At 43.3% G+C, this 119,621-nt stretch overlaps 4 protein-coding genes across 7 annotated transcripts; 1 reads left to right on the top strand and 3 right to left on the bottom strand.

Annotated features, from left to right (window-relative positions):
* Positions 1-58,582: 58,582 nt before the first annotated feature.
* On the bottom strand, positions 58,583-61,347 carry LOC118216106 (ADP-ribosylation factor-like protein 4D). 2 transcript variants are annotated; one of them, XM_035397127.1, is made up of 3 exons: positions 61,176-61,347; positions 59,909-59,927; positions 58,583-59,858 (listed from the first exon to the last, which is right to left on the bottom strand). In XM_035397127.1, the coding sequence occupies exon 3, from the start codon at positions 59,809-59,811 to the stop codon at positions 59,209-59,211; it is 603 nt and encodes a 200-aa protein (XP_035253018.1). In that variant the 5' UTR covers positions 59,812-59,858; positions 59,909-59,927; positions 61,176-61,347; the 3' UTR covers positions 58,583-59,208. The 2 variants fall into 2 exon arrangements, with proteins under 2 accessions (XP_035253018.1, XP_035253017.1); XM_035397126.1 differs by having other exon boundaries at positions 58,583-59,927; positions 61,176-61,345.
* Positions 61,348-66,742: 5,395 nt separating this feature from the next.
* On the bottom strand, positions 66,743-75,659 carry LOC118217346 (transmembrane protein 106B-like). Of its 2 annotated transcripts, none has more exons than XM_035399264.1 (8): positions 75,460-75,659; positions 73,569-73,716; positions 73,230-73,293; positions 72,647-72,800; positions 71,999-72,139; positions 71,037-71,080; positions 68,834-68,887; positions 66,743-68,317 (listed from the first exon to the last, which is right to left on the bottom strand). In XM_035399264.1, the coding sequence occupies exons 2-8, from the start codon at positions 73,702-73,704 to the stop codon at positions 68,212-68,214; spliced, it is 699 nt and encodes a 232-aa protein (XP_035255155.1). In that variant the 5' UTR covers positions 73,705-73,716; positions 75,460-75,659; the 3' UTR covers positions 66,743-68,211. The 2 variants fall into 2 exon arrangements, with proteins under 2 accessions (XP_035255155.1, XP_035255154.1); XM_035399263.1 differs by having other exon boundaries at positions 73,569-73,719; positions 75,460-75,657.
* An 804-nt stretch (positions 75,660-76,463) lies between these two features.
* Positions 76,464-95,436, bottom strand: nbr1b (NBR1 autophagy cargo receptor b). 2 transcript variants are annotated; one of them, XM_035398240.1, is made up of 21 exons: positions 95,183-95,436; positions 91,756-91,818; positions 91,324-91,342; positions 91,177-91,199; positions 90,473-90,658; positions 89,655-89,732; positions 89,065-89,297; positions 88,711-88,836; positions 87,370-87,573; positions 86,848-87,007; positions 86,018-86,284; positions 85,321-85,464; positions 84,797-84,872; positions 84,480-84,590; positions 83,942-84,115; positions 83,423-83,584; positions 82,714-83,077; positions 82,313-82,395; positions 81,239-81,311; positions 79,911-80,010; positions 76,464-79,465 (listed from the first exon to the last, which is right to left on the bottom strand). In XM_035398240.1, exons 1-21 carry the CDS (start codon positions 95,279-95,281, stop codon positions 79,292-79,294), a joined length of 2,919 nt encoding a protein of 972 aa, XP_035254131.1. In that variant the 5' UTR covers positions 95,282-95,436; the 3' UTR covers positions 76,464-79,291. The 2 variants fall into 2 exon arrangements, with proteins under 2 accessions (XP_035254131.1, XP_035254132.1); XM_035398241.1 differs by having other exon boundaries at positions 89,065-89,267.
* A 5,506-nt stretch (positions 95,437-100,942) lies between these two features.
* On the top strand, positions 100,943-106,138 carry aoc2 (amine oxidase copper containing 2). The gene is made up of 4 exons (XM_035398533.1): positions 100,943-103,227; positions 103,706-103,991; positions 104,370-104,502; positions 105,245-106,138. The coding sequence occupies exons 1-4, from the start codon at positions 101,670-101,672 to the stop codon at positions 105,524-105,526; spliced, it is 2,259 nt and encodes a 752-aa protein (XP_035254424.1). The 5' UTR covers positions 100,943-101,669; the 3' UTR covers positions 105,527-106,138.
* Positions 106,139-119,621: the final 13,483 nt, after the last annotated feature.

Below are 119,621 nucleotides of genomic sequence, written 5' to 3'. Positions count from 1 at the left end.
ACAACCAATGTTTGAGCGATAGGACTTGTGCTGATGTGGCTTGAAATCTATTTATATTGTTTTCAGTTCACAGTGGAATAACATACACTATGCCTGCCTGCTAGTCGGACATGTGGAGTTTTACTGTTTTGTATGCGATCTATAGTTGATGTTACACTTATTTGATACAGAAGAGCACAGTTATTCTATGAGTATATGACCAATTTTCAAACAGCTACATCTCTCTCAAACTTCAAGCACAAGCTAAGGTCCACCCTTATACATTAGTTTCTCTGAACATGTCACGTGTTCTCTTTCTCTCTCTCTCTTCCTCTCTCTTTCTCTGTCTCACCGTCTCTCTCACCTGCTGTCCTTCCTGTTTTAACCTTCCCACCCATGACCACACTCTCACATTCTCACTCAAGCACATGCACATGTTCGCACATACACACGCACACACTCACATTATAGGCTACTTTTGAAATGACTACTTGTCCATTCTTTACTGTATCTGTGATTTTCCTCATTATGTATCAAGTTCAATCTGTCACAGATTTTTATGTTTCGTTTTGTTTTTCTTTGTTGTTTTGTGGTTTTACTTACTTCTCCTGCAATGTGCCTGTATTATAGTTTAGGGCAGGACTTTTAAAAGCCCCCTAGGGCTTCTCTCCTCTCCTACACAATTGTGTTGTATTTTATGTATGATGTTAGTGTCCTTTTATGTCTTTTATTGTGATTGTCTGCAAATAAATCAAATCAAATGTTATTGTAGTATTGTATTGGAGTTTTGTGGAACCATACAGTACTCGAGGGAAAGAATTTACACATACACTAAATGCACTGTTCCATTTGCACAGGATACCTTATACAATGGTCAGAGAGTGTTGACAAAAAACAGAGAGAGATAAGGAGATAGTGAAAAGACTAAATAATGTTTGTGACTAGTGAGTGGCACAGATTGCAACTCAGAGATGAGATTACACATTTGTTTTATTTTCAGTAAATGAGTCAAATGCAGACTGCAGTTAATACAACTCTCCATGTCAAATGGTTCTTCGATGCTACTTTATTACATTGTACCAAATTAGCTGTAAAAAGCCCTATCTATAATGTCACTATAAACATGAAATGCACTATAGTGGCCAGCATTGGCATTGAAAATAATATATATATATACAGTACTTTTCCAGAAGTATATGGACACCTGAACATCACACCCATATGCACTTGTTGAACATCTCATTCCAAAACCATTGGCATTAATATGAAGTTTATTCCTTATACCTTACAGGTGCAGTCACACAAAATAGCAGGGGCAAACTGAACAGAAAATAAAGCAAAAAAAAGTTTATGAATGCCAACAGCCATGAAAATGACAGATTATGGATATAACTAACCTCTCTATGGAAGGTGTACACATTTCTTCCTGAATTTAAGTGCAATGTAAGGAATTTAAATGTTGTGTTCAGTAACAGAAATAAAAAACTAACACAAGTACTCACCATTACAATGATGTAAACGAGTGTTTGCCAAAAAATTATCAATATTTTGAACTTTAAAACTGTTAAAAATTTTATTTTGTCTATTGTAAGTACACTTTACAGTTTGGTTTAACAGTGAGGTCAATTTTTTAACTTGTCAATTACTATAATTCAGATACTTTATTTGTAGAAATTTATGATAATTTTAATTTACAAAATACTTATTATGTGTTTCTATGCCAGCAGAGTATTTTTGGCAGAATGATTGACAGGTGAATCAATGCTACGCGAGGCCCTGGTGGTTTGTTGATACCATTAACACTGTCACAGAGCTCTTTTTTGTATTCATGTGCTAACTGTGCTGTTTTTCAACAGTGTTGGATATCTGCAAAGTACATCGCCCAGGGTGAGAGCAAATGTGATGGTAATTTTATTACACTGCACTTCTTTTTTCCAAAATGCCACCACCAGTGGATGATTTTTGCTAAATTAATAAATAAATCGATAAAAATCTGTTCAGTGTGAGTCTGAAAAAACAATCAACCTTGTAATGTAAAAAAAACCCTGTAATGTAAGACAAAAGGTGAATTGTTCTTTGCTGATCCGTGCGCAGGTGTGTAATTACATTCTCTGGATGTTTAGAGAACACAGCTGAAAGGAGGCTTTTCTTTTTATACAAGACTCATTTAAATGTATCTTCTGAGACTTTCCCACTCCTCAAGATAAAACGGGCTGATCTGTTTCAGGCCGTAAGATTGTATCAAGATCTTTTCAGCTGAAGGGTTCTCACCTATGAAATGCTGCATGTCTGTGTGTGTGTGTGTGTGTGTGTCCCTCTGTGTGTGTGTGTGCATGTGACTAAATAATACTGTAGAAAATTTACTTTTTATGAACTTAACATTTATGACAATCTATTAAGACTAGAAACCCTACCACTATATATTCCAGTCTCTCCCTTTACTGATTTCAGATTATGGACCTGCAACAGCCAACAGCAGAAGATTTCAGGTCAACAATTTTTCTGTGTTACCAGAAGACGCGTCTTTTCGTTGAGCGCTGTCAGGTGATATTCATGTTCCCGTCAGCAGATGGCACTAACGGCCCATTTCATAGGATTGCTCACCCTACTGACTGTACAACTCATTCCCATTCTGAGGACAAAATCCTTGACTGTACTACTGAGTGGCAGTGGGAACCAATGCTAGCAGCTGGCTATCCAAAACAGAGCAGTGCATGCTTCCTTCACAGCTCTCCTTTTATTCTTTCCTTGGGTCATGCTGTGGTCAGTGTCTACATGGCCATTGATCACGTCATTTGCAACTGAAGGGTTTCCATTTTTATAACATGGCCAGGGGGGTATAGTGAACAGGGAAGTCCTTAGAGCATTAGCCGCCAGTGAGAGAGCCTGAGATTATTAGTCATTAAAAATTCATGATTTGATACTTTAACCCGCAGGCCAAATCACTGTGAATTCTATGCCCATATTTATATTTCAGCTCTTTTTTATTGGTTCAATAGACGCGCGCACACACGCGCACACACGTGCAGCAATGTTTGTCCCTAATGGAGCAGAGGGCCCACAGGTCCATTACATAAGTGGATTAGGAGGACACTGAATCCGATAAGGTCACACTGTCCACAGAACCAATTTATTAGCAATATGGAAAAGAAAGCGTGAGGGATTAGGGGCACAGATGGTTAGCTCATGCTAAAAGGGCGTGTAGTGGAGCAGAGCATTCTGGGAAGCCGGCAACACAGCCATCGCACAGCTGACCGGCTCTCGCACCACAGGCCCTGCTGGCCCTGTGCTCTTCCTTGCCTGTGCTAGCGTACCGACTCGTCCACTCCATTCATGGGAGTGGTCGCTCCTGTTAGCTCGCTGGCCCTATGACATACCCATCTGTCTGCCCATCTCACTGCATGTCCGCTGCCTTTGCCCTGACTGTGACATGCTTGTGCTTGCTCAGAGTAAGTACTACAACTTGGGTCCATCCTATGAAGAGACTGACAGGATTGTCTTTCCTTATTATAATGGTGACCTCAAAAAGCCCTGAAATGGGAGGACTATGCATAAAAAGTGCTGGACTTTCTACATGGAAAAACCAAAGTGTATGAAAATTCCCTTAAATAAAGGAGAATCTGCATTTTAAACACATGTTTGTTTGATTACAAATACAACATTTTGGAGAGCATTGTCCCAAATATTATGAAGCTCACTATATGCTATGTGAAGCATGACACAATAATTTCCCATTATATTTCAGAATTTAGCAGACACTCTTATCCAGAGTGACTTACACAGATCATGTTTTACATACATTGCATTTATACAGCTGGATATTTTTACTGAAACAATTCACATTATGTAACTTCTTCATTCATATGATGACAGATCCCCAGCTAGGAATTACATGCACAATCTATGTCACATGGCCTCTTTGTTTTTTATTTCAGGATTGCTTTTTCTTTCAAAATTGTACATTCCTAAACACAAAAAAATGCTAGTTTTATGGTAGCTTTGAAGCTACATGCACCGTTATGAATAAGTGATGGAACTACATTAGTGTCCTAATTAGGGTAGGTTTGTCATTGGAATATGGATAGCTAATCAGCTACTAAATTATTCAGATTGTAGCTATGTACTCTACATAAAAATCTAGTAATTTAGCCATCTAAAACATAGGCTACTGATGAAATATTATTGAAAGGAATAGTTAATTTTCTGGATGTTTTTATATTTTAGCTCTTTTGTACAGTATGTCTTGCCCAGACAGTTTGTTTGTGCAGTGATATTTTAGATACTTACAGTTTCTGACAACCAGCTGACTTTACAATAGCAGTTATAGGGACTTCAGGTTTTTTTTTTTTTTTTTGGTCAACAGCAGGAAAATACATTTCAAGTAGCTTGTGCAATGACATCTTGTCTCTCCAGAAGCTGTACATATGAACAAAATGTCATAGTGCTTCTTCATAATCGTAAATGTAAACATCAGTTTTTATATTGTGCCGGTACTACTTTTGTTGAGCACAGTAGTCTCAGGTTGCATGCTAGCAGCTTCTGAAGATAGCATCCCAAGCTGCTTTAAAGTAAAATTAAGTGTAATTCTTTAAACTCCAAACCCAAAAATGCCCAATACCTGCTATTCACAGGTTTGTTCATGCTGGAACAAAGTCAGCTGCACGTCCGCGTGAGTGGGGTCGAAAGTCTGGGGCAGGGCTCTGTACAGCCACAGCTTACTTACCGTGATGGGCGTAGACTTCGTACAATACAGCTTCTTTTATTTTTGTTGCTATTTCATTTTATTGAACCTTTATTTAATCAGGTATTCCTGCTGAAAATTCATTTATATTTTTCCACTGATGACCTGGAGAAGGGAGAATCAATTCTGGCTTCTCTTGCATAGAGGGTTGGTTTTGAGTCAATTTCCATGCAAGAGAACGCAGATGTGATTTTGAAGCCAGTATTGTTCAGGTGTGGAGTACATTAACATGCCCTATAGACTCTGTGCTAATATGCTACATGAAATGCTCTCACACACAGTCTAAAATTGGGCTAATTTTGCTCCATTAAATGCAATTATTGGCCAGTTTCAGGAGGTGAAGCAGCATTGAGAGTTTACACTGGAGTTAATGGATGGCTGTAACTAAATGACATTTTGTGCTGTAATCACACTGCAGATATTTTCGGACCTGGGCTATTTGTGCGAATCTGTGTAGCGTGTAAATCAACACACCTGACACACAAAGACGGCACTCAGTTCCAGCGTGCTGTTTGTCTGTTTCCATGGCGATAGCAAGGAGATGCCGAGAGATGCCATGGTAACCATCCTCATCATGGAGAAACCAGCCATGCTCCATCGTCATTCTGGATCATGGTCGGTTATTTTCTGGCTTATTATTTTTGTGCATAATAAGTAGGTATGAAATCCTGCAGACCCTTCAATCCTCTTCATATCGTCTCTTTTTATTATTTTTTCGCATTTTTTAACATTACACTTGAAGGCTACCTCATCCCATAGTTCTTTAAACACACTGTTGAAACAATGTGATCACACACACAATGATTGTATTATGTACTGTAAGGTATGTTGCTGTTCAACATCTTGCGGATTGTGTTTGTGCATGCATGTAGGAAATGGTCTCTCCCAAGCTGAAATACACTTCATCGACACCATTGTATGTGATGATTACCCACGGTTAGATAAAGAATTGAATGGATTTGTAAGCCTCTTTATATGCTGGGGACCACAGGAGCAGCTGTCTCAAATGCCTACCAGCAACATGGTCCACATTTACACTATACACAGTCATATACATTCAGCAACACATACAGTGTATGCTTTTATTGAATATTTGAATATTTCTTGATATGCTGCTCATTACGCGAATGCATATTAGACAGCTGTAGGCCTGTCAATGTACAGGTGTGTCGGAGCATGTCAGTGTGTGTGTGTGTGTGTGTGCATGCGTGCGTGCGTGTGTGTGTGTGTGTGTGTGTGTCATGTGTGATTGATTGATCGATTAATGGCACTGATTGGCCAGGGATTTAACTCATCCGGTGTCCCAGGTTTAAATCAGACTCTGATTAGAAGGGGGAAATGAAACCCAGCAGTACTGCTGGCCTCGAGGGCCAGATTTGAGTATCCCTGTATCAGACAAGGCCAATCTTTAAGTCAGGGGTCTGCAGGACTGCAGTTTCTGCTGGTTTTTGTAATTTCTTTTCAATCAGCAGACAGTATAGACCTCAGAAACAAGGTGTGCAAACAACTTTCACCAATAAATGACTTAAGCACTTAAGTGCAGGAACACATCAAAAAGCATCAGACACAGTAGCCCTCCTGGATTTGAGGTTGCAACCCCTGCTCTAAGCAATCTTGTGAGCGTTCAGAAATTCCTCACTGTTAGAGTTGGTGCTGCTGTTCATTGTATACATGTAATACAGCGCCACTGCATGCAGGTCTGGATTCGATCGACATTTGCCCTTAACTTTCAAATGTATGAAAGTGTTCATTTTTCACAAACACCAGGTTTGCAATTTAATTTTAGTGATCACAAAGCCACAGTCTTATTCATCCTGTGTTATTTCTTTCACAGCAGACGTCTACCTCCTAACCAGGCTGATACTTTGCATCACATTGACCTACATAAGACATAAGAGCGCATTGTAATGCATTGGAAATGTAGCCTCCTTTATTTAGCGCTCATGGCTGTCCTTGATTGTACATGGATAGCCGATGATAACCAGCCTAAAGCAGAATAGCGACAAAATGAGAAGCCGTAATGGGAGGCAAACTGCGAGCAGGGTAATTTCCCCTTGAGGATCTGATTAAACTCGGTTAACAATGCGCCTCCTCAGGCTGAGCTGAGAAAGAAGCGCATCGAAAACCCCATGATCCTTCTGAGCCAGCCATTAGACCACAATCTGCCACCAGGACCAGAGTCTCAAGTGTGATTTATAAGACAAGGTGACATAACCTGGACTAATGTGGCCTCCTGCCCCTCTGACCAGATGCACAGCTATGCAGGAAGCTAAAGCAACGCCCGGTCACTTCTGAAAGTGCGCCTCCTGCTGGCTCAACTTCAAGTTCCCGATAGTGAGCAAGCATGTACTTACAGTAACCTAATAATTAATCCAATCAAGTAAAGGTTGCTTTTGGAAGCCCTCTTATTCTGTATTAGTCAGAAAAAAAGAATAGAAAACACTGATCACCTGCAGAGAGTGACCATGAAAATGATATTTGTCACATTTTCCATAAATTGTCTCTTGGACTCTTGACGACACCTCAAGGTCAAAAGCTATTCGGCAGGAAAAGCTGTGTGGCAGCCTGAAGCATCTGGTTTCTCACCAGTTTTCAGTCATGAAAAACATATTCATGCATTCAGTGGATCTCTAAACGGAAGTGTTGCCTTACAACTGGCTCATTTGTGAGAGTCCATAATGTATTTATACATTAAATTCATTATCTGTGCTGGGGAGGTCACGTCTCTCGAGTAGAGGGTCGGGGGGGTTAGAGTTCTCTCGCTATTCCACCTGTGAAATGGAAATGGTGTGAGTTAGACTCTGTGGGGCACAGGAGAGACCCCCCCCCCCCCAAAGACTCTATCCCTAAAAGGCTGGGGGTCACCGTGTCCTCCAGAATGAACCCTTGAGGGATCATTCAGTGGGACGTGAGAGTTTGGACTGGGAGAGGCAGTGTTCCCATGGGCGTCCTCTGTACACTAATTGGAAGTATTGGCTGAGTCAAGCAGGCGGGGCTGAAATTCGGAATGCTGAGTTTTGTGTGAGGTGCAGATGCTTTTGTGGTTCCCCTGAGGGGCATATCAGATATAATTCCCTGGATTCAACCTTGCATTAACTCTGACTCACAATTAAATGCAATTGTTCATTTTTTCTCTCCTCCACAAATAGCAGAGAGAATCAATTGTAGCAATTCCTGAACCTGTTAAACTGTTTTTATAGTAAGCCAAAAACTAGCGCTTGTGCATGTCAGTCAGAACAACTCACATATTTAGATTTAATACTTTAATGAATATTCAGGTGCATTTTTTGGCTCTGCACTGAATGGATCTGCTTCAGGTACTGCAGTGCATGCACTACCCTATCTAACAGGGAGCACAATACATAGCCCCTACTAAACAGGAGGAATACTAGAACCCCCCCACCCCAGTACCTTGGAGCAGATCCAAACAACAGGTGGTGCTGGGGTGGTGGAGGGTGAGCGCAATTCTGTGCAGTAGCAAGCAAAGCAGTGCAGGCAATAAGCAGCACTGTAGGGACCTGACTGTTGGTTTAAAAAGTGCTCCATTGGCTATGTGTGCATGTGATTGGATGAGCATGAGAAAATGTGTTGTGTGTATGTGATTGGTTGACTATGGAAACGCGTGACATTGTGACGGCTGAGCATTGGTCGGTGCAGCAAGAGTTCCATGAGCGAACTTACTCTTCACACTTCATGCGCAGTGCTCATTTCCTTCTAAGTCAAAGTTTACAATAAATGTCTATGGATCCAGGTCACCTGAGGAAGCTTGGGTATAATTTATGTACATTTCCTGCATAGACTGGACTGCACACGTTGCTTAAGCAAAAAAAAAAGATCTGCAATCGAAGAAGGACGTTTGAAGGCCATGGTATTTTATGGCAGATTCATATAATTCTTCATGCGCTTCACTCCTACGTACACGTAGATACAGATATTTTTCATAGAAATGATGTCATATTTATGCATATTTATTGAACTGCAAATGTAAAACAGCTCTGGCCAGGATTCAGGGATGTAGACAGTGTAGTACAGCAACACACATTTTATTTTAAAAAGTATTACTTTTTTATTACCTGTGTGCTACCGCAGCATTTCTTTGCACTGAAATGTTTATGCATGAATTTTTTTGCACACAAGGATAATGCTTTCCAAGCGCCTGCCAAAGACCTCTGCAGAACTCCCCTGAGTAAACAGGGCCTTCATCTCGGTGTCATTGTGTCTCGCTACAGAAACTGGCCTTCTTCAGACAAACAATATTTTGTGTGCACGGCCAAATTTAAATAAATCAGCACCCCGTTTTCAAAAAAAATCTCATATAGAAAACCCTCCTATCTACAGTCGTGACACGCCTGCTTTGTCAGCAGAAGTATTCCCCAGTGACTACCCACACAGAGCGAAGGGGTTTGCCTCACAGATAGCAACGGCTGTTCAGCACAGCATATGATTAGTGAGAGTGGAAAAAAGTGAAGGAACTTTACCACGCTTTAAAAAGGTTCACAACTGGCTGTGGAAGACCATGGCCAGGATTTAAATGTGTCCTCACATGTCACGAAAAATAAAGACAAGACTTTTGTGAAAAACATTTTTTCTGCACATACACAGTTTGCTAATACAGCCATCACAACTGTGTTTGTCAAGAGAAAGAAAAGCAACTGCATTTATTTATAATTCATATTAAAGTCAAATGTTGAATGAATCCTGTCCTATGTTTCTCTTGCCCCATATTTGAACCCTTCATTCTGAGAGTTTAGTGTCACATCCCATCCAGCGTCTTCCAGCTAGGCAGCAGACACCCTATTGCGGCCAGCCTCTCACCTTACTTGCAATGTGTAATTATGGCTGTTATGTGAGCATCAGCACTGTTAGCAATTGCCCGCAAGCAGTGTGCAGCCCGCATAGGAGACAGGTAGCGACACCTGTAAGATCAGAGAGGCGCGAGTGAATTAATTGGGGCCTTATTGAGCTCTTACGCCGGGAACGAGGGGTTTGACCTGGATTTCTGCTGCGATTGCAGGGAGCCGTGGGATGACCTGAGGGGAGAGTGGATCTTCCACAGGGGGCTGACGTTCGTATCTCCGTCCTTACTGCTAATTACTGCCGACCGTCCAGCGCTGATATCCACCAATCCAGTCTGGAGGGAGCCTCCTGCATAAAACAGCTGGTATTGATCTTTGACAGCTGTGCGCTAACACTGACCGAATGCGAGGATGACACGCCCTTAAATAATCCCGCCAGCGGCCATTGCGTAAATTATGCATGTGACCGAGCGAGCTGGGTGCTTCTGCTATTGACAGATCCCCCCATCAGCATAGGGTTGGTCGAGAGATAAACAGTGTTTGCCTGCTAGCTGAACCGAGGCCCAGCAATGCACAGTAAAATATTAGCTGCAAATACAAACATACTGAAAAATGTACACTTATACAGAATAGAAGTGTAGTTTGAGAGATATTGATTCAGTATTTTATGCTTGCAGGATAAAGCTCATTTTTAATAACTATTTAATACCATTTAACACATCTTCCCAAAGGCCATGCATTTTACATGAATTTATAGAAAGTCTATATCCTCAAATGACAGCTCCTATTTCAAATGCTAGTGTGGTCTTCCAGCTCTATAATTTTCACTATATGATATTGCTTCCTGTGTAAGCCAAATTAATGTAGCCGTATTGTACAATCAACTGCAGCCATTTCTGACAGTCTAAAAGCCATGTTATGTTTGCTGCTGTTTTTGTTGGAATGTGTATTGTGTTTGCCACTGAAATGCCGTGTGTGTGTGCACATTCAGGTGTGTCACCGTATGCACGTGTGCATGTTTGCGAGTGCGTGCGCGTGTATGTCTGTGTGTGTGTGAGTGTATGCATGTGTGGAATTGCTCAGGTACAAATATGAAATCAGCCTTGTCTTCATTTATATCATTGCTCCAGGCTCCACTCAAGAGTAATGGAATTACAAAGCAGTTAAGTAAGTCATTGAGTTTCAAACAAGTAAAGAGGCTATCGAATTTAATACCCTTGAAGCTCTGTGTGCATGCTGAGTGTCTGAGTGTATTTGTGGGTCCAGCCATGATTTGCTGTAAGGGTCTGTACAACCATGTGTGTCTGTGCATGCACATGCATGTGGTATGTGTGTGTGTGTGTGTGTGTGTGTGTAGCTGACAGTAAAACGCCCTGCAGAATGGGTCCTCCTCACCAGGTAGAAATGACCGGTATGTGTGTGTGTCCAGTCCTGTCATAATACTGTGTTACTTTCAGGGGCAGTCCCCTAGAAGCTTCATGACGCTTCTACAACCAGGAAGTAGAATGAGGGTGGACAGAAAACTGGCATGCATTCTTCTGTTTCTACCCATTTGTGAGGGCCATAATATTAAGCACATTGCTGGTTACGATACCATACAGGTTATGAATTAAATTCTGAAAAAATTCATAAAAGTCACTAAAGACATGGAGGGGTCATTAAATGGGGATATAATTAGAACATTATAATGACCTGAACGAGCTATGCTGTATTAAATAGGTTGCAGTCATTTTTTATCATTTAAAACTTTCTCTGACTGAATGAAATATCTTTTAAAGGTAATAGAAATGGATGGTGCTTTGACCTCCCCTGTACTAAAAGCTTGTTTTATTGCTGCTAGCAAATGCACTAATGACAGCTATTATTGCTTTTGTAAGGCCATTATTTTGCTTTATGCGATGAGAAACCCCACAGACTGGCAGTTCAAAATGCAGCTATTTAAAAGCTTTACTGTACTGAAAGTACACTAGATTCTTATTTAAAATGGGGGTAGTTCTATGTGATTTTAGCTCATTATAAAAAGAATTCTCTGACTTAGAGTTATTTTGAGCTGCAAAAAGAATGAAGAATAAAAAAGCATATGAGAAAGAAGATGGAAAAAAGACAGAAAGAGAGAAAATAAAATAATGAATGAAAGAATTATATGACTGGTGGGGGGCATGGGGAAAAAAATAACAAAGAAAAGATGAACAGAACAGATGGAAGAAACTAAGAAACTTATGAAAGTAAACCTTGGACTTGGCTCAGGATTCAATGTTGCGTCTAGACTCAGGAGTCAGAATCGTGTTTAGACTCAGGAGTCAGAATCATGTTTAGACTTAGGAGTCAATGTTGCGTTTAGACTCAGGAGTCATGATTTCTGAATAGGCAGTCATTACAGCTCAGCAAAATGGAAGGCGTGAGAGCCAGATGCTCCACACTGTCAAAAAAGCCAAGCAGCTTACGTATGTTGCAAACATCAGGTGGGACAGCTACAGAAAAGAGAGACATGCACAAACCTACCACAGGTTGAATCACGTTGAGCCATATTACTCATTACTAGCAGGATTATCCTTTCATTGGAAGCTTTAGTGTTCCCACATGCATTGCATTTATACAACTTCACTTTTCTAGAACAGGATGTGGTGTGGGTGTTGACCGAAAGACGGGGATGAAATAGGCAGTGTTAAAAAACTCTGCAGTGGCTGCCTCTTGCAGCAGGAGAGTTTTGGGTGCGGGGCTGAGGTGAGAGCTAATAATGCTCAAATACCAACTGTGGTGACATGGATGAGGCCCAATTGTGATATACAGTACATGCTAAGGATGTTTTTGAATTTCAGTGAATGAGATAAAGGACTGCACTACCATTAAAAAAATAATTTAAATATTAATTTTATTTTCGCAAGATGCCCTCCTTCAGCGTGCCTATGTTTTAGAAGTAATTAAAAGCACTTGCCCGCCTACGGCTTGGAATTTGATTTAATCTCTTCACAACACTGAGTTACTGTTAAATCTGTTAGGTGAAGTGGATATGAATGGCTTTTGATTTCCATATTTAATATTGAATGTTCTGTTTGATCTCTATATCAGAATTGATGACGTTGCGATTTGTAGGAAGTGTAGAGCGAAATGAGTTTGAGGTTTTCCAAGAATAAATCCTTTTTTCCCCACTTCGACCAAGGATAGATAACACTGGTCCTGAAGACCAGCAAATCTGCTGGTTTGCAGCTCTTTAAAAATCAAGTTAGACCTAATAACCAAGGTGAGGGGAATTAACTGCTATTAGCTGCTTTAATTGACAAATCATGTGCTAAGTATTGACAAAAACCAGTTGACCCTTTTGCCTTTTGGGATCAGGGTTGGCTCATTTTGATCCAGGCCAGGTGTGTTCAATCTTATCTGAAATGGGTGTAGGACTGTCCCCACCAAGGCACCTGAATGTACTCATCTAGGAGGAAGGATCCGTGCAGTGAAGAGGCCCCGGGCGGTGGAGCGGTGTCACCGTTTGAATTCCTGATGAGGACACTGTGCCAGATCAAAGTGTGCTAAAGTAGACTGAATCACGTACGTCAGTCACGCACAGGGATTCCTTACGGAGTGACTCACGTTTTCATCATGGCAGGAATTGAACGTTCAGTTCTCTAGAGAGCAGGGGTGGGCAGTTCCGGTCCTAGAGGGTTGGTGTGTACGCAGGTTTTTGTCTCCACTAATTGCCCCGGCTAAATGAGCTAATTGCACAGTATACCGCAACACTGATTAATTCATAGATTATATCACAGTAAAAAGTTTCATATAGAGGCACAAGAACAGTCTTCAGCTGTCATTCGTGCGCTTATCAAGAAATGTAGCCAAAACGTGAGATGGTGTAAATGTTAGGGCTAGTTAAGTAATTAAGGCCGGAGGTTGGCAGGCAAACCAGCAATGGATATGGCCCTCATTGTCCACCTCTGCTTTAGAGTTAACCCTAACCTCCCTGCCCACTCACTAAGGCCATGTCCGAATCAGCGCACTTGTATACAACTTGTATACTCAACAGTAGGCAAACGTGCCAATTCAAACACAATTTGAAACCCAGAGTGGTAAATCAGTGATTGACAGCTCTTTGTAGCACTACCCGCAATGAGGTTCATGAATTCTCTCTCCCATCATAAGACAAGGACCATGTTTAAATCAGTGCACCTCCCTACTATTGAGTATGCAATCATATACAAGTTCTATGCAGCTTGTATACCCAATAATAGGCAAATGTGCTGATTCAGACACAGTGTTATATTATTCAGGCTGCCTTATTGGTGGATTTAGTCTCGCTCATTCACCCTGGAGTCAGCCTCAATTGAACACACCTGGAGTGAATGCATATGAACTAATTACACCTGTGACACAGTCTTTATTAGGGCTTCCCTCGACCATGTTCAGGTTTCTGTCTCTTACTCTTCTGAGCTGTTGTCAGTGCCAATGTCACTTGCGGCAGTTAAATTTTAGGCTGGTTAGCCGGTTGTCTTCATCATATACGTATATGAGTATTGTGAGCATTGTGCTTTAGCTGTGTCTGCAGGTGATACTCGCGTACTTGTCGTGGTGAGGGGTATGGGAGCTGAACACGCAGCAACCCCGAGCCATGGTAAGGAAGTGAGATCACTGCCAATTTTTTTTTTTTTTTATTGCAAAAAAGAGCCCTTCACTTGCTTTGGTGTCTGTGCTTTTGCAGATCCATGAACTAATAAGCTGGAACAAGGGCTCTATCTCAAAAGGTAGAAACAGATCATGCATGTCGAGATTTTGGCAAGATGTTGTGACAACCCCCTTCCCCCAAATCTCTGCAACATGGGCTGATTCCATGGAAAAGGCATTCCTCAGATATGGGTCCTTTAAATGTGGTTTCCTGCTGTGTACAAGTGTACCTGAATCTTTTCCATCATCCTACTAAATGTGCTTATCAAGATTAAACGCCACTCCAGATATAGGGATAATGTGTTCGGTCAAAACTCCAGGAATGAATTCCCAGAATGGTGTGCTTCATGTGGCAGCTTTCATAAGGGCTACTGGGTACAGGCAGACACCTGATGCTGCGTGTCCCTCATCCCTGCCTTATCTGCAGAATCCCCCCCCTCCCTGTCCTGGTCTTCTGAGGGCAGCTTTCTACCAGCCACCCCCCACCCCCCCCCCCTTTTTAAATTCAGTTTGGGTCTAAGTTTCTGATGGTGCTTCAGAAACAAATCCTTTCTTGTTAAATCTTGAGTCTCTTGTTCACTTTACACTTCTCCAGGCTGCTCACACTAGCAGTGTGTACATTTTTATTTTGAATTTCAGCAGTTTCCAGGCCTCATGCAGCCATTACAGAGCCAATGTCTGATTAATTTCTTTGGAGCCACAGAAAGTTCCAGAACAAGCCAGGCAACAAACTTCACGTCCCTGAATTATCTGACAAGTCGGGCCAATGTTTACTTTAATACGTTCATTTGCGTAACTGGTCAGACCAGAACTGTCTCAGGATTTTCTAATGGTTTACGCAATCACACATGCTTGCACTGGGCTGGGCCCTAGTGATTCTACCCAAACATGTGGGACAGGTCTAATGCTGTCATGTCAGTGGGACACGGTACAGACTGACAATTTGCTTGTGTTGGCAACAGAGAAACTGGACATGCTCCTATGAAGGTTATAGGCTAGGCACTGGAAAAACAAACTGCGGTGCAATATTAAGATTATAACTTAAAGCTTGAGTTTTCCTACACCTTGTGCCTTACACCATAAACAATTCATGGTTGCATAATCCTGAGCCCTGAAGGTGTGAACCAAAAAAAGGTTGTAGCTCCAAAGATAAACCTAAGACAAATTGACGTAAAATGAGTCAAGTGCAAGATTCCTGATTGAAAGATTCATATTTATAGCACAGGAAATGGAACGTACCCTCGGGTGGGTGAAGTGGATAACAAAGACCACAAAATAGCTCTAAGGTGAAGATGCCATTCATATTTTTAGGCTAAATTTGAATAATCTTTGGTTTTGTTTAATGACTGTGACATGGCTGGTAACACCAGCGTGGGCTTGGCTACCAAAACTAGGTCAGGTTTACTGTGACGTCCTTATGTTCCCATACTTTGATGTTCTGACAGTGGATCTTCTGTGACTCTTAGCTAAGCTATTTCATAAAGAATTTTGACCCTGTGGCACATTCAGTGCATTCTAGTTAGACTCACTGACAGACCTAGTGTTCAATCAACATTAGTCTAACTTGGACTTTATGATCACTGTTTAGCAAACTAATTTTTGAATTTTCTAGTCTGCTTCAGATGTATTAACTGTTACCCAAGGTTGAGCAAGCATGGATTCAATCCGTACATAGAATTAACTGCTTGGTTGAACAAAGATTTGCAGCCGCAGGCATTGTAATTATGACATCTTCTGTTTTCAAGCATTTGAATCTTAATTAAAATTACAATTCAGTCCTTACCAACATAGCCACACACTGCTTTTGCATCCCTTAGTCAATGTGAGTTTAGTTTTCAATAAAACAATATAAATGTGCATGTGAATCCTCCATTCATATTTAGTAAACCAATTGATAGAAAGGGCACAAGGTTGCAAATAATTATAGCATACACATTCACACACAACCTAAGAATCCGAGTGAACACGACAACAGGAGCTGGCAAATACATGGTTTGTAATGTCCACAATTATTTAGGTCTGAGGAGTGCAGGCCAGCTAAACTGTTTGAAACAATGGAAGCATCCGTTCGCGTGATGCTGTGCCTGTGCTCACGGCCTCCTGGCATTCCACAACCCAGCTTTGCTCTGTACCGATCCAATGAGTCAACTCCGTAAATATTCCTCCCTCCCTCAGAGTGACACACGGGCCCCTCCGCCTGCATCCCCCCCCCCCCCCCCCCCTCGGTTACACGCTGCACCCCAGCTGTGCGTGCGGTCTCTGCTGATGTGAGCTGATTTTCAGGGGCCTGCTGTTTAATCAAACGCAGCAGACAGGGCCTGTAATAGGAAGGGATGTCACATGACCCCATTAACGGAAGGGTCCGCTGCATCTCCCGGGCAACGGCGGAGCATCCCCAGCGTTCTAGGGTCCTCCTGTGGAGATGTTATGATTTTCATTAAGCACTTCAATGAGTGGCAAGTGTTCCAAAGAGGGTTACCCTCCCCCATGACTGGAATCTGCAAGACAAATACAGGTCAACGTGACAGTCAGTCAGCTGTCCTCATTTCTGATCTAACCAAATAAAACACGGAGAGAAAGGGGAGCTAACACCGTCACACCCTGCGCAAATCCCGCTGCCTCTGTACACAGTGCTACGCATAAACAATGTAGCCTTCGTCATCAGACGCGAGAACCGCATCCTGATTCTGGAAAAGAGTTCCTGTGTTGATGGCTGGTTTTTTCCCACAGTGCGATCACTAACGTTACAGGGCACTGTGTCAGCAGAATTGACAGCGGTCAGTCTACGGCCAGGCTGTGATTGGACAGAAAGTACCCCCTCCCCTCCTCCCCTCCTCGCACATTCCAATTCCCAGTGCTCCTGTTTTTATAGCTTCATCAGACGGAGCCAAGCAGGGGGAAAGAACTGGGGTAAATTAAGGTTGGAAGGGAAGGTTTGCAGATGGTAATAAACTACTGCCTGAGCAGCACGCTGTCCCCAAAATAACTTTCCAGAATTGTGGGGGAGATTTCCATTCATTTTATAGGTGCAGCTTGCATGTCATTTCAGCAAGCGCTGCAGAAAGATCGAGACCAAGCAAAGGATCTTACAATTGCCAAATGTACCACACGTTTTTACAATCGAGATGCGTAAATCAAATCTTTGCATATTTTCCTCTCGCTTTCCATTTAATTCAAATGGAAATGATTTCTTAATGCCAACGTTTTTTGAAACGCATCTCGTCTTTGCTCAGTCTTACTACTGAAAGCTCCTTTTGGTCAAAACTAATGGCTTCCCTTCCAGTTTAGAGATGTCACTGAGTGAGTGAATTGGATGCAGGAGTAGATGATCCTGTGAGATCACCACCACTACAAATTCTCACCCATAAGGAAAACAAAGCTTGGATGACGGCATGCTTGGATGGGTTTGTGAAGAACAAAGGTTTTTTTTTTTTTTTTCCCCTCTCCCTGCAAATCCTGGCAGCGTTCACTATGCAAACCAAAGCTAAATATAACTGCTGTTATTGGCAATGCACTCTTGCTGGGGTTGACCGTATGAGCACATCAATCAAACCGTGCAGTTGACGCAAGTCAGGATGTTGGGGAAACATCACTGGAGGCCCAGATTAGGAAGAGCCAGCATGGAGTTATTGGCTCCTTAATTGGTATGGGACTCGATTAAGTACTAATGATTTCCTCTAGGTTCTTGATTCAAACCAACGACCTCAACCAGGGACATAAATATGGGGGTTGTCAATTTTAGTCGGCAACATCCTGCCACCCGCAGTATGCTTGTGATCAGTCTGTAACAATGGCGGTGTAGCGTAATTGTTGGGGAAACAGACCTGTAAATTAAAGGTTGTGTGTTTGACTCCCTGCTTGGCTGCCGCAGTTGTTCCCTTATACAAAATACTTAACTTTGAATAGCGTCAGTAAATCCCAAGTGGGGAAAATAGCATTCTGAAGTTTACTTGATCATATTTGTATAACTAAAGTTTATACAATTATACTGCAAGTATATGGAAGTGTATGCTTCACATGGGGTGTCTACCTGCTTGACTGGAAATGTTTAGTAAACAATGCTGTGTACAAGGTACTCCCATTTTCTCCATTATTGAAGTGAGGTGGAGGAAACTACGACTACCCACAATCCCAGGTTATCTCTCTGGTACTTTACCATGGAGAGTCAAGACTGCAGTGCACAGGATTAGATTTGGCCAGGTGTGTCAGCCCACCCACCCTGGCCAGTAAAGTATTTCTGGCACGTGGGCAGTGGTTGCCTCACTCAAACGCCTTCCAGATGCTTTGTGAGAAACCACTGTTACTAATGAAAGCTAAAGCAAGTGCCCCCCCCCCCAACCACACAAAGCCACTGACCTGAAAACGGAAAGCTTTATAAAGAATAAAATACATTTCAAAAAGCTGAAGCTATTTCTGGGCAATCTCGTTCATGCATCTGTCCCCAACCTTGCTTTTGTAAGCACCTTTCATCTTGTCACCTCTAGGTGGCAGTATGTAGAAACAGGGAGAGGATCGTTCTCTCACTGGTGTGCTGGGACTCCTAGGGCTGTCATTACGTAACCGATAAATGACATCAGTCAGTCGCTGGGGTTACAGAGCAATTTACCAAGTGAAGTGCAGTCGAATGCATGTCCAACATGGCCCCCTCGTTCTAATTCCAACTCCAATCATGTTTTAAAAGTGGTTTCTAAAGGGCTGAGAGATCACTGCAGTCTGTAAAGGAGGGAAAGGTTGTCAGCATTTCACCGTGAGCTGTCATGTTAGTCACCCGCAAGCGCGGTTGCTTCAGCGAACGCAGATGTTGCAGGTTTAGCAAAATCCACAAGAGTAAATGTCAAAGCATGACCTTCTGCAGGAATACCATCCAAAACACATGCAAAATCCGGACTAGCCAGCTTATTAGCGCACCGAAACCTTCAAAAAGGCGGTTTGCCATGCAGCCTTATGCAGAGTTACTCGAGGGAAACTGAAACACCCCAACACCTTCATGTTTTACCCAGGAAATAACATAACTGATGAATGAAGCTTCCCTCTGGAACACAAATGCTAAGACTATTGCGAGTGATACTCTCTGCTCCCCCACATCTTCACAGACAGGGAAAGCCCATGAACTCTCTAGGGAGCAATGGGGAAAAACTAATTCTGTTATACTGATTGTCACTAGTGTATTGTCTTTTTTTATAGTTTTGATGCCGTTATCAGTTAAAACCCAAGTCAGCATTTCATTCGCTGCCATTCACCGCAACAGCCGTTGTAATTTTATCAGAGCCCCCCCCCCCCCCGGGCCCTGTGTTAGTGCTCTTCATTCATATCCTGCTAGGGAGTGTTTGGACAAGGGCAGGAGAAGCCGTCCAAGACAATGGTGTGCTTTCCTATCACTGGCGTTAAACAAAGGTGACCCTGTGCGGAGTTTAACCATGCACTTAAATGGTTAGTGCTGAGGAGGGTTAGCGCCTCATCTTTCTCCCCCCCATCCCCTCCCCAACACTGAGGATAGAGGGGGGGTGGAAGCGTGTCCTGAATGATCGGAGGAAACTGCAGGTGTGGCATTTGTGTGGCCAGGCATGGTGATCAGTGCCCTCTGGGCTTCCCTGCAGATTGTTAAATTTGCTTCTGCGAAGCCACAAGGAGCTCTGGCTGAAGGGTATGATTTCCCCCCCCCCCCCCCCCCCCCCTTACAGACACTACAGATCCCACAGTACTATAGGACTGGTACCATCAACAGGATGAGCTATGTATTGAAACTCCCTTTATTTTTTGTTTTTTTAATGAACAAAAGCCTAATGTGATTCCACAGTAATATGCTTTAAGAGCAAATATTGTTGCCGTAAAGGTTTTTATCATAAGCGCATATACTATGTAAATATTAAATACTGGAATGAAACTTTATAGAATAGTATTTAAGGTCAGTGAGGGTATTTGGTTCTGTTATGCATTCCATTGCACACATCTAAAGTCTTGTGCAATTAAAAATATAAATTAATTCTATGCGTGCCAATCGTGCAGATTGGTACACACACCCCCGGGCAGTTTCCAGCGAGTCTACTTTTTGATCATATCTAGCGTGACACTGATCACCATAACCTTGCGTATTAAACAATCACTTAATTATGCCATGGAATTAGTTTAATAAAATAGATTACTGCGTTTGTGACTGTCAGTCTAAACGCTGGCAGTGCACTCAAATTGCCAGTGGGCATCGGGCATGGGGATTTGAGCCAAAGCTGCGATGGAGCAGGTGGAGTTTACAGCGCTCTGTCCCAACAGGGGGGCACGCCAACAGTCTTGGCATCCGCAAGGTTATCTGTGATGAGGCGTTTAGCCTGCTAGCCCTGGGCTATATGCTTACAGAAAAGGGGGAAGGGGGGGGCGGGGGCGTAGTCCTAGGCAAGCCCCTTTCCTAAATGCAAGCTATTGGCCGCAACATGTATTATAGGGAATATAGCTTCCTTTCAGTGACCATTTACCTGGCCTTCCTCGTCCAACCAGCCTAAGCTTTAGCCTCACGCTGTCTGAACATCAGAGTGGCAGATGCAGCATGCAGTAAGAGTGATGTTATATGGAGATGCACCATGTGCTTTCCACTTATCTCTTCTGTAAGGAGTCATTGTGATTGGCTGGCCTTTGTGCAGAGCTACACTACTTATGGCACTGTCAATAGACAAGTCTGGCCTGATGATGTATTCAGATGCATTACATAACACAGCAGCACAGGACAGGTACTATAAGTGAAGAAAGCGGTCATGTTTGTGCGTGTGTGTGCTTGTATAGTTTCATGTGTGGGGGTGTGTTGGAAGTATCTGGGGGGGGAATCATAGCAGTCAAATGGTGTCCAGCCCCAAAAACCGGGCAGAACTGCCAATCACTGTCTGGTCTAGAACTGAATCTGGCAGATTGGGACATACAGTAACTGGCACAACGCAGGGGATCATTAAGGATAAATCAAGTCAAGTTTCTGGAAATGTTCTGAATGTCAATGGACATCATGAACAACGCGCATTTCAACAAAACTTATTGCACTCCATTAGACACTAGCATCCACACCACATTGATGGTATATAACACTCCAAACCCTGGCATCCACACATCACTGATGGTATGGACTCTATTCCTGGCATCCACACAGCACTGATGAAATGGACTCAATCCCTGGCATCCACACAGCACTGATGGCATATTACACTCCAAACCCTGGCAACCGCACCACACTGATGGTATGGACTCAAACACTGCATGGACTTTGAAATCTGTGCAATCTGAACTACAGGCCGTGTCAGCAGTTTACTGTTCCCATTTTAGCTAATAAAACTGCACTACTGTCAGTCTGAGGCATCTGCTAGTATCAGAGTCAGCTGTCAGCGGTTCACCCCACAGGCCGGTGCTGGAGGGGGATGTGGTGTTGGAGGTGGTTTAGTTGAAATTTGGCAGAAATGTCCGCGTGGTTTGTGATGTGGTCTTTGGGTTTGATATGGTTTCAGCATCAAGTACACCTACCGCCAAACATTCCTTTGTGCTCTAATCTCAACCCTAACTGCTCCAGACAGATACATCACTAGTGTGGGTATGTGACCCCTCCGGCAGTGACACTGGAGAAAACATTGTGGAGATTAACCCTGAATACCTGTTTAACTTCAGGCCTTTATCTTCCCACCACTGCTCCTAGAGCCAGCCCTCCTGCAGACAGATGCATTCTGGGATTATTTCCTTATTTGGGAGAATCCATCTTCAGCTGTCTGTTCAGACCTGGGGGTAGGTGGTGATGGGCAGGACAATCATTGGCCCACTCAAGAGCAATGATGGTGAATCTCAGCCTTGGAGTACTCCCTGCAGTCTTCGCCAATCTCCAGAGGACAAGCAGGCCCAGCCATCACAAGATCAGTGTTTGCTGATGCCAAGTAATGTTATCACAACGTCACAGCCACATCATCTGTATCTGCCATTGGGGTGTGCTTCTGCCCATGTGATGTCATATCGGTGAACAGGGTGTGCCCATGTGTCAGTTTTATTTTCCCGAATGAATATGCAAAAAGTAACAAAGGTCACACAGGCAATGAAAGCTATTGGTTAATACAGAAGCAGTCACAAAATGGCCACTTCTGGCATAGGAGGAAAATGGACTAACCATTAAATTGACCGTGTGGATGTAACTGGAGTGCCCGGCTCCTGACAGTAAGAGGGAGGCATTGGCTGATCTTCTGTTAGCCGACTCACACCCAGCTGATAAAGCACTGTCACTCTTTAAAACTCCTGCAACATTTTTAAGGTTTCCTTGATAGCTCTGAATAAAGTCAGATTTTCAAACGTGTAAATGAACAGACAAGAGGCCACAAGTACTGATTAATCGGAGCTAGTCGTGACTCAGGACTTTAACCACTGAGGATTTAAATGACATTTAAACAGAAAATAAGACAGATGGCGGCATTTGGAGTGTTACCGATCCTATTTTCTGATGTAAATCTGATGGGCCGCTGCTGTGTAAATTTATTTTCCATCTCGCACTACCAGCTCTGCTGTGGAAAATTAATTCTGTGCAATTTGTATTCAGAGCTGCAGTTGATAGATTTTCTGCACTGAGTGGAATAGATGGCATTATTCACATTTGGAACAAATGTGCTAGAAAGGGGGTGGGGCTGCATTTTCACATCAATGTTTTTCTCCAGCTGTCTTCCAATACAAAAAGGTGCATGAGACCACCCACCATTCATTTAGGCCTATCTTATCTGAAACAGGCCGATGTGGGTGTAGGCTGTTTTAGTCCAGCAGAACGACAACCGATTCTACTTGTCAAGGTCTCAACTCAAGACCATTAGTTAATTGAACCAGGTGTCTTAGTGCTGGGCTAAAACAACCTCCCCCCACACCAGCCCTTTTTGGATTGGACACCCCTGGTCTAGGAGGAATTTTGAAGTCACAAGTTTTCTTCCCAATATTTTAAAACTACAATTTCATTCAGTCTCGTGACTTGAAAGCGGTTTGTGAATGAGCTGTGCTAGGTGTGTCTTGGGGTAGAATAAAAATGAACCGAATAAGAACAAAATGCTACTTCTAACATTGCATTCCCAGGAAGGACAATGTGCAGATTATGAGCATGGATAATGAGCGTGAGTTCTTCACCCGATTGGTTCCTTTCAAGTCGGGTGATAGCTGTCATCAGGCATACGTGCAGTTTTACAACAAAGACAAACAAACCGAATGAGAACGAGCACATGACAAGACTGGCAAACAAGACTGTGTTTTCAGTGTTGGCTGAGCACTGGTCTTACGACTTAGCAACTCCTTACAGACCACAACCCCCTGGGCGTCAAAAATCTGACCTCCATCACCCCTCGGCCTATGCCCCCCTTGAAGGGTGCTGCACCCCTCCTCCCCCCCGATGGCGAGTGCCAGTCAAATTGCCACCAGGGCTGGGGTACGGGACCCCAAGCACAAGCCAGCCTATGGCAGGCCTTAACGAGCAGCACAGGAGGCAGACGTGTTCAGGTCAGTCGCACGGAGGTCTCCCCTGGCCCCGTTCAGAGCTCCAGTGGCGTGTGTGCTCCACAGTGGTCAGTCAACCACAACAGTCACGCTAGTCAACCACTCCTACATTGGCCCAGAAATCCACAGCGGAAGCAGCCCATTGTTCTTGTACCTCTCCACAGAGCGTGGCGTGCCGGCAACAGAAGCGGTCGGCGCGACCGCAGGAGGATCGGAGTGACATTCACGGCTCGGTCCCTCCGTCGCCCTCGGCTAAATCATTAACACCCGAACTCCACACAGGACCCATTAACTGCTCGATTTAAGGGAGGCAGTGCGATACGTGGGACGTCTCCCATATTCCGGCACTGAAGCTAACGCAGCAGAGCACTGAGGGACAACAGCGGATTTCATTGAAGTAACTACATTTCAGTTATTTCAAAGGATAGTGTGAGTGCTAATGAGCTGTGGGATTCACTGCAGCGCTGTTTGCGAAGGGCCTTCTCCACTGTGGCGTGTTCCTGGTGTTAAGTCAAACGTGTTCTGCTCTGTTTGCCAGAAGCACTTCCCCATGGTTATCTCATGGGGCAGAACAGCCACTCGGTCAACAGCAACAGACAATGGCGTTTCGATTTATATCCTGTCTGCACAGCAGGAGGACCACAAATAAGTGACCAAAGAGCGTCTGAGGCAGGATAAAGCTACCCCTGATTACTGGTGCAGGATCTTTTTTTTCAGATGACCCAGAATCTGACTCCACCCCAAACTTTTACCAACGAAGGGGGAAGTATCTTGAGGGTTTTCACAAAGTGAACTTCATTGGCCAGCGAATTAACCTCAGGAAGAAGTGGCATACCATTATCATTGAAAGTTGAGGATATATTTATTTTGAGGATGACCTTGTGCTTATGAGAATCGCTGAACTATAAGACTGTTAAAGACAATGTCTGAAGGTGGGTGAAAGCAGCTGCCAAAGCTTTAAGAAACAAAGCAGATTTTATCAAACTCAAATCTACAACCAAATGGACAGGTACAGGCAGGTTGTACAAGGCCAACATGGAATATTTCATTTAACTTGGTGCAAAAATGTAATCAATAGAAGCAGCCGGGTGAATGCTGGATGTTTGGGAGGATGGTTCATACATTCATATGCCACTAGGGGTCTTGTTAGGGTCGTCACTCCTCCACAGCTTTCTGGCAGAGGAGGCTGAAAATGAAGGGAGAAGTAGGAGGAGGGGTACAGAAATTGCAACAAGGAGGAGAGGTCAAAGGTCCCATTATACTCTTTAATTGGAGGAACTGAGGTACAGATCTATAAACATTATATGGTCACATTACAACATGTGCTGAGGTGGATCAGGGGCAGATGGAAGGTTGGTAGAGCCTATCCAAGAAAATAATGTTTCCATTTAGATTTCTGGGGAATTGTTTGTGTGAGGGCTACTTGGATGAAAGCATTGAAGCCTGAAATATGCTCTGTACAGTGAGTGAGTAAGCCTTGATGAGCCCCATTGGCCTCTGCTTTGATGGTTTGATACTCATGGGTTGAGGGTCATGCAGTGGTTGGTCTGGCAGGTACAGGCATGCAGAAAATTAAACTGGGTTTGATGTTGGTTATCTACTTTGCTGGCCCTGCATGTGTTTCTGAGAATGGGGAGTGGAGGGGGAGGGGCCACTGGAATAAGGTGGAATGAGTGCTTCAGTTCTAAAACAGCATTTTTCCCCATTCATTTTGGTTATTTTTTGCCTGTTATAAACTTCAAAAAAGCATCCCATCTCTAGCCCCTTTTACAGTCTAACTCTTTCAAGGTTTATACAAGTTAATAATAACTGTCGGCTGAAATTGGGAGAACCAAGACTAAGACAATTCCACCATCCACAAACGTGCAAGTTAATACACAAGCAAAATATATTAGTTATCTAATTGATCAGTCAGCTGCCAGAGAGCTATTGATGGAAAAAGTGTACTTTTTTCCTCTTTAACCTAATGGAAATCTTTGGCTGACATAAGGGCCAGCTGGTGTTATTGATTGAAAGAGAGGGTTGGTTTCCAGGCTTTCAGGAGGTTCAGATCGCATGTATCCAATACATGTCACAATCATAAGTGATCACACATTGAGCTTTATTATAATTAAGAGCACAATTACAGCTCTTTGACCCACTTGACATGCTGCTATATCCATTGCTAATCTGCCCCACAAATATCAACCTGAGGGTGACCAAGATTGATTAACAAAAGCTGGTCTCGTTTTCTGGACCTCTGGCTCATCTAGTAGAATTAATGTTAAATGTGAATTTTGAGGGGGAGAGAAGGTTTCCTTTATATGAACTGCACCAGGGAGGGAGTTTACCCATGGTTGCCATACCTCCATGAGAAGAATGTAGACTGCTGAAGGACTTTTTTTTAAAAGTTGGATCTATGAGCTGTGAGCAGGTTGGTCTGGCTGTGAAGAACACAGATCTTCCCCAAACTCTAGTTTTCCTCTGCAGTTTGTCCTTTCAGAAGAGATTTCCTTTGTTGTACATTAACCAAGGAGCAAAAAACAACACATTTAAGTGCAGGGTGAGGTGGGAGGTGTCCAAACAGATTGTGCCAACCTAGTCATTTTGTTGTGGCAGTGCAGTGTAAACAAATGCATGACTAGACGTGCGGGCGTGCACACACACGCTGCGTGTATACACACGCAGACCGGCGGCTCCATTTCACCAGGAGCCGTCTCACCGTCTTGTTCAGAGCGGCTGACCTTTAATGGCAGGGGCTCCACAGGGGGTGGTGGGGGTTATGTCCAGTGGGGATGGGGGATGGTGATTTGGAGGGGGGGTTCAGCAGGCAGGGTGTGCTTCGTTTCACTGTTGAGCCAACAAACAGGTGTTGCTTAGCCCCGGGTCAGTATTTGAAGATGACCAGGTGGTCTCACTCGGCACACGCATGCAGCCAGGAACGTTTTTTTGAACCTCGTTCTGAAATTAATTTATGCACTATATTTGAAGCCATTACATTTACATAATTATGTATTGAATCAATTAATCCATTATTAATTCAATTAAAAACAGCCCAGCATTCTAATCAATTAACAAGTGTCTTGTATAAATCGTCATTCAGGTATTTACTGAAGTGGAAAGTAATTTAAGTGGTAAAATTAACAAAGCCAGACAATGCACTGGAATCTATAAACCTTTGCCCTTAGGTTCAGTTTTCAGTTACCAGCAAAGTTTGCTTTGTCTTCACAAACAAACTTTGGTGAATTTTTTTTAATTCTTTGCTGTTTCTGAGTGGGAGAAAGCAGGAAACTGCAAAGTGAAGGAAATAATGTTGATTGAATCCAGGCCAAACATGGGCAGATGGGAGAAGAATAAAGAATCAAAATGGAGTAATAGACAAAAATTAACATGTTAAAATATATTCAGTGTAAAGGCTTTCTGTCTCAGGCTGGCTACACATCAAATCCAACTGACTGGCCGTTTTCCAGGATAACTGGCTAAGAAATTCCTGTGAATATTCAGGATTCTACATATATAGTCTTTGCAGATGGGTCACAAATGTCTTTCAATTTTTGTTTTATATATATATATATTTATATATAATTTATTTGTTTTGCATTTACTGGTCAGGTCCCTGAGAACAGCCCCAGCTTAGTCATGCTTGAACCACAGGTATCTCTGATCAGTGTGCACATGCTCAATGCTGCCGCATCAATCACAAATGGAAGTACCTATGCCCCCCACCCCGCCCCAAGAACACAACCCCCCACTCTGCACTCTCAACAGGAGAGAGCAGGGGGAGGGGGAGATCTGATTTGCGCCAGACTCATCCCGTTAGTGTTTTGAAGAAGCATTAGCCCCTCCGTGACCTGCACGGTTCTCAGAATTCCAGGTTTCACGGCGATTACGACGGGTTTTAAATCTGGTCACAAGACCGGAATTACCCTTCTTCCTCAAGGGAGAGTCCACTATTTTGAGAATAAGGAGCCAGGTGACACGGTTGTGCCTTTTGCTTTTTCTATGAAACATAAGCCCCAGGAACGTGCATTCATAGAATATACTGGCACACATCAATATTTACCTCAAGCTTCAAATAACTGTTCACACCACCAGCAATTGCTTTGTGTCAGTTATGTGCACATGAGATCTGAGAGAGGAGACTGGGGCTGACCACAGGGTAATTTATTGCAAGTAGAGGAAGCGTTCAGATTCTATACTGGGTAAGAAATAAGATGCAACACACTTCCTGTGCCTCCTATCTGCAGAAGCCTTATTCACTATGATTGCCATGTTAAATGTTTCCAGTTGACTAGCTTTGACTGGCGAAATGTAGAGTCCCAATTAAATTGCAGGGATGAGCTCATGCTCAATCTGGATGTATTGTGAACTGCACTCTGACTCACTGTCCCTGGGGATGGTCACCTGGTATATCAATGCCACTTCGTTTTCTCCGATCCGATCCTGAAAGGTTTTTCCCCCAGAGGACCCGAGTCGCTGGGTAGGTCCCCACGCATGCTGGAGTGCTTGTTTTCCAGTAAACAACACTTCTAAGGGTTACGGGGGACTGTGAACTGGTTGTGGTATTTAGGCGTTATCCCAGTGGCTGGTTTTCTTGCAGGGACCAGCATGCATTTCAGTTCTCTGGGAGCTGTCCGGTTCCACAGACACAGGAGCCTATGCCAATCAGTCTGACCTGACTGTTCCACCTTGGAGGGCCAACTGATGACCTCCTGGGGCTTACTTCAGCATTGCAACAGTCTTCCATTCACAAAAGCTTTGGAAATTAGAAATGAATGCCTGTAAGTGGTATGATGTATTTAAAATCCACTCCCGTATCAGTCTGAAGGTCCTAGGGACTTTTTCTTTAATCTCAAAGGCATTTATGCAAAGAGGACACAAGAATTACAAGACTGGATCTGAAACTGAATGACACATTAATACATTAGCATAATGTAGAATGCACCAGCTGGCCGCTGCGCCAAATTAGCATTTTAAATTGAAGTGGCACGTTCCTGATTGGCTTGCCTTCGCCCGTATCGCTGACAAACTGCAGGACGTATGATAATCAGCAAAGCACTCTTGTGGCTGTGCTCCTTGCTGTTCTGTTGGCGCGGAATCCATTATTCATGTGCAATCCAGCGCCTTTTCACCTTTCGCTAAAGCAGCCAGATCTGCATTAAATTTGACAAGGACTGATCCCGTTTTCATAGCTGAGGGACTATGCGTAGCTTCCGTTTAGTGGCGGTGGTGTGGCCTGTGATCAGGAGGAGAGGAGACGCTGGTTGGAGTTTAAGAATCTATAGTCTCATCTCAGAGGAGCGCTGTGCTGTTCTCAAGCTCTTCCCCATTGCCTAAAATAACTGGGGGACACTTAATTGTCCATAAACTCCATCTGCAATGGCAATCCCCATGAAACAAAACTCGCTGTCTGCTAAAGTCTCTCCTTATCGATGCACCTATATCGATCGCTGCCACTCTCAGAAGTCACAGCCATGGTTTGAAGGATAGGATAGGCTTAAATAGCCAGGATCATTATCCAGCTAACGCGGAATAAGCCTAGGAATTAGCAAGGTTAAGAATTGTCACCTGAACAGCTCCTTAAAGCAAAATTTCAAGCTTGCTTTGAGGAACCAATCTTATTCATCTAACTGAGTTAATCACGTATGAGGAGCAGGACCCTGGTGGCAGTCCAATGTGGGTGCTGAGTGAGGATATGGTGGCAATTGGAGCCAGCTGTAATTGTGGCAACATGGTCGATGGGGCAATCGCTCATTAATTATGCAAAAAACTATCGCTTTCGCGCTATAATGGACCAATGCGTCTTGTCGTACAGCCCTAATTACAGTTTGCTTACATTGTACTTTAAAGAAGAAATTGGTAGATGGGATTTTTTAAATTACCAACAGGGAGCTAATTATTGCCTACAGCCTCAGCAATGTCGTCAGTATGGGCTTTAATTACAAGAACACGGGTATTGATTCACACTGCAGACCTCGTTGCCCACGACGGCACGTGTTTGGATGCATCAGCGAAGAGCTCGGAGCTGCATGTTTCATAGCATGGAAGCATCATGAACGCTGCGCCCCCGCAACTCCGCCCTCTGGAACAGGGCTGAAGTACAGCTAGCGTGGGCTGAGTTACAGCACTTCTATCTGGAGGGCTGAACCCTCACAGGCTGTCTGTGTCCCACGGTCTAATTAGCGACAAGCTAATCCATCCACGTGTGTTCAGACCTGGCATTCTGAGTCATTCCCCTTTCCTCTGTTCTCATGCAGCATTAACACGTGGATTACTGATTTTATTTTATTTTTCCCCCATTTTCACTTTCTCCCCTGATCAATATGAAAATTTACAAGTCAGTGTAATTTGTTGCACTGGTGCAATATATGACTGTGCCAAGGCAGGAGAATGAGGTTTTATAAGCTTCATAATGGACAGAGAAATGGGTTATGAATTATTGACTTGTTTGTACCAGGAAAAAAGTTTTTGCTCTTCACAGTAAACCACAATGATTGGTTCAAATCAAGCTCTGATTGTCATAAAGCTTTTCTCCCATTGCTACCTTCAAAGTGTTCAAATGTAGAGAAATAATTTATTTTACCATTCTGGAAACTTGGAAGCTGGTCTTTCTGTACAATATATTCAGTGGATCCTCCCAATTGTGCTTGTTTCAATAAACATTTCTATTTTGTAATGCTATGGCAACACAATGTCAAGGCTACAGCATGCATTGGGCTGTTTTGTGGTAATCTGGGCTGGATAATTTGTAGGATGTGTGGCTTATTTGCACAATTTAATGATTGGGCAACGTATCGATCAAATGTGGTTTTGTGATATTAGTTCCTTTTCCTAAACCACATGACTAGCTGCTGTACGTGAATCCCAGCAACTTTGAGCAAACTGAGGAAAATTACTGAACTCTTGCCTGCCCTCAGCTGTAGCAGTCACTGTCGCTCAGGGTAACAAACCAGGCCAAGGCTCTACCATATCCTCTTTGCAATCTAAGAAGGATATATTTAAAAAAAAAAAAAAAAACTTTCAGTCACAGGCAAGCAAAGCTTATTTTCCTTCCCTCTCCCTTATGATCTTGTATGAGCAAATAGAGGGAGTCTTAAGCAAAATATTGTTTTTTAAAGTCTATTTACTGCATGCAGCAGCTGCAAGATTAACAAACCCGTTCAGACATGTACGTACATTTAGTCTGTGTTCGTTCATAGCTGGGACTAAGGTCTATTTATATTCCCTGGAATGATTCCTGTAATTATTAGCCTTCCTTCACAGCATGGATCATTTGCTTTGTGTCTGTACAGGAGATGAATCTTTTCAGCAGAAGCATATCTCCAATATCATTGTGGGGGAAATGTAGAACAGATATCTTTCAGCTGTACAAACACAAAAGTAAGGCAAACTTTCTGAAAGTGCGTGCGTCTCTCTCTCTCTCTCCTACCTGAAGAATGACATTGTGTTTGTGGCTTTTCTTTTATGAGCATGAATAGATGTAAAATAAATGAGTTTTCTTAAAAAAAAAAAAACACTGCCATCAGCCTGTGCTAGTCAGTGGAAAGGACTGTATCAAATGTAGATTTGCAGTTTCATAGCATTTTCTGGGCAGACTTATCTGCTGCAGCTCATGCTTCCTGAAGCAGTTCAGGCAATCTAGCCCGATCAAAGTTCTGCAGCCCCACCTCTGATACCACAACACTTTCCCTGACCTTGCCTCATGTTTGTATTCCTGCCAGCTCTTTGCAGTTGCCTGCTTTATCATGGTTTATTCAGTTTTTAAGCTCACTTGCTGGGTCTCTCCCCCCACTCTCAGGGGCTCAAACCTGCTTTTTTTCCCCCAGGCTGCACTAGTGTGAAGTGCAAAGCAGTGGAGCTCAAAACTGACGGGATGCACATGGTGGCGAGAGCTGCCCCTTTTCTCCCCTCTCGCAGGGAAACTTGTCTTTTGACAAGTCCCCCATTTTCCATTCTATCTGTTCTGGAAATATGCTTTCCCCGCCCCCTCCCCCTGGACGTGTCCTAACCTTGATGGGAGCTGGGCGTGGTCCTGCCTGAAAGCAGGGCGCTATGTTTAGCTCGGACCGGGAGAAGGGGCAGCGCCAGGCTCTCCCGCCCCCCACCCCCCCGCCACGTGGCCCGCGGCGGTTACCGGGCAGATCCGCCAGACCGGCACGTGGCACTCCGCACACCGCAGCCACAGAGCGCAGCCACTCCACTGCAGACGGGCTGGGTTTACACTTGGAAGCGTTTAGAGCAGATGATGGCTTCCAGGCGCACAGCACTTGAAGTGGAATGGGACCGGCTGCACCTCTGGCCCCCGCACGTGCCTCTGCGATGAGAGAACCAGACGGCGCACGGGATCGTGGGGTCTGCTTTCGCTATCCCACCGGCTGAAGGAGGAGGCTGAGGCGAAGCACTGCAGTCCTGCAAAGCACGTGCAGTTTGTTCCTGGATTTGGGAAGATGGGGGGGTGATTTTTACTTTCATGCGTGCATTGAATAACGAACTTTCCACAGTGCGGTCTAATGCACTTAAGTCTGAATGAAAGACTCTTGACTTAATCTGCTGATGCTGAGCATGTGGTAAACTTGCCTGTTCAGCTCAACCTGTTCTAAAGGACACCCAAATGACCCTTAAAGATGTCTGAAGGAGGAAACTTGGCAACCATACAAGGCAGACCGTACAAATTTTGCACAAAAAAATATACTTTAAAACCTCAGTCTGGAAATAGGGGACCTAACTCCTCTTTACCCCTTTCTCTCTTCCTTTGTTCTCCTTCCCTCCCTTTCTGGGGGATTGCAGTTTGCTCTAAACCAAATCCAGTCATTATGTTAGTCAACTGTTTTCCCTCATACTTTTTTCCACGACTTTTTCCTCCAAACTGTAAGAAGCACATGAACCAGATATAGAATTTCACATGTAATCACATAGGGCTGGGGGTGTTTATGAAAGGAGATTACAGAAGCTAGGTGGCACAGCACTAGTAATTCTGGAGAGGGAAAAACCACAGATGGCATTTCCTGCAAGCTGCTATTTCATGGCTGGTGGAGAGATCTTCCTGCTAGGGGGGTTTACTGCATCTAGAAACAGTCAACAGATCAACAATAACACCAGTCTCATCAATAGTTAATGGTGCCTGACGAATAACTATGGGAGTGTTACAGTAAATTCTGCCTCTGCCACTGATGGAGTAAGAACTGCAATAAAAAAATAACGATTCCACCATGGCCTCCGGTCTGTGCCCGCAGAATGGATGACACTGTCTGGACTGTCCTAATGGACGATTCTGTCAGTGCTGCTGTTAATGGAACAAAGAGTCTGTTGTAGGTGTAAACCAGCCCCTTGGCTGGTGTTTTCATACCTAATCCCCCCTCCCCAGGGAAGGCTGCGATGTAGTGATGAGTGTAGACACAGAATGACAAAGACATGATAATTTCCCTCGGCACCTTCCTGTTAAAGTGAGCCAGGGTGAGATGGGGCTGAGTGTTGGGCTTTATGAGCAGTCTTACTACTTTTATCCTTTCTGGTGTGAAAGAAATGTGGCAGTGTCACCTATGAGAGATGCACACGCACTCTCGCGCGCATGCACACACATTTGCGGCAATGCTATTCCTCAGTAAGCAGCTCTACTTGGAGATTGTCTGTGTAATTCAGAGCCAAACCAGCCCTAACCCCAGTGAATACAAGACTGCCTAGAGTGAAAGAATCTGCCCAACATCCTTAAGAGATTTAACAGTCATTGGGTCTATGATGCTAAGGTCCAACAGGGTTACAGTAACTAAATGGGCTTTAATTACCTTTTTTACTGTAACAAAGTTCTTTAGTTCTACACCAGCCCTGGGGGAAGGGTATGGAGAATATGGACATTTATCTTTTAAGCGCATGTATCCATGAACAGGTTGGCAGGGGTAAGTTTCCAGTGTGAGAGGCTGGCTACACAAATGGATGTTCCAACTCTGATTAAAAAGTTTGTGGGTTAGTGTATAGTCTTTATCTCCGTCTAGGAACAATGCTGAAAGACGGAGAGAGGTTGCTATTTCTGTCACGGATGACGTGATGGGTCATGTTCCAGTGGGTCTCTGCAACAGTGGCCCCAGGATATGCGATTAGAACACACGCTCAGACCGCCGATGGATCCTGAGTAGCCATTTTTTAAAAGGGGTCACCTTGTGATTAGGTTAGAAAACCAAAGGCAGGTCCAGCCTTGGGCCCTTGAGATGGTGTTTTCTCCACTGAGAGGCTGATGTCAGGGCTGATGTCATTACTCACCAATGAGAGATCCCACAGGGCTGGTATGATTGATCGCATCCTCAAGAGGATCCTTTCACCATGGCAACCATGGGCACTGCATCACTGTTTTGGGGGAAATTTGAAAGGTCTGAGGTATTTGCACAAAGTGGTCAGCTGGGTCACCAATGGCTTTTCCTTGACTGTCTATTCCCCTTCATCCACTGGGTCTTTTGGAGACTGCAGGGAAAAGGTCTTATTTTTAAACACAAAACAGCATAAATGTGCTCATGAGCTTGACCGTTTCAATAATTCAAGCAGGGAGCTGTCTATGCAAATGGTTTAGTGCACTTGGGTGAGGTGGGGTGGCAGAGCGGGGGGGCATGATTTAGAGGAAGAATATATTTGCAAGCATGATTTTGCGCCTCTCCTCTGCAATGCAGTAAACTCTTCGCTTGCTGCCGTGGCTATCCAGCGGCAAGCTGTTCTGCCGGCTCTTCACCTCCACTATCTCTCTCAACAGAGACCCAGGAATAGGTAAGAGGCTCCTGTTCAATTTGTTTGCGCTCACTTTAGTGGTGATGTATTCTCATCTGTAATTTGGACTCGAGGCAGGGAGCAGGGTCTGGGGCAAACAATAAGCCCACAATGCACCTGTGCAGGTGCCGCAGAAATTAATAGAATGGTAAATTACATGCGGCACACTGGTGAATTCAATATCTTTTTTTTTTTTTTTTCTTTTTGTGTTAAACATTTTTATTCCCTGTGTGACGGTCTAGCTGTTATATAGGCCAGCTATGACCGACATATTTATCAGCTGCTGGTGCAGAAGCCATTTCTCACAGCAGCCAGAAGTGGTACAGCTACAGCGGATATGCCACACAGCCTGCTGCAAATACCAAGCCTGTTATCTACACATTCGCACTCCCACAATGCAACGCATGGGTAACTCCCTTATCACTCAAAGGCATCGCTAATGCATACCGATAAAAATGGTGATTATAAGCTATTTGTAAATTCTATACATCGTTTGCTTTGCTCCTCCGTGCCATGAACGTGTTGACAGCGGGCGTCAAAAAATTCTGGTGTGTTTTTGTCCTGGGATGCTAAGAATTGCAGAGACGGTAATGGGGCGCAAGGACAGGCTTCTTTACACGCCTCTCCGCTAATGAGCGGCACGGAATCGGTGCGCTGGCCAGCTCCGGCTCCGGCTCCCGCCCCGGTCCGCCCTTAACCAGTTTCCAGGTGACCTTCCCCTCATTTGTCGCCGTGAGAATAGTCGTGTTGCTTCTTTCCAGCTTTCCTCCACGGCTAAACGAGGGACTAATGAGGAAGAGCGAGTGGTCTCGTTAGGCAGGCGCAGACTCCAAAGGCAGAGCCCGCAAAGCTCGTTAGGGCCGTCGGTGAGGTCAATGAGCTGCGCTCTGGATGAGCACAAACTGCAACAAGGAATGCTGGCCTTGATTCAAACCATAATTATCTTCATTAAAATGATTAACTTTATGAAGCCTTGCTTTTATTTGTAAGTCACTGTTATGAATGTAGACAGCCTTGGCCATTATCAAAATAATTGCTTATCCAGGGCAGTCATATAAATGCATATACATTTTTCTGATGCATAGAAGTGACTCAATGGAAGCGCATACCCATAAATCATTGCATGCATCCTAACATTTAATATATAGTAGACTCGTAGAGTTTGCAGCATGTACATGAAATGGTCTGATTCAAAATACAAAAATTTCCAAAAATGTGTGGCTGATCTATAAAAGCAATGTGTCAATTGTGTGAATGGATTGCAGGAGTTTATAGAAAATTTATCAGACTCTCTCAGTTGCTCCTGTAAAGGGCAAATAGTGATTTTTGAGTTGCAGAGTACATACAGTATTCGCAGGGCAGGTGAGGACATTTGCTTAGCAACTGGAGAATGATGGTTGTATAACACCGTCCAATGATATGGAAATGAAGCAATGACTAACAATTATGCAACCCAATTTGTATGCTGTTCAGGGGACTACAATATTCCTCCATTACATATGCTAACAGATGTTATGTCAGGAAGTTAATCTAGTGATTATGAGTGAGAATTGTGCTAGAAGGACATCAAAAACCCATAAAACTAAAGAGAAAAGCAGAAATTCAAGGCTGAGCAAGTATGTTTTTTTTTTTTAAAGGTTTATTACTCTGTATACTGCCGTTCCTTCAAAGATGGATCAGTGACCTGAAATTACAAATGACATCCTGACTCTGAATTAGGCTGTGTGAAGCCTGAGATCCCTCCCACCTCCAAGAAAAAGCACTGTCACCATTTGTTACATGGCATTGGGGATCACCCACCACACAGGTAGGAAGGAGACCTTGGCAGTAGTCTGTCCAACTGACAAATATACTGTATATCCCTTAAATGTTCATAAGCTTACAGTGATCAAACGAAATGCTGTACATTACGGCAATGCAATGAGAATTCCTCTAACCAGAACAGCTGCAAGAGATGCCGCAGTGACGGCTCTTTTTGAAACTGGTGTGCAGTGGGGACACAGTAAGGTCTTTTTGAAATGAGCAGTCAGGCCCCTTGCAATGGCGATGGCTTCCTGACGCTCTGGTGAGTGGGTTAAAGTGGCTCTGGGCCCCAGGTTGTGCCGCGCACCTCGCCTTGCTGTCGCCCCACCATTTGTCTTCCCAGCATGACCCAGGCTCACACTCGTGCTGACTCATTGCCTGGGCCGCGAGGCGCTGTAGTCTCTCGGACAGTCCTGGGCTCTGCCATGGAGCCAATAAGCCTTGAGAATGGAGAGAATGGAGAATGCATGTACGAGGTCCGATGTGGCTCGTGGGCATGCTGAGGGAACCAACACTGAGATCCGCGATCACGTGACAGCACCATCTGCGGCTCCGCTTTTAAACGCGCTGCTGCTTCAGCCGCTTCTGTGGATGGATTACCAGCCCGACTCTGACTTATCCCGCTGCTGACACCGTGTAGCGTCTTCTGTGCCAAGCTTTCCCGAGAATTCCCAGAGGGCCAAAGTTCACTGCCACTGCTCACGTCCCACGCTGTTGACCCAAGGTCAGTTGGCCAAGATGACGTCTACATCTCTGGATGGCTGGATGGGACCACTCGACATGTGGCCCAAGACTTCACAGCATGAGCAGGTCCCAGGACCCAAAGGTCAGATTGCCCCCTCACCGACCTTCTGTCATTTAACGGGCACTGGGGTCAAATACCCATCATTCTCAGAATGCCTCATCAGTTACTGGTTTAAACTAGATCAGCAAGGTGGTATGGTTCTGCTGTGAAGAATGTGGCTGCTTTGTTAACAAGGAAACTTGACTCATCTGGTCTGCTCCACCCACATGCATACATGGGTCTCCACCACTGATTCACAGATGGAGGAATCCCAGCTATTGGATGGTACCGTTTAGCAGTCCTTTTTTTCTTCAGGAAACTCCTGTCCATGATTCATTCAGCTTGTTTCTTTTTTGAGTAATATGAAACGTACCCAAAAAAAGACCAGTAAAAGAACACAACTAATGGTTGTCTGCAATTTATCAGAGAACAAATTATCTATGATGCAGTTGATTACTGGCAGTCCTGGTTAACAAACAGTCTTATTGTTTAACTAGTCAGTAAGTATTTGCACTGATATGATTCAGATTTTTCTCATTGAGAGGAGTGTGTGAAATCGGCTGGAGCTCAGCTGGCATTGGTATTCCTCAGAGACCCCTGGAGGGCCCCTGTGGGAGCTGGCCTGAGCAGCTCTGATCCTGCTGGTGGTCCCGTGCCACGGCCCCTGTCCTTCTGACGCAGGCTGTGTCCCCCCCCCCCCCCCCCCGGGAGGCTTTGGCTTCCTTTGCTAAACCATAGCTCACCTGAATTCCAGTGTACAGCACTGCTCTTTACGTGTGGGTGGGGAGAGTTGAGCGTGGCATAGGGCTGAATCACTTTTGCCACACGGCAAGGGAATCAGGTCATAGGTGGGTAAAGACAGACAGACAGATTTTTTTTTGTTGTGCTTTGGCAATATATACATCATGCCAATAATGATCATGCTCATTTGAATTTGAATTTGAGAGACAGAGACGGGTACAGACAGACAGCCAGACAGACATACAGGCACAGAGGCATAGACAGACTGGTACATACAGACCGATGGGCAAGTGCGTACAGGCGGAGGCACGGACAGTCAGTAGCACAGGCAGACAGAGAATCCTGGCACTGAGCAGATTGTGGTGTGCGGACATAAACGGCAGTCTCCTGCAGGATGAACACTACCCAGAATGAACTCAGTAGGGGGGGGGGCAGGGAAAGACTGAGAGATCATTAAAACACAATGGACTCCATGATGCCTCCCAACTCCTATATGGTTTCTTTGATTACGCCTCATTGAAAAGATTAGACTAACCTTGTGCGTGTGATATTCCTTTCTGTGAGAAATGTTTTGGCGGGGCATGCTTACCTCACCCTTATCTATGAACAGATAAGAACTGTACGCTCTTGCAAGCGTGTACACAGACACACACCGCAGTACTTAACCTTTGACTCGGATTAGTCATAGTCCTCTCCCTGATATAGAATGTCCTGGCGCACAGAAACGTCCACATTCCAGTCTAATGTTTTAATGCTGTTCTACATTCCAGTCCCTCTACAAGCTATCCTTTCCTTCAAACAGGTTCCACATTCTGTTCATTCCTGTCCTTTAGCCAGTCCTCACCCCGACTGGCCAGTCTGGTTCAGGCTGGTCACACTGAAGCTTCGGCTCCGCCTCGTTTAATCTCGCTCACATCCTGTCCCCAAACCGAACGAACAACAGCTCTCCAAGGCCAGAGCGTCTTTCCTGACGTTCCTGCAACCTTGTCTCAATAAGATTGCTTCTACTGTTTTCCTAAACATACCCGACCAGTACCGGATGGTTTTGTCTGATTTTTCATGCTACTTGTTGTTGCTGGCGGCAGGATATGGTACACTGTAATCACTTTGCCGACAGATTAATCTGCTGATGTGTTGATGGACTGTAGTAACAACAGCTTGAGGTTAACCCTTTAGCACTATATGAATGGGCTTTACCACAGTATGAACCCAAGTTTGAGATGTTATGAGGTATAGGTCCCCCAGTTCCTCCTTTTTTAGTAACCTGAATATATACCCTATTAAACTTTTTTATTGTACAAGAAAACTTTTATGGACATGTTATGAATTTTAAAATCCAGCATCTTGAAAGTGATTGTTACAGCAGGTTAGTGGGAATAACATGTTCTGTACCTGCATGGTGCACCCAATCAGTATTCTAGACACGCTGGGGCTGTAGCTCCAGAGCTAAGCGCTCTAATAGAGGATGAGCAGAGCGGCAGTGGGGGGTTAGCGTAGCAATGAACCAGAGTTACATTCATTCCACAGCCTCAGACTGCAGGCCTGTTTCTCACAACAGTTTCACAGCCCCCCCAGGCCCTGACTGCTGCCCCTTCCCCCCTCCCCCAAGTGCTAACTAACTGCTGTCACACCCTCAACACCACCCAACCCCCCCCCAAGCCCCACCAGGAAGAATACAACACAACAGCAGAGACGATAGGAAAACTATGCTGACTCGATGCAGACTTGCATCAACATTGTTGTTTGTGTGAGGGGCTATTTTTTATTTCATGAACATTTCAAATCTTTTGGTATAATTCCCAAGCGACAACAAGAGGGTGGTACAATTTGCCAGAACTGCAATAAAAAGGCTAACGTGCCAGAAAAACAAGACCTGAAAAATAACATTAATACAGACACCTCCCCCTCAGAAGCTTTGGGTTTTCTGTCCAGGTGACAGTAAAACCGCAGTGCTGGAGCGAGCAGGCAGCTTCATTTTTATCACAGAGGCCAGACTGTTGATGGGGAAGACATTTGTACACAATGCACAAGCCTGGTGTCCCAGAGTGGCCTGGGGTTCCAAGTTTCCAATTTGCTTCCATGGCAATGAACGTGTTCTTGCCGCAAAGACATTAAGCAATATTTTGTTTTGTAATAATGACAGTATGGTAATGGCTGTTTGCTAGTTTCATATTTACAACATTGAAAACATCCGGGGGGATAGAGGCAATCAGAGATGTGAAATTACTGATATTGTAGACATATGGGGAAGGATTTCCCAGGAGGGCCACAGGAGAGGGTGGTTAAGAGGGCAGAAGGCCCAGCCATTTGGGGGGGTGGGGTTAAAGGGCCAAGGAAGGGGGGGAGTGGCAACAGACTGGAGAAGGGTGCGGGTGCACCAAAATGAACACACAAAAGGCACCAGTGGAAAGACGTTGACCTTGAGCTTGCAACGGACACTCGCGATCGCAGGACGACAATGGACATCAAACACAAAGTGGCGAAGGGTCTATTCAACCTCCGCCATTCGGGAGAGCTCATAATCTACTGCTGGAGGTGCTATGGACTGTGGCTGGGAGAGGCCGTCTTTGTAATGTTCTCTCTCACGGAAATGATTTGTAATGGTTAAAAAAAGACAGCGTGATGTACTGTTTAGTCTGTGATCCTCAACCCCCCCCCCCCCCCCCCCCCCCCCCCCCCCCCCCCCCCCCGCTAAAGACTGTTTCCTTAGGACCGTGTGCGAGAGGCCAGGGTTGATGGAACAAAGGAACGCGTTCACGACAAATCAAAAAAAGACTTCAAACACAAACAGGCAAAATTTCCTTTGAGGAAAAAACAATGCATCTTAGGTACATAACACAACGGACATGCAACTGTGCAGCTGGGTCGAGTTTTGCTTCTTGTGCTTTATTCTTTATGAAATATATTTCTGCAGCGCCTGCAGGCACTTAAACTTTAAGATACTCATACCGGGGAAATGAATTTCCCGTTATGAGGAAAAAGAAAGCATAGTAAAACAGCACAGTTAAAAACGAAACAAAAAGACAAAAAAAACAATGAGGTTGTACCGCATGAGCGCATACGGGAAGCAAATCAATACAAACAAATACCTGAAAAGAAATGCATATAAAATACAGCTGGAAAGATAACGGCACAGACCGAATGTCCAGATTGAATGCAGAGATTGACTTGTCCGTGTTTTTCCAGCGATATCTTTTCAAGCGCCAGTGAGACCTGGCGTTGAAGGAGGCCTGCCACAGAAATACTTTCGCTTCCCTAAAATATCCCCCGCATGCTTTGCGCTTCCTGGCAGGCGCTGCCTCATTGGTAATAGGGGCTATTTTGGGATCATCCCTCTGCTTTGAAAAGGTCAGCCTTGCTTCACCGATGCGTCTGCTTTTAGTTTCGTCTGAAGCTAATTTAAAAAATAAAATATAACAACAGATCTGTGGGTAATGAGGTGCCACGGTGTCGCACGGCCCTTCTGCAGCTCTTCCAGCCCGTTTCACTCGTAAGCCAACCGGCATTACGCCAGAAAACCGGCCAGTCGCCGCGCCCTGCGTCTGTGCGACCCCCCCGCCCTGCGTCTGTGCGACCCCGTCCCTCGGCCGCGTCTGGCCTAGCGCTGCGGGTCAACTCCATTAATAAATAAAGAGTTGGCACGCCAGCATCATGACTGCCTGTTAGACAGCACGCCATGTGTTTGTTCAGTGCTGCCAGGCAACAAACCTGTGCTGAGGAGGGCGGCGGCCCCCTGATGTCACGTGTCAGTCATGGGTCAGTCAAGAGGATTGGGGATTAGCAACAAGAGGTGCTCTAAAATCACACAGGTTAACTAGAAGCTTAAGTTAGGATTTAAATTTGGGAAAAATGTCATGTTTTAATTGAGGCAGGGCAGTAAAACATTGTGATAATGCCATATAAACACCCAATAGATAGGAGTTAGGGTTTTTTCTTTTGCTTTTCTTCCTCCCTGGAGCAACTGCTGTGGTCTCCTACATTGAGTTGAGCAATGGCTTTGGGTATTGTTAAAGAAAAAGGACAAAAAGAAAGTGGATGCATCACACAACAAAGACTCATTGTGCTCAAAAAAAATGTTAGATGATTGTTATACCAGCTAATAGTAATTATCACCCAGCCCTAATTTTAACATAACAGAATTATGGAAAACAGCATCCATTGTAGGTTCACGGTTTCTCCCCCGATTTGTCTCCCTTGGGTGAGCCCTCAGTCCCTGTGTTGGAAGGAGGGGTCAAATAAGAAGAACCCATATGGATTGCAGATGGGCAGGAATAATGTGTCTGTTCAGTCGGGATTAGAACAGTACTAGGATTGTGTGAGGAGAACTGAAACTGCACTATAAAGTACCAACTTGCAAACAGACCAGCAATTCCATTCAGTGTGAACAGGGCAAACCAGGTGTACCAAGGCTGCTCTCCCTGGGGACTTTCTGAACCTGTTTAAGGCCGATCTCTGCATCGACCTATTCCTATCCTGTGAACATGTGCTTGTGGGTTTGGTTTACCCCAGCTGAGGGGGGGAGGGGGGTGTTTAGGGTGTGGTTCACTGATTCCCACAAACTCTAGCCACGTGTCTACCACAGCACTGTCCCAGCTCCAGCTCAGAGAGTGATTATTATGACACCTGAGAGCTGCTGAGGCTGGGCCTTGAGCTAATGATAACCACGTTTGTTTTGTTCAGCAGACAAAGAAATTCAGCATAAAGGAAGTACAGGGCGACATTTCAGCCATTAAAATTAAGAGTGTGCAAAATTGGGGACCGAAACAAATCTGGGTGCCATCCATTATGGGCAACAGTGGAGGACAAAGCTGGCATTGTTGAGGACTCTTTGTAAAGAAAGGGAAGCAAATGCCAGGTCCCTTTTCCCCCATATTCCCTTGTGAGGGATTCTATCCCTCAGTAGCAGGCACCGCCCTAGCCCACACAAAGGACACAGAGCTACCTGGAGAGGTTTATGGGTTTAGTGGTCAAAAGTTTATGATAAAGAAACCCTGAGAGAGAGAGAGAGAGGTGGGTGAGTCGGGATTTTGTGTTTATCACCGAAAGGAGAGCTTGTCTGCACAGGTCTGTTCTTTTGGGCACTTTGAAGGGAAGGATTATACACGCGGCAACAATGACTGGCTGTGGCGCTAGTGCTACTCTTTAATTATTCGCGCTGGAAGACGACGACTGCACCTTTAATGACCGCTCCAGCCTGAAAGATAAAACTCGCAGTCTTGTTATTGCGGTCACGCTGGCGTCGTCTATTTTTGAAGGGGCGGGGGGGGAGGGGGCACAACGAGACCGGGTTCACGTCCGCATCTGATACAGTGCGCTCGTCCTTGGAAGGAATCTTTGCCCACGGTTTATAAAAGGAAGGCATTTGAGACGGAGTGCAGTAAGTGGACATATTGCGTTTCTGTTCGTGCTCTTCGGTTGGCCTCTAGCAGTGGAGCCGTACCCCAGCAGAATCAACAAATCCATTGAGTCTGTAGGATCAGGCCTTCATCACATGTCCTTGTGGACAGCACTGTGTGTCCTGTGGGGTCCTCACTCACACCCTCACAGACTCAGCATTACAGAGACTGGAAACAGCAGCAGACTGTCAGTGTCCTTTCATTAAAACCTACTTTTTAAACAAGGATTGACAGATACGCATGTCAAGTTGCTTCAACCTTCAGATGGCTTTTGAAAATCCAAATGTCTTTATTGTTACTTTACAGTTTGAGTTGGAAAACAGTTGATGTCTCTAAGTTGGCCATTAATTGGCAAAAACAGAAATGATTATTATACATTTATTTGTGCCTATATTATGTACTTGTCCTACAGTGTAAGCGCAAAGGCAGAAGTGATCAATGAAATATAATGATTTACTGCAGTATTGCATAATTATAATTATGAACATAGATTAGAATGGATTGATACAGCACAAAAAAGACAGCCTTGTAACCAATCCCAGCATGCCATGGCCTCATCCCAAATGTGTCAGTCTTTGAAAAGCCTGAGGTCTTCATGTGGCTCACGCCCATATCAAGCGCCCGGTCTGAATTTAGGCAGGATGCAGCGGCGTGCTTTACGTGATGAGAGACTAGGCCCCGTCTGTTCCTGGGATGGTGATGGGTGCTGTACTTGGACCCCCTCGTCCCTCGCTGTGGCCCGGGGTGGGGGGTGTTTGTGACCAGTAGCATCAAGGGTACATTTACAGATGTGTAAAAATGCTCCTCTCCATACTGGATCTAAGGGAGAGAGCAGACAGACTCTCACACACATGCGCACACACACACTTCCTCTTTCTTGCGCACGCACACACACACACACACTTTTCCTCTCTCACATGCACGCACACAAGTGCATACACACTCTCTCACACACACACACACACACACACTCTCGCACTTGTGCGAACACACACGTGTAAAGGAGAAAATGCGGTGATTTCTCCTTGTTTTCTGGGCTAAAAAACTGAGAAAATATGGCTGTCCTGTTCAACACTATTTCCTCCAAAGGCCACGTCAGGATAAATATTGATTAATACTGAGGTAAAGGAGCACAGCAGAACTAATGTATTAAAGATCTGGTCTCCTACACGCCCCAGTTGTGTGCACAGTCTAAATGGCACACCTACTAAATTACTTTCCCTCTATTGTGTAACCATACACTTGTGTTGAAATCATTCACTTTTGCTGTTTCTTAGCCAAGACTGAATGATGTCTTTTTGACAGTCAGTCTCGTTTTAAATGCACTGCAGTCTTTGCAAACCTGCAGAATATGAGTTTGCAATGTTGAGGAATCCATGAATGACAGCCATCAGAGAGGATTACATGGTTCAGTTGCACATAGCAGCCATTTTGCAATAAATTCATCCTTCATCTGAGGCATTATTTTCCTGATAAAAGAAGGGATTTTTTTCCTCATTTTTATTTTAGCTATGACAGGCATTGTCACTGAACTCCTAATTGGTATTCCTGGCCGATATCGCCAAGTTTTGCTTCAGCGCTTTCTTTACAGGGCATACCTACCAGATGCTCAATAGTTTTACTGTGGAAAAACAAGCCGAATTCAGTTTCCCAGCCCTCCTCTAAATAGCCGCAAATCTCATTTATTTAGGGGACTTTTTTGAGCTGCCCCCGCCCCCCCCCCACTTGCTTCGTTTCAAATTTTGGCTTGTTAAAAACCTACAAAATTCAGGAATAATTACTAGTAATTGTTAGCATTGCTGCATTATTAGCACTATTGAACTGACTGCTACAATGTAATTACACTTTGTATCAAAGCCAGTGGTAATGGCTGGCTGTTATGTTCATGGCCAACAGGCTTGGTGACAATATTTCATTATTTTATCCATTTTATTTTATATTCTAGGCATTTAATGCAGCCTGTGCGCCTGATTCATCTCTTGAAGCGGTGGCTCTGACCGGTCCAGATGGAATCCAGGGTCACCCAGGTCTTGGATAACCGACTTTAAGGAAGGAGACTAATTAAATTGATTTAACATAATCATAAAAACCTACACCCCAAAACAAAATGACAACCCAAAAACAACAGCTGGCATTGCAAGTGCCAGAGTTTCTCTCGTTCCAATTTTTTTTTTTTTTTTTTTTGGGTGCGCCTGGGTACAGGATAATTAATTACAGTGGATTCCTTGAAGCAGGCTACTTGGTATCCAGCCTACGGGTATCGCACTTGAACCTTTGTCTTTAACCATTTTTCAAACTGGAAGGATGGACTTCTTCCAGCCTCTAGATTTAAGAAAAAGGGGGTAACACTTGCCTTTAATTGTGTCAATTAGAACATTTAATTAGGGCAAATGTTGGTTGAATTCATGTCATTATTGTCTGTCATATCAAATGATCTCATATGAAAATGGTTGTAAATGAAAATCATGTCTTCTCCCCCTCCCCACGAGAAGAGATTCCATCAATTTTACTGGACAACTATAACAGTCACATACAAGGGTTGTTTCAGAACCAAAACTCATTTTGACACACGGTGATATTATTGTAAGAAGCCTCAAATAAATATTAAACTGTGTTTTTATATTTTAAATCTCACTATTTTCACATAAAGGTGTTCGCCAGCATGGTATGTTTTTGTATCTGCATATCTTTTTTTTATTTCCATTCAAAACCAAGAGGGTAAAAACTTCATGGCAATCAAAGTAATTCCAAATCCTACCCCATGCAGAGTCCACGGCGTGAAGGCATTCCTCTCTGCCGTGAGAATGCGCCAGCAATTAAACATGTTAAGGCGGTAATCAACGCGCCTATTATCTCAGCACATTATGGGACTTATGAATCAATCTGAATGCGGAAGAGGGGGTTGATTTTTCTCATTTCGGAACACCCTCACGGTTGTCAAATTAAACCTCTCAGCAATAAGGTGCCTTGATTGGGATTCCTCCGTAAAGTAAGTGATGCCTTAGAAAATAATAAACTGCCTTCGGCAAGGCCCTCAGAATCACTCCGGGGCACGCAGCATGCGCTATACATGCCCTCTGTGCATGTCGTGAGTTTGCTTGAACGTTCCATGCTGGTGCTCCCTATTGATCCTCACGAATCTCTTGTGTTACTGGATGTTTATTTCATAACCTGAATCTGTATTCACCAATCCACAAAAAAGACTTTGATGCAGCCCCAAATGGCCCTGGTGTGATCAGAGATTTTAAAAGGGTTGATTGACTGATGATGACCTGACTGGGTTAAAGACAGCATGGGTGAATATGCATGAATGCATTTCTGATGTGACAGGAATGCATTGTTGTTGATGTTGGTGGGAAACCGTGAATGGCCTGAGGATCCACTGTCTCATTTTGGGGTGTTTATATCCGATACGCACCGCTGCAGAGTTACTGGTCAGTGCTGACCATGTCAAGAGTCGACAGCAACAGAGCTCAATGCACAGTAAAGTCTCAGGGACAGGGGTCTGTGGCCACTGCTCTCCCACTCCTTACCTGTCACCACATAACCCCCCATGAAATATGCACCCAGACACAAAGCCAGTCCATTTATTTAATTTATTATCACGGTTTCCAGAGGTCACCCTTGGCAACTGGCCACAGTGGTTGTCATAGTGATGTAACATGCCTATTTCCTGCCATTCACTGAGGGTCTGCCTTGCACCTTGATTGTATTTGCGAATACTCAAATGCTGCGAGAATAAAGAGACCGATGCATTCCACAGGAGCAGTCACCCCTAACTGCCCCGGTCTTTCACCCCTAACTGCCCCGGTCTTTCAGTGGACGTCCACAGACCAGCCCTTGAGCTCCCACAGCCATGCCAGGGATGATCTCTCTCTCTGGTGAGAATCGATGGGCTGTATATAGCTGAGTTTATACAATCTTAAGCCGCACGGATAAATGTGTATACCGACACGCGCTGAATGCAAGAATATTTGTTTTCATGACCATGAAGACCAGAGATGTAGTCCGCTGGGGTCTGAACTAAGCAGTAAAATATGCAGAAGTAGATTTTTCAAAAACTTTATTTTCCTTCTTCCTCTCCCCACACCCAAAAATAAAAACACTGGTGATGACTACTGAAATTGAAGTCATCATTCCCCCCCACTCTGTCGAGAGGATGTGTTGAGAGGAAACGGGAGCTGGGACGTTGTGGGCCTGTTGAGGGAACCCCACCAGGGGGGCCCGGAAAAAGCTGCCGGCTCCTGGTGCGTGTGACGTGATTTCAGACATGCACCTGTCAGCCCACCCCTCCCATGGCTAATCCCCCCCTCCCCCCCGTAATCCCAGGCTGTCCTCTCCCTCTCGCTGAGCATGACTGTCGCCTCCCGTCCCGCTCCATCCCGCTGCAGAGGAGCGTCGCTGGGGAGCGTCAGGCTGTCTGTTTGCTCCGTCTCGTACCCCGCGGTTCAGGAATCCAAAATAATAAATAAAAATCAATCACGTCCTCCATCAATCAGTCACCTTCTACCTCCAGGTCAATTACAATCAAAAAATAAAACACAGCTTTGATTTACTGCTTGGATGTTCCAGATGCTCTACATGCTGCATATGCAGCATACCACTGTGCCACCGAGAAGCCTTCCACATAACTAAGGAATGCTGACCTTCAGAATCTTACACATTTGCATCTGAAAGGCTTGAATAGCACTTTGCGTCAAAAGGACTCAATGAATGGTAATGCATTTGACTATTTTCATGAATAGCAAAAAAGTAAACTAAAAGTAGTACTATTCAAATGTATTGTGACTCACAAGATTTTTCTGACTGTATAATAAAAACAATTTGCCATTGTACTGGCAAGCCTAGATTGGTTGAAAGGCCTTTCCTTACCATTTGTTTACTTATGTTCTTATTTTTAATATTTTGTTTCTTCATGGCAAAATGAAAAATAAAATGAAACTAGTGTTATTTGATCCTGATTGCAATTTCCAATGTGGGATGCGATCAGTGCTTCATTTTGTTTAACAGGATTTCTCCATGCAATGTCCTTATGGTCTGAGAAGTCCACAGAAATGAAGTTGGAAAACAAATACCAACGAACCCCACATTTAGCAGGTGTTCATAAAGAATATGTTCATGATTTGAGCCTTCTTTGGCCCAATGTCTGTGGATGAATAAGTAGCCAGCTGATGCAGGTTTGGACCACCATTGACTGAATCAACCAAAGTCAAATGGCATTGATTCAGGCTCAGAATATCCAGACTCATGACACACACAATAATCCATTAGACTCTTGCAATCAATCTCCGATGGAACCAGAAACATCACTGGTGCTCCAGGACCAGGGTTAGCTACCGCTCTCCTGCAGTAATTTGCATGCACTGTCTAGGATACAGTCTGTGGGCAGAGCCCTGTCCCAAAACCATGGGATTAGAGGTCAATGCACACTGACCTGCAGGTGAGATTAGATTTTCCTTTTTAGAAATTGCTGTTCCTGTTCACGCACACCTTGAGATGTCGACAGCCCTGCAGAACTGAAATAAATGTAAAGTTCAGTAATTATGTGTAATTTCAATACCTGCCGTTGGCATACTATAAATGCCATCTGTTTATGATGACCATAAAGAAGCCAGAGTAAAAGCAATGGGTCTCGGCACAGGGCAGGGATAACCAGGGGCAGCACTAACACACCAGCTCCTTAAACCCTGAAGCGCCATGGGGCTGGATTGTCCACTGAATTATCAGCTGTCAAACAATTTATTGGTTCCTCCTGCTCTCTTTTAAAGCCCCACCCCATAAGACCCCTGCTGACTCAATTGAAGTATTTTCTGGTCCCGTTTGATTTATAGGCCATGCAATAGAGTCTTAGAGAGAGGTAAGCCCAGGTGACCCGTTAAATTGCCTGGACTTGGGTCAGAAGCGAAGGCCAGGGCTTTTACGTGACCAATCAGATCACTGCTTTCTATGAAAGCAGGGACTAAAGTCTTACGAGCAGTGGAGGAGGTGAAGCTGGAATACCTTCTCTCAATCTCAACCAGGGCTCTGTCTTGTGAACGTATCCCAGCATACCTGCCTGTCTGTCTCCCACTGCCTGTCATTAAGAGCAGACGGCCAACTCGGGACAATAATATTTATGACCGCAGTAATGCTTTACAGCCATTTCCTGCATTACTGTGGATCCAAGCCCACATATAAGCTGCGACACAGAAACGCAATTATTCGTGTAAAGTTAAAGCAATGTGGTTTTTTTCTTTTCATGTTTATCATCGGAAGTACTAGACCTGGAAATGACTTTGCTGCTTGGTTACCCAGCTGTCTGATAATGGCAAAAGTTACAATGTGGGTGAGCCTGTGTTTCAGCCACAACAGAACAGCTTGTCCGAAGATCAAGACAAAACATCCAGACAGCTTTCCTGTCACTGGGGAAAACTAATTATTTTAAGGTTGTGAAGGACAGTGCTAGGAACAGGCAGGTGGAAATCCTTGATACGCCAGCAAAGAGGGATACTAAATCTTACCATTCTCAAACCCTTACACAAATATGAATGTGTGGACTTTTTTGGAAAATATAAGGATAAATGTATTTCACAGCAATGCATTAAAATAAAAGAATATTCTAATCTGAAAGCAACAGTGATTTGGTGTACTTACCCTGAAGACTGTGAAATCTTGCAATATGTTTTCTGATAACACAGTAAAATGAATTATCAATACACTCCTGTATATTTGTAAGAGGAGTATTGCCAATGCTGAGTGTGGAAATGAAATATGCTGCCAGTTATTCTAACAGTCTGCATTGTCAGAGCTCTGAACCAGATCCTCCAATGTCTCTAAACTACGTGTTCATGCATGTAATTGCAATAATGCATGCAATAATTAATTTACTTGTAATAAATACTATTTCTAATCTCCCTTATATTGTTTAATATTGTAAAGTAATAATTGTTTTCCACTTTTTCCATACAGTTTGACCCCAAATGTCTAGAAAGGAACTAAAAGGAATATAAATCATGCTCAAAAATAGATAATACGTTGTTGAACGTATTACCCATAATCCCTGAGTTTGAAGAATAGCTCCATGCTGGTCTGTTCTCAGCAGTAATGGAACATGCAGGCAGGGGACTGTCTGAATGAGACATCTACTGATATCGGCATCCTGTGGTGCAAACTAGGGCACTGGAGCAGAATTTAATGAGTAATAGGTAATGTCAGTAGCAGCTGTAATGCATGGCAGAAATTCACAGGAAAGAGTCCATGGCGGCATCCGTAACGTCGTGGAAAATAAAGATGGCCTTGAAAAGAAGAGAGGGGGGAAAAAGATGATTGAGAAAGTAAAATGAAATTTAAGAGGAACCCAGTGATCATGCCGCAGAGCTTCTTTTCTTTAGTTTTTACTGAACTGTTTATGGAAGCTCCACTTAATGGCATTTTTATCAAAGTCCTACAGCTGGCAAAACTAGCCATGTTGATTACTATGACAGTTAGTCAGTGAGTAATGTGGCATGAGTAAACATGGCCTTTGCCTAAACTTGTATGCATTCATTTTGTGAACTACCTGGATAAGAACATCTGCTAAAAGCTTAAATGTAATTGTGAAATGTCAATGAACAGACTTATTCAATTAGGGTTAGTTGAATACAATGGCAAAAGCAAACATTGCAGCTTTATTACCATGATCAAGTTTTACCAGAGAAACCAGTCTAATTTGGTTTGTTGTGGTACTGAGGGCCTCTATCAAAGGTTTGATTTCATGGTGGAGGTTTCATCCAAGTGAAAGACTTAAGGTAAGTCTTAGTTGGAATTCAAAATATTCATGCTTTTGTCACTGTCATGAGTTGTGAATAATTTGCTGCACCACTTCTTCTTGAGTTTTGTCAGGTAACATTCTCTGGGAGATGTGACAGCCTGCTGAGAGCATACTTTAAGTAAATTTTTTGACAGTTTTTGGGAAGCCTTTATGTAACACAGTGAAGAGTGTGGACTGCAGCATTTTCTGCTCAGAATGTGTTTGGTACAGAGCGTATTTTCCAGTCCACCTCTCAGAAAGAGGGCTAGAATTTGAATGCCATCGATGGCCTGCGCTCGCGTGCTAGCCCCAGTCTGTAGGGTGGAAACGGAGGGGACTGTTAATGCTGGTGGTGTGTGTGAAAGCCCTGTGAACCAGGCTGTGTCTGTTCCACAGAGAGAGTGACCCAGCATGACACGTGCTCAGCCTCGTGTGCGATAATAGCACACTACAATAATTTTATTTAATGAGTCCCACTTGCAAAAAAAGAAAAAAAGTACGGTCTTCTGATTTGCTTGAAGCCAAGGAAAAAGGAGTTAGTGGGGGTGTCGCTTTCTGTGAGCTTCAATAAACTGTTAAAAGCAGGAAAGAGCTGATGGGCTCTTTTATACACGGAGCTTTATGTGGCACCTCAGACTCCATCCCAAACTGCTTTCTGTGCTTCAGGGTAAGCAAGAACCCAGCTTGGATTAAACTAATCGCCCACGACTGACTTAAATTAAAACAGTGTTCCTTTTTTCCACCCCACACAATCAGGTGAGTTCATTTTGGTGATCATTTAACTCCGCAAACTGTGTTGCTGCAGATAAAAGACCAAAAGCATTGTATTCAAGAGCTGAGGACAAATGATGACTGAATCCAGGCGCCAGCCAATGAACCCCTTAGCCGAAGATGGTAAACCATATTCCGCAACGGGCAGACATCAGACATAATATTGTTTGTTGTACTTAACGAGCAGCTTCACTTTCAAGTTTAATTATTTTCTAAAATAATAAGGTCTTTATTTTGTCCAGTGCCACAGCATTGAGAATTGGCCTACAGAATGCATTCAGATTTCCAAACAAGGAGCGCGAGCTTTTCAAAGCATCTTTGTGCTTGTCCTACCAGACCCTGAACGATGGCAATTAAAACAATTATCAACCGCTGAGCCAGAATTTTACATTGGAATGAGCTGGAAAGTATACAACCCCTCAGATTTTAATGACCACATTCCTGGTGATAATGGTTTATGGAAAGGCCTGGGAAGGCACAGCTTGCGTTGTGTCAGCCGAGTAAGATTACTCCAAGGACATTTCATGTGCAAAGACGGAACTAAGCATACTGTTACAATACCAGAGCCAGTAGGGTACTGCACAAGCTTTATCACTTATCAAGCTACAAATGACCAGTCACATTTTTCTACATTTTACTTGCTTGCCCCCTCACTAGTAAAAGTCCATTAGACATAGAAAACATGCTGTTCTACATACTCAGGTTTTACATACTCAGACAGAAAGAACCTTGGTGTTGCAGTGAAACTGACATGAAACTCATTGTAGCACGTGTGTGCACACCACCACTCTCAAGATACTGACAGATCATGTCTTTCCAAGGCCTGACTTTCCATCAGTTTGCATCTTTAATTTTGCTACATTCCCAGGTAATTGCTATTTTTTTATTTTCACAAACAGAACTCAGGAACTGTTTGTATGTCTAGGTTACAGACACCATCTTGATAAAATCATTCCTATCATACAAAGTTGTGTTTTTGAACAAAACTGAACAGAACAAGAGAAGGGGGTGGGGAGAAAGAATGGGGTTGGATGATGATGATGTACTTGTCCTCCATTCTACAGTACATCTGTCTACTGCCATTTTCCTTGTAAGGGCTTCATGACTACACCAGGGAGTCATGTGATGACTCTCAGCCAATCTAGTTAATTTCATGTGCATCACAACCTTACTATGTCATGCCATAGGAACAAAAGCCTGAACTTCAGAGGAAAGGTGGCTGTGTGCCTGTTCCAGGCCTAGCAAGTTATGTAAAATGCTAGGACTCCTTACATAACAAGCGACCATTGTTTTCTTTTAATTAAATTGTGTTTATTTATTTATTTGTTTTGGGGGGGGGGGGGTGTAATTATCGATAAGCCTTTCATAATTTCCTTTTAGTTTACTGTAATTTGTTTATGTTCATCATTTTAATTGGGCACAAACAACCAACAATTTCAAAATTTTCACTAGCTTTCAGAAATGGAGCATTCACTGTGAAATTAGCCCCCTTATTGCAGAAAATGTAATTACTTGCCAAGAATATCACAAGCTTGTTGCACTAACTGTGGTTAAACATTGCATGAAAAGCAGTCAAATAAGAATGCACCACAAAAAATGTCTGAAGACATTTTTACAGCCTGTCCTGATATCGTACAGCAGAATGTAACCCTAGAGGGATCCCTGTACCTTTGAGATCAGTGTTGGGTAACATAGTCTATTTTAAATTTCCAGAGAGACTGTTCCCGTAAATTTGCACTCCTGTTTTCTGTTTTGAATTGGGATAAACAAATTCAAATTTAAAGAATTTCAAATTCAGCTCTGACTAGCATCTGAAGTCTGCCTGAAGCAACCGTGACTATAGGACCTTTCATTTGATCGCAAGCATCCCATATCCCATAACAACTAACTCGACCTGGAGGCACCTAAAGCTGTATTACATTAGAATCCATGGGCTTAGCTGTTAGGCTCTTTCAGGAAAACCACTGAGCACAAACATTCAGACTTCTCCACTCACTGTACACCGTAATTTACTTCACTGGCTGTATCACAGGAATGGACTTCACAAAATATCATTTCCGTTGCCTCACAAAGTCACTTAATCCAGTTGCTGCTCATCTGAAGTTCAGTTGACTGCAAATTTAATCCGTGCCCTGCCCGATTCCCCAGCTGATAGTGAATCGGGCCTAGGCAGCTCAGCTCAAGTCAACTATGGTAACAGAACCTTATTTCCCTCTTGGCCATCTCAGCCATCCAACTCTGTTTCAGGCCCAATACAGGTCTCTGTATCCGTTCATCTTGCCAGCATTCAAGGCTCTACTGCAACGCCTCAGTTAAGAATAGAGTTACTTGGCCATTGGCACAGATTGTTGTAAGGGACTCAAGGAAATGCCTCTCTGCCTCTCAAACCTACACTCCAGCTTCCACCGATGGGTGTAAATGGCATATCGGCACACCTCACATGACACATAATAGTTTTAACTCTTCTAAAGAAACATTCCTTTACATGTTCACGTTGCTGTGTTTAATTATTTAGTGTCTTATGTCTGAAGTCCAATGCAGAGACCTGGAAATGACTATTCTAACCTGTTCTAACTAGACTCTGTATAGACCCTTACAATGCATGCATTACAAATGAATCTCGTTTCATGCAGATTTGTTTTGCTTATGTTTGCTTATTCATGGCTATTTACTAATTTTTGTGCTGTACAGAGCTTTGAGCATTGGAAAGTGCTCCAGAAATATTGCATTTTATTATTTTTTATGCTGACTTGATTCATTGCCTGTCAACATGGATATATAAGAAACAGGGATAATTTGATGTAATTATAGCTGGTCATTTCCTGTGAACCTGTCAAAAATATCAGTGCAGTAACTATACTTTCATAAAGCTTCAACTAATCGCTGTCATGCATCCCAACCTGAGTAATACAATTACAGATAATGGCTACCTCGTTGTAGCCATTATCTGTAATTGTGGTAATCCAAAATGCTGGTTATCATATTATCTAGCTGGTTGACTACTCCATACAGCTTAAATGGTAGTTATTATATTTATTATAACACGCAAACAGCCCCTGGCAAACACGTGTCCCTAATTGTGGTTCCACACAACTAGCCATAACAGGGAGGCTGTGATTCTTTATGTATTTAATTGTCTAACACTAAGAAGGTAGGTTTGCTGAAGCAATTAATTTAGGTACCAAGTTAAATTTGAAGAACACTATTCATTATGACACCAGTACCTTGAAGATACAGATCTCATTTTCATATTAATAAATTCAGGTTATTTCAGTGATTTAAAAACACTGAACATGGCTGAGCTACAAGTGGCTACATTGAGCTACGCTGTTATCTGTCAGGCGAATCTCATTTCAGCTGTTTTCACACAAACAACATGGACTGCACTCCACCATTGTTGGAGAGGGCATGCCCACATCATTGCGTGCATGGCTTTGTTTGTTCAGTGCCGCTATTGCATCAGAAGTGCAACACTTAAGTTTGGTGCCAAAAAAGGCAGGCATGAACCATGCACACGGAATGCTTTGTCAGTCTGTGACACAAAGGTCTCTTGACACAAATTTTTCATTTAAAAAATCAGCTTTTATGAACCAAACTTAATTGCTGTTTTCAAAGTAAATGCATCTACAAGTGAAACAGCATTGGTAAATGGTAGTGCTCCAAGTAAATAAGCTGCAACTTTCCAATGACAATTAGCTGCTGTTGATTGGACAGAGGCTCTCGCTGCAAAGCCAAAGCCGGGAGAGTAACAAAGCACAGCATTGTGCCATGTTGCGTTATCTTGCATCGCTGAAAGGAATCTACAAGGTGCTTGTTTGTAGCTGATAACCTTTGTACTTAAGGTCTGCACAACCACTGTTGTGTCTGAGAAAAAGCCCTTAACAGAGAAAGTCTTTTTCTACCCCAGAGTGTCACTCCCGGCTCTTCACGCGTCCCAGTCCTGTTCTCGCGTCTCACGCCCGTAAGCCGAGATCTGCCGTTGCCAGCGAACTGCTCCTTGAAGGCTGGGCGTGGGTCCTAACGGCTGAAGTGAAGCATTAGCGCTTTACGCAGGCAGTCTCTCTGCGTATTTTCTTTAACTGCCTGTGCAGATCTTGGCAGCGATTTACTGGGAGTGACGGAGCATTACAAAAATCAGCCGAATCCAGTTTCACCTTGTGTTTACATTTGTCACACGCATGTATAGTTTTGCAAGCAAACCCATTTAATCTCAGCGGAGACTTGCAAGGAGAGTCAACCAGGCCACTGGTAGGCTTTAGCCTTTCTTGGTGTTAACTCGCATCCTGGGGAAACTCCTGGAAGGCAAATTATACAAATTATAACCAAGATGACATGCAGTCGGAAATCATAACATGACAACTGATATAGGAGCTCAGTTCATTGCACCTGAAGATGTATGTGTAATAGAATCTCATAGTGGCCCTGGTTTGTATGATGCTTTTGAACATTCAGCATCATGCTCTGAAGGTCAAACAAAATATCTTCTAATGAATAAAATAAAATCAGAAATATTTCACATGAATAAAGGAGTTGCCTGAGTCTGAAATTTTCCTTTAATGCCATTAAAATATAGTGAAATACAGTAGTAGTGTGATCAGGGCTGCTGGGTGAAATTATTGGGCCTGAGGAAAAAATTATACTATCACACTATTCCTGGGGCCAGGACAGTATTTATCACCAGTTCACAGACCATTGGGTCCCCCTTCTGCAGGGCCCAGGACACTGTACCCAGAGGGTCCTCTACCCCCCCACCCCGACTGCAGACCTGAGTGTGAATAGCCCCATGTACAGTATATTTGTCTGCCTGCCAGCAACATATAGTAAAATACAGATGGACTTGGAAAAAATGACTTAAGCTATTTGACATTCAGGCAAATGCAAACCATGTTTTTAAAAGGAGGTTTTCCCCAATTAATTCCTAGTGCCAGTCCGGTTCACTCCTGTTCCTGAAACTAAGGTGTGCCCAGCAATATTATTGCATGTTCCCTATGTCGAGCGCAAATAAACTCCGCTCCTTCCCCGCTTCGTTTCCTCAAGAAACGTATTTGGGCCGAAGACCACGCCACTAATAAGTCCTAATTATAGCGCAGGCAACTGGGGCGGTGGGAGGCTGTAATCACGGCAATTGGATTTAGTGTCAGGAGAGGTGGGGAGAGGCTGGAATTCCTCAGTATGCCGCTGAGCCAGCAATTTAATAGTGTCAGAGAGAGGAGAATAGCTCTAAAGAGCCTTGGATGAGTTTGTGTTCTCATTGCCATGTAACAGGACGAATGAACGACAAACAACCAATAAAAAAGACTAACCCACGCACCGCACAAACTCTACTGATGCCAACACAGATGGCAGTGATTTTTATTTTTTTTTGTTCAAGGACATATTTGGCTCCTTGCTACTATATTAGATGTTTAGAGGCACTACACCTTTTCCCTGATATGCAAAATGTTCTGAAAAGCAAGTTTCCACATTCTTAATGATGCTCTCCTGTAACTGCAAAGAAAACTGAAGCAAAAAGACAGACCTTCTGCATTTGTGACCATTTCAAATAAGCAGAGGTAAAAGAAAATTACAGATAAAATGACATTCAAAAACATCATCGCCTTTTTTAACTACATCTGTGATACAGTATTTTAAAATATAATTATATACTATAGATATTATAAACTCTGTCTTGATCTTTTATTTTGAGATTATTCTTATTTGAAATTAATCCAGGCTAAAGTGAATGAAGTGAATCCCAACTGTGTATCTATTAGCAAAGCAAAGACTTTTTACAATATCCAGAAAGGGCAATTTGTGAAAGTTCACTGTGAATGGGCAGTCGGTGCATCAAACTCTTCATCCAAATTTAAAAAGTAAGACGTTGACGTGTACAGCTGCATTCACTCAACCACAGTGACGGCATTAGAGAGCAGCCGCGGTTTTGGACTCCTCACGTCTGCTTTGAACTGAATGATTAAGACCTTCAGGAAAAACCACCTCATGAACTTGCCAACCCTCAGACTCAGAATTATGATGTTGCCGGCCAGGGGTGTGCTCAGGCCACATCGGCAATAGGCGGCTATCCATGGAAACCGTGCATCCGAGCCTCATGGTGCCCCATTTTGAGGAAAGCGGATGCGATCCCCAGCCTGGATGCGATGCAGTAAAATATACAGCTCTCCTGCGCTGATGCCCTCAGAAATATAATGTAGGAAAGCAACACTTTTGCTGTTACAATGGCCATTTCAAGAGCAGTCAGAGAAGGTGAATGTGCACTATTCATTCGCTCTACATATTTTTGGTAAATTTAGAAAATTTTGTACTTGTGTACTTAACTTTTTACCAGTGTCTTGTGTAAAAAGCATGTAAACACCTTGCTTGCTCCACTGAGACTTCTGTTGACTCGAAACTATTTGCCTTCAGGCAATATTTGGAAGAACCTGTTCCAGATGTATAAACCTGTTCAAATGGCCTTGGAATTCCACATTTTAATGGCATATCTAGTCAAATTTTGTTCAGAGGGCAAGTTATACAGTTACATTCTCCTTTTCCATTGCTCTATTTTAAGTCACAATTGAAACTGGACACATTATCTAAAACGGGGAGAGTGAAATCTATATGCAGTGAATTCCAAAGATAGCATGCAGGGCACAGTGTCCATTCTTTTCTATGATATTAATTTCTCAGTGCCACGGAATGGTTGTAAACCTTTGGCATTCTTTCAGGTATTCACACTTTGTTCTTAGACTATTGTGATGCAAACACATAAGCCCCACCCCCTCTGACTCATGGCATAGCTATGGTCCTTCCCAGGCATTTCATCTTCCTGTATGATGAATGTAATTTCAACTTTGTTCAACCACATTTTCATCATCCTTGTATTGCATAGAACATAGATTTCCTTTTTACAAGGACATAACTTGCCTTAGGGGTGACAGGTTAAAAAAAAAAGGGCCTTCCAGACAATACTCGTATCAGTCTTCAATAATTTATTAACTTTTAAGCATTACAAAAAAGAATATGTACAGTCTGTAAAAACACTTCCATTATTATGGCTACAACTTGAATTCTGCGGTGTGACAAGTTTTCACCACAGAAATTAGGCAAAAGACTAAATAACTATGGTGGTTCACATAGCCATGTGGCCTCTCTCTCTTCTGTGAGTAGAACCAGAATTCAGTCTCATGCTGGTGCCATCTCAGCACAGCACCACAGCAAACCTGGATAGGTTTTCTTGTAATTCAGCAAAAATCACTGACTTTGCCAAATTACGAACTTCAACTCGGCTGTTCAGGGGGGGAATATGAAACAAAGGGAGGAATCCTTCAGACTTCCTGGGCAAAACTGGGCTGATGCCACAGCTTGCTTCAGCAATCACACGGTCCTTGGATAACAAGGGACTGTTGCATGGCAACTACTTCCCTAGGGATATCAGTTCAGTGCTGTGTGCTCCAAAAGACACATCTACCAGTCCTGCCCCAGTGACCATCAGAAAGCGTTCTTTTGGGGACTCCTTCCTTTCAAAAGAACCTTCAGCCACAGCGAACGGAGTCAATTTTTTCGGCAACCCTTCCTGGTTGGGAGCAGTGCGACGCTCATCTCTTCTTTTTGCTGTGCCTGAGCATCTTTTTCCTCTTGAGGATCATTTCGTACAGTTTCTCCAGAGCGGGCTGAAGTCCCTGGCCATCGACGGCGCTGCAGCCCTGGGCGTGGTGCAGCGTGGACGGGCTCAGTTCGTGTAGCGCCAGGGCCTTCTCCACCTCGGGCACCGACAGCGCGGAGGGCAGGTCCTGCTTGTTGGCCAGCAACAGCACGGGCACGCCCTGGTTCTCCGAGGTGCGCGTGATCTTGTGGAGCTCCACCTTGGCCTCCTCCATGCGCTCGGCCTCGGCCGAGTCCACCACGAAGACCATCCCGTCCGTCCGCCGCGTGTACGACTTCCACAGTGGGCGGAGCTTCTCCTGCCCGCCCACGTCCCACACCTGGAAGGTGGTGGCCCGCGAGTTGCCCACCACAACCTTGATCTTCTCCATGTTGAAGCCCTTGGTGGGGATGGTGTTGACGAACTCGCGCAGCTGCAACCGGTAGAGCAGTGAGGTCTTGCCCGCAGAGTCCAGGCCGATGATTACCACGTGCAAGGACTGGAAATTTGGTAAAAAGGGAGTGTTGGGAGCAATCTCGGTAAACTGGTTCCCCATGGCTGCAGGATTCTCTGGACAGTTATTACGAGGCAGATTCCGTGAAGGTTGGCCCTCTTTATATGCGTATGTCACTTGCAACTGATTTAAAAGGGAGTTGTGGAGTCACTGTGCACCTAAACAAAAACGCAAAAACAAATGGTCACAATCTATCAAAGGCACCCAACACATGAGACAGACTGTCACTAACTTGGGTGTTAACCATAAATAATGACTTTGCAGGAACAATGGGTTGTACAGCACATAATACAATTAAGAGGCAAAAGAACAGAGCAAACGTAATTAAGTCTCAGTGGCTGTAGGCAGGGGGCAATTCACTTTGGCAGTTATCTATGCATTACAAACAAAATGTGATTGCTGTTCATTGTGTCTTTGTTTAAGTCACGTTCTTTCTACAATCCCATTGTTTTAGTTAAAACCGCTCTCAAGACTGTTTATGCTTCTGCATCGTCTTTACTAGAATACTACCAGCCGTTTTAGGCGAATATTTACGTAGCGCACCTAATCAGAAAGCCCGCAGCAACCCCTGACAGACTGCGTTGAAACAACAATAGCCTGGGTTAGAAATCAGAGCTAATTAGACTTTCAACCTCCACCCGCCCCCAATAAAAACTTCACATGGATTTATGTTTCACGACTAACCCTATAGGCTACTCCTCGGGAATAACTTTTTTTTAAAAGCCAATTCACTGCAGCATTCTATAGTCGCATTTGAAGCGTCTAAAAGAAAAATCTGAGTTAAAGGGGGATTCTTACACCCGGACTCGGACTACAGCCACAATCTTACAAATCGGAATTACTAATTTGGTACATTTTATGGATTGTCGAATGCAGCAATCCTAAACGCAATCACACCCGAACTGGACACACTTCACTGCAAATCAGGATAATTCTGGAAGTGTAGGCTACAGCCATTCTGTAAGATCTTGCGCACAACCTTCAGCCCCGTCCCTGCATCATACGATAAAAACACGCCACGCTGTAAAACGTGAAGTGAAACGGTGAATTGAACATTATTTATGTGCATTAATTACTGTGCATATAATTTTACTCTTTAGCGATCGGCCGCTCTTTCGAGAGGCATTACCTCCTTGTTCAGTATCTAGGAGACGTAAACAAAATACTTTCCTCAAGACGACACACACTGCAAAGCATAAATCTGTCTGAAGCACCACAATCACAACTGCGAGATTATTTTAACCATTACATAAAACGAATTGCCCTTCAAAAAATACTTTCCTAGTTTCAAAACACTGTCCTTCAGTCATATTTTTGTGCCCTGAGTTTAGTGGTCACTGAGCAAATGTAAGACAAATTTAAGGTGCAAGAAAAATGTTTTATTATACCATATAAATTAAATGTACCTTTTATTCCTGTGCCTCCTTTGACGAATGCTGTCGTTTCTTAGCAGCAAGGATACAATTCCACAAATGTATGGTTGAAACCGGTAATCCAGAAATCAGAAAGGGCAACGCACGTCTTTTCGGCCCTCCGCCTAGCAACTCCCAACGAAGACTGAACCGAGTGCGGTGAGCACAAGCGTTAGAAAGCAAACCCTTATGACGTACAAAAACTAGGCACCTCTGCTCTCTAGTTCCCCCTGGCTGAATGTCTGTGGTAATTACGTACAAGTGATTCAACCAAGCCGCCGGCAAAACCGGTTTCTAAACTACGTAAAATTACTGCCATATCTTCATGAACACGGGTGTTGTCGTGTTCATAATTAGGTTTAATTTCACCTGCTAATTCTAATCAAATAACCTTAAATATGATTGTTCAGACTTAGGTTCGGCATTTTCTGAAGCAAAATAATGTAAGCCTAGATCTCAAAATGAAGTTTTTAAATAGCCTACATTTCATCAGCTTAAACGACTAATAATTTTGCAGCTCTTAGTTCAGTGTGTACCATTTACAGGTTACAACTTTAAATATTACAACGAGCTAATGTAATGATAGAAACGCATACAAACAAAACCGGATTGAGCCCAGGTAGAGCACATTGCAACACAGGCCATGTTTTCATGCAACACTGATCATATCACTAGAAATCCCACAGGTTATTCTTAGCCACAACAGTAGGCTATCTGATTATAACAGGCCTCTACTCGAAGCGCAGTAGTCCACTGAACATTTTTTGCGATGTAAAAATAATTCCGAAATCACATGAATCTTAAAAACACAATCCAATGCAAACAACCTCTACCCCATAGAGAAAAAATAGCGAATAAAATAATTTGTATATGGCAAGGATTTTTTTCAGTTTAAGAGAGCTCCGAGATAACACATTTAATAAACTCTACACTAAGCAATAAAATACGAAATCGCAGCACACGACCAGAGTCGTGCAGAATTCAAAGGGATGCCTGCGCCCCCATGCGTTTTTCCTGTACCGATGCAACTACTAACTTTCACAGCGTTACCATATTGGTGATTTCTGACCAAATTATGGTCATGTTAAAAATGTTATGCAGTTCAACATACCGTTGAGCAAGTTTGGATTTTTTTGGTTGGGTATACTTGAACTATTACGTAAGCGAAGAGACAATGATACTGAATGGGGCTCCAGCGCTCTGCAATACAATTCGTCCAGGTCATTGCAAGCTAACGTATTCAAAATTCGGAACTGCCAGTTCCATTACATTACATTACATTCCAATTATTCCTGATAAAAAATATATAATTGACGATAAGCCTTTGTACAGCCTAAATGAGAACAGGTGGACATGCGTAAATGCAATTTTTTTTCCACAAGTATAACAATAGCAATTGTTTTTCCCGTCGTAAATGTAGGCTGAGGTACAGCGAGTAGTTTATTTTGTGCATACTGAATAGCCTAATTCCTTCTCTTCTATCGTCGTAAACCGACTCCTGAGTATGTGATGTATCGGGCTGGGCGACTTTCACACGCTTAAACATGACTTCAGTGACCCCAGTGGTCCAGTTTCACATGGAGTTGCTTGGTAACCTTCAGCCGGGTACTTGTTGGAAATGAATGGGTCCCTTGTACCGCGGGGCTTGAGTTTAACATTTGGCCCGGGTGAAGTTCAGCCATCAACCGTCCAATTTTTTGTCACCGCGAATCATCGGATCGGTTCAACATCAGGATTTGTAGTGAGTAACTATCAATTAGTTTTATTTTTATGTTTTATTTTATTAATTTTTTTTACATTAAAAAACAAGTATCTATTTACCGTGCGTTCTTAGTAGCCTAAATCAGGATATATTTTAACAAAATTAAATACAAAACGCATGTTATAGCGACATATTGGATATGAGATTTTAATTCTCTTTTCGTAATGTAGGAAACCATTTGAAAACCATAAACTTGCAAACGTAGAAGTTCTGCTAAATATAGCTATATAGTGCTCCAAATAATATAGATCCCAGGGGAAGAAATGTCAGAGGGGGTAATTAATTGAAATTTAATGTAAAATAGGTTACAAATTCAGATGTTAGCCTACTATTAAATCGACTGGAGCCTCCAAATTGTGTTTATGAGCGATTATAGGCTATTTAAGTTAGATTATGCGTGGTTTAAAATTATATAAACAATTTTATAATGGCCAACACCAACAGCCTTGTTTTAGAAGAGAATATATAACGCCAAAGGACTTTGAAACGTAGCCCGTTTGTACTCTAACCTTGAATCGTTTATGCATTACAGTTAAGTACCTCATAGATTATCATGAACGATTCTGTAACGAATTATGATTTCTGGTGGATATTAGATTAAACCAGGTTATCGAGAAGAGATTGGATCATGTAGCCTAGTTTTCAGAAACATAGCCTAATGTATATCAAAATAAAATGTTGCATTGATCTGTCAGTGCAACATAGTCATTGCAAACAGAAAAATCACTGCTTTAATAAATACTCTTTATTCATCTACTATAACAAAGAGGATGTCATTAATCTGATAGTGGATACAGTGAGGGCTGTAGACTCTCGGGTTACTTTGGAATCTGGCGTGATGGTTTAATGACGAATGCAACTCTGTCGAACAGACGGTGGTGTAGGATGTCGGCCATGCATTGGGAAGCGCGCCGCCGCCAGGCCGTGTTGGACCGCAGATCCAGGTCAAAACAGGTACGGGCCTTCTGCATTATTTATCATCATCCGGTGGATATCTGAGCGGGACACGCGACACCCTCACGTGATCGCAGCCCTTATTGCTTAATTCATTGAATGAGTGGGGATTCCTTTCTCACACCTGACGTCTTCCATAGTTTGTTTCATGCACTTTTCCATCGTATAAAAACTGCCGGTCAAAAATAAGCCTAAGAGTTCTACAGAATATATATAGCCACAATGTGCGCAAACATGACGAGGCTGGCATGAATGCCCTGTTATTCAGCTAACAACGCCATTGAGGCCTAAGATGGGCACCTCAAATCTGCAAAGCCAATTTCGTATTTACCATGTTAGCTCCATTCTCAATTCCAATACGTATGTATGAGGTGCTTAGTGAATGCTCGCTTTCATAGACTGGGCATTTTAAAATGCTAATGCATCCAATGCTAAGCTCAATGTCAAGCATTTGCATGGGAAAAGAAGCCAATATTTGGTCCCTGTCGTCAGTCTGAAAAAGGGGACTTTGCCATTAATTGGTCTGGAGCCCCCTCCACATCCCTCCCTCCATTGCCACGCTGAAGAATTTCACACCGAAGGCAGGAATGCGGAGACTGCCGAAGCGAGAACGCCCTGACGCACACAAACAAACAACATGGCGGTAATGCGGCCTTCAATAGGGATGACTTCTCACCTCCGAGGTGTCAACTGGGCTGTTCACAAGTGTTCGAGGGGCTGTGCCCAGCAGATCTTCAGCAAGATGAAAACAATCCCTTCCTCCTGACTGCTGACGTCTGGCCTGAGCATGTCGTCAGCGTAGAAGCTATCACAACATAGTTTGTTATGCAGCCGGTGGCATGCTCGAATTTCAAAATGTGCTCACTTTACTAGGAACTGTACTCACCAGTGAAATGGAAGCTTGTGTAAAATATTCTGCTTCAGGTTGGATAGAAATAACTTGTGCATCTGAACAAAGGACACATCTCAAAATGGACCACCCCAACACTGCAATTGCACGAGCCTAGTTTTGTGTTTGCCTGCATCGTGTACGCACTAATTAAAAGTAATCATACCATGCTATGTTCCCTTTTGAGTCTAATTCAATATTTCATGTTACATTACATTACATTACAGGCATTTGGCAGACGCTCTTATCCAGAGCGACGTACAACAAAATGTATAACCATAACCAGGAACAAGTATGACGAAAACCCTAGAGAGAAGTACCGGTCCAAGTGCAGGGAACAACCGCATAGTTCAACTTGGACCCTGAAGGTTAAACTGATTAACACTAACACAATGAGAACAGCAACAACATAGTCTATGGAAAAATACAAGCAGTAGTTAAGACGGGTGCATTGACTAAGTCACCTACGAAACAGCTACCTAGTTACGTGTTTAATGAAGACACCAGCATAGTCATACGTGCCACCGGTATGCTGCATTCACCTAAACAGCAGAAGGAATGGATCACTGCACCCTTAAACCGTCCTGTCCATTATAATCTGTCCCATTTTCGGGCTCTTTGCCCTGTAGGTCAAGGAGGACCCTCCACAACCGATCCCAAAAGAACAGAGTGGGCCTGAAAAGCCCACCCAGCCAGGAGGTGGGTATAATACTAAATGACCAACAGGTGTCAGCACAATGCACTCATCCATGGCTAAGCCTTACTGCTCCGAAGGTATCTGTTCAGAGGAGAGGTGTGCAGAGGTCACATCTGGGGTGGAAGAAATAAAACCCAGTAGAGGCCCCTACTGAAGTACATAGAATAATAAAATATGTTACATATAGTACTGAATCAGCACAGTAGCATAGCACAGTGGTTAGTGGACTAGCTTTATAGCTCATGCACCAGATAATTTATTCCCAGGTTAAACAAGGTGCTGTAAGTCATTCTGGATAAGAGCATCTCCTAACTGCCTATGAAACTAATAAAAATGTATCTCAAGACAGGAGAGGAAGGGATAAAAGCCCAGAGTTTAAAAAAAAAAAAAAAAAAAAAAAAAAAAAAAAGACTATAGGCCATGGTACTATAATTTGTCACAGTCATGCCAAATTAGGCTTATTTAGGTTTATACAGACACAAAGGTCATATCCAACTGTTTAAATGACTTCAGTTTATTTTCCACTCATCTCATAAACCACAGTTCCCTCCCAGTAGCAAACCGATATTGCTTCCAAATTTGTTTAAACCTGAAGTACGCTGCATTTGTTCTTTAAAAAAGAACATCAAACACGTAGGCCCTTAACAGCTATACTGCACTGCCACCTGCCTGAACTCCACTCTTTCTTTCTTTTTTCTACCAGAGGAGAGAGGCTGTGTCCACTGCAATGGCAAGCCCAGTGGCAGTGTCAACTACGCTGGCACCAGGATGGGCAGCAGATACAATGTGAGTGTGGGCCACTGGCTGCCATTAAGGGGCCCCGGACCCCCCTCTGTCCTGTAGTAGGATGATCCATGGAGTGCTTACCTCACTGCCGAGATCTGGATCTGCCAATCAATGCAGCTAACCAGTGAAACGCTGCCCTGTCTGTCTTTCAGTCCATACAGTACGTCCAGCAGTGGTGAAGGTCCATGGCCATAGACTGAACACTGGCACCAAGATATCAAGATACCTGGCCTGTTAAGCGACTCCTGCCACTCTCTCATCATGCACCAGTACAGTGACATCACAGTCATGCTCCTGCCGTCTCTGTGTCTGCACTGATGCAATCACGAGGGCAGAAATGAGAAATCCTGTGGATCCAACCACATTCATTGAATCAGTTGAAGTTTCAGATAAAGTGTTCCTCTTTCCAGCCACGTGTGTTCAAAAATAAGCTCACTATTTTAAACAGGGGAAACTTTAAAAATTGAAGGGGGGAACATCTGTGAAAGGATTTATTTTACCCAAGAAATTGAACACACAAACTGAACACACAATACACAGAAATTACAATGTATTCATTTTTAAAAAGTCACTTAGTACCATTTATGATGTGCTTCACATTCACTACTGAAAACATGAAACTGTTCCTCCTCTTGAAATAAAAGCCTAAAATGCATCCGCTTAACAAGTATGCATCCATTTATCGGACACCACAAATAAAGACATTCTTGAGGAATCTGGCAACACATTGGGCTTTTAAACTCACAGTACAGCATATGATTACAGCGATTTGAAAATAGTTTGATTTGACCATTAGAAAAGAATGCCATACAACACAAATGAAGGATTACATAATTGTACTGTACTTGATCACGGTGTTCAGATTTGCTAACGAAAGGTTTATAATTGTAAAAATAAAATGAAATTTTAAAAAAATTCCCCACTGTATGATTTGTGGAAAAACAACACTGCTACAGATTGAAAACAACCCTTCACAATTACCCAGTTACAAATGTTCTCTCCAAACTTCAGAAACGGGGAATAGAGCTCTGTCGCCACCTAGTGGCCTCATCTCAGCACTGAAAAGGCCCTTCAGCAAACCGTCAACAGGAAGCGGAGAACCATCAGTGTGAAACGGGAAGAACTGGTATTTTTTAGCCACGGCTATTTTCTCTGCCAAAAACACCTGTGCCAAAAAAATTTTATTGCTGGTAAATGCTAAAGTTGAAAACAGAGCAATGTAATACATCCTCATACCAAAAATAGCTAATTATCTGGACTTCACAAACAAGAAAATCAACCTGCAATTTGTTTCCATGGATCCATGGTAGAATGTTACATGGGCAGGGCACTTAAAATGCACAGTGGTTCAATATAAAGGTGCTTCAATGCAACACACAAGTCAGAAACATCCTAAATACTTGTATTTGTGCTCTGAACTGAGTTGTGTTCGTGGATTATGATGAAATAAATTCAAACTGTTACTGGAATAAGGTTTAGGGTATTGAATGTCCCAAAAACATGGTTAAATGAATGAAAAATGTTATTTGGCAGCAAAAATAAACACAGCTAGCAGACACTTTTCATGCTGGAGTTCTTTCCCACCACCAGGGAAGTTCCACAGTGATTAAAAACTGACACAAATGAATGTAGTTTCAATCAAATCTCTGCAACCTTGGACTGTGCTCCGGCTTAGAACCGCTGGACCATTTGTAAAACTCCCACCCAGCCCCAGCAGCTGGTTCTACCAGTGTGGGAAGCAGTGCCGCTCCCTGGCCAGTAGTAGTACGGGGCCAGGGGAGGGTGCTCTCTTGCAGGGGGGTCTACATTGTGTTCACTGTGTTCAGTGGCCGTCGTTACGGTCCATATTCCAGGGTTTGCGTCCTTGAGTCACACTTAGACCTGGAAAACGGCAGAAGCCTTGGCTTGTCCAGTGGCCTCCCGAGTGTTTCAGGAGGAGGGGTCAAAAGAAGTGGGGGACAGTGGTGTTGGTGCCACAGTCGATGTACTCAAACGTGTCCAGAGACAGCTGCTCAGAGTGGGATAGATAGAACACCTTCATTGTCATCCTGTGGAAGACAGGCACACAGAAACGGCATTAAAACCTTCAAACAAAATGCTTCTGCAAGTGTTTCTTCTGTACCAAAATATGAGTTCTGTGTTTCTACTGATAACACTTCAGACACATATCATAAAGTTTTTAAAATCCAATAGCAATACCAATAAGAAAATTCAGACTTTGAACTGGGATGAGGTGGCCCTGCAGAGAAGCAGGAGAGACATAAAACGGTTACAGGTTGTCTAGGCAAGTCTAGCTCATCTGGGGAAGCCAGACATGTGACAGTGCCCCCAAGAGATAGAGGGAAGATAACAAACACATAACACTTAAAGGAGAAATGCACTGCAACTGCGCTTCTCAGTCCACAGTTATAATACGGCCTCTGTTACTACAAGGCCACAGAAATGCCTCATGAGGGAGCCACATATCATCTACAGCACGGGTGTCCAATCGTATCCAAAAAGGGCAGGTGTGGGTACAGGAGGGAAAACTGGAGAAAACGGTGACGTCGACGGACGAAACTCACTGTAGATGCAGGAATAAGGTGTGAATCCGTATGGCGACTGACTTGCAGTAAGAGCTGAAAGACAGACAGACACTCTTAAAGCAGCAAAACCTAAGAATAGCTCAGAAATTCCAAAAGTATGAAGAACAAAACATTCCTACGGTCACCAGAGGTGGAAAGTCCCGCCATTTGTTTCTTCCCACCATGAACTCAGCCAGCTGACTGCACTAATTAGTTTTACCGCCGGGCTGAAAAATTGTGCTAATTAGCAAAACCAGGGGATTGGAACAAAATACTGAGGAGGACTTTTATTCTCTGAACATGGATTTTCCACCTCCGCTGGTCACATGCATAGGGGCAGTGAACTTTGACCTCTCTCATATTTTCCGTCCCTCCCTGGCACAGACTGCTAGACCCTGTGTGTCACCGTGCCCCCCATCCCACGGGTGCAGAAATAGAGCCAAGTTCAGCCAATTTACTAAACAGCGTCACCAAAATGTGGGAGGAGCTTTCCTACGCACTCTCTTTGGGAATTTTCAAGGAGGGAAAATGTGAGGGGAAATTGTTGGACTGCAGACACGGCATCCTAAATCTTCTGATGGCATTATGCAGACAGAAACCTGTGCCTGTACTTAGGACAACATGGACACAATCCTCATTGCATTGAGTCATTCACTAATACCGAGAAATGAATTCTTTTAAAAATCATCTGGATGTTATCAAATGACCATTTATTATCATACACTGGCTATACAATCACGGTGGGCGCACAGGTTCGAACAACCCAAATCTATGAGAATATTTTTGATATCGGACCAATAAACCGGATGGAAGGAGACCCCCTAATTCTGCCTGGTGACAGACATTTGGAGGCATCAGTCAGGTTCCTAACAGTACAAACCAGAGGAGGCTTCACAACATATTTCATAATGCAAAAAAGTTAAACTAACTAAAGTTACACACCTACACTGCATAGTGAGGATTACCTAAGATATTACAGGGATGGGGTGATATCTTAAAATTAATTTAAAAATACGTCAGCAAAAATATACCATGAGTTGGGGGAGAACCAGACATGAACTATTTTTTTCAAAACAGACAGGCGAAAAAGCATCCAAAACATAAATATTTTAAATAAAACCATTTATAGTATAAAAAGCACATCATTACCCACAGCTCACTGATCACAGCCAGAGAACGATTTGTGAAAAGGATTTGTTCCTTGGTTTTTGGCTCTAGATATCACATGATCGCACTCATGCAATGCTTTCCGAAAAGGTTGCTCCACTGCCACAATCATCCTTAGCCCGAAAGCAAAGTCGGTCCCATGACTCAGAAATCCACTGCAGTCACATTATCCAAATTTGTCTTTTCAAACGGTTCCATTGCGCTTTATTCTACTTCCCGTTTGAGAGAACGGCACTTCAATCCATTTCCACTCGCTCACTGACTCAGTCTGCCCAAAGACATGAGCTCACTTTATGGGGCACATTTTAATTTTATTACATCCAGCACATAAGTGGTTGCTTTGCATGGTAAAATCGTTGAAGTTTGAGTTGTGTGTCAATGCTGAAGGCCTCTCCCCTTCTCTGGATCGAGGGGGTTTTGAATGATTTGAGAGAGGGTGGAAAGAGAGAAATAACCTCTTTAATTTAAAATAGAAATTTTAATCTTTTAGTTTTCCCCAACATGAGGTTTCCCAGAGTTTCTAGTCAGTCATTTATTTTATGACAGGGTTGGGGTCTTGACCTTGGAACTGATGTAACAAATCTGGCCCACCATCTTGGAAAAACTGTTTTTGGGTCTTGCTTTCCAAATCCTTTTTTTCTTTATTACACTACACCGTGTATTATGTTGCTACGATTCAGTCCGCTAAAATGGTGCCAGTACAATTTTCAGACCATGGTTAAAATCTTGGTTTTGGACCTCTTCGTCAGTGATCTTAGCTCCTCTGTATCTGAATAGAGCTTACGAGACATTTTGGGCACTTAGCAGACACTCTTAGATTCTTTGCATACAATCCATTCATACGTGCATATTTCACAGAAGCAACTGAGGTCAAGTGCCTGAGCTCAGGCGTATGACAGCTGTGCCCCAGCTGGAAATCAAACCCACAACCTCAGCTTCAAGCCCAGGTCTCTGAATGTTACACGACTCTCTCGCCCAGAGAACTCTGCTATTGCACTCGTACGCTGACAGAAGAGAAAGGCAGGCCTGTACTTACTTTAGGCCTTCATCAGTCATCTGAATGGGAATGACGTAAGTGTACTGCCAAAGAGAGAAAAAGACCAGGGTGAAGGGAGCCTTGAGAACGATCCACGCTCTACAGCTTGCTCATAGACAAAACAGCCATTTTCAAAATATCCACTTTACCCTCTAGATTTTTTTATATATTGTGTCTTTGAAAAAAGCATTTTAAAACAACTCAAGGCTATGCAGGACACTGTCTGTGTTTTACTGGAAAATTAAAGTTTTGTTAGTGAGCACCTGACTGATGGAAAGACTGTGGACACAAGAATGGATCACATTCAGCTCTGCAGAAGAGATGTAGAAATCACAGAAACCATGACTGCCATGTGAAAAATGAGATGACTGCCATGTGAAAAATGAGATGACTGCCATGTGAAAAATGACAAAATCTGAGCATTGCCGATCTTTGCCATGAATATCATCCAAGTGTGCAGAGTACCTGTTTTCACAAATTTAAATAATGTTTATAAAATTTGCATAATTTTGTAATGCAAAAAAATAATTTTATTACTTGCATAATAGTCTAATTGAGGAAAACTCTATTATGTGAATATAATGTGTGAATATAATTATATTCAATTAATAATGTCTACAAATGCACTTATTTATTTTTAACTTTTATAGTAAAATTCCAAAATACCAGTATTGATGGTGTGGAAATAACTACACCAGTGTAGACTCGTGTACCATATGCCACTGGTTACACTGAACACCGTGTCAAACTCAGGAATCATATGTAAAAAAAAGTTACTGTCACTATGTTGAGAGAATGCATTAAAACACAATATTTTGTTGTGTAACAAATTTCCATATTGCTAATTTTTCAGCTGATCTTATCTTCCCAATATCATGAATCACCTTCAGGAAGAAAAAAAACCTCTACCCCGGTTTCTCACAGTAGAGCCCGTGCCGTGTGTGCGGAGAACGGACACTCACCCCTTCCACGCTGCGTGGCTGGACGCTGGTGACGTTGGAGATGGAAGCCGTTCCCAATACCGTGTCATAGAAGAGCACCTGCACGCTCAGATCGGTCGCCTGGACGATGGCAAAGTTGTTGTTTGTGATGTTGATGACGTTCTACATGAGGGAACCCAGAAACGTGGCATCAGTCCACCAGAAGGCATTCCCTGAGCGCTCAGTCCTCATTACATTACATTACATTACAGGCATTTGGCAGACGCTCTTATCCAGAGCGACGTACAACAAAGTGTATAACCATAACCAGGAACAAGTATGACGAAACCCCTAGAGAGAAGTACCGTATAATAACTTAACTAGTAACAGAACAAAACCCATCTCATACTGAATGTAACACCATCTATATTTTTCTGTAATATTGTATTTTAGCTGTGATATTGAGGTCACTGCTCTGTGATAATCTGCAGTTTGTGTGTCAGCATGAATGAACTGGTAGCATATATTGACATACCACAGGCCTGGATTCAAAACAAATTCTGTACAGTTCAAACATGGGGACAATGAATGTAGGCTTTGGCCACTGTCCCGTATTCCCCTGGATGTTTCACTGGTCATTGCTTGCGGGGAATTCCCACACAGACCCCTGTGACACTTGCTGTGACTCACAGTGATGGTCATTTCCACTGTGGAGGGAGTGAAGAAGACGTAGACGGACTTGACGGCCACAGGGGAGAGCAGGACGCTCCGCGGGAAGAGGAAGAAGAGGATCAGCGAGCAGACGAGGATGCACAGTGCCACGGACAGGCTCACGTACAGTTTCCTGCAACGAGCCGCACACACGCGAGATGCATCAGAACGGAACTTCCTCAGGGGACACGCACGGCATCTGAACCACATTCGCACACTCCACACACGCGCGCAAACCCCCACACACACACACACGCACGCACAGGATATCTGAATCGCACACTAAACACACACACACACGCACAGAGTGTCTGAATCACGTACACTGTGTCTGAACCTCAAACCAACACTGCACGCACACTGCACACACACACACGTGCTGAAGGAACAAGGAGCTTACTGCTGACCAGACACAAACACACTGCATACAACCTCAACAAGTCTTTCACGTTCATTATGCACACACACTGCCAGAACCTCACACACGTATGAGGTATCATATGTACAGCACTGTTCATAACTGAACCTCCTGTCATTGGAGGATTATCATCATGTGACTTACGTGCGCCGTGGCTTCAGTCTCTGGTCGGTACAGGGGATGACTGCCACCAGCTGGCTCTCCTGACCTGAAGAGATAATGACAGTGGCCCCGTCAGTCTGGCTCTACTGGGCCCCTCAGTCTGGCTCTATTGACCACTACCGTCATCCACACACATGCTGTTCATCAGTTTACAAAGGGATTGTGCCCTTGTCTGCATTTTGTGGCTTAGATAAATATGTATTAAGGGAGCATTGGCCATTTATTTAGAATTTCAGCATTCTGGATTAACTTTGCCCTTCAAGCCGAAACAATGTCACATGTTTGAGTTCAGCATACATTTTTTTTATTTTATGGACCAACCTCTTGGGATCCGTCCCGTCCCCCGACAGGTGGGACAGTCCAGCGTGTCCCCTGCTCCCATCCGTGCGGACCTCTTCCTGTCGTCGGGTATGATTTCCTCCTCATCCTCAGCCTGGCGCCCCAAAGACACCCCCATGTGCGCGCACACCTCCTGGCCGACAGGGACAGACCGACAGCTGAAAGCAATGGCCACCGCTCGTCCATTATCAAAGAGACGTGGATCCGCACCATCAGCCTGTTGCTTATACTGTTAGGCACAGAAAATTCCAGTCCCGGTGTCCCCAGAGCGCTGAAGTGCTTTCACGCTCTTACCTTTCAGCTGTGCAGCATATCTACACATGGGCAAAGCGGGGAAACTCCTTAGGGAAATAATGATGACTTAAATCCAAGAAATAACACATCGGCTAGATTCTGTTAAACCGAGCCAGGAGACACCTCGCTGATGTCAGAGATAGGTTAGGGATCAGGGAAACGATTAAAACCCTGGACAAGGACTTGAGGATTGCAGGCTTGAATCCTAAATTCGGTACTATTACTAATGCGCGATTTGTGAACAACAATGCTGCCTTCTTAAACGCGCGTTACAGGACACAAAATGTAGAACCGTTGCTCTGTTACACAAATGCCTCATATTATTCATGTGTGTCCTCTCTTCAACTGCCTTTAGGCTAATGTAAGAGGAGCACTCTCAAACAAACCTATACCTAAGCTTTACAATTACACTGTTTACAGGTATGAACGATACGCAGGTTGGGCCAGCCAATGTTATTTGACCTGTTTGCCTGCTTAAAGCACCGAGCGATATTAAAAAAGGAGAAAAGCGAGACAAAAAGAGGCTGTCATCTCCATGTAATTTACATGTCGGTTGTCGAAGCTCTGGTTGCTATAAGCGGAATAACCAGCTTCACAGCTTGCTGCATTGCCACTCTACTCTGTGACTAACAATCGCTCATTCTACCACAGTTTTGCATCTGTTCCTTATAGGTTCCTCGGTTCAGACCCTCAGCATTTAACTCTTTGCGCTTGGGCCCCAAGTCAAGTGCTGAAACATAACACAAGTGTTTGGAGGCGAAGGAAGTTCAGCACAGTTCAGTAAAGTGGCGTGTCATGGTGCTTGACTGGGCGATATCTGTAACTTGAATTTGGTTGGTAACTTCGGAAGAAAAAACTCGCACTGAATATAGGTCAGGCAATTTGCATTGAAGCATTCACACAGGTTACGTTTGTCGTATTGACACTATATGAGTTACTAAGTCTGAATATAAGGTTATATTATATAAAATTTCTGTCAATTTTGTCCTTTGCGTAGCAAAATTAATTTTAAATGTTACAAAGTAGACACTCTCGGAAAATTTCAAAAACAGTTAATTAATAAACAGGACGAATAGATGTGAAACGGGCCAAAGCATGACGGATCTAAGTACGCAGCGCAGACCCGTTCAAATGGGGGGGGATTAAAAATCAATCCAACCCCGCCCATTAAAAGGGTGCGCAGCAGCCGTCTTCTTGTGCCCAGTGGTCCAGACGAAATTTCAAATACACTAACAAACGTCATAAGTGCTAAATTCGGAATTTATTATCTCCCCCTTTCAGACAACTGCCACAGAGTTTCCAATATGTTGTTTAAAATGTCTTACTGTCCACCCCAACGTCGAAAAGGCTAATCAGATCCACAATATGTTGAACTAAAATTGTAAACATAGGCTGTGCTTCCAACGCTCTCTGAACAAATTAAATCAGATTGTTTTATGTCATAGCCTAGTTCAGATATTACAAATGCCGTTTTGTGTGAACAGCACATTAACTTCGTAATCACAAATATTCACCAACTACTCTAGCCAAAACCTCTAAGCTTTGTTTCAACACTGAAACCCCGTATTTCTGAACTTACCCTTTTCTTTGAATTCGCACAACTTTATGACGTCATCTCGCAAATAATAAAATCCACGACTGAGACATTTAAAACGAAGAATCCTCACAAATGGACGCGGTTTCCTCGAGGATGGTCAGCTCAGAAGAGTCCTCGCTGCTGAATAAATAATTGCGCAGTCAGTGCTGTTCCTTCACGGTTTTAGTCAGCTGACGCACAACACGCTTGATCTTCACCGACGTGATTTTGCTGCCGCTTTGTGGAGAGACAATACACAGCAGGTCGAGTTAAGAGACTGGCTCGCGAGGCTAAGTTGCGCTAGACGAGTACAGAAAGTGTATGCGCATGTAATGAAAATGAGAACATAACGTTAGCAGAAGTGCTGCACTGGAGACGTGCAGAACGACTAGAAGTCTCACAACTTCTGAGGCTTCAGTCACAAGCGTGTCACACTCTTAGTCACATCAAATCACCTAAGTTGCAGAAAAACTCCTGAAATGTCGAAAAGCAAAGAGAACAAAATGTCAGTAGACAATAGTTACAAAAGGCAGTTCTGAAGCTCTTGAATGTAGTGGAAAGACCTGTAGTGGGAAGACCACTACAGTCAGCTGAAAAAACGCAACCTAAGGGGCAACAGTATCCCGTTGCCTTGCCCTAGGTTGATATCAAAGCTAGACAGTGGACACAACCAGTCCCTATAACAAAAATAAATCAATACATCATGCTGCAAATACACACCTTTTAAGATTACACATCATAATGCAAAGTCACATAATTTAGCAAAACATAAATGCTGGGGATTTCCTTTTCATCTTGGGAACCAGGAGCTCCTCTATCCTCATATCTGGAAAAAAAAATCCTACTCTGTTGGTCACTGAATGGAGAGAATTCAAGACCAGCTTCTCACTGCCGCAGTGTAAACCTTCTATTGTACAATGCACATTTTATGTAATGTATAAAGGTCAAAGAACACCCAGCAGGGAAAACACAGAAAGCACATCACATAAAAAGGACAGCAGACATCATTACTGTAATTACCTTTTATTAAATCACTTTTTTTTTTTTACATTTTATCTGTATGTCTGTAAAGTGCTCATTCTCTTCAACACAGTTAGAGCTGGAATGCTATTCACCCACTTCCTGCAGTTAGCCCGTGCTAACACTAAGCAGTCAGTCTGATCCTTACAGGCCAACATCACTGCACAATTTAGTGTTAATTGACCTTTCCTTAAGCAAGCCTTTGACCTAATAATAGTGCAAACCATCTCACAGAACAAACAGCATGTTATTCAAAATGAAATTGGTACAACTGTTTAGTTACAGTATATCCTTCAGTGTCAAAAGCCAAGGCTAACCATAAACACATTAATGCTTGGGAACGTCAATATAATTGTAACTTTTTTCTTTCTAGGATTCAGCAAGCCGATATACTACTCATAGATACAGGCCTTTAGGCAAGTCTTTCTTCAAACCCCTTTCACAAAATAAAATGTATACACAGTGCACATTAATCATATACAGCAACTAAACAAAGGACACAAAAGAGGTCTCAGTATCACCCATAGGTTCAGAGCTGGTAAGAGTGGCTGGGCTGGAGGTGTTCGGAAATTCCCAAATGCACCATAAAAAATGTCTCAAGGCCCACGAACAACTACGACAGTCCATCAATTTGTCTGCCAAAAATACTCCTATAGCATAGATAACCTAACCTAAAGTTGTCAGCATTTTCTAGAAAAAAAAGCATTTATCTTTTCAATATTAATGAAAGATTTTTACCCTGTGGTTTGTACACACAGTCTCCCGTTTGCTACTGATGGTGTGTGTACTGCGTTTCATTACGAGGATAAGGAGACTAAGCGTGTACGTGGTTCCAACTGCCACTCCATCTGAAAATAGAGGCTGCAGAAATATGGGCTGCTCCCCCTTGTGGACCAGTTCCTTCACAAGCTCACAGCTGCTCTCATCGGCCACTGAATGCATTAAAGGCCAGCCTGCTGACAGCTACATCCACATCAGTGGGCCTCAACCGCAGTCCTGGAGAACGAGGGTCTGTGGTTTTATTTTTCACCTTTAAATCAGACCCCACATGACATCACATGGGCAGAGTAAACTGTAATCGACCAGTACATTTTAACTGATGGACCCCATTCTGCATAGTAATGAACCTCTGCAGAGATCAGGATTAGCATCCAGCATCAGGTTGAGGACGTCTAGGTGTGACACACATCACTGTTCTAAAGTCCCCTTTAGACACACTTCCTCTGCATTCTTTCCTATGTTTGTCTTGTTTGGTCCTCATCTGTTCACTCTATGGAAAGCCTGTCAAGTCCTGTACCCCTTGTCTCTCTCCCCCCACCCCCCCAGTACCAACAGGGGAAGTCTTCAGAGTGACTTAAAATGTAAAATATACCAGTACATGCTTCACTTGAGTTTACAAACATTTTGTAAATAAAATAAAATCTGCAATTCACTCAATTCCTTTCTCTGGGTGCATAGGAGACCCTTTTTTCCTCAGTCAGTTTGGTTGTCAAAGCTTGATGAACTGCAGAACTCCCCAGACACCAAAAGGTGACGGTACCACACACATGCAACTACGCACATAGCAACATAGAAATGTGTGTTAATTGAGATTAGTTCTGTGGATGCAACTGGCAAGGGAAAGGAACCAAGGGTTGACTTAGACAGGAAGTCCCTCCTGCAGCTTCCTGTCACTGGACAGGAAGTCGTCCTGCAGTTTCCCAATGCATTCAAAACCAACTTTCTTAGTCAGAAACCTTGTATAGAGTTGCAGAAAAGGAAATATAGAAGTTTCACATTTGGAATCTAAAAAACAAAAATTCATACACTTATGTTCATAAATATTCCACCAACAAAATTAAAACTTCAGACCTGTAGTGTGAAGCTTTTGAAACAATGATCTTACAGAATTAGGATTTTTCTTTTTAATTTCAGCCTGAAAATAAAATAAAATGTATTAAAATATTTGATTGACCATAAATGACAACTATTTTAAAACATTAGTTATTACATTACAACCACAAAGTGAGATGATTCCAGGATCATGTGTTCCACAGACAAATTATGGGAATGTTTAGTTTTTTTTCTATTACAGTCACAATGAACTTAAGTTTAACTCTGGCCCCTTGTGGATGCGTAACACAGGTATATTTCATTAGTGTGGCCAGAGTGACATTTAGTGCACAGCTCAACACTTGATCCCTATGGAGATTTTACACCATTGCTTTAGCCTGATGTACAGGTATCACACATGGGGGGAAAAAGCCAGTATCAGTTCCCACACAGACAGTCATGCATATGTTTTAAACAAAGTATCGAAACGGTCACTTCGAAGTACCATCATGTATTACCTAAGCAGCGCTGGCATTTGTTGCCAATGACTACAAACTAGGCTCCCTCTCTCAACCAAATGGAAGTCAAACCTTCCTGGGTCTGGCAGAAGATTCACATATCTCCAGTACATGACACTACTCAACGTTTTTAAACAAAACCATTTCATATGTTATCATCAATAACAAGAGGAAATAATAAGCCGCTTCTGTGAAGTGTATTTTTTTTTACAGGAATGACCTAGAGATGACAACTGTTGATATAATTCCATTGCTGCTGTATATACAGGTATGCTCTCTATGTACAAAGCGTTTCATTGGATGCTCCTTTGTGATGTCATGCTCAGTGTTCTCCCTTTTTTTTTTTTAAACCACTGTATACATCCTATATCAGGATTGGCCGAGTTCCTGCGTACTGGGCCGGCGCCTGTCCAATCGCAGAGTAGAGGAGGAGGAGTCGTTGTCGGCCATTTTCTCCGGTCCCCCCACCCCGGCGCGGCGGCTCCTCAGTAGCGCGTGGCGTACCAGTCGTTGTCGGCCATCTGCACCAGCTCGTTGACCACGTCCAGCAGGTTGTAGTCGTGCTTCTTCAGCAGCCGCTGGTTGAGCGGACGGTCGCCGAAGCCCATCTCCAGGAGCACGGCCATCAGGGCGTCCTGGCTGGCCGAGTCCGCGGGGGGCTGAGCCAATGACAGCAAACGCTGCTGGCGGTTACGACGCTACGGCGCAAGGCCTCGCCTGGGCCGTGAGCAGCGGCCACTTCGTGCTACGCTAATGCTACTGATAGGGCGCTAAAATGCTAATAGCTATTTTTAAACAAGGGAAGGTCTGGATGTCTGTTATTTATAGAGGAAACAAGAGTATACTATGTGCTCTACAATACAGTGTGTGTGTGTGTGTTCATTCTTTTTGCCTTCTGTATCTTGCTGCATTTTTGTAGATGTGTACATATCTTTTGGCTCTCTCCTCTTACATGATTAAGTCTTTTCTTTTTGTTCCTTGAACTGAAAATGAAAAAAATAAAACTACTTCTACTCCTTTCTCTAGTCTTTACATATAATAAATCTTGGAATTGAGGGGGGGGCTGCCATTGGCTCGCTCGGCTGTCACTCAGTGGGGACTGACCTGTGAGGCGCCGGGCTGGCCAGTGAAGAGGGCTTTGTAGGCGGAGGCTGCTACGGAGAGGGCTCCCTTCACCAGCCCATCGGTGAGGCCTCCCGGGGCCCTACGGCACAAACAGAAAGGGGGCCCCTCAGAGACGCGTCCGCGGCCACGTGCTACAGAAGGGGATCCCACTAACCGTGTAACGAGGGGATACACTCCTGCCACTCCCCCCCATGTTAAAAATCACCATAACACGGTCAGATACAGCATACCTGTAGGTGAAAACGACTGCTGGCACTGCTCAAGTAACCGGATGAATGTTTCATTCAATGACTGGCATCAGTGTCAATGGAAACTAAAGTACACTTATTATACCCAGCACATTATGTTTGTCAGTCATCTGTTAAATGATTTTAAGAAACTGCCGGTAAGTCTCTGCTGACCTCACCACTGGACGTTAAGAGACACCTCTTTGGACTATAACTGTCTGCACCCTTCCAGCATGTCATGGTTCAGACAGCTATAGTGTGTTTAGTGCTTCATGCTTTCATTTATGGCTTCTTCTGGATTAAACCTGTGTTCAGGATTTGTATTTTGGTTAATGGTCGGCAAAGCTAGCCTGCATTAGTGGCTGGGTGAGGTCACCAGTACGCTCGCCGGTCCGGGAATGTCGTTAGCCACTGCTGCTCACGTAACTGAGGCGGATGCGCTATAACGTATGCTACCGCAGATAAGAGTGTCTGCTAAACAGACGTAATGTGATGTAGAGCTAAACATACGTGATGTGATGTTGAGATAAATGAACATAATGTAATGCAGAGCTAAATAAATGTAATGTAACGTAATGCAGTGTTAATCTGCACACTGTTCCTGAAGGTGAGGTGTTCAGGGACACTGAATGCAGAACATTATGTCCCACCACCGTTACATTTCCACTCTCAGCACTTCACACTTCCCGTTCACATGTTCCGCGTTTGTATCGACGTTCAGGCGTAATTAACGCAAGGCTGTCTGCTGTAGCCCCAACGGCCAGCTGTACAAAGAGCCATGAATACAATTCTATATGGCCTTTCAGGTGTGACCCTGCTTTCCAGGGAAGCTTTTCAGGGAACTGCTCTATTATTTATCATTTATCGCTGCTCATTCAGTCAATAATCCCTGAATGCAAGGCTTCCAGTTAGCCATGAGGCTTGCAGCTCCTAAATATAAACTGTGCTGTCAATGTTCAGCCGAATCTTCCAGCATTTGATAGGCCGTCCTTCAGTGCCTCTGAAAATAGCGCTCGGATCTGATTTCATTGGGAAACCCGGCCCGCCCCCCCTCTCCGTGAGGTGCATGGCAGACCTCACCTGTGGTCCTGGGGGACCTCTGAGCCACTCTTCTCTGAGGGGCTGGCTTGCTGAGACTGGTCTGAACCGGAACCTGGATGACACACGCAGATTCAGCAACAGCATGAGGCATCAAATGTGGAGGGCGCTTGGCTCTGGCGTGACATTACCTGCACACTATCTCATCAACTTAAATACACATATTCACACATGACTAATGAAGATAATATTATATCCACTTACAAAGGAGAATATTTAATAAGCTAATTATTTTATCAAGGTGGCAACACCAGTGGCCCCTCCTGAGATTTGAACCAGCAACCTCTGAGTTACAAAACCCAGCTCCTCAATGGCTTCGCTATGCCACATTGCCACATTCATTAATAATTGCAGCATCCATACCTGCCTAAACAGGCATCATCAGTCGTACACCTTTCCATCAGTCTGACAGCTCAATTGGGCGGGGTGGGGCAGGGCTCTACAGTGCTCACCTTTCAGGAGTATTTGCACTTGAAAACTGATGTGCACCAACTGGAAAAATAATTGAGCACATGTACTGACTGGAATGCATTAGTGTGCTAAATGTTTCAACTTAGAATTACATGCGTTCCTTGGAAGAAATGTTAGAGCAGAGCCCTGTGGGGCTTGGCTAGGCTAACAGGAGTGTGGGTTTGGGTGTGCTAGCCACACTGCGCTAGCTGTGGACTGGAGAATCCAGGTCGCTACTGGAAGTGGCTCCAGCCACACAAAACCACATGATCAAATGTTCAAATATTTGCGTATAGCACTTATTCCAAACGGCTGACTGGAATGGTGGTTTTTTTTGCATGTCTAGTGGCCGAGCCCACGCTTCCTTTTCATGCCTAAAAGGCACAAGCAACACGCCCAACAGGAAACTGAGCTTGCAAAATATTTCCTTGTCTATTTTTTTTTTTTAACACTGTTTTGAACTGACGTCAGCTCTCCTGTCACAGTCCCAAAATAGCCCAAGGGCAGAAGAGGAGGTTAATCAGCGTTTAACAGAACGTAATGCTTGCTGAGGAGGCATATCAGACGCAGATTCTCGGCGATGCTGTACTGTCACTGGGTGCTTACAGTCGGGCGAGTCCGCGGGTTGGTAGAGCTCGCTGGTGTCCAGGGTCTCCACCGTCAGGTCCTTCTTTCCCAGCCTCTCTGGTCTAGGGTGAGAGAGCCCACCGTATCAGTCTCAGATGCCACTTAACACAACATGTCATTCCTACAGCCTCAGTGTAAATACGCTTATGAGAACAATGCATCATTGCTTATGGGAAGACATTCTGAAACGCTAAGCTGTCAATTGAAAGTTAAATTCCACTCAAGTTTTATTTGTCATGTGCAAAGACTCCGCAACTGGAGGATGCCACAGAAGTGGTGGTCTCCCACACCCGCTAAACCTCGGCTCCCTCTGATGTAGCGGCAATTCCTTGTTTCACCACTAGACGGGGGTATAAGATGTTATGATATTAATGAGTCACCTGCGTGGCGTAGCGGGCACCACCACCGGGGTGAGGGGCACGGCGTCCAGGGTCTGCGAGGCGCAGAGCATGTCGCTGACGCTGCTGCAGCCAGAGGGGGCGCCGTCCGCGCCGGCCTGCGAGAGCGCGGAGCTGTACATGGACTCGCCCAGCGGCCGGCTGGTGTCGAAGCAGTCGGGCAGGATGATGATGTAATCCTCGGAGGAGGCCGAGGACGCCTGGCTCCGCACCTCGTCCTGCTCGTCAGCGCCCGCCGTCGCCGCCGCTCCCGCCCCCTCTCCCGCCGCCCCGCCCACCCCCTCTTCCGCCCCGGCACCGCCGGGGTCCGCGCAGACGATCTCGATGTCCGACTCCCCGCCCACCTCTAAGGAAAAACGCACAGGTCTGTCCTCAGTCGAGTCTTCTACCCAGCATGCACTGCTCTGCTGTGCACTTTCAACCACAGTTTTCCTGTGCTGCATTTGTTTTATACATACCATCAAAGATGTCATTCACTTTAACTTTAACTAAATTTAACTCATGATTCAAAACATAATTTTTTTTTTTTGGTAGTTTTTTTCCAAATTACAATTTTTGTTTTAAAAAGCCATAAAGCTGTGCAGTCTGTGCAGTAATGGAGGGACTGTCCTACAAAAAACACAATTATGGGACCCAAACAAAGTGCATTACATGCAAACCCCACTGGCTGCTATGGGTGACGACTAGTTACCTGGAGGTGACCGTTCTTCCTGTATGACCTGTGATGTAGACGGAGGCGGAGCCTCTATAGTCCTGAGCCCCGCCTCCATGTCAGGCCCCGCCCTCTTCTCTCTACACTGCTCTGTAGCATTCCCAGCGCTAGAGCTGGAGTCATGCGCAGCAGACGAGCACACTGGGAGAACCAGAGAAAAACAGGCGTCTCACTCAATTACGAGTTACAACTACAAAAGGCACAGATGGAGGAAATCTTAGCAGCAGGGAAAATATAGCACGATGTGAATCGTGGAGATAATTTACAACGGCTAAAATAACAATCTTGCACGCCCTAGTGGCTGCTGCTTTCAAACAGAACGCATCGTCTTTCACCCGTTAAACAATGTAACTGGCCTTCCACTGGCTCACGTAACCCAGAGAAACACAAAACTTCACTGTTCTGCCGGGCTTGGAACGACTGACGGGAAAACTCCCACACACCTCTCTCCTGACGGATCAGGTGTGTGCGAGCAGGCGGGATGGTGGGCGGGCTCACCTTTGCGGGGGGCGGGGCGGGGGCGGGGTCTGCGCAGGGGCACACGGTCTGGTTCCTCCAGGGTGAGGGAGCGAATCACGGTCTCGCACACAAACTGTGTGCCGCTGATGTCTTCCTCGCCCTCCTCCTGGGCGGGGATGCTGCCCGGCTCCTTCAGTCTACGCTGCTTGGCGGCTGGTAAACACACAGCCAAACTACATGAGTGAGAACACAGCTAGCGCAGTGTGGCTAGCATACCCAAACCGCATGACTGAGAACACGACTAGCGCAGTGCGGCTAGCACACCCAAACCTGCACAAGTGAGCCCACGACTAGCACCATGTAACATCCTGTTGACAATGTTCTATGCAATAGAATTTTAATTCATTTTAAAAAGATAAAATACAATTAAACTTTACACCCAAATACAATTAGTTTTACAGGAGACATACTGTACATCATTGTTGAATCTTCTGTATCTAAGAGCAAATGTAAGCCAGTGCTTTTGAAATAAAGGTTTTAATGTAGTTGAGGTTCTGTGGTGCAGACAGACCCTTACCCGGCAGGCTCTTAGCCCCTGAGACCTTGGTCTCCTCCTGGATCTGTGCCAGGACCGGCCTCTCCACCAGGGGGCCATCGTGGGGCAGCGGGGACATGCAGGGCGTCATGTCTGCCGAAAGAGACGGGACACGCTCACCAATAATATTGCTCTATTATCATTGTGTTCAGTTTGTGTATTATTATTATCCAAAGCCGCTTGTGATACAGGCCTTTGCTTAGCTGCATCATATTCATTTATCAACGCTGACAATAAACGTTAATACTGAAACGCAGGAGTGAAGGTTCTGCAGTTCTGCTATGACACCGCGCTGTTACCTGCTGGCGTGTTGTTCGGGACGCTCTCCAGCTCCTGCACGATGTTGATGTCCAGCAGCTCGAAGGACAGCAGGTCCTGCAACACGGGTACGATAGCAGTACATCAGCGCCAAAAACACAACGTTAGCACAGACGCTACAGACCAGCCAGCACCATATAACACCCTCCTCATCATTCCCAGTCTTTACTACTAAAGCACCTAACCATTCTCCTAGTGAAGCACTTCATCATTCTCCTACTGACCCACCTCACCATTCCCCCAGTCTCCTTGCTGTTGAAGCCAAAACTTCCCACACTGAAGCACTATAGATGTACAGTCAATGCATATTCATGAAGGGGTGTGACCAAGGATGAAGATGTTGCAACAGATGTTGCACTATTATATTTACGAATATTTATTAAGCGTATAATGTCATTTAGCACCAGAAATTCCTTAAAACACCCAGAACGTGCTGTAGTAAGGAAGTAAGGAGTAACGTGGGTACTGGCTGTGCGGTTGGTCGGCTGGTGTGAGCGGGACTTACCTGTGCTGTGAGCAGGTCCACTGAGGGGATGTAGTAGTCGTGCTCGCACTCCAGGCCCATGGACATGATTGCACAGTCCCTGGGGGCAGCGCAGCAGGTCCCCTCCTTCTCCCGCCGAGGGACGACCTTCTCCTGCAGCGCCACCTGGAGGCAAGGAGAGAGAACCCGCTTCATGGAAGGCCCTAGACTGCACTCACATACTGCTTTACAGAGGCTACCATGCATTAGTGCTGTTCGAGATGAGAGAAAAGGGGGAAAAATCACTTCACAACAACAAATGTTTCACACAAACGAGTTTCACACAAAAAGCTTTTTTTAAAAGAGTCTCTGAAATTTCAATGTGCTTTTATTATGCAACTACAGACACACTGAAGAAGGCTTCAGGGCCGAAACCTCTGTGTACAACTTTTTTACATAATAAAAGCACATTGAAATTGTAGAAAGACTCTTTTTTTAAAAAACTCTCTTGGAGTATGGGCCTCAATTTTTTTTCCCGTCAACTGCAAGCTGAGTGCAACGCACCAACTAATCATCCTTTAACTAAACTTTATTGAGACAGTGCAATGGTTCCCTTTCTAGGAAACTAACCTCAAACTGCACGGCAGCCAGTGACCGCCAGTAAGCTCAATGCTTAGTCAGACACACAGCACTGCTCACAGCTCATAAAGTGACCATTGGTGCAGAGTTCTGAACTCACCTGGGGGGTCCCACAGGGGGAGACCAGCTCCCCGTCAGCGGCGCCGGGCGGGGCCAGGGGGTCCACCACGATGCTGCACCACACGCGCGGGCCGAACTGCTCCCCGCGGTGCGCCAGGCGCCAGTGCGAGGTGTAGGTGCCCTCCGCCACGGGCGCCGTGAAGGCCACGCTCACCACGCCCACCTGGTCCGGCTGCAGGAAGGGCACCGGCACCTCCTTCTGCTTCTCGCTGGACGCCAGCGTCAGGTTCCCCCACATGAACTTCAGCTGCGGGTCACATGACCGTTTCCATAACAACAGGAATGCATAATGATGCACACAGGCCAATCAGCACATTTGGGCTGCCCATTTACCCACAATACAGAGCGGGGGTGCACAAAGAGGGCTGATCCATTTCAGGATTTTGTGCCAACTTCTACTCTTAATTAATTAGCTCAACCATATCTCGGTCTGGCACTTGCATGAACACCAGCAACAGCCGTAGACTGCAAGTGCAGCCTAAAGATTTTACTCTGCTCAAGTACAGGAGTGAACCAGCGTAGTTTATAGAGCTGTCAGAAAACTAGAACTAATGTAACTGGTTGGACCAAAAACCAGCACACAGACCAGCACCCCTGATATAGAGCATATAGCACTGCATCACATCAGGACATTAAAATATCAAAGGGTCCCTATCTCTAATGCGGCAAGAGTACTGCTCAACAGACAACAGTGCCAGCTGTTGTAACAAAACCAACATATGATCTGCATGTTTATATTTTTTAAATCATTGACGGGCACAGTGATGTCACAAAGCTCCACACAGGAGTGAGCGTGTCCTGCTGCCTTACCTTGGTTTCGGGGCTCCATGGCATGCTGCCAGTGTTCCTCATCTTCCAGTACTTGATGAATTTGGTACCGGGCTGTAGCCGTGTCCCGTCCGGGAGGTTCTCGTCCAGGAACAGGGCGGTCATGACGGGCCCCATGGGGGGGCAGGAGCGGTGGGGGCTCCTGGTCAAAACCATATGGTGCATTGTTAGAGTGGCCAAGTTCCTGACCCTCACTTGTTCTCTCTACCAAGATCATAGGTCTGGGTGTGGAGCTCTTTCTCTAAGCAGCAGGCCTGAGCGTGAAGCTATTTCTCTAAGCAGCAGGCTTGGGTGTGGAGCTCTTTCTCTAAGCAGCAGGCCTGAGTGTGCACCTCTTTCTCTAAGCACTAGGCCTGGCAGTGGAGCTCTTTCTCTAAGCAGCAGGCCTGAGTGTGGAGCTCTTACTCTAAGCAGCAGGCCTGAGTGTGGAGCTCTTTCTCTAAGCAGCAGGCCTGAGTGTGGAGCTCTTTCTCTAAGCAGCAGGCCTGAGTGTGGAGCTCTTACTCTAAGCAGCAGGTCTGCGTGCTCCGTGGTTGGAGCAGGATGGGGTCGGCGTTCCCGTCGCCGACGGTGTTCCACTGAAGGCCCCTCCTCTCCATCCTCAGCTGCTTCCTGATCTCCTTCACCTCTGCCTTCAGCTGTCGCTTCTCCGCCTTCAGCCGCTGCTTCTCTGCCTTCCGGAAGCTTCTGTCTCCCCGCCTCTGGAACCTTGGGTTCAGACAGAAAGGCAGGCCATCGACATTCCGCGGAAACACAACAGCATAGTCGAGCTAGCCCATGGATGTTTGCATCTTTGGAACATAGGACATTTCAAAATTTGCGTTTTACTTTAATAATACACTTGTGTTTTGATAGAAAATGTTGAGTTTTTCAAAAATAACAAAATGAATGTATGTTGTTCACAATTTTATTATGACACTTGCAACAGAAGCCAAATAAAACTGTGAGATTTGCGGTATGAAGCAAGCTACAAATAATGTTTTGGCAACCAGATCAAAACAAATTTTTGCCACACATGCTAACCATATAAAAAAACCCTAGGAGCAATTTGTGTTAATATACTCATGTTGATCAAGCTGGCTACAGCGTGACATCTCGCTTTTCAACCCTGCATTCAAATGAAGCACTTTCGCTTGAATCTGGCAATGCTACCTATGGCTGTGTAAATATTATGATCAATACACAGCATATTCAGAGGTCTTTTTTAAACATTACAATATCTGCCTTTACAGAATACAGTGCAGTGCATTTTTTTCCCCTTTCCATCCTACATTAAGAATGGCCACTGTGATATCCACCGAGGTGACCCTCTGGACTTTTCTGGCAGAATAGCAGTGATTACAGTTGGATTCAACGAGTCCTTCAATCAGGTTCACAATTAAATGCAAGTGTTTGTCTTTTTCCCCTCGCAAACACAAAATGGGGAGTTCAGCAATTACCAAAAAAACCTTTCCAAATTATGGCCACAGATAAAGTAACACTCACATTTATTTGCAATTTATTATTATTCATATATCCATATTCATGTCATGGACACACATGGATTGAATCCAGGAATTAGTACCCAATCCATCTTCAGTGCTCTATCTGACTCACTGAAATCACATCTGAATCCTCAATGATAGTGATATTTCATAATACCAAAGATCCAGATGGATTCAGAAGGAAAGCAAAAGCAAGCAGAGCTCTAGAAGCATCTGTCTAACAGCTGCACCTCTGAGGGAAGCCAAAATCTACACTACAAATTAAAACAGGCTTGAACTAGAACCCGCATCTAATGAGCACAATGAAATTAGAGTTGATGTCGTATGGATTAGGTCAGCAGAGGGCGCTGTGCAGCCCTACCTGATGTGTTCGGGGCCGGGGGAGCCATGCTCCGGGATGGACAGGGGCGTCCTGGCCCTCACCAGGCTGTGGCTGGGGTCGTGCGCCAGGCTGCAGGGCTCACACAGGGTGCAGGACGTGCACACGCTGGCGGGACAAGGGGGAAGGACACCGTGAGAGGAGCACAATTAGTTCTCTATTTATTAGTATGTGTCTTGGGCAGATTTGCTTGTTTGTAGGCAACATGGTTTATTAAAGGAGGTCAAAAGTCTCCTCTACTGTCTCTCTCTCTCTCTCTTTCTCTCTTTCACTCTCTCTCACTCTCCCTCTCGCTCGCTCGCTCTCACTCTCCCTCCCTCTCTTCCTGCCGCTCACCTGCACTGGTACCCTCCCCCGGAGGTCTGTCCCTGGCAGCTGCTGCAGGCGGGCGTGGCGCTGGGCACTCCGGCGGAGGAGGAGGAGGAGGAGCTGACCTCTGGGACCTGGACGTCGCCTCCCGACGGCTTGTGGATGCAGCACTGTCCCGAGAACTCGCGGCAGATCTTCTCCACCGCCTCCTTCACCACCTGCTCTTTAAACTGGGGAGCGCAGAAGAACCCCCTCTGCAACTGCCCGCACACAATGTCACACCCCAGCCACAAAACTACAACTACCAGACTGCAGCGCAACGTTCTCCTTCCTCTTTCACCAGCCATCATTCCAACTAGTTACATTCAATTACAGCCACACTCCTGTTCAATATGCTTAAGGATAAATTATACTAAATGGAAAACACCATAACACCAGAGCTGCACTAGGATTAATGTTGGTAATCAACATTAAGAGGGTTATCAGAGGGTTTTGTAAACTGATCTACAAAGTGACGTGAGATGATCTTTCACTGTTATGTATAGCACAGACATAAAAAGCCACAGATTACCACAAACATCAAAAGATGAATTTCATTATAAATCTCTCTACAGTACCTTCTCCATGTAAGATGTAAACCAGGCTGGAGGGGTCTTATCTTCCTCTTTAGTCCCCTTAAACTCCTTGATAACCCCCTTGGGAATAAACAAAAATAATCTTTACAGCACTGTCTCAAGCAATGCCTTCATTCATATCTGGGAATGTGTATACTCAACTTCTACATGACCTCTATCAGAAGGATTCCTAAGATGTCAACGTGAGGGCAGGCCTACAATTGTCAGTTAAAGAGGATCGATGTGGAACAATAACAGCAGTAAAGGCTACTCATCTAGAAAAGGCAGCCATTTTAAAATCTAGACTCCTTAGCCATGTATTATCAGTGAGCCAAAGTCCTATTATGTACACAACTGAAGTAGCCTTCTATTCGTTCGTATATATCAAGTTTCATCGTGTTTTGGAAGAGTGCCTCTCAGCAAATTTAAACTTTTTTTTTGTGAGTGAGTTACAACAGTTTGATTTGCAAATGAACAGTAGTTCGCTACAATTCACAGAGAGGTGGGGTGGACTACTGCACTGTGGCATTAGCCTGGAGCTAGTGTAAGAACCACAAGCCTTATAATCACGGGAACAACTGCAGAGCTTTTTCAATATGGATTCCTTTCGTAAATATAAAGACCACAGTTTCATATCTCCTGATGTACGCCTTTCACCATCGAATGATAGGACTTTCTCGTTTGACTGCTGTCGCTCCATATGACAGCTGTCTCTCTGTACGACTGCTGTCTGACACTCCATATGACTGCTGTCTCTCCGTATGACTGCTGCCTGTAGAGTGACTGCACTTGCCGAGGTGTGGCAGCGACAGGGTTCTCACCATGGCCTGCTCGTGGGTGACGACCTGTATCCTCTGGCTGACGGTCTTGGTGAGGGTGGGGCAGTGCTGGCCGGGCCTGGCCTCGCTCTTGGGCTCTCCGCCGCGCGGTTTGGCCGGGCCCCTGCCCGCCGGGCCCTTGGTCTCAAACACATTCATGTGCAGCCGGCCCCCCTGCTTCAGAGCGCTCTGCGGAACGGGCACAGGCAACACTTCACCAGAGTTTACTGCACGACATCACCCCCTGAGCTCGCACGCCAAGTTCAGTTCCATTTTCATTCCCCTCTGAATCTGAACACATCAAAATGTAACACCCAAAGCATGAAGATTACATTTACATACTTGAATTACTCAATATTATACTTATCTTCACTTTGATATTTAATTTCAGTGTGTTACACTGTATATCTAGTTGAATAAAACTTAATATATTAGTTGTTACATTTTTACAAGGTACAAAATACATATTCTTTTATTTCAGATATTACCCTATACTGTCATCTACAGAACTTTCACAAAGAAAGGTTCTACGATAACCCCGCCAGGGCTTTACTACAGACTGTGCTGATTTCAGCTTTTCTCAAGTTAAACATCTGTTCCACCATCACCAGGTGAACAGTAAAGACAGGAGGCCAGATTGAGGCAAAACCTATGAAGCAAAATGTTATTATGAATCTTTAATAAGATCAGTTAAAGCAATGAATTACCTTTAAAGCCTCTTCATATTCCTCTGCAAATAAAAAAACACAAATATTACTGTTTAGATTATTAACAAAAGTATCCTAAGCATTTTTGTCTGCATATTTACCACCCAAAGAAGAAATAATCATGTGAACAGGTTTTACAAGGCCTACCTTGACTGTTGATGGACACCTGAAATATAAGGAAAGAGAGTTTCAAAGGACAACACTGCCTTTTGAATATTTCACCCATCTCAACACAGATGACAGTACCAATGAGACTTACACGAATCTGGCAAGATACTCAGCACAAAACACTAGGCACAGAATAAAACAAAGTAGCAAAAACAGAAGTCACGGCTGGCTGTACATATTTCAGAAAAGTAATATCAAGCTCACTGCAGAAATGGCACTGGATGCCAAATTACGATGAAATCAGAAATACGGGATACACATTTTTAGAAATTGTGCAGTCACATACGTGAATGGATATGGTGCAGGTCTAGTCAATTTATGCCTCATAAATAGAAAAACGGAGTTATAAAAACATTTTAAAATAACGAAAGTTGACGTTGTTTAGGAATCAGCCCCACTGACAGATCTCACCTCTTCGTTGTCCTCATCGAAGTACGTCAACTGCAGACTAGACAAGCCGAAGGACCTTTTAATCTGCAAGCCAAAGAAAACCGTTAGCTGCACCGATGCCATAAACACGTGTGTGCGTGTGTGTGCATGCCTGCGTGTCATTAATGCAAAAACCATGACATGAATAACCAGCCTGTGCTTGCCCATAGGAGACAGGCATCTCCCAGCAGCTCCTCTAATATCAAAAAGATGAGAGACCAAAGTAATTTCAATGAGGGTGAACTCAATAACCGCGCAGCAGCAATAGGCAGGAGGCGAGGGGGAGGCGAGGGAGGGGGGGAGGGAGGAAGATGGTCTCCCATCTTAATGTGCTCGGGCCCCGACATGGCCGCACCGGCTTACCTGAGAGACGAGCACAAGCAGCCGCAGCAGCCGCAGCGGGTAGCACAAGTCATTCAGCAATGTACAGAGAGCAGAATCTTATTCATGTCTAAGGTATGTATACTGTACACGTAGGCTACATTGTGTTTTACAAACGTGCTGTATCAGTTAGTACATCAGTGCAGATCCACCGCTCATGCAATGCCCCTGGAACAGTTTAAGATTTGTCAGGTGCAGTATTCTTTGTTGTGTATCTGGATTCTAAAGAAGGAAGCTGATCCTTATTGTAGCTTAGCAGGAGGAAATGCCTGCAGCCTGAGCATTAGACCGCTATTAAATTGAGCATTAAACTTTTCAAAAAACCAGCCCATCATGAACACCCGTTTCTGTTGATTGCTTATCATTAACTTACAAAGAGTTTTTCATCATTACCTTAATCCCTTGTTATAAGACTGGTGCTTATATTCTAACTAATTACAAACTGTGTTTCTAACACAAAGGTAGCTTTCTTCATAAAACACGAGCTTAACCAGAACCTTGATATAGTACTTCGCTCTGTGGGCCAATGAACTGAATGGTCTGAGCTCATCTTTTAAGTTTTGTTCTATAATTTCACTTTTTACATTCAGTCTTCAGCATTTCAAGACAAGACGATAATTTGGGAGCCTATACATTTCAGCTGTTCAAAAAGGCATTCAACAAAGTATATCTGACTAAAGCTAGTGTGGGAAATAAATATAGATGTACTCAAAAAACACAAGCCCATTGCATTGGGAAAGATATGTAGTTAGAGAGCACAGGCCCAGTGTATATGGGAAAGGAATGTATTGATGAGCACCAGCTGTCTCCTCCCTGACGTATCATCCGGCTAGCAAAAGAGGAAGGATACAGGTGGACCAAGGTCGACCTTAGCCATAAGATTAACAACCGGCAGCAGGGAAGCGCTTCATACTAAAATAGGTGCGATTAGAACAAACACGTAATACACACATCATTTCTGCCCTGCTAATTAAGCTGTATACAAGCATATCTGTGGAACTAACGGAAGCTTCCGCCTTTTCCGGAAAATGTGTTGTCAGAATATGTGATTTATGATAGAAGGGGGAGGGAGATTCAAGCGGGAGACGAGCACTATCATTTTCAAAAAATAAGGAAGGAAGGGGCTGATAAATAATGGTGTCCGAGAATTGGGAAATAATGGTGTCTGAAAAATGAGAAACAATGATGTGTGGGAAAAGAGTAAAGTAAAATGATGTAAGCATGAGGGACAGTCCAAGCTTGAGCTCCACAACAGGAGGAGCTAAGATAGGATAAAAGGGAGTGTTCGGCCCCAGGGGAGTGGAGTATGTCTTGTGTGTCTTGTCTGTGTGTGTGCCTTGTCTGTGTGTGTGTGCCCTGTCTGTGTGTGTGTGTGTGCGTCTTATGTGTTTTCTGTCTTGTGGAATGCTTTGAGACAGTTTGTATTGATATGTGCAGATCAGCCCGGGTTCTTGCATGTTATCTTTGAATTACCTGCAATAAATCCAGTTGCATCAGACTCTGTAAAGAGTATATTTTGAAGAAGTATTCAACAGTGTGAGGAGAACACCCAGCTCTTCTGGCCCAGGCTGGGTCCTGTTTTTCCCCACACTAGGCATGCAGCACTATGAAGGCCAAAAGACAGGCAACAAGCCAGACTGCATCATTGCAAGCTTTGGTACAGGCTCTATTCCACTAAAAACTGAATGGGTGGCATGATCTTTGGCACATTGATATGATAATTGTATTCATTAGCTTCATAATCTGGCAATGTGGCTCTGAATGTGCATGTTATTTTCACTCCTGGGGACACAGAGGAAGCCTGATCCTGCATACGTCGGCCCAAGGGTACTTGCCTTGGAGTACACTTCCTTGTGACCCCATTCATACAAAATCTCGTCAATCCACTCGGCTTTCTTTGGAGGTCTTCATTCTACCTAATCGCACATTTCAAATCTAGCTGTGTTTCCGCAACCAGCTTCCACGGACATGCTTAAAAACATGCACGCCACCCTGCCCATTGACTCTCACCTATGACTCATCAAGAGCCGTGTCTCTTTTTCATCAGATTGTTTAGCCGTATCAACGACATGACACAGAACTTCTGAGTCACAAGCAAAAAGGTAATAGATTCCCAAGATTACATATTGTGACATACACAGGGGGAATTCCAATAATCCCGGACTCCCAGTGCACATTTGTCCATAAATTCCAGGTAATTAACTAATATTGCTAATGTTACTCGTACCTGATCCATTTTCTTTCTTGCAATAACATGGCGTTTTATTTTTTTAATATGTTTAATGATTTTAATGAAATATATACAGATTGCATTCAAATGTATGAACATTATTATAATTATTATGTTCATCGTGACAACATCAAAATCTTCCTGGAATCCGGAAGCTGTCACATTCAAGGTACACCTATGACCGTTTCAAACGTTTTAAGTCACTTATTCAAGCAGTCGTCGAATCAACATTTATGTTAACCTGTCAGTTCAATTCAGAATTTGTTCCGTACCGTTGTCACTCTAGATGATCATTTTTTGCCAAGCTAGCGAATGCTACAACTCTAAATTCAGTGTCTCCTTTAATCTGTGGATTCGCTTGAAACAGTGTACCTACCGGGTAGCTACCTTACGTTAACTAGCGTCCTTAAAGAGATAGTTAATGTACAGTACTGCATGTATACGCATGGAGATTGTACTTCAGTTGGATAGCCGCTACTGCTTAACGTTAACAAAATAACTTGCCACCTAGAAAACGAGCACCAGATATTATAACGTTACGTTTGCGTAAACCGTTCGTTTTTCTGCGCGTACGCAAGGTCTTTTGCTTGTCAGATGACTAGCAGTAAGAAACCAAGAGCTAACTACCTAGCTAAATACGTAAATACCATAATACACTTACGAAAAATGTACTTTGGATACATTAATTACTGCTTTTATATGTACCCAGGCCGTGAATAAGGCCTTGGTAGCTAACACCAGACACACAAACGCTTATGTTAGGAAGCGAACGTTAGCAGTATTTTTATAGCATCTTACCATGGCTTCCATGGACTCCCAGCTCGTTTCCGACTCTGAAACTAGGAAACTCTTCGCGTTCCCTCTAAAATTCACCCTCAGATTCACAGGGATGTCCATCGTTGTTGACGATGAAAAGATATCATTAAGACAAAATGCACTGTTATTTGTATATTCTACTCTGTTACCTGTCTTTTCCGCTTTACCACCTTAAAATATGAGGTCCTTCGATGTGTTTACATTAACTATGAATACACTCCCACATCCTCACGTGACAGGAAACTGTATTGACGTTTTCTGACAACAACAGTGACGTCATTATGTTCTTCATAAAATATGTCAAGCCAGGGGAGGGTTTTGGCGATCTTGGAAATAAAGAAAATGTCATTTAAAAAATATATTTTTAAAATATTTATCACATATATCTTTAATCAAATTAAACGGTTTCACTGTTCCCTCACAAATCAGCAGCCATACCTCCATGCACTGCCAAATGGCTGAAGCTAAGCAGGTGTGGGCTTGGTTAGTACTTGGATGGGAGACCACCAGGGAATACTGAGTTGCTGCTGGAAGTGGTGTTGGTGGGCCAGCAGGGGGCAATCTTCCCTCTGGTACAAATAAACCCCAATGCCCCAGTGCAGTGACGGGGACACTGTGCTGTAGGAGATGCCGTCTTTCGGATGAGACGTTAAACCGAGGTCCTGACTCTCTGTGGTCATTAAAGGTCCCATGACGCTTATCGCTAAGAGTAGGGGGTTCCCCGGTGTCCTGGCCAAATCCCAGATCTGGCTCTCGCAAACTTGCCACTAAAAATCATCCCCAGATTTAATTGGCTAAATAAATGTTCTCTCCCTCTCCACCTTCGCTAATGTGTGGTGAGCGTTCTGGTGCAAAATGGCTGCCGTGCATCACCCAGGTGGGTGCTACACATTGGTGGTGGGTGAGGTGAGTTCCCCTTCACTGTAAAGCACTTTAAGCATTTGGAAAAGTGCTATATAAAATGTAATTATTATTAATAATAATAATAATAATAAATCAATGTTATCACGGTAACAAAGCCAGCGATGGGTCCTAAAATCTGGCCCAAAAGCTCTGCCCTAATATATGTGACTTCGGTATGCAGTTGTCTTTCATGCTCTAAAACATGTTTGTTTTGCCAAAAGAAACACATTCAAGGGTAACCTTCTTCCTCCTTCATCTTCTCTACTGATGTCAGACTGTTCATCCATTGTTTAAAATAAAAAAATAATAAAAATAAATTCATAAATCAGTCAGTTGGGGAAGTGAGTTTCAAGTGTCCCAGAACTAGAGGGGCTGTCAAACAATAAAACAAACACACTGAAGGTAAACGTGATTCAGAATATACTGTGGCACAAAAGCAGAACACTTGAGAATTATACAAAAAAGTAGTTCAATAATAAACGTGGCACCCCGTGCAATAGCAAAATGGCTGGCTACTTAACAAACGCTACATATTTTGATGCCTTTCCATAAAACTGAATGCATGTCATGTGTGAATAACAGTTATAACCAAATCCTTGAAATCAAAACTTTTCTTTTTTGTGACTGCAAAGCACATTGCAAATGTCTATCAGAACGAGAAGGACCATGCAGATTCACTTCATTGGTATAAATAGTAGTAGCCTTTGTCAGGGAAATGACTGTTTCCCGTCCCATTGTACCAACAGGTGAAGTCTTGTTTCTGATCAAACAGAGCCACAGCACTTTGTTCACTCGTAAGACTTTTATTCAGCTTGCAAGCAGAGAAAAGAATGAGAGAGTACTCTCAAAACTCTTTGAAGTTAGGTGTGTACTGACAGCTTCTTATATACAGTGTCTTATTACTTTCCATCATGCACAAGAGGCGTGCTTTACATTTTGCAAGCCTATAACTGAGCTATGCCCCAGTTATTCTCCACTCGAAGTGGGGTACTTATAGCCAGCTGTAAGCTAGAATAATATCTAGTTATCATTATTCTTAGAAAAAGCAGGTGTGAAGTTGGCCTAGTGGCAAGGTTGCAGTTGGATAAGTCTCCTTTCACCATCTGTCACAAACACATCTTGTGCTTCCTGTTTTGCTCATCTCTTGGGGCCTGTCAGCTCAGCACACACACATACACACATACAAAAAGTTTTTCTCTTACACCTTCATATTACTGTAGTATTGTCTGGTCCTCAAAAAGCTTGCCAGTCAGGGATACAAGCAGTCTGAATGAAGCATATTGTTTGATGTGGTGTACTGGGGCTCACACTCTTACTGATGGGGTGGTTTAGGCCTTCCAGTATGAGTCACGAGGCCCATGAAGCTGCAATGGGCCGACTATCCCTGAGAGAAGGGGGGGGGGGGTAGACCTGGCAGAAGACAAGTCACCTGGAATGCTCTGTAGAGAGTGGTAAATAGGAACATAAATATCCTATATCTAATCCTATATAATCTTCTATGTATCCACTCCATCTGGTAGCCTTAGACTGACCCGAGACTTTGGTCAAATGGCCAGAGGGTCATGCCATATCTCTTGTTCTTATTCTTTTACTACTATCCTAAAACCAAATTGTGGAATTTTTAAGAGTTCGATTTATTCCGCCGTACTTTTGTCAGTAGAAAAATAAATGCAGGCATGTCTTCGTTTCAAAATAGGTTGTTTAATGTAGCAAAGGAACTAGTGGGTCTGTTACCCAAGTACAGATAAACACAGAACCAACAAATGACGGAGACAGTGAATACTTATACCCTGTTCCTTCAAGGAAACAAAGGGCCAAATGGTTATCTTAAACACATCACGGGGAAAGGGGGGGGGAGGTAATCAGACATTGGGGGGGAAGAAACAAGGTGTGGGGGAGTTGGACTGAAGTAGGGGGTAGAGGATATCACACAATGGTACTGCATATCAAAGTGAGACAATTTGACTGGGCAAGGGGGTAGAGGATGTAGCACAAAGGGTGTGATTAAAAGGTTAATTTAACTGAGTGTGGTGGTAAACAATCAATGCTATCTGTAACTGGCCCACTACAATGTGAGACACCTCAGAAGGGTAAAATGTGGCTCCCATGTTTTCCAACACAAATGTGTAAGCAGGTGCCGCTACTTCAAAACCTTGACCACCATCTAACCCGGGGTGTGATATCAAGCGCCTCGACATGGGGAGAGATGCAGAGGGCACCCTGATGATGTAATCAGCAGAGGTGTGTCTGAAGATGAGTGACTGTCAACGTGGTGATGAGTAATTGGTGGATACATTCTAGGGGTGTGGCCAACATGTTCGGTTGTTGATTGTTGTCAATAAAGATGGATGGTCTCAGTAAGTTTGACATTACATTACATTACAGGCATTTGGCAGACGCTCTTATCCAGAGCGACGTACAACAAAGTGTATAACCATAACCAGGAACAAGTATGTCGAAAACCCTAGAGAGAAATACCGTTCCAAGTGCAGGGAACAACCGCATAGTTCAACTTGGACCCTGAAGGTTAAACTGATTAACACTAACACAAACGAGAACAGTGACAGACACAGCAGCGTCTTGTGTCCAGATAGTAAACACAGCAGCGTCTTGTTTCCAGATAGTAAATACAGCAGCGTCTTGTGTCCAGATAGTAAACACAGCAGCGTCTTGTGTTTGACACAGCAGCGTCTTGTGTCCAGAAGTTTTCTCTCTCACACTTCTTCAGCAGAGATAGTGGTTGGGCACTGAAATTTCCACGACAGAACATCTGGAAATTATTGACTAGCCTCAATGCGTAGGTATTCCTGACTTCAGATGAGTAGGCTAATCAGGATACAGGATAGCGAGGAAATAACATATTTCGTATTAAATTCTGAAATATTACATGAAATAGATTAATCATTTTTTAATACAAACAGCTTACATCCCTTGGCTATGATTACACAGCACTATGAAATCTCTGGGACATACCATTCACTAGCAATCTCACTGGAAGTACAGAGAGTGAAATGTTACATTTAACCCCATGGGTGGGGTAAATACCAACATGGCGCAGGGTACATCTAACAGAGTTATCAGCTTTAAAAGTTAACACTTAGGATGGCAGTTCAATACAATTTCATGTTATATGATGCAAACAGTCTTTAATATAATTATGATTACATTTCTGTTTTTTTGTGACCTACCTATATCAGTGAAAATCTGTCACAAGACTGTACATTATTCTCTAGCTCCCATCTTTTCGTTCCAAACACTTGTATCAGTTGATGTCATGTCATCACATTGCCTAAAGTTAAAGTTGAGTTAAATATATTTACGCAGATCAGATCTGAGTTGAACAAATCAACTGGTTTGTCAACATGCTGTTATTTTTAAATGTTATATTTCCAACATATCAAAAACCTCCTGGGGACCCCTGTCAGCGGTTCTCTTTCTACTTCTCATTTTCCACTCGAAGTGGGGTACTTATTATTCTAGCTTACAGCCGGCTATATCTAGTTATCATTATTCTTAGAAAAAGCAGGTGTGAAGTTGGCCTAGTGGCAAGGTTGCAGTTGGATAAGTCTCCTTTCACCATCTGTCACAAACACATCTTGTGCTTCCTGTTTTGCTCATCTCTTGGGGCCTGTCAGCTCAGCACACACATACACACATACAAAAAGTTTTTCTCTTACACCTTCATGTTACTGTAGTATTGTCTGGTCCCCAAAAAGCTTGCCAGTCAGGGATACAAGCAGTCTGAATGAAGCATATTGTTTGATGTGGTGTACTGGGGCTCACACTCTTACTGATGGGGTGGTTTAGGCCTTCCAGTATGAGTCACGAGGCCCATGAAGCTGCAATGGGCTGACTATCCCTGAGAGAAGGGGGGGGGGGGGGTTTCTGCAAACAAATACAGATGACTGCTGGTTGTTTAAGCTATCTATTCTGTATTTTGTAGCTATGTGTTCGTAGGTATTTACATTTTGTCCATTGTATTGTATGCAGATGCTTAATAAAACAATGGAGTCTATTAACAGCATTCTACCTTAGGCTTACTGTATTCTGTCATTGGCGGCTGTAAGGAAAAAAGGACGTCTCTCGAACGTGATGAAAAACTACAAAGTTTATTTCCAATACCGGCAGTGACAAAGCGCACGAATGACACCTTGGATTCAGCAGAGTCAGACTGAACCACAAACCTTTCCAGAGGCTGCTTCTTATTTGTTTTCGAAGCTTTGATCAGTAGTGTTGAATACACATACCAAGACGGATGTAGTCGGTCCTTGTAACACCTATCAATTAGGCCATAGTGTATTGGCCGTCCTGTTGTGATTGAATTAGCACGTCTGTTGACTTGAATGGTTCCCAATCTCTCACTCCTGGTCGCTATTCTACCATTGTACCAACTGTATTGTGATAATGATAAGATCAAGGGAATGTGTGGCCAGCAGACATATTGGCATCAGAGACAGACTTCTTACACGGCATACAAGTAGGGAAGACCGGGGTTGGTGGGGCACACTTTTCACTCCTTGCCATATTTCTGTGGCATAATTTACATAAAAATATTCTAACCAGTAGCAAATGAAAAGTTAAGGTCTCAGCAATAAATAAATATATTTTAATGTCCACAAATGTTTTCTAAAATTAGGTCACCAATGATTAGTCATGACGTGCACTTGTGCCAACCAACCCCAACACGAGATTGTGCCAACCAACCTCATAATGTGTACCAACCAATCTTAAAATGCTATAGTAACAAAGAATAAACCAACCAAAAGAAACAATTTTCTATATTTAATTTAAATAAAAACCAAAAAATATGAATATTCAATGGAATAAATATAAATATTATAGATATATTACATATAAAATGTATAATAAATACAATATAAAATATAATATAAAATTGAAACCCGGGTTGGTTGGAACAATTATTTTGTGGTTGTGTAAACCAACCCTGGTATAGGCATGCAGTTAAAAATGCGATAACATGCATTATACATATACTGTATGTATAACGCATGTTACCACACTAACTATCAACACCGCTCACATTGGGACCCACCCCTACGATGATATATGATGTTATCCAGCTAACATCATTCATCACAGACTTTCAAATCTTACATCAAAATGTAGTTGATTACAATCTAAATAATTTTTAAATAATTTTTTCTATAAAAGACTATTTAGTGTGAATACCTTTTTTTACTTTTGATACTAAAAACTGAAATATTTGCCTCACAAAAAGTTGTTCAGTTCAAGAAAACAAACATTTTGATATATTCAAAATTCTCTTGGACATGCCCATGAGACACTCTTCCTGTGTAAACACATTGGTTAATAAATTGTCACAATTTTCAACCAAAAGAGAACAGTCAACCGCCTATACTTTAATCTGCCCTTATCTTGGGCAAGCTGGCTGTGCGTTGGAGGCTGCAGAATTTAAAAGGGGCGGCTACATCTGATTTTAATAACTGCCCCCTGGCTCTGCACTAAGTACATCTCTGAGACTTCCATACCCCGCACAGCAACACAGCCATCCTCGACTAACCAAGGCGGTATAGTAATACAAACAATGAATACATTTGTGAAATATCTGCTTATATTTCTCGGTATTTTCTCTGTAGTACTTAATATTGTCTTGATATGTTTGAAGTCGAAGACGACGCCAGTATGTTCCTCTCAGCTACATAACGCACTGAAACGCAAACACGATAACAGCAGCCTGGTGTTTGCCGATCTGACCGCCGAGGAATACCTACAGGTTCGAAATTACATGTGGAAGCAGCCTGACCTGGATATTTCCCACGACGCGTTTGCAAAGCCATATGAAAACTTTATCTTCATGATCGATCTGCAGCTACCAAAGAAGGCTGATGTGTTGCGCTTCTTAGATGAAGGCGCAGCGAGACCTGAGAGGACCGCCAGAGTGGTGGTTTTCCATGGGTCCTCGTCGCAGATTAAGGAGTATGTGGTGGGACCGCTCCCGAATCCAACCCAGCATGATGATATCACTCAAAAGAAATACAAAGCAGAACTGCCTATCAACTCCCGGACTGTCACAATTGGGGAATATAAGCTACTTTTCGCATTCCTGTACCGAGAAATATTTACGAAGCTAAGTCAAATTCTTAAAGAAAGCTTCGGTGTCCAGAAGGACCAGACTTTAAACCCATTCGAGGGAATGCCCAGGGGTGTCCAGACTGGAGACAGACAAACGTGGATTTCATTCTTTCGGGATATGAGTGGCATGTACATTCACCCTGTAGGATTTGAGGTTTTGGTGAATCACAGCAGTACAAATGCTTCTGAATGGATGGTACAGAAGTTGTTGTACAACGGGCAATACTTTGAGAGCGCAGAGGAACTAATAGAAAAATACAATGCTGGCAATATCACTAAGATAATTTATAAAAAGATAACAAATTATGCATCGTTGAAGCCCAAAGTAAAACCAACTGGTTTAGGTCCTCAACAAATTTATCTTCAAGGTAAACGCTTCAGCGTTCAGAATAACCAGGTGTTGTACTTAGACTGGAGTTTTGCGTTCGGTCTCAGTTCTTCAACGGGCATGCGAGTTTTTGACATTCGCTTTAAAGGGGAGAGAATTGTGTACGAGTTAAGCGTTCAAGAGGCCATGTCTGTATATGGATCTAACACACCGGGAATGATACTTACAAAGTTCCTGGACGCCAGCATTGGGATTGGGCGATTTGCTCACGAGCTAACGCGTGGTGTCGACTGCCCGTACACTGCGGTTTATGTGGACACTGTCCGTTACATTGACATAAATGAAACAAAGACGTTTAGGAATTCCATCTGCGTTTTCGAGCATGACGAGGGCCGTCCACTCAGAAGGCACTTTTCAGACTTTTTCAGTAATAGCTACGGAGGCGTGGTAAACAGCGTCTTGGTCTTCAGAACTATAACGGCAATAGGAAATTATGACTACATATGGGACTTTATCTTCTACCAGAGTGGCTCTGTGGAGGCCAAAGTGCATGCCACAGGCTACATATCCTCATCCTACAAAATTAGTGGAAGTCTGAAATATGGCCACCAGGTGGCAGAAAATACTATTGGAAACATTCACACTCACTTCCTCAACTTCAAGGTTGACTTGGATGTTTTGGGTAAGTGTGCTGGCATATCTATTTTGATCATGTGTTATTGCTCTGAAATTGATCTTCCGGGGTGATTAATAAGTAAAACCATTTATTTGCGCTGCAGAGTGAAAAAAAAGTAGTTAGTCAACTATACAAACTGTCCTAGGATGTGCACACCTGTATGCATAATTATAAGATGTTTTAGCGAAAAAAACAGGTCTATTATTGCGAATGGCCATTCCACATTGAGAACAAAAATTGATGTTTGGCTATCCTTCTAAGAGGTTTGAATTACTTAACAGCAGCCACCAATTGTATTAGAAGTTAAATGACCTGTCTTTCAAAGATTCAATTGAACTGTTAGTTGGAAGACATCGCTAACATCCTCAGATCTGCAAGTCTCACAGTCACAGACCATGATGCGGTGCAAATGTAGGGCCCAGAGTGCATTTTGTTCCACAATATGTCAGAACTACGCAGTTGACACAACTTATGTCTGTCAAAGGTGTAAAAAACGTGTTCCAGACCAAAGACATGGAGTTTGAGGAAGTGAAATTGCCATGGATGCCTGAGAGAAAGGCGAAAGTGCCGCACCTGGTGGAAAAGCAGTTTAGTACAGAACTGGAGGCGTGCATGCTCTACAGCGAAAAGACTCCCCGCTACCTTCACATCGCGAGCAACCAAACCAACCGCTGGGGCCACCAGCGCTCCTACAGGCTCCAGGTGGTCAGCTTCACCGGGGAACATCTGCCTATGGATGCTCCTGAGGAGAAGTCCATGTCCTGGGCACGGTGAGTGCCACAGCACCCTCTACAGGGAGCCCAGGTAGTTTTGAAAATGACAGATCTGTACCAGTTTTCCACCAGTTTCTTAGTTTGAAAGAATATACCTATATACTATACTGAGCTTATATATCTATACAGCTCACACACACGCACAACTGCACACAATAAAATATTCTTCTTCATAACAAAATACTGTTACTAAATGAAACAATTGTGTAAAATTCTGAAAATATCAGTGGATATCATTCCATATGCACCTAAAGAACGGCAAGGTTGCAAAGGGGGAAAAAACGAAAATAAGTCACATCCCTTCGCTTCCATTTTTATGTTTTGGGAATGGAATACCAGCCAACTGTTCTCTCTCTCTCTCTCTCTGGGGAGCAGGTATAAAGTGGCCATCACAAAGCACAAAGACGAGGAATCGTCTAGCACCAGCCTACACAGCCAGAATAATATGTGGACCCCGGCTGTGGACTTCAGCAGATTCCTAGCGGACAACGAGAGCATAGTGAATGAGGTTTGTGTCTGCCTCTGTGCGCACCGCACGTAGTGTCATTGGGAAGGGGCTTCTTGTGGGAGACTGTTGTGTGGATTCTACTCTGGCAGAGCCTTGCAGTTGGAAGCAGAATAGTGGGCAGTTCCATCCCTGGAGCATCAACGCGTGTGTTTTTGTTGCCACGTATTACCTGAATTATTACATATTACCAATTTGCCGATTTGTCTGTATACAACAATGTCACTTGGTAGATAAGATGACTGTTAAAATGTTTCATATAGGGGTAACCAAAATGTCAGCACCTGTGAATGACTGTGCCATTAATTAAGAACAGAAACTGGCCTGAAATCCAGAAATGGGTACAATTCTCTTTGCCCATCCCTGGATTTGAGGCTGCAGGTTTGATTCCAAAGGGCAGTGTCATCCACGGCAGTGCACCATGCCGATTCTGTGCTTTTAGGACAAATCCTGCCCTTCTGTGGCAGATCTTCAGATAATTTGTTCACTATGCACAATGAAGGATATTTCTGAAGTTGCTCTGCTGTAATATGTATTTACATTTAAATTTACATTTACAAAAAGGCAGGAACCTCCCTCTTATATGGGCCCATCACTTATGCATAGGACAGCATTAAGCTTAAATGTGGAATAAGAAAACTTCTGATTTGGAAAATAAAATGTTAAATAAAACTGACAATGAATTGACTATTTTTGTCAGTGCTGGAACTTTCTAAATCACTAAAGTTGTTCGTTTCTATTTGAGGATCTGGTTGCCTGGGTAACCACCGGGTTCCTCCACATCCCCCACGCAGAGGACATCCCCAACACGGTGACCGTCGGCAACGGGGGAGGGGTCATCCTGAGGCCGCACAACTACTTCGACATGGACCCGTCGGTGGGGTCGCCAGATGCGGTTTACATTCACCCCGATTCCCCTGAGCAGTGCGAGAACAACAAAATGGCCTGCCTGGCCCAAGAGACCTGCAGCCAGACCCTCCCGCCCTTTACCTACCACGGTTTCGAAGGGGTCATGGAATTTGAGTGAACTTCATTCCTCTGTCCGCCAGCTCCCAACATCAAGGAACAAAGAGATCTTCAGAATCAGGGATACCATGACCAACTTTACAGAAGTCCATGTTGAGGAACAGGACTATAAAAATCTTAATCTCTACTGTAAATTGTGGCTGTGCCTGAAACTGTAAATTAAGTTAGTATATAATGTGGTAAGCTGGTGTACATTCATGTTCATATTCAAAATATTTTTGGACTATGAATGTTCGGGGCAGACATTAGACCCATATTCTTTATTTTATTTTGAGCGTATTTTATGTTCAGTGTGCTACAGTGTGTTTAGAGAAATTACAATTCACAGTTTATTAAGTTTTGCTATTTACCATGCATAATTTTTTTGCACTAGGCCAGTCTTTTCTGTCAACGATAACATGAGCATGATCTCGTACCATAAGGCACTGGAACAGCTAAACTGATCTAGGTCTTTTTTACAACATGACAAATATTTTCATGTGAACCTTTTGTAGATTTTCAAGGTTGAATAAATTTCAGCCATATGTTAAAAAATCCGTAAGATGCCTAGTTTTAGTTCTGTGTTCTTCACATGACATGTGGATTGTATTAAAGCTCCAATATTTTTTCACGATTTTGAATCCTCCTAAATTAGCGAGCTCAGATATGAATTTAAGCAAATATTTACAAATGAAATTTTTTTTTAACTGACTTAAATCCTCCATTAACAAGTTGAAGAGCATGCCCCAAGTCATAACATGAGACTGATCTCCTTTGTGTTAGATCGCCAGGGTTTCACCAGTTTTCTGGGTCAGGGCTACTCAACTCCTGGTCCTGCGTTAAAATAATTAGTGAAATCAGGCGGTGTAGTTCATGGCTGGAGCAAATACCTGCAGGCACTGCGGCCCACTGGACCAGAAGTTGACTAGCACTGTCCTGGGGACTACCAGTGCAAACAATCTCTCTCGGAGAAACTAAAGTGTATGCCCTTCTGGCCCTAAATGGTACTGCGCCCTTGTTATCCCACAGGTTCCAAAAGACACTTCCTTCCCAACGAGAGTCAGTGAGACCTAGTCTTAAATTTGATGATGGAGTCTGTCAAGTATAATTTTCAAAAGTTGATTCTAAACACAATATCACTGATGTAGATGTATATTTTAAGTTGCTTATAGCTCTACTGAAGACACAGTATCTGGGGCCAGACTTACTAAAGGATTACAACTGCTTTTCCGACGCAAAAGCAATTTCTACAAGGTCACAACATCTACGTCGGATTTACTAAATGGACACAATGGCTCAAAAATGAGGATGTAGCCTATTCTTTGGGATTGCGTCACACTGCGGCTTTCCTTTTGATGCATAGTCAAATGTGTTCATCCATATGTATATCTGGAGTGAATGCACTAAAACAGGGTGAAGATTATGTAAATTAGGCCAACTAAGTATTCCGTCTAATTTACTAAAGCATGCATTAATTGCGACTCCCCTCTTTGCGTGAGAATTTTTAGAACTCCTGAAAGCAGGCGATAATCTGTTGACAGCCTCACACACAGGATGCCAAAGAAGGGTGTTGGGCTGCACGCACGTCCTTGGCAGTCAAATAAGTTTCCCTTGCATGGGGTGGAGATTAAAAACAAATGCATCCTCTGATGCGTAACACTCTTGACAGGTGACAGGATTTAAAATATGTATAAAATATTTAACACACGTTCTACTAATCATTTATTTTCAGATATAATATGAAATTATATTTGTTTTATTGAAAAAATGCACAATTTCTATTGAAGTCATGAGATAACATAAAGCAGTTCTGAATTTAGGCAATTGTTCTGCATACATGTTCAAATAAGGCATATAGTGAATTGTGAATACAGTTGTACCTTCAGACATTCCGTGGCCTTCTCCCATCAAGTTCATTCGTGTCTATTCCTTCCACACCCACAATTTCATATTTTTCAGGGATTTTCCATCTGTTGTTCTTTTGGTGTTAATATTCTTTCCTTAGATGGGCTGCCATTTGTTCTTTTGCCCTCGTAGCATAGTCTTTCTTTATGCATGCTGCCATCCTTTCTTTACATACTCTAGGCCTACTGTTCGTTTCATTATTGGCCTAGTGTACCTAATGAATTATGGTCAGCCTTGTTTACCATTTCATGATCTGTAAATTTAAGCTTTCTTGTAATTCTGGACATGTATCCTATATTTTTTCGGACCTTTTTTATGGGTGTGGCCTACCGCATTTGCAAATGATGAAGTTGAATTTATTTCATTTTTGCATAGGCTAAACGTTTCGGTAAATCAGTTTTTAATGTGTCTGTATCTGCGACGCAACTGAGCCCCAATATAGCAAATGTTTTGTAAATTTAATTCCTTAGTCAATTTGACCCTTTGTGTTTTGTTGTCAGAATTTGCGTCTTTGATTTTCCGTGCCTTGGAAAACACTGAAGATACAAAGCTACCTTTAAAATCGTCATTAAATCCTCAAGCACATCATATATAGCGGTACATATGAGACAGGAATGTATTTTTTTACAAATGTTTATTATACAATGCAATTTTAATACAATACAAATGTTCATTATGCAAGTACATCAAAAAGTAATCATCCCAATCATACAGTTCAGTTCAGTCAGCTTCGGTTCAGTGCTAGGTGCTGGTAGCCGCTAGCAAGGCTTAATTTATGGCTCATTGTAGAGCGACGGACCCGGAAATTCCCATGTAAAATAAAACACTACGGCGGGTATATTCAGGTTTATGCAGTGAAGCTGTTGTTGTTGAGCTCGTAGCCGTCTACCAGCCATACCATAGTAATGTGGGTTTAGCGTTAAATGAACTTAAGCAGTAAAATGTTCAGTGCATTCTAACTTTGGAGCTTCTCTCGTCTCTCTCGTGACAGATGATATCATAACGACTCTGGCACATCCTCAAACCATAAACTGTCTAATTAATACTGCTTATCTGGTCCGTGCTGTAAATATTTAATGTAGCCGGAGGGTAAGGAGTCGTGTTCAGTGCAGGATGTGGCTCACAGGCCAAGCTTTTTGGGAGAATGGATAGCAGCTGTGCACTTCAGAGCGATATACAGTATGCCTTGTGTCCATTGTGGTGCATGTCTCCTTGGATATACAACACTGCGCTTTCCTTAGAAGTACTTTATGCATGTTTAAACTTTAAACATAAGCACCCTATCAAACAATGCTCTCATAGCATTCCAGAATGGTTAGTTTAGTTCCTGTTTTATTAGTATAACCTAACCTAACCTAATCCTGTAGCTTTTTACCAGAATTCTGTATACATCTTGCTTACAACAGTACAACAAGTAAATATCATATAGAGAAGGTTTTTCTCTTTACATAGTTTTTATTAGAGAATTAATACAAGACATAAATCAAGCACAATCATAACCGTAATTAAAAGGGTTTTCATTGACAACAAGCAGAATTATTCAAGACGGTGTGAAATCTTTTAGTGGACTGTATTTATCCCAGCTGGAACTATGCTTCACTGATCAACGGCTTTCAAAAATATATCTCCCCAATTATAAAAAAGCTGAATTGTGGTTGCTGCCTTGCCTGGTTGCTAAAACACAGAGTTGGAAAACCCAGGTTCAGAAAGTAAAAGTCCTCCCCAATATTATGTTCCAATCACCTGGATTTGCTAATTAGTACAGTTGTTCAGCCAAGGGATAGAATAGTGAAATCAGCTGGGTGAGTTCATGGGTGGAAGAAACACACGGCAGGACTTATTTTCTGACACCTGGACTTTCTGCCTCGTTAGAACTTTGAGAGAGCACAGACAAGCAGCTGCTGCATCTCTTCAGCCAACAGCCAGAGCTGGCCATTGGTGTAAACACTCTATGCAGTCATTTAGGGCCACAACCATCCCTGAGCCACACAATTTTAGTTTTTTTCTTTTTAATAGTTTAAAAAAATAAATAAATAAATATGTAATTCTGCTATTAAGTGGTGAATTTGATTTATATGGGATTACTTTGCGACCACAGCAACATTCTTGTTTATGGTCTCCAAAGCCAGTTGAACCGTGCAGTCCTGGTGTCCAGGAAGTGCACTTCAAGTGCAGTTTTTACACAGCTGGACCTGCTGGTGAGAAGTGGCTAGTGTGCAGTGAGGTAAATCCAATCTGGCCAATTGAAACCCCCTCTGACTGGGAATGCTGTCCAGTCGGGCCCATTGAAACCCCCTCTGACCGGGGATGTCGGCCCATCAGGCCAATTGAAACCCCCTCTGATTGAGGATGCTGTCCAGTCTGGCCAGTTGAAACAGCTGCTGACTTGGGGGAGCAGTGATGTATTACGCAGTGCTTCAGTTTGTACTGGTGAGGCCAGAATCTGATTCCTCACCGCGTGGGAGGGGCCACCTGAAAACCTCATCATCCTTAACTCCCCTGACACTGGGAGAGCTGTTAGACTGGTTTGGTTCGGTTGAGAACACCCAGCAGCCCCATACGCCCCTATTATTGAATAAATCTCCAAATGCTGACTGGAGCATTGTGTTTGACTCTGATGAAAGTTACGATAACATTGTGGTTCCTGACACATTTCCAGAAAATTAGGACAAATATTCCACACATAGTGTTGCACGATGAAGTTGTCCAAGGATGTCTCATGAATATGATTTATAAGTCACAGGGAACCTTGTAAGAACATTATTCAGTTCACATCGTGTTTATCTCACAAACAAATGGGAATTTAATGGGAACGGCCCCCAATGTTGAAATGTCTGAAATGTTTCCTGCTACATGGGCACAGTTCCATCCATCCAGATGTGAAGTCACATCCTGTTCTCTGGTCCCTCTTTCCCCTTCCTCAAAAAACACACACATACTCCACATACAAACAAACAATTTTGTTACATCTCTTACTTAATTCCCAGAAAAATAATTTTCCTGCACATCGAGAGATAGCACTCACTTTAATGGAAGGCATTTTACATTGGATTCTGTCCATTCCTGATTAGCAGCTTATTTTATGCTTCCTCCTAACCCACTTTTCCATTGTCCTTATCACAATCTACTAACTAACTACTTAATTGCTGTTGGTAATGCTCTGAACTAACATTACCAACAGCAATTAAGACCCAGCACCAAGATCCCTGGATTTACCCATTTAATTAATTCTCATTTCCCTGGGAAAACAAATGTTGCAAGAATCCTGAGCACTATTTTTTATGTTTATTTGCAGTCAAAGGTGGATCTTAAAACAAACAATGTGTGCCTGTGTGTGTGTGCGAGTGCATGTGCATGTGTGTGGGGTGGGAGTACGGAAAGGGAATAATAGGCAGGGTTATAACTTGCGTGTTTGTAAGCTGTGTGCTTTTCCTGGAAGCCTCGAAGGTTGTGGAGTATCTTGGATCTCTCATCTAATGGATCCCATCCAACTCACTCCGTGAGCAAAAGCAGCCACCAATTTGCCATAGTAGCTCTCCTGCTCTACCCCATAATGAATTTCTCCATCATGTAAAGTAACATTCCTGCTCTGCTGTGCTCCAGAGGGAAATCCTAAATCTTTTCCTTACTGTTCTGACTTAACAAAGTTACTGCTGTGATGTTATACATCACTCTGACATGCTGCTTTATTAGAGGACACCAAAAGAAAAAGCCTTACTGGGACCTGGTTATAATAGCTTACGTTTGCATGGCGCTCTGGCGCTAAGAATCCCAGAGTGATTTACATTACATTACAGGCATTTGGCAGATGCTCTTATCCAGAGCGACGAACAACAAAGTGTATAACCATAACCAGGAACGAGTGTGTCGAAAACCCTAGAGAGAAGTACCGTTCCAAGTGCAGGGAATAACCGCATAGTTTAACTTGATTTACAGTGAAATGGGGGGCATATCTTGAGGAGAAAGAAATTGCGGGGGGGGGGGGTGCTTATTTATTTTTGTGTAAGGTGTGATGATAGATCAGTCACTGGGAGCAGAGCGGTCAGACAGGTTTTAATGTGCAGCTGATTGTTTTTCTGGGGGGTCTTTGTGCTCTGCTCTCTCACGCAATCACTGCAGCTTTTTTTAGGGAAGGCCGGAAGCAGTGGCTGACCCAGAACAAAAGGGACAAAAGCTCTTGTTTCTCAGGTTTCTCAGCCTGGCCCCTGCAGACCGAGTCGCAAAAAAAAAAAAAAAACACTTCTGCTGAAAATCGCAAGCAGAAAAACACATGCAAACAATTTATACGGGCCTTTGGTGAATCTTGGAAGAAAAAAAAACCTCAGTAGAGAGCCTCAGCCAACCCAAGCAAGCACTAAGAGAATGACTGACATGAGGCCCAATCCTATAACTTTCCCATGAGTACTTTATAGGGCAGTTTTGCTGGGCGTATTTTTTGTTTTGGGATAAAGTTGATGGCATTGTGGTAAAGTGTCAGTAAATGCATCATGGTACCCAAGTCTCTGGTTTTTGTGCTTTGAGTGTATACGCCATGTCGCCATGGTGACAAGATATCTGGAGTCTGGCTATCTGAAAGCATATTTAGCTCTATCGACATGGAGTTTAATGTAATGTCAGTCGTATGTTATGATGTAATGCACAAATGCATGGGGATATCATTAAAATGCAATAATATTAATAACAATAATAATTGATTGCCCTGCATAAAAAAATAACAAAAGCCAGCATTTGTTTTGAGGAAATGTTTTTGGCTAAACTAATAAGGATTCAATGTCTGGCAGCATTCCAGTATTAGCTCCCATGTTGTTAATTCTATCCATTGTTGTTGTTTCCTTATGTTCATTTTGAATGTTTTTTTTTACCCACAGTTTTAGAAGTACTGCAGTACAAAAATATGTTGACTTCTTGTTTTATTCTTTCTTCCTAATCTTTGCATGACATGTGACTGTTGGAAGAGGACATATTTATGTGCTTCGCAGCGTTGAAAGCAGGGGGAGAAGATTCTGGCCCGAACTGAACCTCCATCTGGCACTTTGCCAAGTAAGTGTGGAACGGAGAAAAACTGAGGCTTTTCAGCAGCAACTCAAACATGGACCACCCTTACTGAGGTCCTCTGAATATGTAACTCTTAAACTTTCAGTCTGTTGCTCCTATTATATGAGGCAGATCGTGACCCTAGCTACAGATTTTAAACACATATTTGCAAGTGATAGAATGTCTAAAAACTGCTGAACAATATAAATCTGGTTTAAACCAGATTTAAACATCTAGTTTAAACATCTGTGTTGATTAAAATTAATGACTTGTGTTCTGGCATTTATCACAGATGCTGCATGAATAATCTAATTATTGTGTTTTCATTGGGAAATACATGACATAGGGACTATACCCCTAAATGCACCACTCAACAAAGTTGCATGGATGAGTTGTATCCTCAACTGGTAATTTGGTTTGACTTTTTTTCTGAATGAACTAAGGTGGTTTGGTTGCGCGAGGGTTATGTGGAGTGAACTGTAAATGGTGTATGACTGAATGAATGCACGGCAGTTAGAGCACAGCGCCACTGTATCCGATGTTAGCCAGACGTCTCCCTCCCCGTGTCTGAGGTGGACACGCTCTGGCCATTGGCACCCAGCACCCAGCAGTCTTCTGCACTCTGCAGCCGTAACTCCATGTTGTTTTTCGGTGAACCACCACAGCAGCCCTCTTTGAGAGCAGCGTCCCATGAAGTTCATAGATCTATAGATAGATATCATACGGTGTACCTAATAATAATATTTATATAAATAGTGCGGTTTTAGTTCACTTATAGTCATCAATGTACATTCTGTCCCTCACACTACAGCCTTTGATCTTTCTGGTTTTGTTTTTTCAATCGGGTAATTTTATACTAATACTTCAATCATGATGTAAAATCATGGCATAATCACATCTCAGTCCAAATGTTTCAAACTTGCAATATAATACATACATAATATTCATATATAGTAGGCACATATACAATATTCAAAATACATATGCAAAATGCATATATACTAGGTTTAGGTTTCCTACCTGAGGTAATAAACAGCCATCGGCAGCATTGCCTGATCAACCTACTGTACCTGTAAACTTCCTAAAGCACTCCCACACGGCAGGCTTTTAGATGCAAGCCTGTGTAAAAGCACAATGGTTATTGTGCAGCAAAAAGTGGTGAGGCGTTGTGTAGTAATACAAAGAACTTGGCTAGTAACTCAATGGGTTCAAGCTCAAATTCCAGGTGGGGAATTAGAGTTGAACATAACCTGTATTGTACATAATCTGCACTAAAAGGATAGTACATTAAAATGATGGGTTATATACATTCCTCTGGGTAAGGGTATCTATTGTGTATTAATTTAATTATGGCTTGTTGCATGTCAATGCTCAACAAGAGAGTCAATGCATATTCAGCATCTATACTTTATACTCTGTGAGCTCAGTCAGGTCTACCTCTAAAGCCCTAGAATTTCAATGTTTGCCAGATCTCATTAAGTACCAAAAAAAAAACAATGTCCAAAAAAAGACATATCATAAAATCAAGGATAAATGTTAAAGCCTATTTTAAAAGGAATTCTTGAATTCCAGCCATGAACATGTCCAGCCCGATTATAGCTATTGGAACAAAATGAACAAATGATTTATTGAACAAAAGTAACCGCAGGATAACATGGTAGGAATAGTTTGGGCTCGGGAACTAGATTGTAAATAGAATTTAATGCCATTTAATTAACTGAAACCTTAAAACTGGTAAGTCCTGTAGTTTGTGGGACAACACTGTGCTCAGTACCAGGACTTCCAATTTTGATTGCATCTTTCAGCAAGAACAATGAAAAGCTCTGATGCTTTTTTAACATCATAAACAGGTGGAAATTGTTTTCATTGCTTGGGTCAGAACAAAACAATGGCAAGTTATTTACAGGAAGTCTCAGCTTGGCTGAGTATGAAAGAAATATCTACAAAAAATAGCTCTCTTTGAGCAACATCCTGTAGATTCTAGAAGTAGTGGATTCTAACTTATTTATGTATGTGTTTATTAATTTATTGACAGGTAAGATAATGCTGGGCCTACCATTTCATGAAATAAGTTAAAGTAATAAATCAACTGTCATGACTGTGGTAGAATAATAATAAGAAGAAGAAGAAGAAGAAGAAGAACAAGAAGAAGAAATTTAATTTAACCACCTTTCGTTCAGTTTTGGCGCCCTACGTGCATTGAGTGATAAATTAAATTAAATTAAAGGTCAGAGTAAAATAATTTTACAAATAATACAGGACTATTGCATCAAGTACAGTATATTTATATTTTTTTCCATCCATCCTTCCGTTATCTATACCCACTTATCGTGGTCAGGGTCACGGGGGGTGCTGGAGCCTATCCCAGCGTGCATTGGGCGAGGGGCAGGAATACACCCTAGACAGGTTGCCAATCTATGGAAGGGCGTTTTTTTTTAATATAATGAAATTGTATCAAATAGAAACAGAAAGAACTTTCTGGATTTTTGTCTGGGATATGATTTAGAGACTCTGTGTCTTTATTGTGGGAGCTTTGCTCAAGTACAGTACATTTTGTTACTACAGAAAACCCAGCTGTATAAACAGGCCATAGTATACACTATGCTGTATATGGTAGTTATCCAGGACAATTGTGCCTGCTTCATGATTTCAATATATAGAAATGCATGCTAAAATGCCAATAAATACCGAAAGTATTTAAAAGAACCCAGATATCCTTAGTCAAGCCAGATGGCTGTCTCACAATCCAACCAACTTCAGGACAAAAACGTCTCCTCATATGATTAATCTGTTTTTCATCGATGGTACTGAAGTCCTCCCAAAAATATCTGGCATGAATCCTTGCGTCATTTAAGCCCACAAAAACCTTCTCATGTCCGCTGTGAAACCATGAAATGACCCCATCACAGAGTGTGTGTTTTTTGTCAGAGGGAAAGAACGTGGACATGTCTTTGCCATTTGGCACGGAGCTGAAATCCTAAGTGCTACCTTGTCAGTGAGTTTTGGCGCCACGTATTGCTGACCATGTTTCTGTTTTGATCACAATGACCATTTGAGGCTTTTATTTCAGGTTGTTAGGACCCGGCTTCTCTCTGTGGAATCAAAGTTAAAACAATGCAGGAATCCACCAACGCAACAGACACTTTACTAGAGAAAAGTAACAGTTCATTGTATGTTATGTTGGCGAGTGAGAAAATCACTGAAATACAACACAAGTTCACGGTACAGGAACCTTCAACACACTGGTCCTCCAGCCTGAAATACCCTTGCAGGCCTTAATTTGATGCACATGTCCATCTTATCTGTGTGGGCCTATCTTTGTTAAAGAATGACATATGTTTTGTTCAACATCACATGCTGTTAGTTTTGTCCGATACCTTGTGGCGCCTCTTGGTATGCACTCAGTGAGGGCAGAGACCAATCCCCCTGGACCTCCAGCCGCACAATTTACAACCTAGGCCCCAAGGAACAGGCTGCACCTGCTATACTAAATCATTGATCAATACACACACAGAAAAAACCTCCATACCCATCAAGGTGAAAACATGGTTTCAGAAATGCATTCAGCATAAAAACCTCTAATGATGAGCTTTAGATTTAGCTTATTTTTGTCAAATGTTAAAAAAAAAAAGTATAAAAACACAAAATAGATCTGTATTATATAAACATTTGAAGGAATGGAAATCCTATCCCTTATTGTTAATGATTAATCATCAGTATATTTCTATATAAATACAGTATGTATCCTGGATTTGAATGAAGCTTCATCCTTTTACAGTGCTTTATATATTGATATTATTATTAATATTGATAGTAAATGTGTTTCAGCAAACGGCCTTGGTGGTGTTTTGCAGACAAAAATACTTTTTCTTACTAATTTGATCAGGAACACAGCGGCACACATTCCTATTCTCATGCATGGAAAATGTGGAAAACATTAGGCCTCAAGGTTTGTAAAGACAAGAGAAGCCTCTTTGCCAACATTGTGATGAGAAGGGAAGAGACATCATAGACGGATCTTAAATTATGTCAACACAAGTATAACCATGGAAAAATTAGATCCTGCAAGACCTTCTGGGTCAATATAGGAATTATGCTGGGGAAGTTGCCCGGTGCATCTTGATGTTGAGGGAGCCACACTGGACTGGTTCAAATCATGACTTTCTCACAGGAAACATTTCATCCCTCTCTCAGGTCATAACTTTGACAATGCCATCACCACACAGGGTGTTCCTCAAGGTACTGGTCTCGGTCCCCTCCTCTTCATCATCTTGCACCGCTTGAACAGATCATTCACCTGGATTTTCACTATTACACCGACGATACCCAAATCTAAATCAGCATTAGATCTCTCTGTCATTCCTCTGTCAACCCATCATTGCCGGCACTGAAGCCTCTCTACAATTAAAACCTGGATGCGACACAACTTCTTCAAAGTCAACAGCGACAAACAGAAGTCATCCTCATTGGTTCAGAATCTGCACTAAACAAGTCAAAATATCTCTTACCCTTGATGACACAGTTGTCTTCCCCACACCCTTTGTTCGTAACCTTGGACTCATCCTGGATCCCACCCTCTCACCCTTTGACCATCATACCAGTAATATTGTGAAGACTTAATTTTCCCATCTGTATAACATTGCCAGGCTTCATTCCTGCCTCCCACACCCCTTTGCTGAAACACTCATCCATTAATTTAACCACAGTTATCTCACTGTGCCAGAATTTTTTTGTTTGAATCCTCCCTGTTCACCAATAGTTCTATACTATGTGTCATGACAAAAAAGCTTATCATTGAGAAACTGAAGATGCTCCCTTTGGCTTATTCTGTTTTTCATATATAATTAAATAGAAGTCAGTTGGTGTGACATGTTGCTCTGACTGCTGAAAATGGAAAGGATAATGCAAGTTTAGTAAGTGTACAATCTCCCTTGCTCGGGCATTTCCTAACTTGGCTGAAATCTGCAGTTTGCTGCTTTTCCACAGGAAATGTAATCACTGACAGATTATATCAACATGCATGCCCCGAAAACACTAAGGCCATGAGAATTCCATACAGGAAACAGTCTGTATGTTACACTACAAAACACAGATGCAGAATAAAACTGCCAAGTCTCTGAACTAGGAAATTAAATAAAAAAGAAAAATACATTTATTCGTGCAGAAGGACTTCTGATCCTACACAGGGTAAATGTAATCACGGAAGGGTTCGATTTCTTAATAACAGTAAAAGCCAACATCTCTCTTTCTTTCAAAAGTTGACTTGAGAAGTAGGCCAACATTCAAGTGAATTGCAATTCACCACAAGTGCACAATTTAGTGAAAATGCTTATTAACTAAAATTCCTTCAGGTAAACATCCATATTGTAATTATTATAACTCAGCAAAGCTATGGTCTAGTGCACGTACATTTCCCATCCACAGAATGCCAAAACACCAGGTTACAGGTGGTTTATCTTAAATGCCCTTGCAGTTTATATTAAGTTGGAAAATAAGGGAGAAGATTCCAGAAGACTGTCATCTTTGAATGCACAGGCGTAATACTTAAGAAAGACTACTAGGCTGAGATGGCTGGGCATTGAATGCTTTCAAGTATTAGCCTGCCTACGTAGTAAATTGTTGATAAATGGTGATAATGAAGCTTGTATAATGAAACAGAAACATGTACTGCACGCTACAGGTCCCAGGGTTTAGTAGAACAAGTTAGCTCCTTTAAATAATTCATAGTGAAATACAGGCAAAGTTTCATTGCCCTTTTATCCTTCTTTATTTTTTTATTCTTTGGCTTTGGGACACTATCTTAAGGAAGATGCATGTTGTACAGTGATTTTGCTGTCTCCCCGCCCGTTCCTGTAAAGCTGATGAGAATAGCAGTGGCCCTGGTGAACTCCCATCGGCTCAGCAATCAGTCACTCCGGGCCTCACGTATTTAATCCAGTCAGATGTGATTGTACAACTAGACGTGCGCGTTTTTTCATCTGTGTACAGCTGCAGCGCACATCCAAGATGTCCTTGGAGGTCTGGAGACATCTGCGGAGATCCCTCTGGACTTGAGAAAGGACAGGAAGCAATGGATCACCAAAGGAAACAAGAAGAGATATTTCAAAAGCAAAGATCCTAATATACATACATTAACATTTACACATTTCCATACATGCATTTAGATGCTCATATCTAGCTCAGCTTACACATAAAGTCCATTTCTACCACAGATTTTCTGAAGAAGCACAGATCTTGTACTTTGCTCAATGGTGCAATGACAGCACCCCACCTGGGAATCATACAAGCCCCTGGTTTCAAGCCCAATTCCTGAGCTGTTATACCACGTTGTTGCCCAGTGGAAATGATACACAAACTCAGAACCACTCTTTTCTTCCCAACACTACCCAACTGCTTTGGATGTTTATCAAAATTCCAGTTGTCATTTCTGGCTTCAAATAATAATTTTCTCCCTTTTCCTTTCCAAATAAGAACACAAGTCCTCCCTGCTCCTCCTCTCTCATTCCTAGAATTTCACTGCAAAAAGATGCAGAGTATGTGAGGGGAACTGATGGGACTAAAGTATCACATGGATGGGTAAAAATATGTTTAAAGCCGCGTTTCCACCGCAGGAACTATACCCCGGAACTAGGAACCTTTTGAGGAACTCAGTGCGTTTCCACCGCAGGAACTAGGGTCTAAATTTAGTTCTGGGGGCTTTGTTTTACCCCCCAAAACGTTCCTGCTCGTGGGGTAGTACTTTCCGAAAGTACAGGAACCTTTTGGGTGGAGCTTGCAGCGCTGAACATTTCTGATTGGTCGAGTACTCGTAGCATTTGTGTTGTATTTATTTTCCGCCATTACCCGCCATGTTTGAAAATATGCAGCGGCAAACCAATTTATTTTCATAATAACTTCAAATCAAACTTGTATGTTATGCGGCGCAGTAGCCTACTTTTGGTTATAGCCTGTCAACGTCTTGGAATTATAACGTGTGCTCTTCTGTTCTTTTCTTGCTTTAGTATTCGTTTTATAAAATGCTAAGCATTCGTGCTGGGACAGCATATTACGTAGGCTACCAAAACATTCAAACGGATTAATTCGGTTGCTGAATATTTTCTTCCGGATTTTCTTTGTTAGCCCGTTGTAATTGACTCAAAACGTTTGATACAGTTATGTGAGGTATGCGGTAGTTCTGC

Source organism: Anguilla anguilla, chromosome 17, assembly GCF_013347855.1.
Source record: "Anguilla anguilla isolate fAngAng1 chromosome 17, fAngAng1.pri, whole genome shotgun sequence".
NCBI lineage: Eukaryota > Metazoa > Chordata > Actinopteri > Anguilliformes > Anguillidae > Anguilla > Anguilla anguilla.
This window is presented reverse-complemented; position numbering and strand designations above follow the sequence as displayed.

What these genes read in the sequence shown, in the direction of transcription:
- LOC118217346 (XM_035399264.1), bottom strand. Translation starts at nt 73,704, where the DNA reads ATGGGGGTGTCTTTGGGGCGCCAGGCTGAGGATGAGGAGGAAATCATA. An exon ending in AGCCACGCAGCGTGGAAGGG is followed by an intron (nt 71,081 to 71,998) that starts GTGAGTGTCCGT and finishes TCTCTTTGGCAG; the next exon opens with TACACTTACGTCATTCCCAT. An exon ending in ACCTTATTCCTGCATCTACA is followed by an intron (nt 68,318 to 68,833) that starts GTGAGTTTCGTC and finishes TGTCTTCCACAG; the next exon opens with GATGACAATGAAGGTGTTCT.
- LOC118216106 (XM_035397127.1), bottom strand. Translation starts at nt 59,811, where the DNA reads ATGGGGAACCAGTTTACCGAGATTGCTCCCAACACTCCCTTTTTACCA.
- nbr1b (XM_035398240.1), bottom strand. Translation starts at nt 95,281, where the DNA reads ATGGACATCCCTGTGAATCTGAGGGTGAATTTTAGAGGGAACGCGAAG. An exon ending in GGGAGTCCATGGAAGCCATG is followed by an intron (nt 91,819 to 95,182) that starts GTAAGATGCTAT and finishes TTTGGCTTGCAG; the next exon opens with ATTAAAAGGTCCTTCGGCTT. An exon ending in TGGACCTGCTCACAGCACAG is followed by an intron (nt 84,873 to 85,320) that starts GTAAGTCCCGCT and finishes CCCGTGTTGCAG; the next exon opens with GACCTGCTGTCCTTCGAGCT.
- aoc2 (XM_035398533.1), top strand. Translation starts at nt 101,670, where the DNA reads ATGAATACATTTGTGAAATATCTGCTTATATTTCTCGGTATTTTCTCT. An exon ending in GGTTGACTTGGATGTTTTGG is followed by an intron (nt 103,228 to 103,705) that starts GTAAGTGTGCTG and finishes TGTCTGTCAAAG; the next exon opens with GTGTAAAAAACGTGTTCCAG. An exon ending in ACGAGAGCATAGTGAATGAG is followed by an intron (nt 104,503 to 105,244) that starts GTTTGTGTCTGC and finishes TTTCTATTTGAG; the next exon opens with GATCTGGTTGCCTGGGTAAC.